Consider the following 144,179-nt stretch of genomic DNA (forward strand, 5'->3'; position numbering starts at 1 on the left):
AAACACACAAATTATTAATTACATAATTTGTATATTTAGAGGTGATAATTCTGACAACTTCTCCCCTCATAACAGTTTCCCCTTGAGTATTTCCAAATTGAGAAACAAAGAACCAATCACATCAAGTAAGTCAGTCCTGTATCACAGCCTAGTTACAGATTAAGAAATTAAACCTTTATTCATACGTTTGAAATGGCAATACCCATAATTGATTCTCCCCTTCTGCTAATCTTGCAAGAACATGCAGCCAATTTTTCATTCATTATCTTCCTGGGTAAAAAAAAAAAAAAACTTGTTTCTATTACTATGAGCAGCAGCACCAGTGGGAGCAGTGACTGGGTGGGGGCAAGGAGGAAGCTGGGGCGGGGAGGGGGAGGGATAATATAGTGGTGATGGTGGACAGTGAAGTGCTGCTGGTTAGAAAGAGGGTAGCAGACAGGTGGGGAGGGGGGGAAGAAGTAATAGTGGAAAAGGGGAGAAATAAAAAAGACTGAGTGTAGTGGTGGAATGGCAGCTGTGTAGTACTGGAATGGGAACAGGGAAGGGGCTGTATGGGTGAGGACAGTGACTAACGAAGATTGAAGCCAGGAAGGTTATGGGAACATAGGTCGTATTGCAGGGAAAGTGCTCACCTGCACAATTCAGAAAAGCTGGTGTTGGTGGGAAGGATCCATATGGCCCAGGCTGTGAAGCAGTCATTGAAATGAAGGATACCATGTTTGGCAGCCTGTTCAGCAACAGTGTGGTCCACTTGTTTCTTGGCCACAATTTGTCACTGGCCATTCATGCGGACAGACAGCTTGTTGGTTGTCATGCCCACATAGAATGCAGCACAGTGGTTGCAGCTTAGCTTGTAGACTACATGACTGATTTCACAGGTAGCCCTGTCTTTGATGGTACAGGTGATGTCAGCGACTGGACTGGAGTAGGTGGTGGTGAGAGGATGTATGGGACAGGTCTTGCATCTAGGTCTATTACAGGGGTATGAGCCATGAGGTAAGGTATTGGGAGCAGGGGTTGTGTCAAGATGGATGAGTATATTGTGTAGGTCTATCAACACCTGCTCCCAATCCCTTAAATCCTACCCATAATTCCACCACCACACCCAGTCTTTTTATTTCTCTCCTTTTCCACCCCCCCCCCCCTCCCCAACTATCCCCTGCCCTCTATCTAAGCTGCAGCACTTCACTGTCCGCCACCCCCACCATACTATGCCCCCCCTTCCCTGCACCAGCCTCTTCCCTACCCCCCACCCACTCGCCACTCCCATCATCCACTGGTGCTGTTACTCACAGTGTAGTTTCAGTTGCCTGAGACTGCAGTAGTGTGTGTGAGTTGCATTTGCATGACTGTGTGTGAGTGTGCATATGTGTGTCTATTTTTGATGAAGGCCTTAATGGCAAAAGGCTATAATTGTGAGAGTCTTTTTGTTGTTCCTATCTGCAACTCAGCATCTCCGCTGTATGGTGAGTAGCAACTATCCTTCTCATAGTATTGTTACATTCCATCCTGGATTTTCAATTGTTTGATTCATACTTATAAAAGTAAATATTAAGAACAAACCACTCACCAAAGTCACATAAACATTTTGTTTTTATTTGACTGAATTTCTGCACATTCTCTCCTTGTGTGACGTATTTTGTGGAATGATATCCAGCTCTTATCCACTGTGCTGCAAGCTGTTCAGCAGGAAAATAATCTAAACAAGGTCCATTAATAATCGCAAACTTAATAGAAGCTATCTGTTTTTGTTTACACTTGATTCCAGAGCTTAGTAAGAGTATTCTTCAAAATACTAAACCCCCTTCCACACTCTGTGGAAAATACTGGTATTATTTGTACCATTTGCTTCAGCTCCCATAAATCTTCACCAACAAAATTTTTCTTTTTCCCTTGCTTGAACTGACAAAATTCCTTAATAGCTCCAGGATGAATTTTTCACTCTGCAGCGGACTGTGCACCGATAAAAAATTTCCTGGCAGATTAGAAGTGTTTGCTGGACCAAGACTCCTTTCTTCCAGAGGTGCTGGTCTCACTGGAGTACTTCTGTGAATTTTTGAAGGTAGGAAGTAAGGTACTGATGGAAGTGAAGCTGTTGTGAGTAGTGCTTGGGTAGCTCAGTTCGTACAGTACTTGTCCATGAAACTTCCAGTTTCAAGTCTCGGTCTGGTACACAATTTTAATGTACCAGGAAGTTTCATATCAGTGCACACTTTGTTGCAGAGTGAAAAATTCATTGTGGAAATATTCTCGACGCTGTGGCTAAGCTGTATCTCCAAAATGTTTCTTCCGCAACTTTAGTAGAAGAACTTGTGTGAAATTTGGTAGGTTGGAAATGAGGTAATGGCAGAAGTAAATCTGTGAGGACAGGGTGTAAGTCATTTTTGGGTAGCTCAGTTGACAGAGCATTTGTCCACTAAAAGCAAAGGTCCCCAGTTTGAGTCTCGGTCCTGCACACAGTGCAGATACAATTCGCACTTACATGACCACTGTCTCTGCCTGGATTTTCCATTGTTTGATTTTGCCATTAACTTGTTTGCTTCCAGTGACCACCACATTTTATTTAAAACATCACACTCTTTCAAGAATAAATCTTGGATTATGTTGTCCACAACTCCTTGAAGAAGTTGCTGCTTGAAATTTGTGAATGATTCAATAACTCTGTCTGAAGGTTCAAATACAGCATGACCCCTGAATGTTTTTGTAGCTGAATATTCGACTTGAACAGCCTAAAGTTCGATATAAAGCATGCACACTGACGGAAAAAAACCACCAAAAAAAATAATTAATGTAGAGTAATGAAATTTGGGAATAGATCTACTGGGCAACATATTTAAGTGATTAACATTGCAAGATCACAGGTTAATGGAAGCACAAGATAAGCCATTGTAAAAATGAAATGCTGGTCCATTAACAACCAGTGTAACAGAGAGAATGTTGAATGTTGAATGCAAGCATGCAAACATGTATGCGTTGTGTTGTACAGGTACCAGGTCTTAGTTTCTGAGATTGAGTTCCATGCCTGTTGCACTTGGTCAGTCGATCCAATGATGGTTAATGATATTTGTTGATGATGCTGGAGTTGTCGTCCGATAATGCCCGTGTGTGCTCAATTGGAGAGAGATCTAGTGGTCGAGAAAGCTGAGGCAACATATCGACAATTTGCAGAGCATGTTGGGTTACAAAAGTGGTATGTGGGTGAGCGTTACCCTGTTGGAAAACACCCCCTGGAATCCTGTTCATGAATGGGGTACAAATTTGCAGTCAGGGCATGTGAGATAACCACAAGAGTGTTCCCACTGTTGAACAAAATCATACCCCAGACCATAACTCATGGCGTAGGCCCAGAGTGTCTAGGCTGCAGATAGGTTGGTTGCAGTCACTCAACTGGTTTCTTCCTAACCAACACACAGGCGTCACTGGCACTGAGGCACGATCGGCTTTCATCAGAGAACACAACACACCCCCACTCTGCCTTCCAATGAGCTCTTGCCTGACACCATTGAAGTTACAAACAGTAGTAGTTTGGGGTCAGTAAAATTCACCTTACAAGGTGTCTGGCTCGGAGATGTCCTTGAAGTAATCGATTGGTAACAGTTCTTTGTGTCACCGTGGTGCCAACTCCTGCTTGAATTGCTGCTGCAGATGCAGTACAATGCACCAGAGCCATATGCTGAACACGATGGTTTTCCCTCTCGGTAGAGCCATGTGTCTGTCCAGTGCGCGGTCTTCTTGTAGCCGTACATTATCGTGAACACCGCAGCTAGCACCCACAGTGGCTACATTCCTACCAAGTCTTTCTGCAAAATCACAGAAGGTACTTCCAACTTTTCACAGGCCTATTACATGACCTGATTCAAACTCAGTGAGGTGTTGACAATGGTGTCTTTGATGCCTTAATGGCATTCTTGACTAACATCAACTCACCATGTCCAAAGTAACTAACACGACCGTTACAGCATCTATTTAAAGCAAATCTGATTTGCAACATCATAGTGGCGCTACTAGCACCACTCTTATGTGACTGACATGAAATTTGAATACACACCATCTTTCAGATGTAGAAACATGCCTACCAGCTTTCGTTTATGTTGCACAACTACTTCGTGCTGTAATTTTTTTTCCATAAATGTATTTCATTGGAGCTAATTTCCCAATACTCAATTTTACTTCTAAGTAACATTTACAGCATCGATTTTCTAGACTGCATGTATGAGAAAAATAATTTTATTATTTTATAAACAGTACTAACACAATGGCAAAATTCCAGGTATTCATTTTCTGGAGGAAGGCACTGTTCCGCTACATGCTGGCACTGAGGAGTGAGTTTTATCAGTTTGTGAAATACTGGATAAAAAAACTGTAACGTAACATTACAGCTGTCACGGTTTTGCATTAGGGTGCTACCCAGTGAATAGCAAATATTCTTCCTATGCAATGGCAATTTCTGTCGGTTCATTTGGTTTTTGGGGCTTTGAGAAAACTGTGAATATAGTTAGTTCATGAAAGACTTGAAATGTAGTGGAATAGACATTGTATTTATTACATCATGACCTGCAAGCTCCAGTTTATGATTCAAAGAATGAATAATTACTATAGTAGGGTTGCAATTACCACAAATGTATGTAGCTGGTCCTCTGTAAATTCCTTGCGGATTTGCAGCCATATCTGAAGCAAACCCTATTGAATGATTAGAAAAAATTTCTTCTTCAGAAATTCCATTACTAATGAAACCGTATAAAATAATGTCAGTAGCTGCTTCAGCTGTTAATGAATTCAACTCAAAAATATTATAAAATTATACTCCATTCACCGAAACAAGAGACGTACTGTAAACACAGCAAGGCGCATGACCACAGCGCTGCCGTCGAGGGGTGTACAAGGCAGGGGTGTCAGAAATTAAAAATGAAAGTCGTGTTTTTTATAATTTGGCATCTGAACATGATAAAGTGATCCTGGAACTAAGTTCTGACATTTTTTTTTACATTACATTAACATTTGTCACTGAAAAAGAGAAATATTTAAGCTTTCAGGAAAAGTTGTTTTTTCGCATTACTCTACATTTATCACACCATATGTCCTAAACTGTGCTTCACACAGCAAAATAATTTTATAATTGCCTTCAATACTATATGTTGATGACGTCTGCAAATTTTCTGCCCAATAGAGTCAGTAATAGTGAAGTAATAAATTAAATCTCACGTCTGATGCAGAACTTTTACCAAATCATCATCCGAAATATAGTAAGCGACAAACTTTTCCCCTTTAAATTTTTTTGCGGGGGTGTAAGCGAGAAAAGTTTCAGAAAGGTTTGAATTTAATTTTGCTGTTTGTTTGAATGCACTCAGTCAGTGTGGCCATCTCGGTTGCAGGTGTGAGCTTGTTAGTTGGTGTTGTACAGCGGCGATTTCAGGATATCTTAAATTCATCTTAAAGACACTTGAAAGACTAGTTGTTGATTATTAGAGTAAGTATATGTGTTTGTAGTCATACCGAGCATTCACTGTTTATGTGCGCATTCAATAGCATCGCATGGTTTTTTATTTTATATATTCACTTGTTTCATTAACATCACATATGGCTGTCGCCATTATGTCATCCACGGATTCAGCGAACGAGGTCGACGTGTCAGTTCTGAGTCCACCAAAGAAGCGAGCAAAGAAGAAATCATTAAGTTCTTCTGAGAAGCACATGGTGCTTAATGGGTATAAAACGGAACTCTTACATCCAGAGCAGTCGATGAGTGACATTGTTTCGAAAACAGCTGCAGCTACAGGTGTATCGTGTGATAAGTGAATACAAGGCCACACACTCTTTGAAGTCTCTCAAGAAAGGAAAATTACGACAGAAACTTTCTGAAAGTGTTGATGATTTCAATAGAAATGCAATACGAAGGAAAGTACACGAATTTTTTCTTTCGTAACGAATTGCCAACAATTGACAAAGTGCTTACAGTTGTGAACGAAAATGCAGATCTGGGCAATTTTCGGAGAACTTCATTTTATAAGTTATTGAGAGAAATGAATTTCAAATATGTCCGGCGTGGGCGCGATAGCATGCTAATAGACAGGGATGACATTATTTTATGGAGGCGGCGTCATCTTCGAACCATTAAACGGTTGAGAGATGAAAGCCGACCCATTTACTATTTGGACAAGACGTGGGTGAACGCAGGACATACCCGAAGTTACATCTGGGTAGGTGACACTATAAATTCCTCAAAACAAGCATTTCTGTCCAGATTATCCACCGGAAGCAAGGGCCCATCAGGTAAAGGGAAAGTTCCCAATGCGAAATCCAATAAGCATGAAATATCAGAGTGGCTAAAATCTAAAAACATCGATTTTAAGACGGTATGTTGGAGAAAGAACTTTGAGATATAGTTAAAAATCACAGAACAGCGTACAACGAATACGAATAAATGAAATGGCGAAGAATGCAGGGAAAACTGTTCTCAGAATTCCTCTGTACCACTGTGAATCAAATGCCATCGAGTTAGGGGGGGCAGAATCAAAGACTATGTTGCAGCAAAAAACAAAACATACAAAATGCCGAAAGTTAAAGTACTGCTAGAAGAAGCAGTAAGAACAGTGACTGCAGAGGACTGGAACAAGTGCATCCTCCATGTCATAGAAAAAGTGGAAACTCAAATGTGGAAATTAGACTGCATTATAGAGGAGAGAGAGGAGCAGTTTGTTATAAACTTCAATGAAAACAGTTCAAGTCCGACAGAGTGAACCTTGTTTCGTCCTTTATCATTATTATTACTGGTATTGTTATTAAAATTAACAATTAATTGTGTTTGAATGGATCGTATTGTTATCAACCTGAATGAAAATAAATCTGCTTCGACAGAATGATCTCAGTTTAACATTATTTTAACATTATTGTTAAATTTATTTCGTACATTGTTGCCCAGGTTTCTCACGGTCCGCTGTGACAGCTTGGCAGCCAGCTGAACGCCGCCAGCTGCAAAGCGTGCGCCAAGGATTTTCCACACCCCTACGTATCACGTGAACACCAAATGGTTTCTCTGGAAACGAGCGTAGTCGCTCACATGACACTGTTTATGTTTCATCCCAGCTCTCGGTGAATAGACTATAGTTGCATGGCATGTGCCACTGCAGATTAAATGAAAGTAAACAATTAAACATGATTTGTTTGCTTAGTTAGTGGTTTTGTCTACTAAAATGCTGAAAACTCAATCACAATCAGTTATGTGTTTTGGCAGGAGAGATGACATATGGTTGCTAATGAACTGTATTATATTTGCACATGTATGGTATGAGAAAGCGTGTACCCTACATTGAGCCCATTCAATGTTTGCAATTCATATTAAGTTTTAAAGTATTAAGTTTTAAAAAGTAAGACTGACTTATTTTGTTTACATACTTATTTTGTTTACATAAAGTCTCTAGATTCTTTCCTTCCCACTTTTTGAAACCTTCAGAGATGGATTTGTCAGTTACTTCCATTTTCTTTTCATTGTGATTCTGTATTCTGAGCAGTACAGGCATATAACTCTTCCGGAATAATGTGATAAAAGCCAGAGGCAATTTGTTTTCCATTGTTCAAATATAGTTTTGTCTATAGATCCCCTGATTAATGAAATGAACTTTCTCTCACTATTTTCACTAACACAACATTTCCAATCCAGTAGTTTTTAACTGAGAAGCTGTAACAATATTACTGGAAGTTGAAGCCTGAGATTCGAACTGGAATACATCACTGTCATTGCTTTCTGTAACTTTACACTTTCTTGTCACAAATTTATTCATGCTGACCAACAATAGAACACACACTGCAGCAAGAAATCGAACTGAATACCGTAAGCTACAACTGTCACTACTGGTGCAGAACTGCTGGAATTGTGAGATTGAATGTCAACCCAGCTAATGACCGTGAATATGTTTATTGTTTAGCTTACTTGGTATTAACAGTATGACACCTTTGCTTGCTTACAACTTGCACTTGTACCATCTACAGTCTGCATTGAAAGTGTCCCATGTCTTCTTGTATTTTCAAAAAGCAATAATAGTACTTACAATAAAAAGAAAAATTACTTCCCTGGCAGGGAGGAGTTCTTCTTAGACATGCCAGCGAAATTGTTTAATGAGAGGGAAATCCCATCACCCTCCCTCTCATTCAAAGACTGTATATGATACCCTTAGAGATTATGCCATTTTTTTAATTCTGTAAATGCTATTTTACCTAGCATACAATTAATACATCGTAAAATTTCACAGTATCCTCCTAGAAACTGTACCCTATTGTATCTGTTTACAGTTCAGATCTACATGATCTTCAACTGCAGTTTATGAGCCTCATTCTTAGGGACTACAGCATTAATACTAGGTTGGAACTTAAATAGTGGCAACACTGCTGTGGAGACACTATGCAATGGAATCTACTATTGTCACTGATAGCACACGTTCTTGACATACCTACCTTACCTCCAAGCAAATGGACTCACCCATCCCATGTCACCGGCGCGTGCTCAACTGAGGCAAACACAGTCACCTGTGATTGAGCGGTCTAACATAAGGCATCACTATGTTTTCAAAATGGGAACAACGGAGTTGGATCAAGATTGAATGTGCCAGAGGTCATACAGCAAGACAGTGTCATCAAGGTCTTCAGGAGGCATGCGGGGAATCGGCATTGCCATACAGAACAGTGGCACATCAGGTAATAGCCTTCAACGAAGGTTGGCAAATTGCATCAGACATGCATCGGGCAGGTCATCCTAGCGTCTCTGAAGAAAAAGTGCATGCTGTTGCCATGCTAGTGGACAGTGCCTGACGCCATACGATTTATGAGCTCACCCACGAAACCGGATCACCACATTCGACCACAGCCTGAAGGAACGCCTGGGCATGTGAAAAACTGCATCATGATGGGTTCTGCATGACTTGATGGAAATGCAGAAATGGATGCGTTACGATGCTGCTCAGATGCTCTTGGAGCACTATGAGTGCGAAGGAGAGGCATTATTACACCATATCGTAACACTGGGCCACATCGTACGAGCCAAAACTGAAATGCCAATCCAACAAATGGTGTGATTATGGGTCGCCGCAAAAGTCGAAAGTGGTGAAAGTTATGGCGATTCTCATGTACAACTGTGATGGTGTTATCCTAATGCATTATGTTCCTCCATGGCAGACCATCAATGCACAGTATTACTGTTTGTTTTTGGAGCATCACCTGTGACCAGCTTTGTGAAAGAAGTGGTGACATTTTCTGTGCAACCCACCCATGATTTTGCACAACAATGCGCGGGGGCATACAACACAAGCTATGGCTGCTCTGTTCAGTCAATGGGACTGCGAAGTACAGCATCATCCACCATACTTCCCGGACTTAAGTCCTTGTGACTCTGATTTGATTCTGAAGATGAAGGAACCACTTCGTGGCATTTGCTTCAGAACTTTCCAGAGATTCGACAGGCAGTAGACCGCTCCATTCGCACCATCAACAGAACAGGCTCTGCTAATGGTATACTATGCCTTCCACTGGTAACGGGTTCTACACAAAGCTGGTGACTACTATGAAGGACAGTAACAGGTGCAAACATGTAAATCTTTTGAATCAGTTGTGAACAAATAGTTGCCACTATTTAAGTTACAACCCTCATATTTTTATAGCTACAGAGTTGGATTGTTCCAATCCACTAATCAGAACACCACATAAAGGTGAAAACTTCAAAAGATTATTTAAAATTATAGTTATTTTGAAAAAAAATTTTAAATAAATTGTCAGTGGCTTCAAGCTTGCACAATTTGTTTACATGAGTTATTAAATAATAATAAATGTAACACTAAAATTTCATAAAATTAAAGAGACCTCTCACATAAATGTTGGATACGCTGCAAAGTACAGTGTAGCATTTTATTAGGAGCACAATTTTAATCCTGTATGCATACTAGATTGTTGGTAAGAAAATAACCATGTTAAATTTAATACAACAGATTTCAGGTATTATCACTCATTCACATGTAGTTCTGGACAGCATAACATAAACAACAACATTTAAGTATATGTAGAAGCTTAAGACACATTAGCATAGACAAATTGACATTGCATTACAAATAAGCAACTACACATGTACACATGTACGGGTATTTCTCATGGCTTTAACTGAACAGTCCAAATTCTTTTAGTGTATTGCTCAGCCTCTGGCCGCATAAATAATATGGTGATTAGTAAGTTATCATCAGATAATCTGTTTAAAAAGAAAGAAAACAGGGGTAGTAAAATCTAGGAAAGTAAATTGCAGATCAAACTAACTTCCATACTTGTAAGCACTTTAATATGATTAACTCAACTGAAGAGGCCATGAAATGTGCTCACAAAGTGAATATATTTTTGCTCTCATTGTTGGAATGGAATGCTAAAGTTAACTACATAATAACATAAAGTTGGTAACCCTTAAACCACAAACACCATCCGAACCGGCGTCGAAGGCCCAATGGTGTTGACCGGCCGCTGTGTCATTCTCAGCGCTTAAGCATCCACAGATGCGGATATGGAGGGGCATATGGTCAGCACACTGCTCTTCCGGCTGTTGTAAGGTTTCATTACCAGTGTCACTACTTCCTATCAAGTAACTCCTCAATTGGCCTCGCTCACCAACAGCACTTGGCAGACCTGCGTGGTGACCCATTCAAGTGCGAGCTAAGCCCGACAGTGCTTAACTTTTATGATCTGACATGAACCTGTGCTACCATGCCAGTAAGGCTGTTGGCCAAACCACAAATATAAGGTTTAAAATAGGAAAAACATAATTTTTTGTGAAAAAAGCCTTCTTAAAGTGAATAAAAGTAAAAAATTATGGTACGTACTGGAGTAGGTAATCTAGAAATATACTAGTTGCAGATAAATATCTGGAGACATTATCTGCAAGTAGCAAACTGGCATGTTCAATTGATTCATTACTATTAACATATTCAAGTACATGAAGGTAGGTGAAGAAGTCAACATCAGCCCTAAGGCTAAGAAAACCAATAAAATAATTTTATTACAAGATGGTCACAGTGTCCTCATTCGACAGTGTGCAAGTCTGTGTGAACAGTATAAAGCTCGGGGAATTCTTCATTGTCTGTGTGGAAGCAATACCTGCGAGCACAGTTTGATCAGAGGATGGGAAAGGAGAGAGAAAAGAAGAACAAGACTACCACTGGGTGTACCTAGACTTCATTCAGCCTTAAGGTTTTATTTCAGGCAAATTCATGTTTTTCTTTTGGTAGTGAATTTTATATGTCCTGAAGATTCACAGAAGAATTCACAAAAAATCTGAAAGCAAGCCTTGCCTTTGACATATGGAATACAAAATATCACAATAGGAACAGAGAAATATACTGGATTGTTAAGAAAACTGAGATGAATGTGATGGAAGATGATACATCCAAGAAGATTAATATCAGAACATACACCAAAAGCAAGAAAAAGACAGAAGAACTAATTCAAAAGAGGCACATCTACTGACAGCATACACCAGCCAAAGTTGTAGTACATTAAGTCATTACCAGATGCAAGTAATTGTTTCCAGTGATACTCAACTAATTCTTTTATTTTCATTTTAAAATTCTAATTCTAATATACTTTTAGAGAAAATTTAACACATAAATTTTTTTTAAAAAAGGCATGTTAGTGTGATAGCCACACCCTACATGATACATATATTTGTTCATACATTTTCTCGTAGGGCACATACAATAACCTACGGCAGCTAACATGCCTTCATCTGGTGTGTTTATTACCAAGATAACTCAGATATTGAAGAAATTTTTGAGGATATCATGTGCCATCTATAAGCAACATTATAGTTGAGAAAATCAACAAGGTCTGGTTTGCATGTAATTTCTTGAGGGATAACAGTACTTGTGTGAGGGATGGTCTTACTTACATGTCTTATGGCTCAGTTCCACAATACACTTTAATGACATGGAACAAGTAAGTTTCCATTTTCAAATAAATTCCGGGAATTCAGCCAACACTTTCAGCGACCGCCGATATTTCGTCGGGAGAACACCCCGCCATTTTCGAGGCAAACTGCAACGGACAGGCGGCGTACATGCAAATTTAAAACCTCGGTTCTTGGACTGAAGCAGGAAAGATAACACACACACACTGAACACTAGTGCCACCAAAGATGACCAAAGTCAGAGCTATCAACAGTGAGACTATGAATTCGCAGGTGAGGTAGCATTGACTCTGTCCCTCTGTTTTTTGACAAGGGAGAGTGTTCCACCTGCTGATTCATGCACTATTTCAAAAGTTCAGTTTGTTTTAGAACACAGCTCATAATTCCATCAATTTCTCTTGAATGTTCTCATTCCATTACTATCTATCTCCCTGCTTGCTGGTTGCCTCTGTAGAATACACTTTCCTGTCCACCATTGTCCTTTATGCATGGCCCTTCTAAATTCATGACATCAAATTCTTAAACAATGTTACTTCCCCTTTGGATGTCGGGCATACAAATAAATCTGTGACATAGGTATGAAAGCCAGTGTGGTATCTTCCTATGTGAACATATTTACTGGCCATCTAGCAATTATCTACACAAAATTCCAGAACTTCTCCAATTCTAATCCACTGATAACATCTCTATGACATGGGGCTATGGTACAGATATATTCTTTTCAGTCCTACAAAATATCAACATCTTCTACAAGCACAACTTCTCCTAGACCTTCTCTTCCAGACCTGAAGAGAGGTAAAATAACAGACTTCAGACTCAATGTGAAGACAACCAGCAAATGACAGCACCAATAGAGCCATTGAACTTCCAACTTTTTTAGAAAAAAAGCAGTCATTATTTCAGTAGCACCTCATAACAAAAAATCATTAGGTAAAGTAAAAATACGCTGAAACAACAGGCCAGACAATAGAAAACACAGATATGACAACTTAATCTTCTGTTATGCAGCAAAAGACTGTTTAATCGTGAGGCAAAGAGTGATGAAAGTCACTAACTATCTAACTATAATAACAAGACAAAATCATAGAATTGGCCAATAGCAATACAAAAAGGTTACAAAATCTTCAGGTTTCACAAAGAAAAGTTTTTTTGTATGAGTTATGAGAGAAACTAAAGAAAAGGTGCAACAAAAAGCAAACTAAAGTAGCTGACATTTAGGATACTGACATGGGAGCAACACTGCAACACTGCAATATGAAAGACAGAAATTTTTAGCTTCGTATAAGTCACCACAACATAGGAAGTTGTCACTATTTCTTCTGTTTACACTCTACAATATAAAAAAAGGAAATGTTAATACCAGCACTAAATTACAAATATTACACAAATTTTGATCGCAACATATGTTTCACTGCTATACTTCCATTAGCTTCTATGCAAGTTACTGGGCGTCTTTTGGAAGAGATTTTGTCATATCCTTTCATCAGTGTAATGTGCTTTCTTATAGCACGTGTTGTACTTGGACGTGCCCCCATTAAACGTATTTTCACATTTTCAGGATCATTCCCCCTGGACATTACTGACAAATAATGGCGTAATGTTGTTTTAAGCTGTTGATTCTCAATTGTCAAGGCTTCATGATGTAGCTTCAGAGCAGCAGATTCAAGGAAAACATGATTGTACTTCCTCCAAAAGTTTTCAAGCTTCTGGTATGTAAGTATCTCCTGTATAAATGTAAAGCAAATAATATATCAGGAAAGATTCGTTTAAGGCAAGTGCACATACTATGTATTTTTTTCACAGGAAAAGAAACAAAGTAGTAGTATAATGAACTTAAATGAAGTAACTGTGTGAGATATAAAACAGAGCTGACAAACACACAAAATTAAAGACAACTGCTAGTTTTAAAAAAATATTTATGATTCAGTTAAATGTGGCAGAAAGGAAAACTATAAGTGTAGGTACTGAAAGGAACGAAAAGCCATGCCAAATTCTGAATTAGGAGAGACCCACACTTCAGTGAATGATTACAAAGTAACAATGGATTTACAGCCATAAATCAAATTACTGAGTAGTCCTAACAAATTAGCTGTTGTGAGATTATATGTCAGAAATGAGAGCTAAATATAATGGAATAAAAATGTAGAAACTAGGAAGACAAACTTTGAAATGGAAAAAGAAAATTGCACAAGAATGAAAACATTGAGAGACTCTAGCAAAAAGGAATAATATTCTTAAAAAGGCAAAAAGAAGAGATGAGGAAGGGCAACACAATTCAATAGCCATTTTCAAAATTTGGGAGCACTGGTAGTGAAAGGAAGGATAAAGAAGACACAAAAAATTTAAAAAAATATTGAAGTGCCTGTCATTATGTTCTGCAGTTTCTTGGCAATAGAATGTTGGAAGCTGCCTATTCATTCTGGTATAATCCGTTCATCATAAGAATAAACCTGATGAAAACAAACACAAATGTGATCATTGGTCAGAAGCCATAGCACACGTACATTGGTGTTGTTACGCTCTTGGAAGTAGGTCCTACCTATGTATTAGATATATTATTACTAAGTTACGTTAAATGAAACTTTAAGAAAAATTTTGATGGCTATTAATACACTTGAATATCTTGAAGTTTTAGCTTTAGCTACGTAGTTTTTTTTCAAAAATCATGTACAGTCACAGCCTCTGCAGTATTGTGCTCTGAATGTTGTGCTGATAATGTACAGTATGAAAATGGCTGAGGCTTCTTTCTGTTCTGTAGTGAAACAAGCATGTGGAATGTGTTTAAAAAGTGCCAAGAAACAGGCTGTTCTTATCATTTTTAATAAATTTATGGAGATAATTGGCTTGGAGTTTTCCCAGAGACTGTATGTAACACAGTTGATTTACAAAACCACATTGTTCGCGTAGAGCAGTCGGTACCATAAAGAAGTGTTAATCACACACAGATAATGGTTCATCAGTTCAAATCTCCTTGGCATCATTTTTTTTCTCACTCAATTTGAAGTACCTAAATCTTGTAATTATAAAACTCCTCATCATTTTTTATGAATAATGCACATTTTCTTGTTTCTAACTACACACTGGATGTGAAATTCCTGTTTTCATTTCAAATACAAATTCTTAATTATCGACGTTTTATGAAATACTGTTCATAAAAGCTGTTTAAATTAAGAAAATACAACAATTTAATTTTTTAAGACAAAAATGAAAAACCAAATCCTCTTTATTTGGACTATGTCCATCTTTTATATCATAGAGGTAGATAAGTATTGTAGCAACATGAAAAACAATTATTTTCACAGCATCAAGCACACTATACAAATGCTGCATTTTTACATTTGCTACTGTACCATTACAATATGAATCCAACAGAACTGATCTAGAGCCAAGTTGTGGGATTTGGCCCAAGAAGTAGCAAGACTGTTAAGCTGCCAGACATACTGGAACTAATGCATGCAGCTTTTTCACATATCACTGCCGAATGCTAATGGGATATAGAATGGCTTATCATAAAAGAAGAAGAGAAAATACGGTGCCTGGTTGGCTTCACTAAGTCTATTGTTGATAGGCCCATTATTAATGAAGCAGGTGACACTTCCAAACTGAAATGTATTTCTCGGATTCAGATAAGGAAGGAGCTAAGAGATTACCAGATGACTGACTGTAATTAATACCTTCGGTGGTTTCAGTATTCAACAGTATGGTGAAACAGTATGCTTTTGCATTTTGCATTACACACACTCAGAAAAATTACCCTACATTTAAGTTAGAAATTTTCATCATTCTTGTTTGTAATTAGAATACTAATGTCAGGTGAGAACGAGTGCATTTCATGGTTTCTGTCTTTTCACCTAAGGAGCACATGGTAGTGCTGGAGTTTCTTTGAATATTATTTCATTCTCTTTAAAAATTAAATGACATTCCAAGTTATATTGTTTCTTTGCTTGTCTCTTTTTATACCTGAACTGAAGCTGCTCACATCATTGCAGGTTAGTTGGACTGCTGCCTGGACAGAACTGTCCAAGTTTAATGCGCTTGTAAAGCTGGTGTCCCACATTTTTGCCCAGTCTATGTGCATGTAATACAGCATAAAACATATCCTTATGATCGTACTTGACTGTGCTGGTCACAGCTTGGCTTCCACTCCACATGAAATGAAATCCAAGGAGATTCAAGCAAACGTGGAAGAATACATGGCATAACGTTTACATCAGGTTTATTCTTATAATGAACAGAGTATAGTCACTAAATTCTAATTGCTAGCTAGTGGCTGTTATGTCAGTATAACATAATGGGGAAAAACTGACAGATCAGTTCATGTATTATGTGTGTGTGTGTGTGTGTGTGTGTATATATATATATATATATATATATATATATATATATATATATATATATATATATATATATATATATATATATATATATATGCTTTTATGAGTTTAGCTTGCCTCGAGAAAGTATGTTTTGCCTGTGGTAGAGTGATGTGCTGCAACATGTGGCACTTACAAGGTGCTTCAGGCACATCTGAAACTGATACTGCTCAAATAAATTAAAATCGTGGTGTGAAGTTGTGGGCTAATTTTACTAGAGAAGAAATTTAGTTGTTATATTGTCTATGACAGGTCATTTTCATGATGGAAAATTACTTTAGGTAACATTAACATTGTTTCTGGACACAGCTTTAGAATGGCATACACTTGGTGCACTAGCTGATAAACAGATACCACCCATCCCAACATTAGGAGATAATGGGAATGTTTACCGTACCCTTGTTTTGAAGTGCTACTAGTTTATGTTGATACAAAATAGCCTGAAAGAAATGCTTGACCATTTCATCAATGAAATTTCATTATTGAAAAAGCATTCTCAACGACCTACTGCTCATATTCTTACTGAGAATCTCTGCAGCAGATTAGATCCCTTTCCCACAAAATCGAGAAGTCTATGGCTTTAAGAGAGAAGAATCTTAGCATGTATGGGATTCCAGTTGTTGAAGAGGGGTTACCACTGCTTGAGGGGTTACCACTGTTTGCATACTCACTCACACATTGTGTCCCAAAAGTCACATAATGAAGTACAGCCTTAAGAAATGTGGCATGAGTCCAGTTATACAAAAACAGACAGCAGTGGACTTAATGTGGTCAGAAGCATGGTAGCAGCCATGAGGTAACTGACTGTTAAAATCTAAAAAAAGCAGCTTTGAATTTGGAAGATGAAAGGAAAAAGAAAGGAGTGAAGAATGTCACCCATTAATATTTTGTTACTAGTGGGACTTTAGGTCCCCCAGAAAAAACCGTGAAGAGGTTTATGACGGTTGCATTGCAGAAGATAGTTTCAGCTTCAAAATCAAACAAACAGTTGTTCAAATATTTGAGAATGATAATAAATAATTTTGTGGGATGGAAGTCAAGGAAGAGTTCAGTAACATATAGACCATGTAATTTGAAATGCCAATATTGATTGAGATACATTACCTGTTATAAGAAGCAAGTAAAGCGGCCATAAGACAGCCAATAGGTTATTGACAATGGACTATGAATGTTGGTTAACCAAGACAGTATTGTGTTCTGAAAGGAACTTGAGACTACAAACAATAGAATGACTACAATGATCAATCTGTATATCTTAGGAGACATGAAAAGATAATGATGCAAGAGTACGTCAATGACATATGTTTAATAAATTCATAATATGAGACTCACAATGAGCCCAAATGCTTCAGTAGACCTTAATAGTTCAGTGCCTGTTGTTAATATATGACTATGGGTTATACTTGTATTTTAAATGTGATGCCTTTGAAAAGCTGACAGAAGCCTTTTGATAAATACTCCACATTAAGCCACTAAACTGCAGTAAAGCCATGTCCATTACAAGGTTCAGAATAATACTGCATTTCTGAGGCAGTCAACAGAACAAGATCCATTTGTACATAGATCAGATATTCTGGTTAATGATGTTGAAATGGTGCATTACAGTCACAGTGGGGCATACAACTATTTGAAACAAACATCTTTTAAACACTAATATTCTTACATTACACTTGGAGACATACAACATGGGGCAAAAACAAGGCAGTAGTAACAATTGTATCTCATCTGCGAAACTGCTTACTGGAGATAGGAGGGTTCCTTAGTAGTAGGTAAAGTGAAGGAGTGCAGATTATAATGATGTGCCTACTCAGGGCTAGTTGTGTGATATTTATGTTACAAGAAAATGATATCGAAGCAGAAAACTGAGAAAATGGTAGGTTTAGTACACATATAGACAATTAATGGAAGTTACTAAATAGATTAAATTCAACAAATTCAACATAGGAGAAATGTACTTAAATGGTTATATCTCCCCCCCCCCCCCCCCCTTCCCCTCAGATGCTAAATTGCAACTTATCGTTCCAGGAAAATTAATGGAGTTATTACTGACAAAAATTTGGTTTAAAGATCATGAATTTATTCAATACCTCTTGTAATGGATCACTGATATCTTGTTTCTCCAGTGTCTTGAGATCATCATCTTCACTAGGTGGTAAGAAATCACTCCCAAAGGGAATAACTTTCTCTCTTTCAGTCTCATATTTACTACAGATTCCAAACAAATGGAAGATCTGTTCTGCTTTTTTGATGATTACATTTAGTTCCTGGAAGTAAATAGGCAGCAAGTCAGATGTGAGCCATACAATTGCTTTCTACAAAATAAAAAGTTTCTGTATACACGTGTGTACAAGACACACACACACACACTCACACATTCTTCCTCAGTGATAAAGAATATGCCAGAATACAGTGTAAGCCAAAAATGTCTTCACTGAACCAATTACCATATCCCCATTTATACACTGAATGAGTCTCATTAACATCAATAATAACTTTATCTCTAGAATATCAATGAAGCTTTTCCATTTTGCACTTTAATACAGCAGTTAATTTGCATCTATCCTATACTCATAGAAGTCCCCCCCCCCCCCTTTTCAAATAAAATAAAAAAAAACAGCAGTCACTTTCCAATTAAACTGTACAAGTTCTATATAAAAGTGAGTTTCTTGACAACAGAAATAAACATTGACTAAATTTCAGGGTATTCTTCTGCACCGTATTGCAGCATGGAGGCAATACTGTAGTGTACACACTGCAGTCTCCAACCTGTAGTGCATACGGTAGGCTAACTCACATGACCTGTGGTGGAAGAATACAGCTAAACATGCCATCACTTCTCTCAGTCTGACTTGTGTTGTTTCTAGCAGGATTCTCCCATAAGAACCTTTGACACTGGATACAGTTTCTATTCAACCACATTATGTATGTCCTTCTGCTGAATTCTGTCCCTGTCTCTGTGAGTTCTAATTGTGTGCCGCTGTATTCACAGTTCTTATGCTTAACAAAACTCTTCCTACTGGAAACAGGACAGGGTATGACATGAGTGGGGTGACATTTATTTATTTATGTTTTTTTTTTTGCACATAGCCATGAAGCTGATGACTTTTGCACACTTCATACTGAGAGTAATTCAATAATGTGACTTCAATAAATGAAAATAATATGTACATACTGTGGTGGTACATACATTAATCTTAATATGTTACATGTTGCAACAGAGCTCCTTCAGCTTTGACTTCACTGATTGAATACAAACACTTATTGACTAGGAAAGCTTTGCTCCACAAGTTTACAAAGTATGTGGCAGCTTGTTGACCCATATCTGCCCATTAATGTATGGACTATGGTCAGTTATATTTAATTTCGTCATAATTATGACTATCTCTGCGCCTGCATACTTTATTTTGGTTACGCACAAAAAATATTAGAGTTTATACAGATATAAGGAAAACATTATCAAATAAGTATGTTGGCCAACGAATTCATGGTAGGACTCACTGGATCTTAGTCATGAATTAAACTAAAATAATAATAATGGCATGTGACGAGGGCCTCCCGTCAGGGAGACCGCTCGCGTGGTGCAAGTTTCTCGATTTGACGCCACTTCAGTGACTTGCGCATTGATAGGGATGAAATGATGATGATTAGGACAACACAACACCCAGTCCCTGAGCGGAGAAAATCTCCGACCCAGCCGGGAATCGAACCTGGGCCCTTAGGATTGACAGTCCGTCGCGCTGACCACTCAGCTACCGGGGGTGGACATGAATTAAGGTAACTGCTCTTCTATTCAGGTGTATGTCTGCAGCACAGCACCACATTTCAATCCCATAATTAAGTAATGGGTCAATTTTTCTGTAATACACAACATCTACACAGAGAAACAGTGAGAGCAATAAACACACACATATCTCAGCAAGACCACTATGTGTAACTGATGCCTGGCAGAAAATGGTAGCTGAGAACCAGATGGAAAGGCCAGGCACACATCTACCCATAGAAACAAGTAATAGTGAATCAACTGTTTTTCACAATTCTGGAGGAAAGCAGCAATATGCTATTCTTGCTGGCTAGTAGCTATTTCCTGGTAGCTGTTTTAGTGTCTAAACAACTACATGACATCACAATCTCTGTCAGCTGAATAATGTTAGGAGTAAAGAACATTCAAGAAAATTTGTGGACATAAGGAAAAGCATACAGTGTCACAAATTAAGTTCTTCATTTATGAAAATTTGTATAATTAATGAAATTTTAATTGCTGTCCTTGCAGGTGATGTGAGAACACAAAGGAAACACCTTGATATCTGTGCAAGCTAAGATGAGCTAGCCATTACACGGATTTTTTATTTTTGTATCTCCTGCAGCTATAGACAAGAAAATGAATATGCTGATGGTCAGACAAACTACACCAGAGTCAATTAGTGCCAACAGAAGTGTGAACTATTCTCAATGATATCACTGCATGCCAATGCCAGAGGATGTGAGGCTGGCAGTACCTCTCGCTATTTAAGTACACAACCAGCCACAGCAAGGCCACTTCACAGCAAGTTCATCAATGAGTTTACTGTAAGCTGTATTGACAACTCTACTGTTATCTGGATTTCTCTCTTTCTTGTTGTTTTGGACTGTTTTCAGTAACTCATAATGTCTTGGCTAGTCTCACACTTCTTTGAACCATGAGAGTCATACTTTGGTTTTCTCATACTTTTTGTGAAAATACGAAAAAGTGAACTTCGTGGCAGCACATCTGTGCGGAGGACAGTTACCAAGCATGTGAAGACAGAAGCCCCTTTTCCAAGGTGTTATGGGCATATTATTAATAACAATAGTAAATGTGTACACATATTTTTAGTAAAATTTACCAACGTAAAAAGTTATTGAAAAAAGATGGTTATTGTTAGTCAGTGCTGGTGTGTTTATGTATGCAGCAATATTACACGCGTATCATCTGTGAGCAAGTTACTGTGTTAGCGCATTACTCAGTATTAACTGTGAATTTTTGTTGCTTAATCCCTTATGTAGGTATTACACATGCATGCAACTCTGTCAGTGGCTAATAGTCCTTTGTGCAGGCTCACACAGTCACACCACATGCCTTGTTCAGTTACGGAAACATTTCTTTGCAGGAGTTTTAATCTATGAACCAAAATTAAAATGGATAAGTACTGAATAGAACATTATAAAGAAGCAAGTAATATCTTATTTTCATAGAACTAAGAAACTGCTAACTGTGTAAAATATTTTAAAACACGGTGCTTCATACAAATGAACTTCACAATTCTATATACCAATTACAATGTCCCTTCCAATACTTCCTTTCATATTCCATACGACCTTATTGGTCTTTTCTTCACTGTACTTGGCAAAAAATGTAGAAAGTGCCTGGCTATGAAACAATTTGGTTCTGGTGTTTGAGGTACGTGTTCAACTGATGATCATTGTAATAAAGCTACATACCCAACAGTTCACTAAGACTAATAAGAATTCCCTTCTGAGTTTTCCACCACCATCTGGTTCAACTCAGAACATGTGCACTGAAACATACCATGTTGATGAAAAACTTCTAATACAGTATTTCAGTCTGCTCCATGCGATATCTTTGCAACTGGGATTAACTCCTATCCATGCTTCCCATATTCTTGATGTTACCCATGACAACACATGGTTTTTGCATAACTTTATTCTTTAAATGCACCAACTAAGAATGTGGTGGCCATTAGGCCATTAAAAAGTCTCTCTCATCCTTCCATTTCTTCAAAATCTGCTTGGTGCTGTATGCCATAACACATTCTCCCCTCTTCAGTCTTTCATTTTTCATGAAGTCAAGTGGGACCTGTCTGTATTGTTGTATTATGCCAACAACATCAGTATTCTTACTTCCAAGTTTGACAACCAAACCTTAACTATTATACTACTAGTTGAAGTAAACACAGTAACACTTTCCAAGCATGCTCCAAAACAATTTGAGTAATTGTTTTCTCTCCATGATAATGACTGGCATAGTTTGTGTCCTTTCCAGTATATGTGTACATGCAGCAGACAGTATTAGACTGCCTTAACACTGCCAATACTAAATGTGAAAAACCTAACAGTCATATGCCTTCCCTAATCATATGCCTTCCCTAACAATAGCTACTGACAATAGATTTCTAATCTTCCACCTAATTGTGCTGTCAGTCAGAAACAAATTAAATGAAATAGACATCTTCTTAAACACAAACCAACCACTTATCTTCTGTATAAATGAGCACTGGCTCACACAAGCTGTATCTGCCTTGTACATTCCTGAAGGATACGAGCTAGCAACTACTTTCTGTAGGACTATAATTAGACATGGAAGAGTGTCTATTTTTGTAAATAAAATGTTTAATATTAGCTAATACATACTAAACTTCGAAATGTTAGCATGAGTGGAAGTTTTTGAAATTGCACCTGCATCTTTTTCTAGTTTCGAGCTTACCCTTGTCTCTGTCCACCGTAATCAGCACTCTGACATTACTGCATTTATTGAAAATGTATAGCATTTCACAAATTACCTGGAGACGAAAAATGGCAACTTCAAGCCTGTGTTTATTGAAACGTTAATCTTGACATTAGGTGTAAAACTCAAACTATGGTCTGCTTTTTAATCTATTTATAAGCTGCCAATTTTTACTGTGTACATCCAGCAAGACAAGATGCATGCTTGGACAATAGAATTACCGAAATAAACTTGAATTAGATTACGGTGTGATAGCTCCAACGTTATCAGATCACTAGGCCTACAGACACCTACTGACATTGTTAGTAAAATGCACAGCAACCCTCTTCTGTTGAGAAATTGAAAATATTAAAAACTGATCACGTTATTTGCTTGAGGAACAAGTTAGCCAAAGTCAAGTGGCTGTCCACAAGCAAGTAAAAGAGTCAAAACTGATTATGCACCAAACAAACAAAATACATCAGACTGGTACACAACTTACATAAAAGAACTCAAGAGACATACTTTTTGCCTTGTACACCAAAACAAAAGCTGGAAATCCTGTTATGAGGTAGGTAGAAGGCACAAATAAAAATTTACATGAAGGAAATGCAGGTACCAAAGAGGCCAGCCAATGATATATTCACTGAAAATGAATGCAAGGCATCCTGGAAGGCAGTAAACTCCGTAGCAGGGGAACACTGAGCAAATGACTACAGTCTCACCCAAGGTGCTAAAGAACTTCTTCATAAATTGTGCAACACAGGGAAAATCTGCTACCTCAAACACAGATGAAAATAATTCTGAAGATATGAGAATGAAGTCTTTCACGACGGCACTGATATTTAAAACATTCTTGGTTTTTTTGCTTGTCAATTTGAGATAAAGTCTTGAGCTTTTGACGATAGCCTCCATTGGCATCGTTGTGAGCAACTGACAGTCTTTACTGCTTCTGTGGTAGCCTCATATAGCCCATTGATGGCTTCTGATTTTTAATATGCCATTGGTGTTCTGCACAGTGGTCGGAAATAGTACGAATGGTCTGACCTATATAATAGCTTCCACACTCACAGGGGATATTATCAATTCCAGGGACTCTGAGACCAAGACTGTCCTCAGCAGGGATCATCATCTCCTTAATTTTCTTAGGAGGACAAAAAATTGGTCTTATATCCTGTCTACCCAGGACTCTTCCTACTTTACTAGATATAGTACCACAAAAAGGAAGAACCACAATCTGTGATCATCCTGTGAGTGTGCAGCATTTTCACATTTCCTTTTCTTGGAGAGTGCTGCCTTTATATCTTGTGCACCATAGCCATTCTTTTAAAACAGGTACTTCAGATGGTTAATTTTGGACTTCAAGTGCTCCTCATCAGAAACAGTTTATGCTCTATATACCAATAAACAGGATGATGGAAACACTGTGCATTAAGATATAAATCAGTATGCATTGGCTTGTGGTAAAACAGAGGCCAAGACACCTGTCTGTCTGTCATTGTACTAAAATGTCTAAAAATGGCAATCTTCCTTCCTTCTCCGTTTCGACAGTGAACCAGATGTTCAGATGTATGCTGTTCATGCATTCCATGAATTTTTCAAGAGCTTTTGCACTGTGTGGCTAGACAATAAATGTATCACCAACATAACGATAAAATAATGATGAATGGAGGGGAGCCAAATCTAATGCACATTCCTCAAAGTTCTCCATAAAAAAATAGGCAGTGATGGAGAAAATGGAGAGCCCATTGCCATACCATCCATCATTTCATAAACTTTGCTACCATACAAGGAGTTGGTGGTCGTCATCACGTGCTGGATCTACTTTATAGTTTCAGGAGGAGGAAGATCCACCAGCATTTTCAAAGTGTCCTCCACAGGAACTTTTGTGAACAATGATATCACCTCCAGGCTGACTTAAATGTCATTTGGACCAACTCTAATCTGTTGATTTTCGCAATGAACATCGGGAGTTTTTGATGTGATGTTCACAATGGCCAACTAAAGGAGTCATCAACTTTGTTAGGTATTTGGCCAACTTGTAGGCAGGAGAACCAATTGTACTGACAATAGGCCTCAAGGGAACAATATCCTTATGGATCGTCAATAGTCTGTACAACCTGGGAGGTCTAGGAGCAACAGTGAAGACAATCCAGACAATGACGATGAAGGCTATCATCAAAAGCTCAAGATTTTATCCCGAATTGATCTAGCAAGAAAACCGAGAATGTTTTACATAATTCTGAAGGTACTTTGAACAATAAAGGCCTATCTGATTTGAGACACATTACTTTTAAGTGGATTCAAGTCAGTTGAAATATTGTACACCAAACTGTATCTAATCCAGGTAATATTGAATATATTTACGGGTTTTCATATCAAATCCTAAAATACATCAGTGATATTACAGAGTTTTCTCTGATTTTCTTTATAAACTACATGTTTCAAGTTGGAAAATTCCTTAATGCCTTGAAATCCACAATTGTCGTCCTAGTTTAGAAGAAGGAAGATAAAAACAATCCTGACAGTTACAGGTCAATATTCCTCATTCCCGTAAAGTCTAAGTGTCATAGAACACTGCACAAATGACCAATTATGCAGCTACTTTGAGAACAATAAGCTAATCTGTTCCTTGCTACATGTAGTAAAATCTCTGGTAACAAATGTTCTGGAACGTTTTGAAAGCCAGTCTGTAGCCTGTGCTAGGCTTCTCAATCTGAGTAAAGCATCTGACACCATATAGTATGATATTCTAATATCTAAATTTGGAAAATTATGAACTCGAGGGTAATGAACTACCACTAATTAATTTGTATATCTCAGATAGGAAACAAGCTGTCAACGCAAAAACAGGAGTACTACAAGATTCTGTCCTGGGCCCTTTCCTCATTGTAATGTATGTGAATGATCAATCTAGTTCTTCATCCTACAAGATGTAATATATGCTGATGGTACAACCCTCATACTGGCCAATCACAATACACCCAAAGCGGAAAAGGTAAGCACAGACAATGGTGGATATTTCAATACAGTCCTTAAAAAATTAATTAGTAATAAATAAAAACAAAACTGAAATAATATTCGGTACTTCTATCTCCACAAAGCAAGTGAACATATAGCAGGGACTTGATACAACCGTTAATAGCCTGTTAAGTGAACACAGCAGAATAAGGAGGACACATGCTATCATTATGAACTAAGCTTCATGTCACAGCCTCACATTAGCTCCTTTTAAATACTACAGTATTCCAGCTCTCGTCAGCTGATCACTGGTATCGATGGTATTCACAGTAATAGCACTTGATTCTATGATAACAATACTGTAGTGAATCTATGTCCTTGATGTTGCAGTCTACGAACCAGCTGAATATGTGTTTGAGATGATGGTCTTCACCTGATGTACTCCACACTGCTTGCCGCCTACAATCTACTGATGGAGAGTCTGACTGTTTTCCAACAACACCACATCGCAGAGTGCTGCCAGCACTGAATTTCAATGCAGAAGCCAGTAATAGGGCCTCCTGGGGTCTATTTCCTGTTCAACACCCACGTGCGTCCAGGTAAACCTACCAGGCAATAGGGAAGCGATCAACAAAGTACACAGCTACCAACACCAGGCACATTGCTAATGGGCCATGTAGAATTTGTCTTTCAACAGCTAATGAGAGATCATATTTTTGTGCTGAGCATGACCACCACTGGCCAGCCAGCAACTCGCTGTGGCGCCGAGCTCACTAACACAATCGCCTGGGCGTGCAGATGCAGAGCTGACTAAACGGACATTAGCTAGAATCCAACATGCAGCAGAATGAAGCATCAGCCAAGGCTGGAGTGGGAGAGTAACAAATTGTAAATATTTTGAATAAATGATTGAACTCTAATAACATTTTATTGTCATCAAAGGCACTTCATAGTTTCTCAGCTGCCGTCCAGACCTCTCAGAGGAGAGTCTCCACTTGAACCCCCTGCACAGCATTCACACTGTATTATGAGTAACAGCTCTTTTTCTAGCGCAAAGTCCACCTGCTTAGCTGATTGGTAACATGCTTGCCTCCCATGCAGCGGGGCCAGGTTCGATTCCCGGCTGGGTTGGAGATTTCTCTGCTCGTGGACTGGGTCTTGTGTTGTACTCATCATCATTTCATCCTCATCACCAGCATGCAAGTCACCCAATGTGGCATTGACTGAAATAAGACTTGCCCTCGGCAGCCGAACTTCCCTGGATAGGGCCTCCCAGCCAACAACGCCACACGCTGATTTCATTTCTAGTGCAAATATACACATTCCCACAAACAACCACACAGGCACACAAATGCTCACTTTTGTGGTCATTGTAAGACTGATTACTGATACTCATTTATTGAAAGCAACTGCCTGAACTGATGGAGGTGGGAAGAGTATAGGGAAGGACACAAGGAGGTGCAATTCACAGTCACATAAGTGACTATCATAATAACAGGGATTGGCTTATATTACATAAGCTTCACATGACTGCATGAAACTTAGTTTTTCAAGGCTGCAATTCATCTCTGCGACTGGGTGATCAGAGTAAAAAATATAACAAGTTGATTTTGTGTTGTACTTTAGCGCAGTGGGTAGCGTAATTATTAACCTGTTACTGAAGGTCTTGGTAGCATTATTATTAACCTGTTACTGAAGGTCTTAAGTTCGAATGTCAGCAAATGCCATGACCTTTTTTATTTCTAAATCTAATCCAAAAAGTTTATTATCATTTTTATTCAAGTAATTTGTTTAAATGTATTTTTTATTCCTAATTCTTTGCCTCATCATTTGCATCTTCACACTGACTTTTTTTTATATGCTCTTACTTTTCTATCAATAATTCTTTTTCATTTGGAATCTGCCTTTGTCATCTATAATCTGCAACCAAGTGCCAATGAGGACTACTCATTGGTTTTTGACATGATAGCTCATGTAGCCAGTGAGGGGATGGTTTCAGATAACCAATGCTAGCAAGAATTTACAGTTTGCTTTCAAAGCTGAAACTGAACTTTTTTCTGTCTCGAGTTTGCTTGAAAAGGTTAGCTTTAATAACAGTGAAGAAAGCAATCATGATTTTAGTTCTGCCACAGATTGTTGATCATGGCTGTCTGCGATACATTACATGTCATGATGTTGTTGTTACTTTGGAACGTGAGTTTAAATTTTGGGTTACAAAACACATTTCCTGCCACAGTTCAGTCTTAAAACCAACTGTCGACAGAGCATCTCCCATTTCCGACATACCTTGCAGCAGTCACTACAAACATTGCCCCGCTTTGCACATTAACAGCATTTGTGAAGTGACTTGCCATGTTTGTGTGTCACCTGTAACCGACTGGTAGCTGGCAGCTGATGTGACAACACAGTAGCAGCAAATGACAGACATCAACTATCAAGTAATTTTAAACTAATTGTAGGACTGATTTTTCCGATTGCGTATTTCTGTGCACCATACATTCATCCATTATAGGAGAGTCATTGCCTTTCCCTTATTTTATGTCTTGCTCCATCCAGAAATTTCCAGTATTGTTAAACACTGCCTATTCGGCTTTTTCCTCCCATTCCCTTCTATCTTTGTTACTGTATCTCTTTATGTTTCCTTCCCATACCCTTTTACCTTTGTTACATCTGTCTTTACACATACAGCTCATTGTCCATTCTTTATTCCTTAACATTTCTGTACTCTCCTCTACAGTACCTTCCTTCGGAACACACTCCACTCACCATCTGTAGCACAATTTGAATATCCACTGTTGTTACGGCAAACCACACTAAATAGTGCAGTGCTATGGCTCCGTGCTCATGTGGTAATACACCCTTTTCAAATATTTAATTCCACTGTGGTTTTTCACATAGTCTCCTCTACCGAATCGTGCTACCCAACGTAACCATTAGCTAATTGTGCATGTATATTTACAATCTCATTGTACAATAGCAAAAGTTTATTTATGAATTCATGTGTTTCTTACTGTCATGGGTAGCAATTTGTAATCGAATTTATTTATTTATGGGTATGCCCAGTACTTACTGCTCCTTTAAAACATTTTCTGAACTTTCTGTGTACCTCTCTATACCTTAAAACGCTTTGACAACAACCTTATTATTTTCAACGATTTTTAATAAATTTTTAATTATTCCTTTTGTTTCCTGACCATCCTACTGTGAATCCTTGCTCATTCTACCTTTACCAATTCCAAAAACTCTCTTTTGCCCTCACAAAACTCCAACAATTACACATCCTCTTTCTAGAATCCTGTCTGGCACATGGTATCCCACCTAATGAGCTAACCCTTAAAATTGGCATCCCAGGCTGTCACCCATTATACAGCAAGAACCTTCACCTTTTCCAATTCCATGAGTCCTTCACTCTCACCAATCTGGTCCTTTATGACCACACAATCCAAGCTCAAACCATACTTGACAGCCTCTACACTTATTGTAAAATCCTTTTACCCTGTGACCCCAACCACCCGAACGTGATTGCTGCAACAGAAACTCCTACCCTTCAACAGCTGGAACAGCATTCCCAGCACTATCAGGTGAAGCTGTCCCAGTTACAGCTGTCTCATGCCCACATGGGACTATCTATAGTCAATCTTCATTGCCAAACCTAATTTCCACCATGATGGGCTTGTACAGGACCTTCTTTTCTTTACCCCATATAGAACCTCGTTCAAAACAGTTCTAACAACACTCCACCCATGATCCTCCTCCCCTTTCACCCCGTCATCCCCTGACAGTCTTCATAAACTCCTCACGTCTAACCTGCCCTCACCTTTCTTTCCTAAATTCCTCCCCATTGAGTCCAATATCACTCCTATGAAGCACTCTACTATCTGAAACCTGGAAAACAATCAGACCTTATCATCCTTCCTGAGTCATTGTGATAAATGGCTTAGTGTCTCTGCCAACATTCTGACACTTCTCTACACAAACGTTACAACCCTGATCCCCTCCCAGAAGTCCAACATGACCTCAAGCAGCTCCTCAAGGCCATAGGTCTATCCCAAAACCGACACCTGAGTCCATCTCCCTCCTCATTACAGCAACAATTCCTACCACTCTTGTACATTTTACCTACTCTCCGAACTCTACAAACCCAATGACAGGTCTCCCTAATTGTTGTCCCATTGTGGCTGGGTACAGTTATCCCACAGAAAGAACCTCTGCCTTCATTGACCAACACCTTGAAACTATAGTCAGTAACATCCCATCTATAATCTAGACACTGCTCACTTTCTTCACAACCTCTCCACAGTTCCTGGCCCATTACCACTTGATCCCTTTTAGGTCACTTTGGATCCAGCATCCTTGTACACCAACATCCCCCATGCCCATGGCCTTACAGCCATAGAACACTACCTTTCCCAACATCCAACACTACCAAAACCACTACATCTTCCATGATCCTCCTAACCAACCACATCCTGATGCACAATTATTTCAGTTTTGAAGGTCAAGTCTACAAACAAATATGTGGCATTGCCATTTGTACTTGTATGGTACCATCCCATGCCAAACTTTTTATGAATCATCTGGAATAATGCTTCCTATCCACTCAATGTCTAAAACCTCTTGTCTGGTTTACATGCACTGATGAAATTTTCAAGATCTGAACTCACAGCTCTTTCCTCTATAACCTCACATCTCTGGCTCTGTAAATATGTCTGTCCATAACAAGCATACAAACCACCAACAGTACCTCCACTTTGACAGCTGTCATGTGTTCCAGGTCAAAAATCTCTTCCTCACATTCTTGCCATCCACAGATGCTGCATCTGCAGTGAAAAGCAGGAGTTGTCGAAATTTACTCATAACCTAACCAGAGCCTTTACTGACACACAATATTCTATTTAGCTCATCCATAAAAAAATTTCCCACACCATCTACTCCTCTGACACCAGTAAAACTGTTAACCAGCACTCCTCTGATACCCAGTATCATTCTTGCCTTGTAAGCCTCAACCACATCCTCCACCAGGGCTTTGACTAACTCTCGTTACATCCTCAGATATGGGGTATCCTACCCAAAATCCTATCTATGTTCCACAAAGTAGTGTCCTGCTGCCTACCAAACCTACAGAATATCCTTGTGCATCACTCTTCCAAACCTACTCCCAATCCTGCACCCATGGGTCATTTCCAGGGATCGGCCCAGGTGCAAGACTCACCCCACACATCTGCGATGCACCTCCTGCCACAGCCCAGTCACAGGTGTTTCTTACTCAATTAAAGACGGAGTCACATGTGAAAGTGACCATGTTATATATCAGCTATGATGCAATTACTGTACAGCATTCTATGTGGGCATGATAAGTAACCAACTGTCTATCTGCATAAATGCCACCACCAAATTGCAGCAAACTTGGCACCATAATATAAATGACTTCAACAGCTGCTTCAGTACGTGACTTTTTGGATACCCCCTTCCAGCACAAGTTCCTCTTAAGTATGCAGATGGAAACTGTCTCTCCACCTCTTTACTCTTTTCCTGCTTTCTCCTCCTTACATTCTTTTCTATTCCCTCCCCATCTCCATCAGCTCAGGCAAATGCTTTCTACACTTGAGTATAAATTATCAGTTTTATGGACACTTATTCCAAATGGATGATAACAGATTAACTGAGCAGATCTTCACCTTACTTAACAGCTACAAACCCACATGGTTCACTGAAATTAACAAAGATGTGAAAAACACTGGAATTTGAATGGATAAAATAGAGAACAAAACTTTTCAGAGAAGCAACACAAAAGAAAAGAAAGAGGCCAGACAATGGAAGGAAGTTGACTCATGAAGAAAAAGAACACCCTCTAAGGATGCAGAAAGCCTGGGAGCAAAGTAAATTAAACAAAAAAGCAAAGCCAAAGTTGTTTTACCATACTTTCCAAAATGGTTATTTGAGTAAATAAATAGATAATGCATGAACAGCATTTTGAAGTATAGTGAAAATTTATTACTAATACAGTGTACTGATTAAGTTTGTGGTTTGATTGTCTTTTGTTAATGTTGATCCTGACTTGTTTCATATCCTTTTTAATAGGATCTACAGAATGCTATCAACAAATGTACAAATGGACTCAGTGGAAGTTAACATCAAACTTGTAAGTTAGATGCCAAACAAGTACTGTTTGATTCATTTATTTATTCTGCATTCATTCATGATATCTGAGTTATGAAGGTGCAAGTAAAAGAAATAAAAGTGCAAGTAAAAAGACGTGAAATTCCATGTTAAACCATTTGTTTGCCTTGTGTACCTTACACAACAACACAACAATCACAGTTCTGCATAATAAATGAAAGTATTGTACTATTTTATATGTAAGACACTATTTGGTGAACATTACGACCAACTTACATTGATGGTATTGTTACTGCAAGTAACCATGAGCAACATTTGTTTTTCATCTAGCTTCTTTTCGTTACTTAATTTAACCCTCATATCCCAAAAAGATTTCTGCCAATGTTCTTGCTCTTCTATTAGATCAGCCTTTTTCTTATTCTGATCACTTTTTAATGTAGTCAGCTGAAGCTTCAATGCAGCAACTTGTTCCTACATGGAATGTAAATGCAGCAACATGAAAGTTTTTAGCCAAATGGTAATATACCTTTGTTTATTAGACAAATGAGAAAGTTATGTGCTTATTAAACTTACTGTCAGCAAATTAATCTTCATGTTGCAATCATTAATTGTTTTAGTACTTTCACTGTCTTGGGATTTCAGCAGATGATAATGTGAACGTCTGTTTTCAGTTTCTGAAAAATAATTTCTGAGAACTTGTTGAAAGTCTCTCCATATATTCTCAATCACGGAGCGCTTTTCATCCTGCATTTGTTCAAAATCGCTCAGCAGCTGGAAGTGAAACATGCACAAATATCATACAACAATCATCAACAAATATGACTTACATCTGTATAAGTGGAAGATACTTGGAGATACCAGAATGTTTCAGACAGATTGCATAAAGGTAATGCAGAGATTTTGAACCAGATTTAAAACTGCACAACATTTCCCAGTGCAGATGTGGATTCTGTTCATAATCTATTAGTTATGAACTGCAGTTTAAAAATGAAGAAATTGCCATAAGGTAGAATATTAAGTGAGATTGGAGCTGGAAAAGGTAAAAGAACCAGAGTTTGCCAAGAGGTTCAAAGGGAGCATTAGGCAGTTGTCAAATTAAACAGGAAAGGATTACAATAGAAGACAATGAATAGTTTTGAGAGAATAAACTGTGAAGGCAGTAGAGGTCATTCCGTGATTTTACCTTGTGAAAATGATCAGTCTGATATTGGAGAGGCAAGCTTTCATCATGACAGCAATGGTGCAGCGCATGCACTGACTTGCAGCAGAAGCAAATGTGCTCTAACAATGCTTGCATATTGCCAACTGGGCACACCACATACACTATGTGACCAAAAGTATCCGGACACCTGGCTGAAAATGACACAAGTTCGTGGTGGCTGCCATCGGTAATGCTGAAATTAAATATGGTGTTGGCCCACCCTTAGCCATGATGACAGCGTCCGTTCTCACAGGCAGATGTTCAATCAGGTGCTGGAAGGTTTCTTGGGGAATGGCACCCCATTCTTTATGGAGTGCTGCACTGAGGAGAGCTATTGATGTTGGTCAGTGAGGCCTGGCATGAAGTCGACGTTCCAAAACATCCCAAAGGTGTTCTATAGGATTCAGGTCAGGACTCTGTGCAGGCCAGTCCATTACAGGGATGTTATTGTCATGTAACCACTCCGCCACAGGCTGTGCATTATGAACAGGTGTTCAATCGTGTTGAAAGATGCAACGCCATACCTGAATTGCTATTCAACAGTGGGAAGCAAGAAGGTACTTAAAACAACAATGTAGGCCTCTGCTGTAATAGTGCCACACAAAACTACAAGGGGTGCAAGCCTCCTCCATGAAAAACATGACCACACCATAACACCACCACCCCCGAATTTTACTGTTGGCACTACACATGCTGGCAGATGATGTTCACAGGGCATTTGCCATACCCACACCCTGCCATCGGATAGCTACATTGTATACTGTGATTCATCACTCCACACAATGGTTTTTCACTGTTAAATCATCTAATGTTTATGCTCCCTGCACCAAACTAGGCATTGTTTGGCATTTACTGGCGTGATGTGTGGCTCATGAGCAGCCGCTCGACCATGAAATCCAAGTTTTCTCACCTCCCGCCTAACTGTCATAGTACTTGCAGTGGATCCTGATGCAGTTTGGAATTCCTGTGTGATGGTCTGGATCTTCAACTGTCGGCAGTCTTTGTCAATCAACAGACGAGGTCAGTCTGCATGCTTTTGTGCTGTACGTATCCCTTCATGTTTCCACTTCACTATCCCATCAGAAATAGTGGACCTAGGGATGTTTAGGAGTGTGGAAATCTTGCATACAGACGAATGACACAATGGACGCCCAATCACCTGTCCACGCTCAAAGTCCGTGAGTTCTGCAGAGTGCTTCCTTCTGCTCTCTCACAATGTCTAATGACTACTGATGTCACTGATACACACATAGCATCTGGCAGTAGGTGGCAGCACAATGCACCTAATATGAAAAACGTATGTTTTTGTAGTTGTCCGGATACTTTTGATCACATAGTGTACGTGCAGGCAGGGTCTTCAATAGGGAAGCTCAGTATATTTTCAACAATATTCACCTGAAGATGGCAAGCTATGGACATCCAGCAGTTCACCCAAAATTTCGTGGAGCAATCTCTATGCCAGAAAAGTTTTAACGTTTCACATCAAGCAACAAGAAGACTAGATGACTTACATGAAATACGAATGAGGTTTTTGAGCTCACTGATATTTTTATTAAGTCACAAGAACATGGGCATTATTCCACATTTTTCGAAAATAGTACAGTTCATTAATATAACTGCTGCAAATATCATCAGATACAAAGCGAGCATGCCAGTGATATGAGAAAGGATTCGTCTTAGTAAGTGTGAACTGGATTGTGCGTCAAAGATATGTATCCATGTTTAGAAGTTACAGCAAAATTATTTACATTGTCTTGGACTGAGTGGATGGTTTGACATTTTCCAAGGCAACTTGATGCACAATAAGGCTATGACAAGGCATATTGCAAAGATACAGTAGGTTCCTGCTCGATGATATGTTATCAACTTGGTGGTGGAAATCTATGGATGGTATGACTGTGTCTGTGCTGGCAAGAAGTCCTAACTTACCTGTTTCACTACCTCTAGTGAAGAACTTCATCAGCCCCACTGTAGGGGCTGTGTGCCATCTTGTAGCTGATGCAGCAAAGGAATGCCATGTGTTGATGAGAGCCACACCACCAAAGAGCAGTTATGATACAGTAGTACTCCAAGAGGGTAAGGATGTGCTAATGCCACTGGAGGATTAATTAATAAGATCAATGCTTTGTTATGTGACTTAACATATCACAAGATTGATAAGGGTCCTGCTAACCATGTGGACATTTTGACCTCCAGTTTCCTAATCAAAAGGGGTCCTTATGAGGCTGAGACCACATAGTTCTTTTCCATCTAGGGTGTACAGACCAAGTAAGATCTACAATGAAGGTGCACATTTACAACTTACTGTAAGCAATAATGATTTGGCCAACTGTTTAGCATCTTTACTCAAACCTATTGTAGGCAAATGTTTACATCATATTCTACTGATTTTTATCAGCAGACTTAAGCCACTTAAGCTTGGAAATAATGACTTGTTGGTAACTTTTGATGTCTTTTCACTTTTACAATAAAAGCCTCTGGGAGACTTGCTGTAACTCATAAGCAAAAGGTTTAGATTGAAATTACTGAATTATTCAAGCACAAACTCTCCTTGGCATACTCCTTATTTAACAATGAGATTTTTTAACAATTTGAGTGTTGCCATTGGCAGTCCATTGTCTCCCCTTTTTTTGGAAGATTTTGAGAAGCAGGCAATCAACTCAAGTGTTGTAAGATGAAGACTATTTTGGCAGTACATTAATGATTCTTTTATAGTCCGGCCTCATGGTTAGGACTGTCTCTGTTCCCTCACCATATGACTTCAGACATATAAATATAAAATTCACTATGGAGATGGAGCAAGAAGGTTGTTCATTGTTTTTAGATGTCTTGGTACAATGTGAGAGTGATGGCGTATTAGGACATACAGTATTTCGAAAGCTCGATCATACAGAGTTGTATTTCCATGCTACTTTTTGCCAGCATCCAGTACAAACATTGGGCATTCTAAATACCTTGATTTACTGAGTTTATACTATCTCACCTGCCAATAACCTACAAGCAAAACTGGAACAACATCAAACTGTGTTCCTGAACAATGGATATTTGTCTAAGTACACAAAGCACTACAGACATACAAATGTCAGAAGAAGGAAAAGGATGAGGTCTTGAAGACAACAGCTTACTCCCCAGATAGTGGAAATGTTACTCTTCAAACAGGCAGAGTATTAAGAAAACATATGCTGAAGTGATCTTTTTTTCTTTTATCAAAAACCTTCTTGCCTCTAGGAACTATCAAAGATGACTTACAGCTGTGCAACTCTGGAGTCTGTAAGATTCCATGTAACTGTATAGGGTAAATGCTACACACTGTCACAAGTGCATCATGGAACACCAGAGGCATACTTGCCTCCTCCGAAACTGCAAGTCCGCTGTCGCCAAACACTGTATTTCTACTGATCACACCTGCTGGACACACCATGCACGTGCCAGTGGGTCTTAAATTGGGAGTGTATTTTTACCAGTATTTGTCTGAAGATGGCCAGAAGATATTGCACCTAAATATTATAATAGCAAGTTCCAGACATCCAGCAGTTTGCCTGAAATTTCAAGGAACAATCTATGCACTGGGAAAGTTTTAGCTTTCACATTTTCAGTTTCACTTATGTGCCTACTGATGAGTCAATTCCTATATACTGATTGGTTACCTCTATTCCTTTCATCATACAGCAATTGTATACTTGGCAGCTCCAAAAAAGAAACTAGTTGAGTACATCCAAATTTTAAAACATGGCTGAAATTCTATTCTCATGAATTAGTTTAAGAAAATGTCCAATTCTCAAGATTCAACTACACTTTTAAAATTGCATGTCTGTCAATTCGCCACCAGTTGTTTCTTTTTCGGTGGGTGATGTAATGGTGCACATACCTATTACAAAAAAAAGTGTTATTGGTATCATATATTTTTTACTATCATTTCATATTCTTTTTTACTTAGAGCCAGCTTGATTGGCTTATGAATGGTTGTTGCCCACAAGGTAGGCAAGGAGAGGAACGAATTGTGGCAACTGGTTAGAAACAATATATGGAGCAAGGAAAAAGTAGAAAAGTGTAGAGAGGCAGGAATAAGTGCTTCTGCTGAGTTCAAAGGATTTTGTGATTGCTGGAGTACTCAAGTGGCACAGGGATTGAAGCGATGTTGAAATCATCAATGTTTGGTATGTAGCATTGTCAGCATTCTGGAGCAGATTTGTGGACAGACAGCTCATTAGCTGCCATATCTACACAGAACAACGCAAAAAAAAAAAAAAAAAAAAAAAAAAAAAAAAAAAAAAAAAAAAAAAAAAAAAAAAAAAAAAAAATTATTCAAAGATGATGTGACTTACCAAAGAAAGCGCTGGCAGGTCAATAGACACACAAACAAACACTGACATACACACAAAATTCAAGCTTTCACAACCAACGGTTGCTTCGTCAGGAAAGAGGGAAGGAGAGGGAAAGACGAAAGGATGTGGGTTTTAAGGGAGAGGGTAAGGAGTCATTCCAATCCTGGGAATGGAAAGACTCACCTTAGGGGGAAAAAAGGACGGGTATACACTTACACACACACACATATCCATCCACACATATACAGACACAAGCAGACATCAAACTTTATAGCAGCAGTGGTGTTGAAAGCGGAAAAAAAATAAATTTTTTTTGGTTATGGGTTGGAAGTGGGTTACGTATTGTTGAGTATATATAGGCGGGATAAAATTGTATAGTAGATAACGGTAAAAAGGAGAAGGTGAATACAAAGTGAAACTACTGGCAAAAACAGAAAGAGAAAATAAGACGACAGAAAAGATTTCGAAATGCAACAGTGACAATAACAAACATAATTGTTGGGTTCAAATGAATGATATGTATATAATAGAGGGAAACATTCCACATGGGAAAAATATATCTAAAAACACAGATGATGTGACTTACTGAACGAAAGTGCTGGCAGGTCGATAGAAACACAAACAAACACATACATACACACAAAATACATACATACACACAAAATTCTAGCTTTCGCAACCAACGGTTGCTTCGTCAGGAAAGAGGGAAGGAGAGGGAAAGACAAAAGGATGTGGGTTTTAAGGGAGAGGGTAAGGAGTCATTCCAATCCCGGGAGCGGAAAGACTTACCTTAGGGGGAAAAAGGGCAGGTATCACTCGCACACACACACGCATATCCATCCGCACATACACAGACACAAGCAGACATTTGTAAAGGCAAAGAGTTTGGGCAGAGATGTCATCTGTACAAATTGTAAACAGCCTTTCGCTCCCTGTATTTTACACCTGCCACCTTTAGAATTTGAAATAGAGTATTCCAGTCAACATTGTCAAAAGCTTTCTCTAGGTCTACAAATGCTAGAAACGTAGGTTTGCCTTTCCTTAATCTATCTTCTAAGATAAGTCGTAGGGTCAGTATTGCCTCACATGTTCCAATATTTCTATGGAGTCCAAAAGTGACCATCTCCAAGGTCAGCATGTACCAGTTCTCCCATTTGTCTGTAAAGAATTCGTGTTAATATTTTGCAGCTGTGACTTATTAAACTGATAGTTTGGTAATTTTCACATCTGTCAACATCTGCTTTCTTTGGGATTGGAATTATTATATTCTTTTTGAAGTCTGAGGTTATTTCGCCTGTTTCATACATCTTGCTCACCAGATGATAGAGTTTTGTCAGGATTGGCGCTTCCAAGGCTGTCAGTAGTTCTAATGGTATGTTGTCTACTCCCGGGGCCTTGTTTAGACTCAGGTCTTTCAGTGCTCTGTCAAACTCTTCACGCAGTATCGTATCTCCCATTTCATCTTCATCTACATCCTCTTCCATTACCATAATATTGTCCTCAAGTACACCGCCCTTGTATAGACCCTCTATATACTCCTTCCACCTTTCTGCTTTCCCTTCTTTGCTTAGAACTGGGTTTTCATCTGAGCTCTTGATATTCATACAAGTGGCTCTCTTTTCTCCAAATGTCTCTTTAATTTTACTGTAGTTGCTTGTCAATGATCATATTTTCTCTGGACCAGTGAGAACAAATACTGTTTTCTGTAACCCTCCCCAAATTTCAGATACAGCACAAATTTTTTGATCGGTAGGTGTTCAGCTTGGGTTGACTTTGCATTGAAATGGAGAAATCCGAGAAGCTCCTGAAATGTCCTCGATGAAAATATGCCCCCAAGAATGTGACCAATTATCACCTGCAAACACAAGTTTTGTACAAATAACACCCTGAGCATATATGATGGAAAGGAAATCTTTGAACAATGGATAGTTCAGGATGGAATAACAACAATATTATGAAAAGGATAGATTGCTAGTTACCAATTACAGAGGAGACACTGAGGAGCAGACAGGCACAATGAAGGGAATGCTATGCATTTAAGCTTTTGGCCAAAAAGCCTTCTTCTGTAATAGAAAAAACTACACATTGACAAAACTCACATACATGACTATTAGCTCCAGTCACTGTGGCTGGACTGTGGACAGAAACTGTGCCTGTTGGAAGTAGCAATCTGGTGCAGGCAGTGGGGATAAGGAGGAGGCCTGGGGCAGGGAGGGGGTTGGGGAACGTGTAGTACTGCTTATGGAAGTGTACAGCAACATGGTGGGAACAGGGTAGGGCTGCTAGGTGCAGTCTGGATGTTTAGAGAATGGGAGTTGGGAGTGGAAAAGGAGAAAAGTAGAGAAAAGGAAAAATATTAGTGAGTGTGTTGGCAAAGTAGAATGCTATGTGGTGCTGGATTGGGAGGTGGGAAGGCATAGGTAGATGGAGAGATGGAAGACAAGGACTAGTGGAAGTTGTGGCCAGGGGGGAGGGGGGGGGGGGGGGTGTTATGGAAATTTAGTACATTTTGCAGATAGAGTTCTCACCTGCACGATTCAGAAAAGTTGGTGTTGGTAGGAAGGATGCATATGGTGCAGGCTGTAAAGTGTATCGAGTTGGGTAGCATGTTCAGGAACTGGGTGGTCCGGCTGACTCTTGCCCACAGTTTATCAGTGGCCATTCATGTGAACAAACTACTTGTCATTTTATATGGACACATAGAAAGCAGCGTAGTGATTGCAGCTTAGTTCATAGGTCACACTGATGCTTCCGCAGGTAGCCCTGGCTTTGATGGGATAGGAAGATGCCTATTACTGGACTGAAGTATGTGGTGATGGGAGGATGTATACAAAGGGTCTCATATCTACAGGGGAGAGGCAAAACAATGTCAACAGTGGTAGCAATGGGATGGTTGTGTTTGATGGTCAACAATGCAGGTAAGAAACATGTCGTGCTGGACTGTGCATATTCAGTACAGACTAGGCATCAGTACAAGTTGTTTACAAGTAGTGCACCGTTTGTACTTGCATTTGAGGCTGAGGTTGACGTGAAATGAAAGACCTAACAGAGTTCCAAAGAGGGCAGATTGTGGGGGCCTGATTAGCTGGAGCATCAGTAACCAAGATACCCAGCTTATTGAACGTTTCAAGAGCAACTATTTTAATAGTCATGACAGCCTACACAAAAAATGGAAAGGCATCATTGTGTAAACGTAATAGTGGTCGCAAATCAAAACTAAATCACAGATCGTCATACACTAACACAAATTGTGTCAAAACAACACAAAACTACGGAGGCTAAAATGACTGCAGAGCTCAACAGCCATCTTTGAAACCCTGTATCTATCGACACTGTCCACTGAGAATGCCATACAATGAATATTTCTGGATTAAGTGCTACACTGAAATCATTAGTGATGACAACCAATGCAAAGAAGCATAAAACATTGTGTCAGAAGCATAAATCCTGGAAGGCTGATCAGTGGAAACTCGTCATATAGTCATACGAGTCAAAGTTTTCATTATTCCCAACATTGGACTTGGTTTACGTCTGGAGAATGCCAAAAGAAGCCTACAATCCTGATTGCTTCATTCAGATGGTTAATCATGGAGGTGGAAGTGTGACAGCGTGGGCAGCTATATCATGGTGTTCTGCCGATCCCATCATTACTCTCAAAAGTCATGTTACAGCCAACAATTATGTGAACATTTTAGGTGTTCAGGTGCACCCCATGATTCAAATCTTTCTCCCCATCAATGATGCCATATTTCAGGATGATAATGCACCAATTAACACAGACAGGACAGAACAGTTGTGGTGTACAACTGAACTGCAGCATCTTCCCTAGCCACCACAATCCCCAGACTTGAACATTATCAAACCCTTGTGGATGGTATTGGAGCACAGATTCCGAAGTTGTTTTCTGCCTCCCTCATCACTACAGGATTTAGAAGAGATTCTGATTGAAGAGTGGTATAACATTCCACTGGAGACTATACAATCATTATATGTCAGTATTCCAAGAAGAAGTGCAGCTTTATTACAGGCAAATGGGGGTCCAACCCCTTATTAATAAACCAATCCTGAGTAAGTACAGGTGTTCACATTATATTGCCATCCCCTGTAAGTCTGTTGCAGAGATATGAGCGATGAGGTAAGGGGTAATAATGCTTTTGTGACATAACTGGCATCTATCTTCAAATGTCTGCCAGTTCCGGCTTCTCAGCATTTCTATAACACTCTCCCATGGATCAAACAAAACATCTGATCTTTTGGGCTGCCCTTCTTTGTATACAAGGGTCATTTAGTAAGCAAATGCAACACATTTTTCTTCTCAAATCTCATTGTTTAACTACACCATATTTTGCCCTGGTTGTTTGGCTATAAAACCTTATTTCCCCACAGAATCTCACTTCAATTCTGTGGCTTTATGCCACCTCATTGTGAGAGCCTATATGCTGTCATGGAATCACTCTACTGTGCTGCATCTCAGTGTAGTTCTTGCCACATCAATAAATTCCCCATCGCTGCCGTAGTCCTTCACAGAGAGACCATCCTTTAGTACGTCAAAGACAAGAAAGACAGAAGGTGTGAGAGCCAGGCTGTAGCACAGATGAGGAAGAACTGTCCACCGAAGCTTTTTTTTATCTCATCTTGTGTGCGCAGACCTATATGTGTACTTGTGTTATCATGGAGCAGGAGAAGTGTGTTCATATTCTTATGGCCATGAACTCTTTGTAATAATTTTTTTTCTTTTTTTTCTCCTAAGAATCTCAAATAGTTTTCAGAGAAGACTTTTTGCCAATGGGGAAAGACAGATAACAGGATAACCACTTAAGAGACCCAGAAGACTGTAACCATGACTTCACCAGCTGAGAATAATATTTTGAGCTTCTTTTTCAAAGGAGACATTGCAATTTTGTTTCAGGTTCAAAACAGTGAATCCATGTTTCATTGCCTGTTACGATGTTTGACAAAAATCGTCATCATCTGCCCCACAATGAGCAAGCAATGCAGCACAAATGTTCTTTCTTCCCCTGCACTCTCCTCAGTTAGGATTCTTGAATATGCTAAGGTGTACAAGTAGGTCACCACTACCAACAAGGTCAAGTTAAGCACTGAGTTGCTTGATTGTTATTTGTCAATCACTTCATTTTAAATTGTCTACATGTTGTAACATGGCAGATGACACAGCTGTGTGCCACTGGCCTGCATGTAGGAGGTTAGACAGATTTCCTTCTCCTCATTTTGTTGGTGGCAGACACTTCAACCAGTAATTTATCATGCTTTTATCCATTGCCCGGTGTCCATTGACATTCTATAAATTGCTGTGAATATTTGTGACGGTTTGGTTTTCCATCAAAAGAAATTCAATATCTACTCTTTGCTAAGAACATATCTATTTGCAGCTGCCATGTTGAAGACTGATTACAGTGCTGCCATCTACCAGGAGTTACTGGAAATATATGCTGCTGGAATGTTTAAGGGTGACAAGAAACAAAATTACAATTTTTTTAAACTCAAACTGGCTAAGAGAAAAGGAATTTTTATGCTATTTACTGAATGCCCTGATACATTCAATACCCTCTATGGGGTAACTTGATATGTGCTCCACACACTTCAGCAATATTATAAAATGGGATGCATGAGTGTTTTGTAAGTAACGGAGTGTTTTGTAAGTAATGGACTGGGGCCTCAGTTAATTGCAACCTGTGCCTGTACAGGTATGAGCAGCCCATAGTGGCTCACCTTCATGCCTTCTTTTAAAAAAAAATTGTGACTAAAGCCCTTCTGGTCTGTTATTTATTTTTTACATGACATGTAAGTACTGTCTCTGTCTTGCATTGTTAGTCATTAATTACACTGTTATATAAAAAATTTCTTTTCCCATAAATTTGTAATTATGTTATACGCCACTTTAAACGTTTAAATTCCGGTGAATGCACACTTAGAAGTGTTGAAACCTGGTTAATAAGACTAAAAATTGTGACCAATGGCTCATTTCTTTCAATTTTGGAAGAGAGAGTTCACTACAACCACTTGAAACCTATGGCAGAACTGTAGAAGCCTCCCTTCCCAATCATACTTTTTCCCATATCCTCCACTAACATTATTTTTCATTCTTTCTCCTATAAATGACGTTCCAATCACTTAGGACTATCATATTTTCATCTCCTTCACATATTTTATCACTCCTTTATTACTTTATGCATTCTATTTCCTCATCATCAGCATATGCTAACTTACCCTGTTAGGTACTTTTCTGTTAATATATATGACAACACCTGCTGCACCATTAACTGGGGCTGATGATGTTGCCTTATAATCAACTGACCAGAAATTTCAGTCTTGTTTCCATTTCGCTTCACTAATCCCTACAAAATTTAACTTTCTACATCTAAATATATAGTCCACAAAGCACCGTATGTTGTGTCGTGGAGGGTACCTTGTACCACTACTAGTCATTTCCCATCCTGTTCTACTTGCAAATAGAGTGAAGGGAAAGGCTGTCTAAAAGCCTCTGTTCAAACCCTAATGTCTTGCACCTTACCTTCATGGTCCTCACGTAAAATGTATGTTTACAGCATTAGAATAATTCTACAGTTGGCCTCAAATGCCAGTTCTCTACATTCGTGCAACAATGCCCTGTAGAAAGAACATCTTCCCTCTAGGGATTCCCATTAGAGTTTAAGAAGCATATCTGTAATATCTGTGTGGTGATAGAACCTATCGGTAACAAATATAGCAGCATACCCGTGAAGCTTTGATGTCTTCCTTAAATATGACCTGGTGGGGATCACAAACACTCAAATAGTACTCAAGAATGGGTCACACTAGCATTCTATATGCCATCTCCTCTATGGATGAGCTACTCCTTCCCAAAATGTTCCCATTAAAACGAAGTCGAGCATTTGTCTTTCCTACTAGCAACCTGACATACTCACTCCATTTCATACTGCTTTGCAACATTGCGTCTAGATATTTAATTGAAGAGACTGTGTAAAGCTGCAGCCTACTAATTCTGTTTTCAAACATTACAAGGCTGTTTTTCCTACTCATCCGCATTAACTTACATATTTCTACATTTGGAGCAAGCTGTCATTCAACACACCTATTAGGAATTTTGTCTAAATCATCTTGTATATTCCTACAGTCACTCAATGAGGACACCTTCCCACATACCACACCACTATCAGCAAACAGCTGTAAATTGCTGCTCATCCTGTGCATCAGGTCATTTATGTATAAAGAGAATAAGCGGTCCTATCACACTTTCCTGGGACACTCCAGTCAATACTCTTGTCTCTGATGAACACTCACCATCAAAGATCACATACTAGGTTCTATCACCCAAAAAGTCTTCAAGACACTCACATATTTTGGAATCTGAACTGTATGTTCGGACCTTCATCAACAATCTGTAGTGAGTCATTCGCGTCAAATGCTTTCTGGAAAGCTAGGGATATGAAATCCGCCTGTTGCCTTCTGTTCATGTTTTCTAGGGTATCATGTGAGAAAAGGGCGAGTTTCTAAATCTGTGCTGATCTGTGCACAGAAGCTTTTGTCTCAAGGAAATTTATTATATTCGAGCTGAGAATGTGCTCAAGGATTCTGCAGCAAACCAATGTTAAGGATATTGGTGTATAATTACACAAGTCAGTTCTATTCCTTTCTTATATACAAACGTCACCTGCACTTTTTTCCATCTGCTTGGAAGTTTTAGCTCAGTAAGAGTTTCTCGATAAATGCAGGCCAAGTAAGGGGGCAATACCACATAGTACTCTTTGTACAACTGAACTGCGATTCCATCTGGACCATGCAACTTATTTGCTTTCAGCTCTTTCAGTTGTTTCTCTATGCCCTATGTTCTCCATGAAAAGGCTATACGAGAGTAAAACGATGGTATGTTTGTGTCATCCTCTCATGTGAATGATTTCTGCTGTCTTCTATGGCCACCCCAGACCTTAAAAAAAGGGAGGAAGATTAGAGTTGAACATCCCATCAACAACAAGGTAATCTGAGATGTAGCACAAGCCCAGATAAGGGAAGGATGTAGAAGGAAATCGGCAATGCCTCTTTGAAAGAAACTATCCTGACGTTTGCCTTCAGTGACCTAGGGAACTCACAGAAAATGAATCTGGATGGCACGATGGGGATTTGAACAACTGACCTTCTGATTGTGAGTCCAGTTTGCTAATTATTAAGTTCCCCTACAAAACTCAGAATCTTAGCATTCTATACTCTGTTTTGTAGAATATTGGTCTTATTGATCCTCCTTCTGATAATCTCCTCCAAGACAGACCCCATCCACAGATTCAAACATTGGTTTAACTCTGGAATTTACTGTTAAGAAATTGTTCATTTCTGGAATACTGCACATCTTGTAGACACATTTTATGTGTCTTTAATGTGATGCCTTCCTAATGCTGTTGTTTATTTCTGATCCTTCTACCTGTAAAGACAATTTTCCATGACAAGGTTATTGTTAGAAAGAAAATGACCCCTTATATTGACAGTTTTTGGCTGTCACAGCTGATGGTTTTTATTTGGAATCGAAGCACTGGCTGGTATTAAACCTGGAACCCAAGACCTCTGGATCAGTTGTTAAAGACACTATCCTTAGACCACAGCCTCACTATCACCCAAGTTTATCTGCACTATGCCTGACACTCCACATCATACAACTCCTGACGAAGTACATTGCTGCAAGTGCAATATTAAAAATTGGCTAGAGCACATCACTTTCTTCATTCTTATAGCTTCTTTACAAGCATCACCTCTAAAACTTATTGCACATAAAAGTCCACAAAATAAATTTATATATTAATATTTAAATTAATATTAAATTAATATTTAAATTAATATTTAAATGGGATATGTGCGTGTGTGCAAGTGTATACCTGTCCTTTTTGCCCCCTAAGGTAAGTCTTTCCGCTCCCGGGATTGGAATGACTCCTTACCCTCTCCCTTAAAACCCACATCCTTTTGTCTTTCCCTCTTCTTCCCTCTTCCTGATGAAGCAACTGTTTGTTGCGAAAGCTTGAATTTTGTGTGTATGTTTGTGTTTGTTTGTGTGTCTATCGACCTGCCAGCGCTTTTGTTTGGTAAGTCTCATCATCTTTGTTTTTAGATATATTTTTCCCACGTGGAATGTTTCCCTCTATTATATTAATATTTAAATTGATATTCTATAAAGCTACAGGAATTGTCACTTTAATATATGTTTAATAAAAGCATGCAATTCCAACAATCAAGCGTATATTATTTCATTAATGTCTTACATTATTCCTGCGTTCATCAACTTTTGCCATCTGGTTAGCTATCCCCTCTTTACTGAATTTATCCATTGAAGCATGTAATCCATAAAGAAGAACACGTAAATATTCTTCTTCAGCATTAGCTGTTTCTTGAATTTTACACCTCTCTTTTTCTGCTGCTTGTAGCAGTGACTTACGTTCCTCCAAATAAATGTTATGCAAATGAGATAGCCGTGCTTCATGAATCTCTAAAATATGGAAGAACAAATTATTCGGAAATAATTTAATAATACAAGTATAACTAAAAGCTTTGCTGTCAGACTAAAATATGTAACACAATGGCTGGTAATAAAGACAAAATTGACGATATGACAACAGCTCTGATGTACGATCACAAAGAATACTATTCTCAGCCCTCAATGCACTGTTAAAGGTTACCTTTTTAAAAAAGAACCTCGTGATATATACAGGGTGACAATTATTGAACCATACAAAAAAAACATACATTAGTTACAAACTATGGCATGCACATGCTTTATTCAACATGAAAATGTCTCTACAGATATTTGGATTTGGGTGATGACATGGTCAATATGGATGCTATATTGGCAATGATATGGCACAGATGAATAGCAAAATTCTGTATGACTCACTGAAGTGTCGGACCACTGATGGCTGTTTTCAGCTCAGCAATGTTTTCGGGTTTACTGCTGTACACATTGTCTTTAATACAGCCCCAGAAAAAAGAGTCGCACGTGTTCATATCTGGAGAATATGGCAGCCAATGTAGGTGTAAGGCAATGGCCTCTGCGTACCCAGAGCCGGAACGCAGTCCCCAAAGTGCTTCTCCAGGACATTAATCACTCTCCTGCTTCAATAGGATCAAACTCCATCTTGCGTGGACATTGTCTTGTTGAAATCAGGGTCACTTTGGATAATGGGGATGATGTCATCTTGCAAAACCTTCACATATCATTTGATCGTCACCACGCCATCAAGGAATATCTCACCGATTATTCCATGACTGGACATTGTGCACCACACAGTTGCCTGTTGAGGGTGAAGAGACTTCTCGATCGCAAAATGTGGATTCTCAGTCCCCCAAATGCGCCAATTTTGCTTATTGACAAACCCATCCAAATGAAAGTGAGCTTCATCACTAAACCAAACAGTATTCACATCAAATTAATTTCCACCATGCTTTGTGGCCAATCATGCAGTTTGAACATCCTAATGCAAACAATTCAGAGGTTATGACAATTTTATTTCATACAGTTCAGTAATTGCCACCCTGTTTGCCAAGTTTTAGCAGGTTTGAAGACATAAGTTGTTGATAACTTTGTGTATTAATGGTTTTGTATTAATGTAGACTGTTTTAGAGTTGCAAACACACAAAAATGCTTGCATAGTTAAAAAGTAGTAAAATTCAAATAAAAACAAAATATTCTGTGAGACTTACGGAGCAATCTGTCTGTTGCTTCTGTATGGCATTGTAATATTCTATTATACTGGTCAGCTGCATCTTCCATATCTTTTAAAAGATTTTCCATAACTTGTGTCTTGTAGCTGGTGACATGTTGAAAAGACTCCCAAAGGGCCTGTAAAATTATTCTGAAAATTATGAAACTTGCTTTTGATTCCACATTACCTGTAATGTGTAGATGGTATACTAAAGTAATCTGCCACAGTATAATAAACATAAATGATGATTAACAACCTATCATCAATGGCTCCTGTCCAATAACATTGGTTGTGGAGCATCTCTGAGATGCATTTTTTTTAAAATTTTTACTTAAACAACAGCTTGTAAATGGAGGTAGTCTGGGATGAGACAAAGCCATGCCTTTATGTATACGAAACTTAATTAATTATTTCCTCTGTGAAACACACAGCAAGGTATACAGCAAATAGGAATTCACAGTAGCACACAGAGTTTCTGCTTATGTAGGTTATTCACAGAGTCTCTTCCAAGTTTCTCTTTTCTCTCACAGTACATTGTTCAGCATTTCCTCTCATTGCAGTCACCTTTGGTTCACACCCTCCTTCACCTAGTCTCTCCCTCTTGTTTGTGGTCTTCTAATTGATTTTTTTCCAGGTTCTGTCCATTCTAGAGCCCTTCTTGGAAGTCTTTCTTGTCTCATTCCTTTAATGTGGCCAAACCATTAAAGTCTACTTCTCTCCATAATTTCTTTTAGGGGGCTGATCTGAAGGATGTTTCAAATTGTTTCACTTCTTTTGCTTTCCCTTCTCATATTACACATGAGCCCTCGTTGGAAGCAAATCTTTGTCATTTATATTCTGCTCAGATTTTTCTTTGTCAGAATCCAGTAGTCCAATCCATAGGTCAAAATTTGCACATAATATGATTTTTATTTCATGATCTTTGCTTTGGCAGGTATTTTCCATTTTCCAAATCTGTCTCATACACAAGAATAAAATTCTGAACAATTTTCCATTACTACTAGTGTATTCATAATTTATTGTCTGTGTACTTCACAGAAGTAGCCTGCAGTATCCACTTCTGCTTGTTAATTTATAACTCTACTAGTTTTACATCCCTGATGCCTTTCCTTGATGATGGAATTTTCTGGATAAATTCTGCTCATGCTAGACATATTGTCACTGCTTTGGCAAAACAGTAAGATCCCTATTCTATTCTCCACTCATTGACTGTGAATGAATGGGTGAGCAATTACAGTTAGACACAACACAAGATATTTTATCCAAGCAGATGATGCTGCAGTAGCTACCCAAGCTCAAACATTTGAACAGTGAAATGAAGCTGTCGATAACACTTGAAAATTCATGTATTATTATGAAGAAAACCATTTAAATCCCCTACTGTAGCTAAATACACAAGTACTTAACAAAATAGACATGTACCCACAACTGGAGAAATAAAAAAGCCAACAAAACATTAAATACAGCTGAAGTGGACAGCTGTTGTCCCTTTATTACATAGCCAATTACTTCAGAATAAACTTGAACATACCCACATATTCAAAGTTCACTGCATGGATATGTAGCCTAAAAGTGAGCAACCTGGGTGCATACACCAGCTCTCTTTTGTATTCTTCCTTGAGCAGTTGCAGCACTTGTCTGGAAAACATCCGCCCATGCTAAACATATTGCCACTACTTCAGCAAGACTGCCATTCCCAACTCATAAATTGATACACTTTCTTATGGTAAAAGCATCTGCAGATAACAGATTACAGACAGCTGCACCACTTGAGAAGATGAAGCATGAATATGACACCTTGCTTGGCTGTGGATCATAAATGTCCTAGCTTCAGATAAAGAAATAGGTTCTTGCAGACAATAATTCATATGCCATTTACTCTTTTCAAAGTCCTACTGAGTACAGCTCTGACAAAGTATTATGTAAATCTGAGAATATCAATGGAGAACTGGCCACCAACCACAACACTTTCTTTGTTATGAAAGACACCAAGTAGACTGGAACTGAAGTGAAAAAAAGTTCTGATAATCTCTTAGTGGAAGGATGACCAGAGACTGTGGTGATCCACAAGACACACACCACCTTTTTGCCTGCAGCTAGCAGTATGACCCAGTAAATTGGATAAATTATTCACTGCAAATGGAGCAATCAATTTGACTTCTTTTGGTAGTATATGTGTCCTTGTCTGTAACTGCAAGACATAATAACATTATTTAATCTACTGTCAATGAGAACATCATTAGAGGAGATAATAATAGCTTGTGTTGGTATTGGTATTCAAACATTCATATGGGCAAAACCAGTACCCAGATTCTTGCTACTATGTTCAAAGGCTTTATCAGTAACAAAATACTCAATTTAACTGGTGTAGACATATGATGGAGCAGCTATTGTACTTCTTATGTATGTCACATTGTTTGCTGTAATTCCTTTATTTATTCAGCATACATTGTAGAGATAATCAAATGTCACCAATATTAGTCTGCTCTCCACTTAAAGCTAATGGTTTTCTCTCTTCATATGTAAAATTTCTTTGAATGTAGTTGTTACAAACCTGTGACAACTGTTACTTTAAAAATCTATACCTTCTCTAAGTAAATTGTTTGCCTACTGGGATGTGCATGATATTTATATTAATGTAGGGAACAAATAAAGCAAGACAAATTAATACACACTGCTGGAAAAGTGGCTTGTTTTTTTCTGGAAACAGTGTTGCTTAGAACACTATAAAAGATCTAAATTATTTTCTGTTAATGCAGGAAACACATAAAGTAAAAACAAATAAATATACATGCTGTAAATGTGGCTTTTTTCTACAAATACTGTTCCTCACTACTAAAAGAAATCTAAAATCATAGAATTCACATAGCTGTATAATTTATATGAGGACTGACTAATAAGACACTATTATATACTGTTTTTCAGCTTCCCAGTATCTAAATTGTCTTCATGGAGGATGTGGACAACTTTTCATCTGTTATATTCCAAACATCAAATCTCAGATAGAACTTTCAGAGATGTAAAATGAGTATAAATATACAGTAATTAAGTGAAACAACTGCTAGAAACTATATTAATAAATAACTACCAGTAAACTATTACAAACTATTTGTTGTTATTCAGTAAACAAATAACATACTGAAATTAACAGGGAAGTGTTTATTTGTAAATATATGTTGTTTCTTCATTTATATTTTCATAGCTGTTGCTTACCTCAAGCAAGGTTTTTTATTTGATTATTAATGGTATAAAAAACATAAAATTTTTTCTAACACACCTACTGATTTGAAGATGAACATAAACGATTGAAACTAGTAATCAAATTTTAAAAATCTGTGCCATCAAAGGCTGGTATAAATTCTCTACATATAATCACAGGATTGCTGTAACTTTCATTTTTGACCATTTCAAGTTTCATCAATACTCATATTAGTACTAAGTGTAGAACAACATTTAACTATGTGCCATTGGAACAGAATCTTGTTTACAATGAACACTGTTACTTGTCGTACAGCAAACAGGAATCTAATAATGATTATTTTTAATTTTAACAATATAAGGAAAAGATAGATTGCTATTCACTATAAAAATGGCATGGTGAGTTGCAGGCAGGCACAATGAAAAGACAGTTACACGTAAGCTTTCATCTGGCTTTCTTCGGAAAAGGAAACACACACACAAACACACACACTTTCATTCACACACATAAGGACACTTCGCCCACACATGACTGCCAGCTCTGGAAGCTCGTACCAGAATGCAACTGTCATGTAGAATGAAAGCAATGATCTGGAGGGGCGGGAAAGGGTAAAGGGTGGCAGGGTTGGGGTGTGAAGAAAAGAGTGCTGTCTGGAGAAGCGTGCACAAACTGGACTGCCAACAAGCGTAGCATTGAGAGGCTGTGGGCAGGGAGGTGGGAAGGAGAGGGAGGGGGAGGGATGGGAAGCAAAAAAGGAGTGGAGAGGGGAAGGGGAAAGAACAACAGTACAGCACACAAAGAGGGTGAGGAGATGAGAACAAGGAGGAGGCGATAGGACAGAGAGGGTGGAAACTGTTGCGTGGAGGGTGTGGGGACAGTAAGTTTCCACAGGCTGAGACCAGGATAATATTGGGAGCAGAAAATGTGTTGTAAGGACAACTCACAGCTGAGCAGCTCAGAAAACCTGGTGTTGGAGTGGAGAATTCGGATGGCTCAAGTAGTGATGCAGCCATTGAAGTCAAGCGTGTCTTGCTCAGCTGCATGCTGGGCTACAGGGTAGTCCACTTTATTCTGGGCAACAGTTTGGCAGTGGCCATTAATCTTGGTAGACAGCTGGTTGGTAGTCATACCACCATAAAAAGCTATCCAATGATTGCAGCAGAGCTGGTACATGACATGGCTGCTTTCACACGTGGCCCAGTCTCTGGTGGGATATGATAAGCCTGTGACAAGACTTAAAAGGAAGTGCTGGGTGGGTGGATTGGGCAGGTTGTGCACCTGGGTCTTCCACAGGGATATGATCCTTGTGGCAAGGGTTGCAATTGGGGGCAGCATAGGGATGGACTACAATGTGTGGAGGTTAGGTGGGGGACAGAACACCACTATCGGAGGAGTGGAAAGGGTCTTGAGGTAGGATGTCCCTCATTTCAGGGCATGATGATAGACAGTCAAAGCATTTGGATCCTTCCCACCACCACCACCACCACCACCTTTTCTGAACTGCGGCAGGTGGGAGTTATCCTTGCAACACATTCTCTGATCTCAAAATTATCCTGGCCTCAACCTACAGTACATCCCCATACCCCCGTCCTACCACCTTTTCCCTATTCACGTCCCCTCACCCTATTTTTTTGCTGCCTGTCTTTTCTCCTCTCCTTTCGTTTTTTGCTCCCCATTTCCACCCACTTACCACTTGCCCACCAGCCTCCCGATGCTGCACCTGATGGCTGTCTTGTCCCTGCATGCTCCACCAGACAGTGCTCTTCTCGTTTCGCACAAATACCTTGCTATCCCTTGCCCTTCCCCACCCTCTGCCGATTACTGCTTCCATTTTAAATGACAGTTGCATTCCTGTATGAGCTCTCCAGATAGCAGTAATGTGTGTGTGTGTGTGTGTGTGAGAGAGAGAGAGAGAGAGAGAGAGAGAGAGAGAGAGACTCCTTTTCTGAAGAAGGCTTTGGCCAAAAGCTAATGTATACACGTCTTCTCATTATGCCTGTTTGCAACTCAACATACTATCTTTACGGTGAGTTGCAATCTGTCTTTCCTTTACATTGTTTATATTACAACCTGGAATTTCCCTAGCTTTATTTTTAAATTTAATTTGAATTTAAATGAATTTCCAATATCTTGTTATTCGCAGGACGCAATATTGTTGAAAACTTGCACTAAATAATTCAAGAACTCATTCTAAACACTATACAATGAGACAATGTTTAAAACGAAGTTATTTTTGTCATGTACTGCTGTTGTGTAAATCACAGTTCAACTGAAAATGACTTTTATTACTAGTGAAAATTACCATAATTGCAAAAATATGTTGGGAAGTCAGTGGAATAGTTCCCAGATCTATGAAGAGATGTCTTAAAGGTTTGCTCTTAACAACTAGTATTCTCACTGCTCTCTTTCGCTGAATGAATATTTTCTTTGCCTTACTGCACTGTATCAGCAAACAATCCCACAAAATAACAGGAAATGTAAGTATACTAAATACAGTAGCACTCTGGCCTTCCATTTACATGTCAGAACCTTTTTTTTCTTCAATTCAGATTGTTATCCAGCACGATCCAAAAGAAATTTTCACATCATGATCATTTAATACACAACCATTGAATTGTGTTTCTGATTCAATCATACGATTTTTATGTGTATGACATTGCTCAGTAACAATCTTTGTGAGATTAGGACCTAGACCATTCACTCTGAACCAGTTGCAGGTCTGTTTAGCTATTGTCGGCAATGTGCCTGGTGTGGTTGAGTTTAGGACCTGATTAATAAGCTTGTGACATGAGCAGACATTAAAAGTTTTTGAACAGTACTTCACCGAGCTATTGAATAGTAATTTATACAGATTAGGAACAGGGATGGACCTCTGAACCCCCTGAGAGCCCATTTTTAATGTCATCCACTTTAATATTATGACTGCACATTATATGATCACCCAGTTTACTAGTATTCCTGTGGTGCACTTTTTCAACTTGACTATCTCCTATTTGCTAAAAAGTCAACACTCCATTCATGCAGGAGGGATTATAGATGCCATAAAAGGTGTCTCTCATATGAGTTATCACACACATTTCCTCTTATGTTTCTGAAGATATTTGCAATTTTGTTTTTGCACCAAGTATACTGAATTAGTCCAAATAAATATGACATTTCATGTGACACAGAGTTGCTGACCATACCTTGATGGCTTGACATGGCACATCTTGTATATTGAACCATTTTGTGTTTTCTGTATGTCACAGTCTTCAGCAGCTGTAGTCATTCGCCGCAGAAGTACTGATTATTCCTTCTGTTTTGCTGTCCTTTTAGATACATTTCATTAAACTGCATATCCCACTAGAGTAATTTGAGACTGCTCTATTTAACATCCACTTAACATTCCACTTATAAAAAGAGTTTGTAATGAGGAAAATAACCAACATTTCTTGTGGAAAAAACATGATTAATAGTGTTTGTTTGGACTCTTTCAAGCTACACAACACAAAAACCAAATCCCAAATATCTGTCAAAAAAAAAAAAAAATAAATAAATAAATAAATAAAATAAAATAAAACAAAATACACCCAACAACTCATAGGAGAAAGATATGGTGTTTGTGTGTGTGTGTGTGTGTGTGTGTGTGTGTGTGTGTGTGTGTGTGTATGTGTGTGTGTGTTGGTTACATCTTCTCATTCATCATATATTACTATGCTTCAATTCTTTGCTGAATAAATCTATCAAAGGAAAGTAATTTGTATTTTTTATAAGCTGTGTAGTTGTTGTGTACTTGAAACCAAGACCTTTCAGTGCAGGGCTTCAAAAACTGTCAGGACACCACTAAGTGTCGAGTAGTAGCATAAGAATGTTGTGACACTAGTAAACTTAGATTTTTAATGGTCATCAATTCCACGTGAGTCATTTTACTCATAATAGTACTGAAAAGTTTTGTATCGGTGAAAAGTTGTTTAATTCAATTATACTGTACTTGGAAATGAAATATAAAAATTAATATTTATTTAACCCCTTAACATTTTTTTTTTTCAAATTATGTTCCAAAAAAATTTTTTATTAATAAAAAATATCATACAATGAATGAAATTGCATTTAGACATATAACAATAGCTTTTAAAGCTCAATGTAATGAGTTACAAAATTTTGAAGATCACCAATAATAAAATCCTGCTTGTACTCGTGCATTGGACTTTGACTAAAATAGCCTATCCTGAAAATTAAAGTCACTTTTTAGTTTCTGAGCAGCTATGAAACCTAACCATGTATTTCACAACTGTTTCCCGTGAACACAAATTTTGGAGGAGCTGACTGGAGCACAGTGGAGCTATTTATCTCATACCACCGATGAGCAGTTGTCACTCAACTGATGAACTGTCATCACTTTCAGTCTCTAATGAAATAACATCACATTCTTCTTCACTTTTTGCGCCACTAAATTCACTGTCAAACTCAGGATCACTATAGTTATCCTTTTTTGAAAGCACTACCTGCATAATACAGGAGAGAGGCTGAAAGTGTATGTTTTATTGTTGTGCATCCAAAATTGCACACAGTACAGACGATATCTAGTGGTAGCCACTTCAACCAAAACACAAATGCCAGGCTAAAAATGTAAGGCCAGATGCTCTCTACTGGTCGAACACTTCAACATCAGTCTTGAAATGAATATAATCTGGGTTTTATTTTTTTGAATGTCTCTTCTTAAGCTGGTCGAGTATACTCATGATTTTAAGTTTCTGTCAAAATAATAAAAACAAGATAACTTGCAGTATTAAGTTAAGGGGTTAAAATCTCATTTGTTACAATAAGATCTCCTTTATTAATATTAGAGAAACAGAGCCTTGTGAATTTTTACGTGTTATACGGATGTCACCATGAGTAAAAGTACAGTTCAAACCTATGAGTGTGATTACTTGCTATTAGACCCAATTATTTCTGCCAGTGCTAAGAACACTATAAATTTAGTATTTAATTATCTCAGTTATCTTCAAATGTCTTGCATCTACAACCAGGGAAATGAATTTCATTTGCATAACAGTTCTTCTTTCTCATCTAATAATACTCTGGATTGCTAGTGCTTCATTTGTGGAGTTAATATTCTAATGTTTTGATGTGGAAATTATTTAGTTTAGAATAATGTTTGCAACACAATTCCAGTTCATCAGTATAGATTATTGTCAGATTCTTATTCTCTATGAGTCCTCAATCATCATCTTTATATTTTTTATGAGCAATCAAATTAAAAATTATAACATCTGCAGTGCTGTTGATCCAAGAAATCCATAATCAACTATGACAACAATAAAATAATAAATAATAAACAAGTTTGCTTACAGTCAAATTCTGCTTCAGCTCCTTGGTTTTTATGTTACGCAATATCTGACGCCACTCTTGGTTAATTTTTGCCATATTAAGTCGTGTGAATGCTTCTTCATGCTTAAGCTTGTTCTGTAAAGATAATAATGCACAACCATGGATTTTTCAGAAATTTACATCATTGAACTGTTTCTTATTACAGAACAAATGCAAATGTACAATGCATTCATTCATTCATTTATTGGTCCATTTGATTCATTACGTACTTAAACAGTACATTGAATATAGGACAAGTCAAAATTGCGAAAGGAGCAGAAACACACACAGAGAGAGAGAGAGAGAGCATGACAAAATTAATTACAGATAACAATCATAAGTGACAAGTGACAATTTGAATTTAAATATTAATAGATAATCATTGTTTACAAGGCTATTTTTTGTAATTTAAAAATTCTTTTACAGACTAAAATCATTTTTCCACTAGAAATGACTTAAGATTATGTTTAAAAAAAGTTTTATGTTGCTGCGATTTTAAATTGCTGCGTAGGCTGTTATATAGCTGAACTGTTATCTGTGATACACTTTTTTGGTACTGTGCTGTTCTACACTGTGACATGTGGATATTATTTGTGTTTCTTGTGTTGTGACTGTGTATATGCTTATTTTGTTGAAGATGTCCAGTTTGGTTTAAAAGATACACATTTGCGAACAGGATACACTCATATATGTAAAGGCTTGGTAGGCTCATTATTTTCATCTGGATGAAATGTGGTCTACATGTTTCCAGTTTTCTTAAGTTGCAGATAGCCCTGATTGCTCTTTTCTGCATCCTAAAGATCTTTATGCTGGTGGCTGAATTTCCCCAGAAGATTAGCCCATATCGAAGTAGTGCATTCAGAGAAAGCTGAGAGATTAAAGTAAATCAGAAAAAGAAATTAAAATTTATTAATGAAAATATTCCCCAGAAAAAGATGAATAATCTCAAACAGTATTTAATGAGATCCACAATATTGGCACATATAAATCCTACACTCTAGTGGTAAGACTCCTTGTCCTCAAAGTCTCCACCTAAATAAAAGAGAGAGAGAGAGAGAGAGAGAACCTTTAGCTGAATTTTGATATAATGTAATTATTCACAGTTAACAAATCTATAGCTGTTGACAAAACACAACTTTCAGAAAATGGTAAACAATATGAAATTATCCTGAATATGTTAGGAAATATTATTAATTGTAATATTTTGAGTGCAACAATTTTTAAAGTACATGAGAGACTTGCAAAATATCTGGATATGCACCTTCATAAATGTGGCAATAAGTTGTTGTTTACGCCTCCTGGCTTCTTCCTCAATTGCAGCTCTATGCTGTAGATATCGAGCTCTCTCTTCTTCACTCATACGAGACAGTTTATTTCCTTTACCTTTCTTCTTTGGACCCATTTTGCTACTATAACATAAAAGTACAGAAATTAGAAAAGCTGAGCTACAATCTTGAGGGCACAAAAATAAAAGTTACTAAAAAGTATGTCATGGTGATTATACGATCAATTACAAAAAATGGAATAGTATATAAGGTGCATTGAGTAATTAAGCACAAACATTTTTCAACATAAAGACAAATCCCTAGGGAACAAAATAAGACATAAGACTGAACACTGCCAAGTTAATGGTATTAATTTGGCAAAACACGTACAAACCAATATAACAGAAATGGGAGAAAGATATTAGGGTCCCAATTTAAGAGCCACTTAATAATAATCTTCTGAAAGCCTGTATAATTTCATGAAATGGCACCCAACCAGGTGCTCATTTAATGGTCCCAAAGAAACGAAACTCACTTGGTGTGAGAACTGTCCTGATCCAAAACAAACCATTGGAAATACTGGACTGAATAACACATAATCAATGCCGTATGTCGTCATCATTGTTCCGCAACAATAAGGCATCTTTCAAAAGCAAATCCAGTTGTTTTCTCTGAATCACCTCCTGCAACCATCCCAGCAAGAACTATAACTGGCAGTATTCACAGTCTCCCCACGGGTGGGAAATCAAACACCAGCACACCCTTTAAGTCCCAAAAGACAGGAGCCACAATTTTTTAGGTGGTACTGTTGTTTTAATGTATTATGTGGGAGAGACAATATGTGTTCCATGATATTGATGCTTTTTTGTCTCAGGTGTCAAATGAAGCACCCACAGTGTGTCCTTTTAGACAACATAGTGCATTAAACATTGGAGAGACTACACTATTCTGTTGGCACTGATCTGTCTGAGAGTTACTATGATACCCAGGAAGTCTTCTGGTAGTCCAGTGTGTTACACACAACATTCACTATGTTGACAATGGAGATGTTGAATTTCCATGTAATTTGGCTCACATGAATGTGATGCTTGGAGAGAGGCAACCACTCGACATGAAACACATAGTTGTTGGAGGTGGATGTCCTTGGTCACCTTGACCTTTGTTCACCTCACACATTGGCTCTGCCTTTATAAAAATCATGACACCGAAACCAACCTGCCTTCTTGATATTACACTTGTTCCATAAACTCCCACTAATTCACCATGTATTGAAAATTAAACCATTTTTATCAACCATGAAAACCTTATTGAACTTGGCACTTTAGTCACCAAGCACATATCCACCAACACCTCTCTATCTCGAAACTGTGTTTAAAAATGCAATAGCACAGCTACCAGCACCTACAAGTGGTCTTTGAAAACCTTGATTGTCCCTTCTATCTAGATATGGAATATATCTAAAAACAAAGATGATGTAACTTACCAAACGAAAGCGTTGGTATGTTGATAGAGACACTAACAAAAACAAACACACACACAAAATTCAAGCTTTCGCAACCCACGGTTGCTTCATCAGGAAAGAGGGAAGGGGAGGGAAAGATGAAAGGATGTGGGTTTTAAGGGAGAGGGTAAGGAGTCATTCCAATCCCGGGAGCAGAAAGACTTACCTTAGGGGGGAAAAAGGTCAGGTATACACTCGCACACACGTGTGTGTGTGTGTGTGTGTGTGTGTGTGTGTGTGTGTGTGTGTTTTTTTCCCCCTAAGGTAAGTCTTTCTGCTCCCGGGATTGGAATGACTCCTTACCCTCTCCCTTAAAACCCACATCCTTTCATCTTTCCCTCTCCTTCTCTCTTTCCTGATGAAGCAACTGTGGGTTGCGAAAGCTTGAATTTTGTGTGTGTGTTTGTGTTTGTTAGTGTCTCTATCAACATACCAATGCTTTCGTTTGGTAAGTTACATCATCTTTGTTTTTAGATATATTTTTCCCACGTGGAATGTTTCCCTCTATTATATAGATATGGAATATAATTCATATGGGGTATTTACACACTACTTGGGTATTTATACACTACTGAATACTCTTTTTATCTCTCCCAATGTCATACTGATTTCAAATCCACTGCATTCTGTATACAAACCATTTCCAATTTTCCTTGTAACTCCTCCTCTTTTACAAGGAAGATGTACAAAATAATCCATGGCACATCCTTGGGCACTTACAAAGCACTCCTATGTATGTAAATATATGCCTGTCTTCCAAGATGCCCAAGATATAAAATTTATTGTCTGGTTCAAGCTCACTGATAATATATTTATGACCTTGTTCCAGGGGCAAAATATTCTATTTTCATTCCTCCACACTCTCAAAACCTTCTCTCCTACATATTTCACTTGATCCTCATCAGGCTAGTGTGGTTCCTTTCTGGAAGTTGACCTCCACCACTGAGATGACATTCAACTTTCTATCATAATGCCAAGATATGAGGAAAATCCTTCCTTTGCTCCTTCCCCCCAATCTCATACCAATTTACAATTATCCTGGTACATCCTAACACCAAACCTTCTTCCAATCCTCTGCCACTAGATGACAGAACACACTACCAGACACAACATGCTCAACTTCAATGGCTGCTTCACAACCCATGCTTCTTGGATCTCCCTCCCCCCTCCCCCATGACATCTCCCCCAAGATCATCATCTCTGAATTACACAGATGTGAGCTATTGTCCTTACAACATATCCCTTGGTCTTGTAATCCTCACGGCCTCAGTTTCCAATAATGTTTGTCCCACACTTACCCCCACCCCTGTCCCCATTGTGTGTGTGTGTGTGTGTGTGTGTGTGTGTGTGTGCATTTACAGGTCCAGCAACTATACAATGCCTCTCCCCTGCTATACAGTGATGTGCAACCATTACTCCTTCCATTTTTGTATTCCACCCAGGACTACTGTATTACTTTACTTCGCATCTAGGTTTCTGTCCACATTATGCTCTCATAACAAATGCAACTTAGTCTAATTTCAACCTACCCTGTAGTGCTCATTAAATAATGTACAGAAAACATCGTCTTATGCTTACAACTATTTAGTACCGGTAACCTAATACTTATGTACCTAAGTAATGTCTGCTAAACACACAGTTGTGTTTTCTTATGAAATAAGTATCATAAGACATTAATTTATTGAAATGCCATTACAATGAGTTAGGTTCACCATTTTTCAGAAGTCATCACAGTCTTGCCAATTTATGGACTAATTACTGTATTGATCACAATCAATGTGCATTATAGAATGCTCAGACAAAGATTGTTGTGTATGTGCACCTTCTCAGAGAACATGTTCGTGTTCTCAAAATGAGAATATTTGTTGTTTTTACAGCTGATATTTGATTAGACACCACATCAGTAAGTTCTGCTACAGATGAATTAACCAATCAGCCATGGTTTTCAAGCATAATCCAACCTGACAGAAGTCTGAAATGAAAGAGAGAGACGATAGAAAACTCAAATAATGAACACTGGACCAAGATATGAACACCATCAGTCCCACATTCAGAAAATGAGTAGTGAGGATAAACATGGTTCACCCAAATGGCCGTACTGGGCAATGTCATAATGGAGATGGTTTGTGGCCTATTCCTATTAAGTAGCACCAAAATGGCCACCAACTTTAACATTTTTATTGGAAGGACAATTCACCATCAACATTATCACATGTCCTCACTCCATGAGACACAAAAGAGAGAGAGTTGGACTTTAATTCAGGACACTGGTGCAAAATCACCATTTGACAATATACTGGAGGGAAACTTTGTTCCACAGACTGGATTTGAAACAGCTGCCTCCAAGTTGAGTGACACCCCACAATCACAAGTTAACAACATTGACTATTGATTTGCTTTCTTTTGAAATGAACTTATCTCAAATACAAGTATATCACTATGTTAACTGAATATTAACTCACAGATTTTATTCTGTGATACCATTATAAAAGACTTTCAGAAATGTGAAATGAGTCAAGAAATATGTCCTCTGAGTCTTTTGTGGCGACCATGCTTCAATAAAATCTTCTCGGTTTAAAAGATGCATCTTGCAAATGTGAAGATTTTATTGATATTCACAAATGCATTAGCAGGCAGAAGTAACTATTGCAACAGTGTACACGTGCTGTTCCAATACAACCATTGATGGTACTCTACTCATTAATGAAAAAAATCAGTTGTACTGCTTGAAATAACTGTGAATGAATATATTTATGTTTAAAAAAATCTACTGTTTTATCATTTTGTCAATTTTATATTCTACACGTCATTAGCAGTGATTACTAACAAAATGATATCAAACAAGTTTGTATACATACTATTTATAATTGAGTGATTTGTATGTCTCTATGTGTGGCAACCTACTGATGCCATGCACAGAAGTTAAATAATCACACGGATGAGTGCATATGTTTACCAAAATGGCCATATTAATCTACCATCCTACAGATGCTACTGGTCAACCATATTTGAATTTCACAGTAAAAGTAATTTTTTTTACTCTTATGGACATATCCACCAGCTTTAATGACAAAACTTAAATAGTTTATAGAATAAAAAGGCTCTATCAAAAGTAACAATTTCAGATCAGCATGAAAGTTTCTATTTTTCTATTGCAAGACGTGTTGTTTTTCTGCACAAATGAGCAAAGATTTTTGTGGCTGAATACTGACACAGGCAGTTTCAGCAAAATGTCTACTGCTGTGAACTTAAACTGAAGTAGTATTAATCTCTAGCCTTAAATGAAGGTCCTCATTTGCAAATTGAAGTCAACACTGGCAGCAAGTATGACCAAACAATGCAAGTTGCTATTACAATATGTTTATCATGACTGTAATAAAGCCATGCCATGCACAGAAGTTAAATAATCACAAGGATGAGTGCATATGTTTACCAAAATGGCCATATTAATCTACCATCCTACAGATGCTACTGGTCAACCATATTTGAATTACACAGTAAAAGTAAAGTTTTTTACTCTTATGGACATATCCACCACCTTTAATGACAAAACTTAAATAGTTTATAGAATAAAAAGGCACTATCAAAAGTAACAATTTCAGATCAGCATGAAAGTTTCTATTTTTCTATTGCAAGAAATTAGATGTTCTACTTCCTGGTGATTTTTTTGCTACCTACACGTTTGGACTACATGCAATCACTTAGTCAGTCAGTTTCACAGCTAAGATACAAAATGGGAGATCTGTCTTAGACTTGCGCCACTGCTCACATACAGTAATAATCTCCTGTCGCTGCTATTGAGGCAGTACTATGTTAGTGGGAGGCTATGAGCAATACGACCAACATGCAATTGCTGAACACTTCACACAAAATACCTATAGCTACAGCTGTCATCAATGGGTAGGGGTTCAGAATGGTTCAAAGGCTGCTGCTTCTGAAAAGTTTCCCAAGGGGTCCATCACAAAAAGTGCTTTCACTGTCCTTCCACGTTCATTGCTCCCTCCAATGTCAGTTTTAGCGCTTAAATCTACCTTAACATGTGTCAAACTTTCTTTTCTTTTTCCTGATAAGGGCTTCGTACACAGCAATATAATATCGTACTCCCTCCCCCCTCCAAAAAAATCTATCTTTACACTTTTCTTATGGCCCACATTTCACTTCCTCACAATGGTCTTCACCAGAAAACCCTTTCTCAGTCCAGTTAACCACTGAAAAATCTCTAACTAAAACAAGCTTTCTGTTGGTGCTCCAATTTGTTCCCAATGTCTTACTTGCTCCAATCAAATTTCAAATGTTCACTTGCCGCATTTTCATACGCCTCAATTTCTAGTCACCTGTAATTAAGTGTTTCAAATCTGTATTAAATCTTTTTATGATTATTGATGGAGAATGGTTTTAGACATGCTGTGAGAAAGGAGCTTGTTTTACTATGAACTCAGCAATCTCTTTTTTTAAAGGAAATATCCTGACTGACACATCATTGCCCAGCTCAAACCACTAAGAACAGAAACTTGGAATTCGAAGAGGGCATTGGTCTTATGCTGTAGGAATTGTTTAAAAAAAGATTTTTCAAAATTACACCCCTAAGGGGGTGAAATAGGAGACAAACGGTTTTAACGAAAAAGTTACTATTAAGGCAATTTTGAAACTAGAACTACAAAAATTGGTACTTGGTTGCTCAGAAATAAAGAAATACACGTTTCAGCACCATTTTTGGAAATTTTATCCCTATGAGAGTGAAACAGTAGATTAAAGTGGTTTTCTGAAAATATGCTCTTATTAAAGAACTATTAAAGCATTTTTACATCTCCATCAATGAAAATTGGTATGTGACTTCTCAGGTAGTCCTAAAAATAAAAAATTCGCATTCCAGCTTTTTTGAAAATTCCATCCTTAAAGGGGATGAATGAGGGGATGTAATGTTTTTAGAAAATATTTCATTATGAAAGCATTTTTAAAGCTATATCTAAGAAATTTTGAATTTGGCTTCTTGGTTGGCAATAAAAAATTACATGCTTCAGTGTTTTTGGAAATTCAACACCTAAAGGGATGAAACAGGGCATAAGTGATTCACTGACTCATCACTGCCAATCCAAAGCGAGGTAGAAACGTGCAATTTGAAGAGGGTGTTGATCAGGCATCATTTAGTACGGGATTGTTCAAAATTCCACTCTTAAGGAGGTGAAGTACAGGATGAGAGGCTTTTTGTAAATATGGTGCTATTACGGCAATTTTAAAGCTAGAACTATGATAATTGGTATTTGGTTTTTCCAAATAAAGAAACATGTGTTTTACAATTTTTGGAAATTTAATTCCTATGGGGGTGAAATAATGGGTGAAAGTGTTTTCTTGAAAATACAGCATTATTAAAGTACTACTAAAGTATTTTTAAAGCTTTATCTTGGCTATAAATAAAAAATTACATGTGCCAGTGTTTTTGGAAATTCAGTCCCAAAGGGGTGAAAGAGGGGATACTGCAGACATCATTTAGTAAGGCATTGCTCGAAATTTCACCTTTAAGGGTGTGAAGTAGAGGGCACATCAAACCACAACACGACGGCATCTATTAACACGCCAACGCACAAACCAAACTCCACGCCGTCATGACGTCACACACCACAACACCCTTACGTCACGGGTCAAAACCGACGCGTGGGATCGGACGCTTCTGTCGACCCTTCTTATATGATGTGAAACTAACCACACACTACATAAAAGATATAAAATTCTGACATCTGGTTTTGGGGCTAAACGTACAGTATTGTCACATAAATCTGTGAACTTCTAAAATTAATCATAGATTTAACGCAGACTTTTGGATTACCACAGTACTAAACTAATACCTACTTTATCAAACAAAAAATGAAGACTAACCTCCTTAACAGAGTATCAGTATTTGTTCATGTAAAAGAATGGACTGAAAGTCGAATTTGTATTTAAAAATTCCGTTTTCACCTGAAAACTCGTTTATTACTGCAAAAAAGCTACTAAAATTGTGAACTCAAAAATACATAGCAACAGAGTCATTAGATCACTCATTCAGATCATGGTAGGGTACACCATTACTTGTGTTCACAAGGTAGTCTCCATTAGTAAAATACCGCAGGTAATGTTGTCAGCACAATCATCATTGTTTGTTTGGTTCATTATATAGGTTAGCAGTATGGTATATTGGAAACATGCTCGTCGTCGAACGTTGCAACTTGAAGAATGAGAAAATCAACAATAATCAACAAGAGGATGACCGTTCGGTTGCACACCTGGGAGTGCTGATAATACACGATCAAAAATATTTCGACTACGGTTTTTTTTATTTTTTTTACATAAGAATATATTCTTATGGAATAGAATAAAGCAGTTGGAAGCGATTTAACAATATGGTACCTACTATAATTCTCGATTCATACATTATTTCGCTTTTCATTTGGCAATTGTGAATCACATGGATGTGCGGTACGATTTTACAACTTTTCTGTTTCGTATGTTGCGTGATATTCATGCCTTACCTTTATTACTTTCGCAGTTGTACTGTAGTCCAAATGCTTGCAGCTGTGACGACGGAGGACAGAAAGTTTGATCGAATTCGCCGATTTGAGAAGAGCCAAATTTACAGTGGTTGCCTAAGGCTACGCGCCTTAATTGGTAAACTCCCTTACGGGCTTATATCTTAACATAAATTAAACGAAGTTTGCGTAGACAAGAACAGAGGCAACTACGAAAGTAAACGAAAACAGTTCATCACTTCAGCAATAGTAAATATAAGATGTACTGTGAAATTCACAACCACAATACTAGATATGAAAACAGATTATGTGTAGACTGTGCATCCCCGTTAAGTCTTCATAAGGAGATTTCTATCGCCAGTTCCGTTAAGTCTTCATAAGGAGATTTCTATCGCCAGTTATTGAATTCTGAATTCAAATTTTCTGTGTTGTAGACCACGAGAAATTGTGATGCGAATAAAATCGATGGAAAGTTTAAGCTATTTAGTCTAACAGTATACGTAACGCCACACTGGTCCATAATTTTAGTGATGCGTGCAGCATCTCATGTATCACCTTCAACTTGTGTATCGGTGATCCACGAAAACTACAGGTTTATTACACACAGTGTTACAAAATTTAGTGAACTGTATCTCCTGAGCAGAAAAGGAGTATTACTTTTGCAGAATAAAGTGCACACACTACAAACTGTGCAGCATCGTAAAGATGAAAATGCACCTTGAAAATGTCAAGCATTTGTACGGTCGCGTTTGGCCGAAAAATGCATTAAGTGTGCCAGTTGTAATCTATTTATACTTGATTCTATTGCCATCTTTCTCTTTTACAAATAAATTAAACCAATTACACATATTTCATTGGCAATAATTTCCAGACGTTAAACACTCATGTTGCTGTGTTAATTACAGTAACCGAGAATACTTTTTATGGATACTCTCTACGAAACAAGAAATCAGGATTGCATTCTGGATTGTCTCTCATTTTCCCAGCAACAGAGCATGGGCATCGCCAAACGATGGGAGCGAGGGCGACAGCTGACCCAGCCTCCCATAGCAATTTGAAAATATGTTGATTGAAGAATACTTTCCGTATCTCAAATTCGAGTCTTGGGACGCAACCCATGCCAATGGGTCCATTCGGTAATGACGCTACAAGCTTAGCGCACTGTGTAGTTGAGTTGTTCCCTTTTTCTTGATTCTTGTGCCCATAATTCGGAACTCGCCTACAGAATTCGAAAATTCTTGTGCCGCTTGCAACCACTGCCAACGTATGCGATTTAAAACTGCGAAGAATCGTGGCAGTCAGTAGTACGGAGCGCGAATCGTATGTGTCGCCAGCACTGTGGGACAGCTTCCCACCGCTTCATTGCTCACCTGACGCCAAAAATAGTGAACTAGCTTTTTATAATAGAATTAATTTCGCTAAGTAAACCTTAGATGTCAACATCTGCATTTCACCAAATAAAATGAAATAAAGTAAACGATTTATGTAATCGTGACTCACGTGTCTCATTCTGTCTGAAACTGCAATACAAATGATTTTAAGGTTAAGTAATATTGTAAATAATATTCTTTTATAGTGTGAAGAAGTGTCATTTTACTTCAGAAAATTTCTAATACGGAAATTATTGACACGACATGACCACAGTGTCATCAGATTTATGGTTGATAGATTAAGATATGGCACACTTAAATGTATGATTTTGCTTTCAAGATCACTTAGCGCAGTTGACTTGCCATATATGCTCGAAATGTCTTTAAACTTCCGAAGCAAATCCCAACACACTAATTTCTTCCTCTGAGAGCTGTTTTTTGGCCGGTAGAGACAGACATGAAAGGCAAGGTTTCAGATTTTACAGCATAGTACGTTTCTTCATGTCTTCAACAGGGTGTATACATGGACAAGGAAAAAATTTTGCTGGATTTTTCCCGGATTTCCGGTTACAAATAACTTTCTCCTGGATGAAAATGCACTTTTTCCATGTTAAGTAACAGCACACCTTTCCTCAGAACTGTAAAACTTATCGGTCCTTTCAATGGTTGTGGTTTTATGCATCGGCGTAGAATTTCCCGGCACTTTAGAAAACGAAACTCAGGGGAAAAACACGTTTAGGAAAGATGGTGATGTCGATTATGATGATGATGTTTGTTTTGTGGGGCGCTTAACTGCGCGGCTATCGGTACCCATACAAATTCCCAACCTTTACTCAGTTCAGTCTCACCACTTGTCAGGAATGATGATGAAATGATGAGGACAACACAAACACCCAGTCAATTCATTTAGGAAAGATGTCCGATGTACAGCAGCATGTACACTGAATATTTTCGTATTGCGAAGTTATAAATTCAAATTCCACCAAACACCGCATGTTACTTTCCGAAGGATTGAAATCGAGATTGCAATGCGCCTTTGTAAGCCAGTCGTAGCTCATGTCACGTGACCTCGTCAGCCGATGACAGCGGATATTCAGAGCATAGGACGCGTGTGCAGTCAGCCAATAGCAACATCACTGTTAAGTAGCGCGAACAGACAAATAAGAAAAGGTAATGGTTTAAAGTAATATACATAGTGTCGCTATAAGAAAAGCTTTCACGTATAACATTGGTCTCCGAGATTAATAAGCTGCAAGAGAAGCTAAGCTTTCACATATAATGCTGATCTTCTTTGCTCGTGTTACACTTTAAGATACATCACACAAATGTGCCAGTAAAATTTTTAACAATGACATAAATGCCTGATCTTCTGGGCTCGAAAATATTCTAAATGGTCGTCCTCAAAGAATTGAGTTTTTTGGAGAGTCAAACGCTCTGTGATTTAAGAAATTCATCGGACATTCGCGCACAGAGTTCATCTTGCTTAAAAGGAAATTTACTTTGAAAGTAACGCTTTTCAAAGGACCATTTTCCCGCGACCTGTTAGAAATAGATTCGTTTCAGCAGTTGCCAGAGAGCGCCAGATAACAGACGTCGCCGCGCTTGCGCAGCTACGATGACGCAGGAAGCCCGTACGTTCGTTCATGTAAAACGTTAAAAAACCTTACATTATGTCATAGAAGAAACAAGATATTAGGAAATACTCCAAGAGCATGGGAATTTTGTGAACCACACTAAAATGCATAATTGGGCTTAAAGTGCACATTCTTATGTCCAGATTCAGATGTAAATTTTCTTGGAGTAGCAGCACTGCATTATCTCATGTTTGGTTCTTTATTATGGCATAATGCCATACGAGCTAGAAGATGAAAACGTGAATTTGAAATGCAGCGAACAGTGGAAACTAGCCAATAGTGAGGAATTAAACACTTCGTTTCAAATAAATTGACTGCCTCAGCAGAAAAGATTAATTAAGGTCAAATTTCTTTAACAAACCGTCAAAAATAGCTTCATCGTTCTGAAAGGCGATTAACGCTTGACTGTCAGAAAGGTGGAAACTAAATCTGAAACTAACAGCATTTTTAGCCTTACGCAATTATGTGAATGGATTTTAATTCACTTGATAGCTCCCAGCCACAGAAATCCATTTTGTTTTCATTTGATGTGAGAGCAATAAACGAAGAGGAAACAGCAAAATCACTTAACGTAAACACGGGTAACGTGGAGACTACAACCCACCCACTACAACTCTGACTGCTCTGTGCATCAGGTCCGGATCTACGATATTTCCTGACCGGGTCAATATTACATAGTGACTCTCCCCCTCACTCGAGCGTTGAGGTAGGACCCCAAAAATTAAAAAAAAATCGAATTTTCAAAAATATCTTCATTTTGTAGCGCACATCTTTCTGAAGAGTCTGATACATAAAAAATATATGTTGGAGGGAACGTAAGACATGTTATTTGGTCTTAAGTGTGTCAAAGTGCAGTGCCACGCCTCTTCCCACAGCATTCTTCCATCGCACGTCTCTGTATTTCGGTCTGTGGAATTCAAAAGTGTAGTATTTTGTAATGGATGCCATCAAACTATATTCAGGCTAGTGGAAATTAAAACGTCCTGTGGTGCCTCTCTTACTCCCAGTCGGCCGTTTTGACATCCTGCCCCTCTTTAAAAAAAATCTCGCATTTAATACTGGATGGGATTATTTGTAAGCGGCAGAACAAGAACTCTTCAGAAAATTTGCAGTCTTTACTGCCTATTAGCGAATAACTTGCTGTTTTGTGTGACATAAAATTAAATATAGGATACATAAAACGATTAAAGACAAGAGACAAGCAAGACAGTACACATTTCTTCATTCCTTACAAGTCCTAGCTTTTTTTTCTCTCTTTAATCTTGATACAGCTTTATGTGACGTACTTTCCTTTCTGGGAAAGAATCTGTTACCTCTTCAAAGTTCGTCAACGTATTGCTACATGAAAGAACGAAATGTCGTTGTCTAACACTAGAAAAGCTGTTAATACAAATTGTACCCAAGACTGGTGTGGTTTCTCGAGCTGCTTACGTGTATTTTGTCACTGTTTGCTAGGTAAAACGAAATAGGCCTGCCTAATATTGCAGCAATTGTTACACACACCAAATAAACAGGACTGTTTTGGCACAAATGGTCATTTTTATAACACGACAGAATATAATTCACGAAGTACCAATATCAAATGCCTCTTAGGCCTACTACAACAAAAAGGTTTTATGTTAGGAAATAGTTTCACATTTCATTCATACTCTCTAGCTTCTGAAGCATGAGATCGAAAAGTAGTAGTACGAAATTTTTATATAAATTTGGAACCGTCATATTCTTCCGCCATCTGTGTGAGTCCCCTTTCCTTCTCCTTCTAACAGTCTTGTCATCACTAATTCTGTAACTGTTCCTGCCAGTGTAAAAACTTATTGTCTGGTTATCGTTACTAACCCTCCACAATCACCGGTTTCGTTATCCCGCATTTATTCTCCAGTTAGGCGTTATGACGTGTTCGGACAACGCGTTTTCCGCGCTACTTCCAGAATAGACCTTAAAGCGGCTGCTAGCCGGAGACTGCACAACTGGCCCTTAGTGGTGCAGCGGTCTGGCCAAAAATGTTCTGCCAAAATTTCATTTTCTTGGATAAACGCAGAAGACAATACGTAATCTTTGTTGCCTGTTATTCATGTTAGTCGTTTATTTCCACTCTGTTAGTCTGAATCTAATGAATTCGCTAGTAGTTATAACAACGGTGATCATTTGCAAATACGTCAATCTGGAAGCTTAGGCGCACCAGTAAAATATTTCCGGATGGCATCTGGCTGCTTGTTGCTATTGCTTATACAGCTAAATGCTATACTTCTGTAGCCAGAAGCGGAGGATTTTAAGTTCACCGGACTTGGATACGATGTGACGTCATTATGACGCATACACGCTACATCGAAAACGATAGAAACCGTATATCGACTATTCGACTTTTGTGAACTTTCGAGAGATTGTGACATGGTAGCGCTGTGCTCTGCGCCATTCGTTTAAATGTTTTTGCGTTTAAATCGTGTATTGTACTGTGTTTGTGTCCTGTGCGTTGTTTTTCGTTTGTTCGTCTCTAATTATGTGTTCACCATTCGAGAGACTAATGAGAGAAAAGCTTACCACCATGGAATGCTTTGACACTGCATTCAATCATTTCATACGTCAATCAGTACTAGACACTAGCCTTTGATTAAGATTACATTGAGAAATCCACTTCCCCTTGTATATCATCTCCGGTCGACGATTTTTCTTCAACAATGCCTCATATTTTTCTTTTTAAGTTCGAAATTCAATCATTCTACACATCAGTCATTACTGGACACTAAGGCACCTGTCCGAGTGTAAAATTACTTGGAATCATGGTTAATAAAAGACTATCGTGGGATAGACATATAAATTACTTAGCTAACAAACTTGCACGAGTTCTCTTTCAGCTATATAAATTAAGAAAAAAAGTCAGCAAGAGTATGCTGCTACAATCTAATATGTACTGACATTGTATGAAACCAAACTAAAATGTTGATAATAAATAAATATTATTTTCGGCGTAAGCATTCAATACAACAATCACACAATCTAATCTGGTCGAGACATAAGAAGACTTCACTTTTTTACGTGGTGTTTTCAAGGCCACGGTCAGGAATATTTCTATTAATATCCAGCTCTTTTATTTTGGCGAAATACATATACGCTACCACACTGAGCTGTTTTCAGAATCGCACGTGTCAAAACAAGCCACTAGCTGACGACAGTTTAGAATCTCGAACGTTCGTAAAAGTCGATAGGTGTGTTAATCGACTAAAGCGTATATACGTCATAATGACGTCACATCATATCCAGGTTGGGTGAACTTAGCATCCTCCGCCAGAAGCGGGAGAAGATACTACACATACGAGACTCAACAGCACATGCGCATAAGCTCGCTCGCAATGGTTCAAAGGAATCTAATGTAAACAGTTGTGACGTCACGCTCATCGGAGGCAATTTGCTGTTATGAAACACTGCATAGTCTTCCTAAAGACTTTGACACATTTTGCTGTTGGCAGACGCTTGTATGAGCACTGTGTTTTGTTGTTGTATGTGGTGCATTTTCTTTGCAACTTAAGTTTTATTTTCTTTTTTTCTCTCGTTCGTTTTTTATTGCTGCAATATTATTCTGCAGCAGCGAGGTACATTAATATTCTTTGTTAGACTATCGGTTCTTACCAGTCAAAGTTACAAAAAATTAGCTGAAAACTAAAACAATGAAAAATTCCCGGAATTGTAAAAAAATCCTGTGTTTTTCCCGGTTTTCTCCCGGATAAAAAAATTCCCGGCTTTTTCCCGGTTGTCCCGGGTCGTATACACCCTGTTCAAAAAGTTAAATGTTGAGCACCACTGCTTGAAATTAAGCTCAGTTGTACACAAGTAATTAGAAATTAAGATTAACTTTTGAGTCTGTATTGGTTGTCAAAAGGACACTTTACAGCAGTGGTTCTGAAACTTTTTGAGCTTCGGGCGCATTTAAAAGGCCGCCAATAATTGCGGGCGTACTACATATTTCTGAGGAATGTTTTACAACAGTCAATACAGGAATTATTACTGTGATAAAATAACATTTCAGTTATTTTATTTTGAATTTAGCGGTCCAGACTACAGAAAATAAAACTTTTATTAATAAAAAAACATACATTATCACAATATTAACAAATAATTTTTGTATAAGAAATGTGAGAGATTCATGAAGCACGATTGTCACCCAAATGCGACGGCCGAGTGCCGTGTTGCCTCCTACCCTGCCAAGACGAAAGGCAAGAGAAACTATTAAGTGAAAGGTATTGTAACGAAACAATGCAATAAAACAAACGATTAATTCAAGTTACAGAGAAAAGTAATAACGCAATACAAATACTCTTTCTAGTGTTTATGAGAAACATGTACCTCATGTGTCCTCGCGATTTCTTCAATGTTTTTAGATATATTTGAAAGACAAACTCTCATTTCCTCGTCAATAAGTGAGCTTGTACAAATGACTAAGATTCAGGCGATTCTGAAATATCAGAGTGTTCAAAAAAAAGTGTCGAATACTTTGAGAGGTGGTAGTACTCGTCGAAACAAGAATAATAAGTGCAATAAACATGGATCTGGCACGCATACTTTCCGAGATAAGCACATGTTTATAGTAAGGGCTGCGCGACGCTTGGTTTCGTATATTACCACAGTCGTTGCAATGGCGTTCCGTCAAATGGGTCGGCAGGGTATTACAATGTCTACCTACCACTAAGCGGTCTGCAGTCAGTTGTGTGATTTGAGTCATGTTGTAGGCGGGGTTAGTTTTCATTGTGCCTGTGGGCCTTATTGTACAGACTGTTAACGATGGGTACGTATCACGGTGTATCACTTTCTTCCATGTGCGGATTCACTTTATGTGTTTACTGTTATTGCGCTGTTTGTACGTACACACGGTGTAGTACATGTACATTTTCTCTCTTCCACCACTTGTTAGCAATAGCAGCCTACTAAATGTACAGTGCCTTCGCACCAGTCCGCCTCCATGCCGACTTGTCCCGGCTTTTAGCAAATGGACGTAGCTTGCGAGTCCGTGCCCTCTACGCTGAAAAATATCTACAGCGCAGTGTGTCCTCTGACAAGCTGTTCGGTGGACTTGACAACCGGCCGCTGTGGACGATCGGTTCTAGGCGGTTCAGTCCGGAACCGCGCTGCTGCTACGGTCGCAGGTTCGAATCCTGCCTCGGGCATGGATGTGTGTGATGTCCTTAGGTTAGTTAGGTTTAAGTAGTTTTAAGTCTAGGGGACTGATGACTTCAGATGTTAAGTCCCATAGTGCTTAGAGTCATTTGAATCATTTGTAGACTGACAATGGAAGACCCCGCACAGTCCCCACGCCTGACTTGGAGGAGCGTGTGCTAAGTTCGATGGAAGACCAATGTGCAACGATTAGCAGCAGCAGAATGCGTGTCTCACTCTCTTGTCTGGGAGGGGGGTGGGGGGGGGGGGGGTTCTTCATGAATACTTGCTGTACTCATATGAGCTACAGCGGCTTCAGGCCCTGAGGCAACAGGATCATCATGGCAGACGGCCCTTCTGTCAATGGCTGTTGCAGAAGTGCGTCACAGATCCACTGTTCATATCCAAGAATTTATTTACCGATGAGACAGGTTTCACAAGTGACGGTGTTGTGTGAATTTTCATAAACAGCGTGTAAGGGCAGTTGTAAATCCCCAAGCAATTCAGGAAAGATGGCATCAACACCGATTATCAATCAAACTATGGGAAGGTGTACTTGGTGATGGATTAATAGGGCCATATGTGCTATCATACAGATTAACTGGAGCGCATTATCTAGACTTTGTCATTAATGTATTGCCTACCTCGCTGGAGGCTGTGCTATTTCAGCAATGAATACAAATGTTGTTCTTGCACGATTCGTGCATGATTCCGCACCAGCACACTTTCGTCACAATGTGCGCGAACGCCTGACGCAGACATTTCAGGACCTCTGGATTGGTCGCAGGGAATCCAGATCTTCGCCTGCACGTTCCCCAGACCTCGATCCCCTAGGGCCTAGACATTTGGTTATGGAGACACTTGAAGGAATTGATGTACGCCACGCCAATCAACGATGTGCGTACACTACAGGGTCGCATCTTCAATGAGTGCCAGCAGGTACAAGAACCGGGTATACTTAAATGGGTGCATTGTCATGAATGGACGCCACATTGAACACCTCATATAAACGAGTGTTTAGATAGTTTATGTCGACCAACCGAAAAAAGCAAAAAATAAATCTTGCTGACATTTCCTAAGAACCTGCTTATCCAGTGCTGTTTAACAACAAACACGCACTCCTCCAATTATTATTGATTGAACGTCAGAATCAAACAGTACCAGAGGAAGCTCCTCGCACGGAGCACCACGATCAGTTAAAGCCACACTAAGCGCTAACACGAGACCCACACATTGTTTCCATACTCGTGTTTATTGGGCTTATCTCAGAAAGTACACACTTCCGGGCCCATGTTTGCTGGACTTAGTTTCTTAAGAAACAAATGTTGCTAAGCTTATACAACTGTATTTGCTTTCTTAATGTGACAGTAAAATAATTCATGAGAAAATTTCAGGTAACGAATTTTAAGCAGGGGTTACGAGGAAAAAATATACTCACACACACAGCGGGCGTTCTGTCCCCTCTATTTCTGCCCGAAACACATTCGCATTCTGTACAATTAGGTTCGTGACTATGACATTGTTTTCCACTGATGATGACATCAGTGAGCTAGCAGTTCCACGATCGTAGCTGCTACGCGGATAATATGTGATAATTTTGTAGAGCTTACCTCTCCGTAGTTCTTCTCCTCTTTTTGTCATTGCTGTCAGCACTTGTGATACGACGTTCTTCGAAACAGAATAGGTACACTACTGTAGTACATGAGCTCTGCACGATTCTACATTGTCAGCACCGCACGAAATGGTGCAAACTGCATTGCCGCTTCCCCCTCAACCCCCTCTGAGGTGAGCTCTTAAAAAGTTCTAGCACTGTTGTATACAGATTAAAAATCAAAATTAAATGTTTTAGCATTACCTTAAAAAATTTACCATTATTTTACCAAGTGGTACAAAAAAGGAAGAAATAATTTCGAACACATCTTGTGTCAGAACGGTAAGAAGTAGGTCTGATGATGTGATGGACAGAGCAATTAATTGGAAATCAATATAATAAAAAAAACAGTTCTTGGTATGTATTTTCCATTTTTAATTTCAGATAATTTAAAGAGAAAAAAACAGAAGACAGAAGCACTGATAGCGATAAGGAGGAACGGGAAAATCCTGGTTTCGCAACAGGGGATTCTTAGTCTCGAAAACTAACTCAAAACACTGGTGCTGGCTCTCTATCTTCTGATGATTGTATGGATGACCTGTTAAAATCTAGTACATCAAAACGTAGGTTTGTGATAGTGTTGGGGGATACCATTGGCAGTCACTGACGAGAGAGAAATACCTTTTCCCGTTCTATCCTGTGGCAGCCCGTAATGCCCGTAATGGACATATATTTTTACAGATTTAGAACTGGACCCAGATACGGATTCGACACGGGGCAACTGCTGCGAAAACGGTGCTGGTCGATATGTCGATCGAACGTAAATTTTATTTTCGGGAAGAAATAGTTACTGGAAAGTTGTTAAACCGCTCGAGTGTCTTATAATTTCGCCGAAGACGCCGTGAATTTAAAGCGAAAATTCAGTTATTTCTGATTGGAAACTTGTCATGGCTGGCATACTCCCAGTAAAAAAGGACCTTTTTGTGGTTGCTGTACATTGTTTCCGCCAAATCTGAATTCTGTTAGGGGTGTACCGAGATCTTTTATCGTAAGACCATTCTGCAAGTTCAAATATGAATCCCACTTCCAAGGAGCGGCACTAGAAGCTGTTAGAGCATTCTTGCAAATGTAACAGTGAATGCACAAATTAACAAACACTCCCAAAAAAAATTTAGACGAAAGCAGGAAAATTATTAAATCCAGCATTTCATTTATTGTGTTTTGTGGGAGAGATAAGTGTTACAGAGAAGGAAATGTGGAACGATCTGAAGCAGGAGACGTGGCTCAATAAAAGCTTATTTAACATGGCAAAAAAAAAAAAAATGCAAGCTAACGATCAGTCCACGTCCAAAGTGACAATAACAGGCTTTGTGAGAATGTGCTTAAGACAGATGTCGTAAAGACAGCGAAAAACCCAGAATCGTACAATGTTTTAGCACATGGAACAGTTGATATTTCTGGAACTGAACAATTATCGATTGGGCTTCGATATTTCGACGAGGTATCCGAAAAAGTCGAAGAAATGTTTGTTGGATTTATCGAGCTGAAAGCTCTTGACCGCTAAAACGATGATATAATCTCCATACTAGTGATGCGTATTGTACGAGGTGCATTCAAGTTCTAAGGCCTCTGATTTTTTTTCTAATTAACTACTCACCCGAAATCGATGAAACTGGCGTTACTTCTCGACGTAATCGCCCTGCAGACGTACATATTTTTCACAACGCTGGTGCCATGATTCCATGGCAGCGGCGAAGGCTTCTTTAGAAGTCTGTTTTGACCATTGGAAAATCGCTGAGGCAATAGCAGCACGGCTGTTGAATGTGCGGCCACGGAGAGTGTCTTTCACTGTTGGAAAAAGCCAAAAGTCACTAGGAGACAGGTCAGGTGAGTAGGGAGCCTGAGGAATCACTTCAAAATTGTTATCACGAAGAAACTGTTGCGTAACGTTAGCTCGATGTGCGGGTGCGTTGTCTTGGTGAAACAGCACACGCACAGCCCTTCCCTGACGTTTTTGTTGCAGTGCAGGAAGGAATTTGTTCTTCAAAACATTCTCGTAGGATGCACCTGTTACCGTAGTGCCCTTTGGAACGCAATGGGTAAGGATTACACCCTCGCTGTCCCAGAACATGGACACCATCATTTTTTCAGCACTGGCGGTTACCCAAAATTTTTTTGGTGGCGGTGAATCTGTGTGCTTCCATTGAGCTGACTGGCGCTTTGTTTCTGGATTGAAAAATGGCATCCACGTCTCATCCATTGTCACAACCGACGAAAAGAAAGTCCCATTCATGCTGTCGTTGCGCGTCAACATTGCTTGGCAACATGCCACAAGGGCAGCCCTGAGGTCGTCCGTCAGCATTCGTGGCACCCACCTGGATGACACTTTTCGCATTTTCAGGTCGTCATGCAGGATTGTGTGCGCAGAACCCACAGAAATCCCAACTCTGGAGGCGATCTGTTCAACAGTCATTCGGCGATCCCCCAAAACAATTCTCTCCACTTTCTCGATCATGTCGTCAGACCGGCTTGTGCGAGCCCGAGGTTGTTTCGGTTTGTTGTCACACGATGTTCTGCCTTCATTAAACTGTCACACCCACGAACGCACTTTCGACATATCCATAACTCCATCACCACATGTCTCCTTCAACTGTCGATGAATTTCAATTGGTTTCACACCACGCAAATTCAGAAAACGAATGACTGCACGCTCTTCAAGTAAGGAAAACGTCGCCATTTTAAGTATTTAAAACAGTTCTCATTCTCGCCGCTGGCGGTAAAATTCCATCTGCCATACGATGCTGCCATTTCTGGGACGTATTGACAATGAACGCGGCCTCATTTTAAAACAATGCGCATGTTTCTATCTCTTTCCAGTCCAGAGAAAAAAAATCGGAGGCCTTAGAACTTGAATGCACCTCGTATATTGCAATTTAGTTTTTCAGTTTTCTAGCATACTACATTTTTTTCTTTCACTAGTTTTGCCTGTGCTGTGACATGCATGCAAGACAGTCTGTGGACTGCTGTGGGTAGGTGTAGTCAAATTTGGAAGAACTCTTACAGTGACTTTTTGACAAAAGAAAATCTTGACCCTAGGAAATGCGTTCTTTTGGGATTTGTCGGTTGTTTGACAATGGCCGGAGAAGACACACGTGTTCAAGCAATGTTGCTCGAAAGGTACGCCAAGGCTTTATTCTTTTACTGTTCTTTGCACAAACTGAGACTAGTTACGAGTGACCTCAACGATCTTCCTGGGCTTCGGAACCCTATGGGAACTATCAAAGACATTATTTAATTTTTCCGTGAATCAGTACGGAGTAGGAAGTTGATACCTCACATTCCAAACTATGTGAAACAAATTGTAGTAGAAACACAAAAACTTTAGAGTTTTTAAGGAGATAATTCCCATTATAATGGAATCCTTAGAAACCTTATCACATGACGGAAACGGATCGAGCACTTTCCAACTCTGTGCTTCTACTTGTGCCTTTCTATTTATTCTTAATTTTAATGTCCAAATATTCAGCTTTGACGGAACCAGCCGTGAATATTCTGCAGTCCACTGCTTTGCATGTAGTCAAGGCCTCGCAGCACATCAAATTAATTTTGCAACTGTTGAAAGCTCATCGTGATAATCCTGAAAAAGTCACAGACGAAATTATGTAGGATGCTATTGTCAGTGCTAAAAATTGGGAAGATATAAAAACCATGCTGAGCGTAGGTGGGAGACAGTAACGTCGAGGCAACCCCTCAACAGAAACGCCATAACAATTCCGTTGAAGGTCATTAATAATATCCTATTTAGATTCCATTACTAATTTTCTTGAAGTGTGTTTTGGTGACGAAATCACCCCAGCATTTACTTTATCTCAATTGCAGGATTCAAGAATATAATTTATTGGAAGCTTGTAAAACCTTTGCCAAATTTTATGATTTATCGAATATAAAAAGTGAAACTAAATTTTGGCGAAATTTTTGGAGGAACACACAGAACCCAGGGGAGCTGATTGTTCTCGATATCCTGAAAGAAACGGAAAACTTCTCTCCTGAAACACAAAAAGCATTAAAAATTTTGATTTCTGTCCCTTACACACAAGGACGTAGCCAGGATTTTGTCAAGGAGCGAGGGTCCCGCATTGTTAAAGAGGAAATTAAAGAGACAAGTTTGTCATTTATTCCTGAAATTTCCATACATAATGATAAAACATTTTACTCGACAATGACCTCGGAGGTTTCACCAAGCGGAGATATAATCTCCGTACTCAGGAGTGCTGGTATTGGTAATCGACTATAAAGCAGTCATGTTTCAATCCCCCTTCTCCCTCCAAGGTTATTTTACACTCTTCTTCTTTCAGTCTGGATTTGAATTGAGGAACAGACGAGCGCAAATTTTTTGGGACACCGTGATTATCAGAGGGGCTTTTGGAAAAAAAAGATCGCTGCTGTGCAGAGATGCCGGAACAATTTTTGATGGCGAAAATGCAAAGTATCCGGAATTATTGAACTTTACACTCTCCCAAATTTCCTCATTGAGGTATACATCTCTCGCTTCTTGCAATGTAAGAAAGACAATTTTCTGCATTAGAGAATGTCCTGGCAGACAGATGCATGAGCGTAAATGAGGAGAATTTGGATTAGTATTTACTTATCATATGGCTTTTAATGCTGGGAGTCTCGAAGGAGATGTTCTGCTTGCCTACAGTGCAGCTCTCTTCATTTGAGCATAGGGGCTGCATCTTTAACGGAATTGGAATCTTTCAGGGAGGAAAGATATTCTGGAGGAATTGGCTGTGGCCTATGGTAAACGACACACCCCTTCATTTGCCTTAACAGAAAATGGGAAACAAAAGAAAACCGTTTTCAAGGTTGTTGGTGGATGGATTCAAACCACATCGCCTTCTGAATCTAGGGATTGCTAGCTCAGCGACCCAACACGCAGAGGTACCCCAAGTCGGTGCGGAATTTGGAAAAACATTGTTTTAAAATAAAGTCAAATGTATCACAACAAAAGGTTGAATTCTGACATTGCGTGTTTCTCCTTTAATTGTGCAAGTTTAGTCATTTCATGCTGCATGAATGCATGTATATTTTAAGACCTAGTTGTGCATGGAATTGCTGGCTTCAGTTATCACAGTATTACAAGAACGTAAAGCGATTTTGGATGAAGGGGAGAGGGAGGGATGCTGAGCGCATTCTGCTCGGACGAATTCAAGCAGCCAGACGGAAGTACGAGGACTATCCACAAAGTACATTACGTTTTCGTTTGTGTCCGGTAGGGGCGGGGCTAGCGCGGCGTTCTTGGTGTCGGCATTCCGACGCTCAGTCGGCATCCTGCCGTGCTAGTGAGAGGTTGGTGCTGTACTCCGTTGAGTTACTGTTAATTGAAAATGCCGCGAAGTGTGAAGTGCTTGCTGTAATAAGGTTTCTGACTGCAAAAAAACTGTACATCGATAGAAATCTATCGGCAGCTTTGTGAAGTGTATGGGGACAACATAATCACTCAAGGTGGAGTGCGTCAATGGGTCATAAAATTTAAAAATGGCCGAACTAACATTCACGACGAAGAGCGAAGTGGAAGACCCAGCACAGTGACTGCCGAACTTGTCGAAAAAGTCGATGACGCGGTCCGTGAAAACCGTTATTTCACAATAACGGAACTCTCTATGAGTTTTCCACAAATTTCACGAAGTTTGTTGCACGAAATCATTACCGAAGAGCTTGGTTACCACAAGTTTTGTGCAAGATGGATACCAAAAATCTTGACAGAGATTCACAAAAATCAGCGAATGGCTGCAGCGTTAACGTTTTTGGACGCTTACGAGAAAGATGGCGACTCATTACTCGATCGCATCGTTACTGGTGACGAAACATGGGTTAAGCATGTGAACCGCGAGACAAAATTGCAGTCAATGCAGTGGGGGCACACAAATTCCCCCCAAAAACCCAACAAATGCATGCAGACAATGTCGGCAAGGAAGGTGATTGCGACTGTCTTTTGGGACAGAAAAGGTGTGATTTTTGTGGATTTCCTGGAAAGAGGCACTACAATAAACTCTCAAAGGTATTGCCAAACTCTGCACAACCTCAGAAGAGCAATACAAAACAAGCGCTGGGGAAAGTTGGGCTCAAAGATCTTGCTGATTCACGACAACGCCCGGGCCCACACGGCAAATGCCACTCGTGAAGTTCTCGAATCTTTTAAGTGGGAATTGTTGCCTCATCCGCCGTACATTCCCGACCTGGCACCGAGCGACTTCCACTTATTCCCAGCAATGAAGAAATGGTTGGCTATGCAGCGTTTTGATGACGATGCATAGCTTCAAGATGAGGTATAATGGAAATGTCGTGTGGCTAGGGCCTCCCGTCGGGTAGACCGTTCGCCTGGTGCAGGTCTTTCGATTTGACGCCACTTCGGCGACCTGCGCGTCGATGGGGATGAAATGATGATGATTAGGACAACGCAACACCCAGTCCCTGAGCGGAGAAAATTTCCGACCCAGCCGGGAATCGAACCCGGGCCCTTAGGATTGACAGTCTGTCACGCTGACCACTCAGCTACCGGGGCGGACAAGATGAGGTAACCACGTGGTTGAAGGCGCAGGCGGCCGAATTTTACGACGAAGGAATTTCCAAGCTCGTCCATCGCTACGATAAGTGCCTTAATTTAAATGGCAACTATGTGGAAAAGTGGTATTTAAGTCTGGCTTTTATCTGTATATAACTAAAAAAATTTCCAATACTTTATTTATTTTTAATTCCAAAACGTAATGTACTTTGTAGATAGCCCTCGTATCTTTCAGAAACGAATGAACTATTGAATGGCGATGATACAAACATTGTAATAAATAGCAAATCAAGTGTAGTCTTAGAAAGATCAGCCAATAAAATATTTGTGGACATTAATCACTGGTTCCTAGCCAATTCTTTGTCACTAAACTTTGAAAAAACACACTACATGCAGTTCAGAATTTGTAAGGGGTATCCCAAGAGTATATGTCTAACATACGATGACAAGAAGATAGAAGAAGTGGACAGTGTTAAATTCTTGGGATTACAGCTTGATAATAAATTCAACCGGGAGGAGCACACCACAGAACTGCTGAAGCGTCTTAACAAATCTCTACTTGCAATGCGAATTTTGTCAGACATAGGGGATATAAAAATGAAAAAGCTGGCATACTATGCTTACTTTCATTCCATAATGTCATATGGGATTATTTTTTGGGGAAATTCATCAAGCCAAGCTAAAGTTTTCCAGGCACAAAAACGTGCAGTAAGAGTTATATGTGGTGTGAACTCAAGAACATCCTGCAGAAGCCTGTTTAGGGAAGTAGGGATACTAACTACTGCTTCCCAATATATTTATTCCTTAATTAAATTTGTCATTAAAAATATATCACTTTTTCAAACCAACAGCGCAATTCATGGAATCAATACTAGAAATAAGAATAAGCTTCACAAAGATTTAAAGTCACTTAGTCTTGTACAAAAAGGTGTGCATTATTCAGGAACACACATTTTCAATAACTTGCCAGCAGCCATAAAAAGCTTAACAACCAATGAAATTCAGTTTAACCGAAGCCTAAAGGATTTATTGGTGGCCAACTCCTTCTACTCCATTGATGAATTTCTTAGTAAAACCAACTGATTTGTATATAAGTACAACATAACTTCTGCACAATTTCAGTGCAGTAATGTGTTCATTGAAAATTTATGTGTGTGTGTGTGTGTGTGTGTGTGTAAGTATAATCTAACTTCTGCACCATTTCAGTGCAGTAATGTGTTCATTGTAAATAAGTATTACAGTAGTTGTATTACATGTTTATTACCTTATAAATAAATAAAAAACTTTTTTATTTTAAATTCAGTGCATTAGTATTTGTAAAATGACTCTTCGTGTTCATTAAAAAATGACAATCATTCCACTTGGGACCTGTGGAATGGTACATTAGCTTATTTGTTTTAGTTGTAAATATCTGTCATGTATTGTTGTTTTTCTGACATGTTCCATATCCTGGAGGACCTCCTCACTACAGATCAATTGGAATGAAAGTAAATCTAATCTATCTAATGTGCTGTCATCACGTACCCCTTCAACTCTCCGCAAAACCCCTCCCCATCACACCTATCGGAAGTGGTTTTCATAACTGAGCACCACCCTGGTGACTAGATTGGACGATTTCTTTGTCATTTAGGCTATTAATGTTATTCCTAATGATATTGATCGTTCCGCTGCCTTGTGAAATGCTGACATATTGCAACCTCAAATTTCTACCAGCCTCTAAATAACTGGGGTAATTAGGCTATTGTAGCACTGCGTACATATTTTTAATTTAGCATAAAGCTAGCGGATGATTCAAAATCGATTTTCCTCTTCTTTTTTATTACAAGATCATTCTTAATTAGAAACTATAACATCTGTACACAGCACAAAGAAAAGAAAATAAACGGTATCGCTTACATTAAATTCAACTGCAAGTAAGAGCTGAACTGATTAACAAAACGTCATGGATGTATAGATAGTTTAAATCTATCATTGGTCTCTTGCTGGCTATTGATAGTGCATATCCCTTTTTCGTCATGTGACTGAAAATCAAAATAGCTTTCAATTTCACTACATGCCAGCTCGGTTGGTTGGAAAATCATTTAGGTAATGGTGGGATTGGGGGGGGGGGGGGTTATGGTCCAGATCCCCTGGACCCTTCCCCCCCCCCCCCCTCTGGCTATGGCCTTGTTGCACAATACATACTGTGGAACGCTCTTCCAGCAGTTTAAGAAGAATCAGCACCTGGTTGAGGAGCACAATGTCAGAAGGCCGTCTCAGTGGTTTTGCAATGATAAGTATTCACTGAAAATTCATTCGTAACAATAAAGAGTATTTTATTAGTATAGTGTAGGAAGAGTTTATAAAAAAATTATAATTTTTCTTGTCACTAAACAATTTTTCTATTTTAATCATTGTAGCAGCATTTCTTGCTTCCCTCATTCTCTTTCTCATCCAGCCTGCCTGCCTACTTACCACTCCCCCCCCCCCCCCTCCCTCCGCCCCACCCCACCCAACCATTCTACTAGCTGAATACCCTTACTCTAAAACATTTCCTTCGAGCTGGGATCTGTTGCTGCACTGAAGTGATCATGTAATAGCTGTATATTGAAATTTAGTTTTTCAGTTCTCTAGCATAATACATTTTTTCTTTCACTAGTTTTGCCTGTGCTGTGACATGCATGCAGGACATTCTGTGGTCTTCTGTGAATAGGTGTAGTCAAATTTGGAAGATCTCATACAGTGAATGAATTGCTGCAATTTCGTGTAAACCAGACTGTCAATATTCTGCAGATATAGCTGTTTGAAAAGCAGTTAATGATTTCTTATTTATGAATCTTTTTGTGAATACATAGTTAAGATGCTAGCAGATACCTGCTTTATTATTAAGTATGTTTGTAAGGAGTTCCGTGACTAGTGCCCTGTGGTCAGGGTTCATTGTGTCAACTGTAGTTGTTACAAACTTTGCTGTGATGAGAGCACATGGGCGGAGAAAAAGTTCGCTTTCCTGGTTGCTTTTCTTATATTGTCGTGCCTTAAGTATTTTTTATTGTCTTCATTGATTCATTATGTTCAATAGGTCTCGTTCCGCTGAACAAGCTAAGATCCTACATTAACACCCAGAAAAAGCCACTGTAGGCTATCCGGGTCAAGTAGACAAATAACAAATTACGACAGGGGAAAACTACCTGTTTTCGAAAAAAATTTCGCTGCATAGTTTTTGTAATATGTAGTCACTGTTTTTGTCTACTTCTTCATATTAAGCATTTGTCTAATCTTAGCCATTTCAGAGGACATCCCTTACATCACCTTCCCTCCGTGTAAAACTACACTTTACTTAAGATATAGAAAAAAAAGTGGAGCAATGAAATTTCTGTAATAAATTTGTCTAGGTAACATATTTAAGTGATTAAAATCGCAAGATCACAGGTTAATGTAAGCACGAGATAACCCATTGCAAATGTGAAATGCTGGTACAGTAATAACCATTGTAACCGCCAGAATGTTGAATGCAAACATGTATGCATTGTGTTGTATAGGGTGTCCGAAAGTCTTTCACTGATTACATAAATTGATAACTCAGGCTAGAAGTAAGATACAAATATGAAACTGGTGTCTAATTGTTTACAAACTATCGAAGTTTTTTCACACATCAGTAAACTTCCACATGAGCACCCTTGGTAGCAGGTAGCACATCTAGGCAATATTCAATTTCTGTCCACACATTAGCCAACATCATTGGAGGGATCGATTCAACGACTGTGGTTATCCGTTGCCGCAGGGTTTCAAGATCTGGCACACGTGTTCGGTAGAGCTCGTCTTTGACATAACCCCATAAAAAGAAGTCTAATGTGGTTATGTCAGGAGAGCGTGGAGGCCAAACCGTTGGCCCATCACGACCAATCCATCACCCAGGAAAGGTCATATCGAGATAGGCACGGACGTCCAAACCTCAATGAGGTGGTGCACCGTCTTGCTGAAACAAGACATCAGGGTGATGCTGAAGCAGCTGAGGAACAGCATACAGTTGCAACATGTCCAGATACACTGCAGATGTGATGGTAGCCTCAGCGAAGAAGAAGGGCACGATAACTCGATCGTGCAATAGCGTGCACCAAACATTCACCTTTGGACTGCCTCTGGTGCACTCCATGACCTCGCCAGGGGGTTGTGAACCCCAAATGCGCACATTATGGCGATTCACTACTCCACTGACAAAAAAGGTAACTTCGTCGGAAAAGGCAATTTGTCTGAGATAACCATCATCGTCCTCAATTCGTGATAGAATTTCAACCGCAAAGTCACATCGACGTGTACTGTCATTGGGCAAGAAGGCCTGAACGATTTACACTTTGTATGCACGAAACAATAAACGTTTGTGTAAAATGTCATAGAGGGGTTTTTGTCATCTGTAATTCACGTGAGGTCCTGCGCACCGATTTCTTCGGACTTCACAGAAAAGACTGCCTTACAGCTTCCACCCTGTCTACTGAGGTTCTTGGTCGACCAGACCTCGGAAGGTCAGCAACCGATCCTGTGTTCTTGAACTTCTCATATCAGGCTTTAATGCTCTTAACATCGGGTGGATTCCTTCCAAATTTTGTCTGGAAGTGTCTCTGCACTGTGGCTGGTGATCGTGTCTCATGGTACCACAAGACACACTGAGACTTCTCCTGATTGGTTAACATGGCTTCTTGGGCACAGCACCTCATCCACTACTTACGTACTGCGAACCTAAAACAGAAGAAAACTTTGATAGTTGTAAACAGTTCGACTCAAGTTTCATATTTGTATCTTACTTCTAGACTGAGTTATCAATTTATGTAATCAGGGAAAGTCTTTTCGGACACCCTGTACAGGTGCCGGATCTTAATTTCTGGGATGGAGTTCCATGACTATTGCACTTGGTCGGAGAATACAGGGACGGTTAATGGTGTTTGCGGACGATGCTGGAATTATTGTCTGATGATGTCCCTAATGTGCTCGACTGGAGATAGATCTAGTGACAGAGCAGGCCAAGGCAACATATCGACACTCTGGGATACAACAGTGGTACGTGTACGAGCGTTATCCTGTTAGAATACACCCCTTGGAATGCTGTTCATGAATGGTAGAACAACAGATCGAATAGCCACACTGACGTAAAAAGTTGCACTCATGGTGTGTGGGATAACACGAGAGTGTCTGTGCTGTCATACAAAATTGCACCCCAGACCTTAACTCCACATGTAGGTCCAGTGCGTCTAGCACACAGACAGGTTGGTTGCAGCCTGCAACCAACCTGTCTGTGTGCTAGACGCACTGGCCTCTTCCTAACCAACACATAGCCATCACTGGCACCAAAGCAAAACCACCTTTCACCAGAAAACACAACAGACCTCCACCCTGGCCTCTAATGAGCTCTCGCTTGAAGTCACTAATGGTGGTGGTTTTGGGTAATGGAATGCGTGCTACAGAGTGTCTGGATCTGAGCTGTCCTTGAAGTATGCGATTTGTAAGAGTTTGATGTGTCACTGTGGTACCAGCTGCTGCTCAAATTGCTGCTGCATATGCAGCACAATGCACCAGAGCCATACACTGAACGCGATGGTTTTCCCTCTCAGTAGTGCCATGTAGCCATCCGGCGCCCGGTCTTCTTGCAACCTTACCATTCCCATGACCACTGCTGCCAGCAATCAAGTTCAGTAGCTACATTACTCCCAAGCCTTTCTGCAGTATCGCACAAGGAACATCCAGCTTCTCGTAGCCCAGTAGCCTCAAACTCAGTGAGGTGTTGATAATGGTGCTTTCGTCGCTTTAAAGACATTCTTCGCTAACATCAACTAACCACATCCAGTCTCAAAGGTTGTTATAACGCCCACGACCGTTACAGCGTATATTTGAAGCAAATCTGATTTGCATCCTCTTAGTGGCACTATTAGTGCCACTCTTATGCGACTGGCGAAAAATGATAATAGACATCCTTCTTAGTAATACGAGTTTTTGCCGCCAGTGTATAATAGTCATTAACTATAGGATCAATGAATTCCGAATGCTCTCCCGTGATGTACAAGTAGCCTAGAGAGATAGTCCGCAGAGATTTGGGGATCGTGATAGATGTTTCTAACTTTATTAGCTCTGATGAATTCATCTAAACAACTCAGAACTACATCTCATCAGAACAGTGCACTTTTGCATTGTTTGAAACCACTTAAAAATGTGTTAATCTGCAATTCAACATTCAATACTGAGAAAGCAACCGCAGTTTGCATTAAAGGTTGTAAGATGGCGCTGCCTAAAACGTATTTTCCAGTATATATTACAAAATTTAAATTATGAAGGAGCATTTCGAATATTTTCCATACGGGTTTAAATAATGACTGTCAACTGTTTTGGGGCTGTTAATGTTGAGTGACGTTTTTCAAAGAGTTACGTTAGCTGCTTGTAGTCTGTAGCAGAGGTTTGGAGGCATGGCTTCTACAGAGTACCATTCTTATGGGTTTAGAGAAGGCGTATCTAAGGAGAAGTGCTTTGATTCTGCTCGGCAATTTTACTAAGTCAAACTGACGCAGTGGTGTTGAGCTTCGCCAGGCCAGTGTAGAAAATATCATAGATTCAGCTAACTAAAAAAATTCGTGCAGTTGGCTCATCCATTTACATATGCTGTATAAACAAGCTTACGAATATTTCTTTGTGTGGGACTACCTGTGCCAGATAGGTCCTATTCGAAAATCTAGATTGGAAGATCTACTGTACTTTTCGAGTCGTTTTCAATATTTCCTTGACTGTGTCAACACTCGCGTGCATTGTGATATATTGAGTGTTTTCGAACAGTTATCAGTGCCACGAATAAAACTCGCACTATATCATCAATAGCAACATTAATTTGTGCGTTTTAGAAACTTTTGGCCGTAGCTATCTTCGTTCAGAACCTATCATTCCCTAATTCCGTTGTCCATTTAAGTGAAGAAAGGTATATCGATATTTTTGAGACTTTTCGGATGCTTGCAAAGTATTATTTTCGCTCTTTTTCGTAAGTTGTTAGTGTCGTACATAATTAGTTTCGTAGTAAATCGCCGTTCACGATTTATAGTTACTGTAACAGCTTACCTTGGATGGAGGGTCATATTAGTCTTCTCTTGTAACAGGAGTGTATATTGCCTGCAATCATCGTAAACTATGCTATTGTCAACTTTGTTAGCAACCATAACCTGGAAAACGTTTCATGAAACTAATTTTTGTAGCAAGTTTTCTGTTTTTTTATTTTTTTTTTTTTTTTTCTAAATACATATGTGGCTTTTGCCGTTAATTACTTCAGTTATAAAGGGCTACTAGTAATATTTGTAGCGTTTCATTGCGTTAAAAAATAGTCAGCTATTTGCGGTTGAGTTAGCCCCTGTATTAACTACTCCTGTAATTTACTGTAGATCTCTCGAACGAAATCCGTGCCCGGTAGTTAGAAGAAAGTACAGGATACATCCGTCTATAAGAAGGGTACCAGAAATGATCTAAAAAACCTACTCTCCAATACCCTTTACATATATCTGTTGTAGAATGTTAGAACTTATTTTGAACTGAAACTTAATGAAATGTCTCCAACAGAATGACCTCTTCAATGCCAAACAGCAAGGATTTCGGTAACCCAAAATTTTCTCACATGACGTACTAAAAGCCATGGATCGAGACAGTTAGATTCAGTCTTCCTCGATTTCCGAAAAGCATTTGACTCAGTACCATAGCTATGTTTCTTATCAAAAGTATGTTTGTAGGGGTGCCAAGCGAAATTTGTGACTGGACTGCGGGTATTCTGACAGGGAGGACACAGCAAATTACCTTGGATGGAGGGTCGTCAACTGACGTAGAAAAACTAGGGGTGTACCAGAGCGTTCCGGCCCTTGCTGTTCAGGTTGTATAGTAATGACCTTACAGACAATGTTAATAGTAATCTCAGACTTTTCGCAAATAGTGTAGTTATCTGTAATGAAGTACAGTTCTGAAAGATGCTGCGCAAATCTTTAGTCAGATCTTGATAGGATTTCAAAGTGGTGCGAACACTGGCAATGTGGTTTAAAAGTTCCGAAATGAAAAATTCTGCATTTCACAAAACGGAAAAACGTAGTACCCTACGACTATAATGTCAATGAGTCACAACTGGAATCGATAAACTGATACGAATACCTGGGAGTAGCACTTCGTAGGGGCATGAAATAGAACGATGACATAGGCCCAGTCCTGGGTAAAGTAGGTAGCAGATTGGTTTATAGGTAGAATTCTAGCCCCTTGACTGCTACAAATGTGCTCGCACTATTCCATAGAGAGCGCAGCTTTGTTGCCGCCATCTATACATCTATGAGGGGTGTTCAACAAGTAATGCAACACAATTTTTTCTGTAAACTGGTTGGTTGTATTGAGGATTCCAATACACCATATTATTCTCCACTCTTTGCCTACAAAACCCTGTTTTTTAACAATTTCCGTTCAGTGCGACTTTCTCACACCGCCTTACTGAGAGGGCCTGTACGCCAGTATAGTACCATTCTACTAGTCGACGTTGGAGCCAGTGTCTTGCTCCATCAGTAACCTCCCCATCATGATACTGCTTCCTGCGGAGTGCATCCTTCATTGGGCCAAACAGATGGAAGTTGGAGGGTGCAAGATCCGATCTGTAGGGTGAATGAGGAGAAGAGTCCAATGTAGTTTTGTGTGCGTCTCTCGTGTGTGCAGAGTTGTGTGAAAGCCCTGTGTTGTCATGGAGAAGGAGAAGTCTGTTTGCATGTTTTTGGCAACAAACAGGCTGAAGTCCTTTCTTCAGTTTCCTGAGGGTAGCACAGTACACTTGAGTTGATCGTTGCATCATGAGGAAGGACATCAAACTGAATAACCCCATCTGAGTCCCAGAACACCGTCTCCATGACTTTATCGGCTTTGGAGTAGAGGTGGTATGGCGCCACTCCATGGGTTGCCGTTTTATTCCCGGTTCGAGGTAATGAATCCAGATTTCATCGCCTATGACGATGTTCGACAAAAAATTATCACAATTGGCCTCATAAGGCGCAATCAGTTTTGCACACATGGTTCTTCATTGTTCCTTATGGTTTTCTGGCGGACGAGTGTGTCAGCTCTACCAATAGAGACGTCCAGTTGTGAAGTGAGGTATCTGATTTTGTTTCTTCCATCACCTCAAATGAGAGTGGCCGCACGTTCCGGCATTGCAGGAGTCACAGTTGTGTGCGGCCAGGCACTTAGGCGATCGAACAGGCTTGCTCGATCTTGTTAACGGTGATGACAGACGCCTCATCCAAATACTCACTATGCTTTTGTTCACTGCCACGTCTCCGTAGACATTCTGCAAGAAGTTGTTAATATCTGCGACGCTCCGCTTTTTCGCCTGAAGAAATTCAATGGCAGTTCTCTGCTTGGAACTTACTTCCGTTACGGACGCCATCTTGAAGGCGACGTATAGTGTCGCCACCTGCTGGATCTTGATGGAACTTAGAGGCTGAAGCGGGAATAGTCCACGATGTCCCACAACAAATTGCGCATTTTTCAACAGAAACTCGCCGAGAAAGAAAAAAAAAAGTGTTGCCTCACTTATCGAATGCCCGTCGCACCTGCCATGGGATTCCTCGTTCCGGCCGCTGCCTGTGATTTTGCCGCAAGGTGCGGCTCCCCTTTGCTGAATATTCCTGGAACGCTGGGCGTGACAGTTTCGTCTGCCGCTTTGGGTTTCGCCGCCCCCAATACAAAATAAATACAGTTACTCTAACAAATTAAGTTTGTCACTTTAAAACTTCTCTAGAAATGAATCACTGCCTAGACAAACACAAAGGTATGTCTATATTGTTTCATGGCTAAGAATTACATCCACCTGGAAGTTTTAATAGGATTTTAGAAGCCTGTGGTGAAAGCTACATGTCACTTTGTGTTCACGTCAGTAACTTTCTGTTCTTTCATAGTTACTCTTTTATCAATCTGCTGTCCTACATATATTCGTAATTCAAGAAAAGGATCAATCTATCAGTGATATAGCTCTAATACATTGGCAATTGATGGGAACCACAATAATATTTTCGGTCCACATTTGTTGATTCCGTCCACGAATTGTCACCAACAGGGTTGAGCGGTCGAATGGGGACTAGTAATGAAGTATTTATCATCCGATTTTAAGAAAACTCCAAGACGAAAAATTTTTATTCTTTCACGTATTTCAGTATGATGTCTTCGGTCAATAACGGACTGAATTTCTTTCTTTTGTTCATCGTAGTTACTGCGCTACAACCAGTTAAATGAAACACTGAACGATATTTTAAGATTTTTGTCGCGTGTAAAGAGTAGACTTAGGGTATGTTGCGTTTTATGACACTGATTGCTGCATATGAAATATTGCTAAAATTTCTAAATTGTATTTAAAGCTGAAAGCATAGGGATTTACGTCACCGTTCTCAACATACTGGTTTTTATATCTACAGGAGCGTTGTGCAACGTGAATCCTGTGGTCGTAATACTCGTCATATTTCATAAACGGTTCGCTGTATGTATCGAAACGAACGAGATATGTTGCAAATGATAGCACGCAAATAGGTGTGTGTATTGCCGTATGATTAATACTCGTAACTTTCTTCTGTATCGAAATATAGACAGAACTGTAACTTTTTTGATTGACAGATATCTTAAACAACATTTAACATTTCGATATATTTCGTTTGTTTACAAAGTTAAGAATGCATTATAGCTACATGTAATGTTATCAGCTTGCCATCTAGTCTCTCCAGCAACACCACTGCGCTGGTTTTCATATGGCGGCGTCTGATACTCTGCTTCAGTTTATTTTATCCTGTGACGCCAGGTACCCCGTGTAATTGCCTGTCACCATCTTCATGATTTCTTCCTCTGTACAACCACAGAAGCAGACCATTTTCTCAGTCATAAACAGAGCTGGAAACAACAACACAAATAAGATCACAGCAGCAAATGCAAACAGACCGAATGATGGAAAGCTGCTGAGCACTCAGAACGGAAAAGCGGTTGCTTTGCCGCTCTATCTGACTGCTAAGTGGTTCACGCGCTAAGACATCCAGGTCACGTAGAGACCCAAGCGGCTGGCCGTGGCAGTACGTTAGGAGCATAAAGGTGGTGGCAACGGGGTGCACATATGCACTTCTAGAGTATGTGATGGAAGGATTAAAGGTGTGCATAAACGTGTCCAGAGCACCCAGGGACATTAACAGTAGTGTGTGTTAACACGTCCAGAGCAGTCAGAGGGCTACGGAAATGCAATCAGTCTACAATGGAGGGAGCTTACGAATCACTCGTAAACACATCCTAGAATATTGCTCAAGTGTATCAGACCCGTACCAAGTAAGGTTAATAGGGGATACTAAATATATGTGGAGACGGGCAGCACAAATGGTTACAGGCTAGTTTGACTCACAGGAGAAGTCAGAGAGATGTTGAACGAACTGAACTTGCAGAATCTGGAAAATGGCCCAGCTTTAAATAATGCTCTAGGAAGACACTACAACCCTCTACGTATCTCTTCCATCGGGACTGATGACATCAGATGTTAAGTCCCATAGTGCTCAGAGCCATTTCTTTCTCCCATAGGGATTATGAAAACAAATTAGATTAAGCACACACAGAGGCATCTATACAGTCAATCTTCTCTCATTCCATACGTGAATTGAATGGGAAAAATCCCTAATAACTGATACAATAGAAATTACCCTTGGTTATGCACTTCAAAATGGTTTCAGAGTATGGATGTAGATATAGATGAAACTTAGTTTAATGTTATTTGTTTACTGTTTAGTAAAATATTGCATCAGGCATAATGGGGTCCCACTGTGTATACTGTTCTCAGGCATGGAATGAGTTTGTTGCTGATTGTAACCAGCTGGAATCTTTCTGACTTACGTCAAGCGATTGGAAACTGCGGCGAATGGGTGCGCTGGGAGGGTTACTGAGAATCATGTACCAGGGATGCCGAAGGTATACAAGTATTATAGTCTCCTATGGAAACTGTCTTTTCTGCAGGAAATACAGGATCTGTCACTACTCATCTACTTACCTGCAAGTGGACTGTCAATGGTAGTAGGTCTAGGCGTCCTGTTCAGTGACAACAGAGACCAGAGAGAATTCGGATGTTACACCAGTACCCTAACCAACAAGTTTGAGGTGCTGTATTCCACTAAAATCGAAACCGAGCGATGAAACTAACTTCACCTGTTGGGAAATGTGCTGATTCCATGTCAAGGAGAGGCAAACAAAAAATAGTAGGGCCTACTAATCGATGGCAGCTCAAACGTGTGGCAAATAATGGTGTCGCTTATGAAAATGGCAGCAAGGGACAGGAAGGAACACCGTGTGCACTCAGTTCCTGGGGGTCTCGTCTCAATATGATGAAGAGGCTTTTCTGACAGCCGTTGAGAGAACAGGGTACAACCATCTTCTGGCTCACGTTGGGACAGACGATGCCTGTCCTCTTATTTTCTAGGTCGTTCTTAGATCACTGCAGCCGACTACCAACTACCAGAGACGATTGAGAATAACCACCTTACTCTTGCAATTTCAACAGAGTTTAAAATTTACAGCATTGTCCCCAGAACAGAGCGTGGCCCACTGGTTCTGAGTCGAGTGGAGGGCTTCAACCAGAGATTGCAGGGATTCTGTGACAAGCTAGTCCGTGACTCCCTGGAACTGCTCCATAGCGTTGAAAACCGTAGGATCCTGCTACATGGATCAGATGTGCACTACACATTAGAGGCTGTTATCAAGTTAGCTGTCTGTTTCAGATATACACACAATGGTTTTTTTTTTTAATTAGGCGACTCTCCATCTTATCCATATCATGATAGTTGTAGGAGTCGCAGAACTATCACTGTAAAATCCAAAGAAATGTTTAACTCAGGCGAGAGTATTAAAATCTTTGTGGATAACTGCCGAAGCATTTGCAACAGAGTGCAAAAGCAATGTTCACATAGTACTACGTACAGAGAGCTGGCTAAAACCTGAAGCTGACAGCAATGAGATTTTTGGGAAATTAAAGAGTACACATTAGAAGGATAGGCTAATCGGTAATGGAGGTGGTGTATTTGTCACAGTAGAAAGGTAACTCACATCTACCGAGATAGAAATTGAAACAACGTGTGAGATCATTTCGGTAAGACTCAGTATCAGGGATGGGCATCAAACTATAACTGGATCCTTCTACCGACCACCAGACTCACCTCCTGATGTAAGCAAACACTTTAGAGAAAACCTCTGTTCAGTGATAATAAATAAGTTACTCAAGCATACTGTAATCATCAGAAGAGACTTTAATCATCCAACAATTAGTTACAATTTTGTTAGTGGTGAGTGTGACAAGACATTCTATGAAACATTAGTTAATGCCTTTTCTGAAAGCTTCCTAGAACAGATGGTTCAGAATCCCACTCATGTTGGAAATATATTTGATCCAATGGTACAGAGCCGAGTGCAAGGTCTGAATCAGAGGCTGAGACGGTTCTGCGACCGTGTGGGCTGCAGATTCCTCGACTTGCGCCATGGGGTGGTGGGGTTTCGGGTTCCGCTGGATAGGTCAGGAGTCCACTACACGCAGCAAGCGGCTGCACGGGTAGCAGGGGTTGTGTGGCGTGGACTGGGCGTTTTTTTAGGTTAGATGGCCTCGAGCAAGTACAGAAAGGGCAACAGCCTCAAACGGTGCGGGGCAAAGTCAGGACATGCGGGGACCAAGCAGCAATCGGTATTGTAATTGTAAACTGTCGAAGCTGCATTGGTAAAGTACCGAACTTCAAGCGCTGATAGAAAACACCGAAGCTGAAATCGTTATAGGTACAGAAAGCTGGCTGGAGCCAGAGATAAATTCTGCCGAAATTTTTACAAAGGCACAGACGGCGTTTAGAAAGGATAGATTGCATGCAACCGGTGGTGGCGTGTTTGTCGCTGTTAGTAGTAGTTTATCCTGTAGTGAAGTAGAAGTGGATAGTTCCTGCGAATTATTATGGGTGGAGGTTACACTCAACAACCGAGCTAGGTTAATAGTTGGCTCCTTTTACCGACTTCCCGACTCAGCAGCATTAGTGGCAGAACAACTGAGAGAAAATTTGGAATACATTTCACATAAATTTTCTCAGCATGTTATAGTCTTAAGTGGAGATTTCAATTTACCAGATATAGACTGGGACACTCAGATGTTTAGGACGGGTGGTAGGGACAGAGCATCGAGTAACATTATACTGAGTGCACTATCCCCAAATTACCTCGAGCAATTAAACAGAGAACCGACTCGTGGAGATAACATCTTGGACCTACTGATAACAAACAGATCCGAACTTTTCGACTGTGTAAGTGCAGAACAGGGAATCAGTGACCATAAGGCCGTTGCAGCATCCCTGAACATGGAAGTAAATAGGAATATAAAAAAAAGGGAGGAAAGCTTATCTGTTTAGCAAGAGTAATAGAAGGCAGATTTCAGACTACCTAACAGATCAAAACGAAAATTTCTGTTCCGACACTGACATTGTTGAGTGTTTATGGAAAAAGTTGAAGGCAATCGCAAAATGCGTTTTAGACAGGTACGTGCCCAGTAAAACTGTGAGGGACGGGAAAAACCCACCGTGGTTCAACAACAAAGTTAGGAAACGGCTGCGAAAGCACAGAGAGCTTCACTCCAAGTTTAAACGCAGCCAAAACCTCTCAGACAAACAGAAGCTAAACGATGTCAAAGTTAGCGTAAGGAGTGCTATGCGTGAAGCGTTCAGTGAATTCGAAAGTAAAATTCTATGTACCGACTTGACAGAAAATCCTAGGAAGTTCTGGTCTTACGTTAAATCAGTAAGTGGCTCGAAACAGCATATCCAGACACTCCGGGATGATGATGGCATTGAAACAGAGGATGGCACGCGTAAAGCTGAAATACTAAACACCATAAGTAATACACAAAACTACCTTCCAATATCCTTGACATCCGTTTGTGGTACAATCTTAGAGCATATTCTGCGCTCAGAAGTAATGAGCTATCGCGCACAGAATGTCCTCGTCCATGGGAACCAGCAGGGATTCCGAAAAAATCCATCATGTGCAACCCAATGCGGACTTTTTTCACATGACGTACTGAAAGCCATGAATCAAGACGATCAGGTAGATGCAGTCTTCTTCGATTTCCGAGAAGCATTTTACTCAGTACCACATCATCGCTTTTCATAAAAAGTATGACGCTACTGGTTATCAAGCGAAATTTCTGACTGGACTGGGGGTTATTTGTTAGGGATGACTCAGCAAATTACTTTGGATGGGGAGTCATCGACTGATATAGAAGCAACTTCGAGTGTGCCCCAGGGATGTGTACTGGGACCCTTCCCGTACATGACGTATTTTAAAAACGTTGCAGACAATATGAAATTGTAACCTCAGAGTTTTCACAGACTAGCAGTAATCTATAATGAAGTACTGTATGAAAGAAATTGTATAAATATTTAGCCAGCTCTTGATAACATTTCAAAGTGACGCAAAGATTGGCAAATTGGTTTAAATATTCAGAACGGAAAATTGTGCGTTTCACAAAACGGAAAAAAGTTGTGTCCTATGATTATAATATCAACGTCACTGATGTAATTTCTCATCTAAATGTAACAATTTGTAGGTCTATGAAATGGAGCAATCATGTAACAGTAGTCTCAGCCTTGGGTAAAGCAGGTGACAAACTGTGATTCCTTGGTAGAATACCAGGGAAATGCAATCAGTCTGCGCTGGAGATTGCTTACAAAACATTCGCGTGACACATACTAGAATATTGCTCAAGTATGTGGGACCCATACCGAATAGCACAATCAGGGGATACTGAACGTATATAGAGAAGTGCAACACGAATGTCACAGATTTGTCCGACCCATGGGAGAGAGTTATGAATTTACAGAGTGAACTGAACTGCAGACACTTGAAGACAGATGCAAGCTATACCACGAAAACCTTCTTAGAAAGTTTCTAAAACCAAATTTAAGTAATGAATCTAGTAATATATGAGGGCTACTCGGAAAGTAAGGAACTATAGGTCGCGAAATGGAAACCACAGTGAAAATCAAACTGTTTTATTTGCAACGGCTAGCTACACCTTCCAGCCACTTCTCTATACAGTCGCCTCTCAGACTTAGACATCTGTCTTAGCGTTGTACCAACTTTTCAATTCCCTCGTTATAGAAGACAGCGGCCAGTGCTTTTCGAGAATTTTCTACTGTGGACTGTAGCTCGTTGTCTGTCCCAAAATATTGTCATCATAGCCAGCGGTTCATTTGAGCAGAGATGGATACCAGGGGTAGCCAATTATGGGCTGTATTGTGGGTGATGAAACACTTCCCATTGGAAACGCTTCAGGAGCATCTTCATTGCCCCTGCAGAGTGCGGCCGAGAATTGTCGTGTAGAACGAACCGCATGACAGTTATGTTATGTGGATTGCATAGCTTCAGGCGAAATTTTTTGCCAGGCCCTCATTCTTGGTGGGAGACGCTAATTTCTAGCCATCTTTACGTTCTCACTGTGAGATGAGAACTGAAAAGAGCGACATGATGCGATCGACGGGCGTCATTAGAGATGAGACTCTCCTTCACGCTTGTAAACTCAATTTTAATACAGTAAGCGACATTTCAAAGCCACTACGAACGTCATTAGAATTTGAGTTAACTAACTCCATGACGCAAGTCAGTCCAGCAATCTTTAGGCAAAATTAAATGTGTTTATGAACAAGAGATTTTGAAACAATACCTGGATTCCTCAAGTTCTATGACAATTCCAAGTATTTTTGCTATTTAAAAGATTTTACCAAGTCTTTGAAACGTCGTTCCTGATACAAGTGGTTTGTCATAAACTATGTGTTGAACCAACCAGTTTTAAGCAACACGATTAAGAATGGCAAGCGCCCTATGGAAACCTCAAAACTAACATCGTTTCACCAGTAATTTCTCTGTATTCGCGGCTGATCAATTGTTTGTGCACATGTTTGAACTTTAAACTACCAGACGAACTTTTTTGCTCTGGATCCGTATAGAAACCAAGCACCTATAGCCATTGTAACTGGGCAAAGCTTTTGCGCCTGACCGACATTCGATTACAGCAACGTTCGTCATTGGTGACTTGACATAAAGAGTCGAGAGATATCGAAGTTTTCACCAGTATCAGTTAGCAAATCTGAACCTGAAAATTTCTGTGCTCTGGTTGGAATCCTGTCAAGATCTTTACCTTCTTGTTAAGTAACCACGAAAAAACGTTTAATGTAATTTCAAGTGACAAATTTAGCAAGTGTTTAAAACTAAGTGCTATGATGTAAAGTTTTGTGACCGTGACTCGAACGCAGCACGTAATTAGATAGTTAACTAAGTAAAATCAAATGTCAGATATAGAATTTTTTCGCCAGCAGCGACTGAATTTAAAATGAGTATACGACAGTTTTACTTGAGAGGAATCCAACCCGGCATCTACCGCCGTTGTTTTCTATCCACAAATTATTTGCTCACCAGTGGATGTGCGGCACCTATCGTTATTTTTGACAACACACGAAGAGACAGTAAGATGGTAGGGCTTGAAATGAAACCATGGATATTTTTGTGCTGGGCCAGAATTCGAACTCACATATGTGCCTTTCGTGGAGACTAGAGTAGTTCGCAATCTTGGGGGAAACAACGAAATGATCGAACTACACCGTTCCGTGCTCCGTGATGCCGGCCGATGTGGCCGTGCGGTTCTAGGCACTTCAGTCCGGAACCGCGCTGCTGCTACGGTCGCAGGTTCGAATCCTGCCTCAGGCATGGATTTGTGTGGTGTCCTTAGGTTAGTTATGTTTAAGTAGTTCTAAGTCTAGAGGACTGATGACCTCAGATGTTAAGTCCCATAGTGCTCAGAGCCATTTGCTCCGTGATAACAAAGAAAGAGGAGATCCAAATTGGAAGCCCAATCCAGCACCAAATTTTTCAACATTTCAAGTTCAAGTAAAATGAGAGTCCTGTGGCCATAAATAACCACTGGCTCATAAAACAAAATAATGTTTCTAGTGAAAGGAAGCTGACTGGCGGCAGAGTCTCTATTTGCCGCGACTTCCGCCTCTATGATCCACCCTGAACAGGCCCTACCTCATTTGGTAGCGAAGGGATACGATGTTTCTAAAACGGATTCTGAACTATGGTGCAACTTAGCGGTCTCCACTTGGCATTACTGGGGGTGAAGGAGATCTAACCCATACCTCACAAATAAGAAACTGGTATCAATCCACCTGGTCACTGAAGGTTACATTTTCTACGTCCATGGTTGTCTCGTAACGTATGATGTGCTTACAAATTAGACACCGTGAAAAAATTCAGTTCTCTATTAACTGTTTAATTATCAACAGGCTTCTGACATGGAAATTGTGCTAGTCTCATGTCAGCGGAATGTAAAGACGCTTTTAGACACCATAGCCTAGATTCGAAGCCATTTTGAAATTTTCATTGTTTCGAATAAGTTCTTAGATCGAGAAATACCATTTAAGACTACGAAGTTACCAAATACATCGATTATTTGTCCCATTATTGTTATTAACTTCTTCACTGTGCTGCTGCAACACGTATGCTTGAAGGAAACATTTGATACTTCTCGGCCAGTGTTAGAAGCAGTGATCAAATACAGGGAAGTATTTAGTTCGCAGCAAATGGCTGCGACATGCTGTGGCAACTGAACGGTCCTTTTCTAGTCGTTACCACTGCGAAATACTTGACAAAGTAATGCATCCTTCTGTTCGTCAAAGATTTCTGGGAGGCAGAATAACCTTCGAATATGACCGCTCTCCTGTCGATACAGCGAACTGTGTAAAATGCCGTGAGAATTTCACTCTGCAGCGGAGTGTGCGCTGATTTGAAACTGGCAGATTAAAACGGGATCTTTGCCTTTCGCGGGCAAGTGCTCTACCAACTGAGCTGCCCAAGCACGACGCACGCCCCCTCCTCACAGCTTTACTTGTGCTGGTATCTCGTCTCCTACCTTTCAAACTTTACAGAAGCTCTCCTGCGAACCTTGCAGAACTAGCACTCCTGAAAGAAAGGATATTGCGGAGATTGGTTTCAAATGAACAGAAACGTTGAGCTATGGGACTCGCCTCCCTAAGGTGCCCACCTCAGTCCCATAGAGCACTTATGGGCAGAGGTGAAGAAAATTATTGGTGTAGAAGACCAGCACCGACAACGAAGACAGCGATGTCTGAAGAAGTTCACGACGCTTGGCAAGAGCTGTCGGAGAATAGCAGATTCACCCGGAAACTTGTTGCCTCTATTCCCCGGCGTCTAAATGAAATTGCAGAGGAGGACGGAAACTGGGCACAGTACAGAATTATTGTGTTGTTAGGGAGAAATTCCTTGACAAACGTTTTGTTCTCCCTCAAAGAAGACAAAAATTAGTTTGTCTTATGTTTCTTCTTTTTTTAAAAAAAATGGGGAGCAGATTATGCATAAAAATCAGGCTGTCTATTTAATTTTTTCAGCCGTTCAATACGCTCAAACAGACTGAGACGACCATGAAAGTATTTTTTTTGTCACATGACACATGACGTCAATGCCGATGAAAGTAGCAAAGAGAAAGTATTTAGTTTTTTTACATCGAGGAAAAGAATGCGGAATACCCTGTCAGAAAAACTAATAAATTTATGTATAAATCTGCGTTTGGTGTCATAATTTACGAGATATCAACAGTGAGTGAGGCAGGTTGGTGGGAAGGAGCATTCGTAGACGAAGGTGTGGTGGACCACAACAGTTGTTTAACATCTCGGTAATGTGGGACAGCCCCGAGATAGAAATTAAGTCGTTAGCAGGAAGCTGCGATCTTGGAGCATTTTGCAGGGATTAACTGGCATATACTGGGACTGTGTTGAGTGTAGGGTAAGGGTTTAATGGTTTTGATGCTGTTCATCTTCTGTTGAGCAATTCTTTCACAGTTAGAAATTAAATATGGCCTATCATCTGATGTAGTAGTAGTTTGGCGTTATTATTCAGCAGCACGTTCTGCTCATCTGTGCCGCCGCAGTAGAGCTTGATAACTCTCATATGATGTTGTGGTAGACAAGAGGCGTCGTTAACATTAAAATGTTAGGGGCTAAATTAATAACATACTGTGTAAGCGGTGCGTAGAATCTCAGCCACATGCTCAACTTGGTGAACCAGTTGTTATTTCGCGTTCTCTCTGTCTTAGGCATACCGCACGTTGAAGAGCTCTTCAACATAGGCACTTTTCACGATATTGACAAAGCATCAGCAGCTGATACATTTTAATCATAACAAATAGATTGTAAGGTGTCAGGCAAATCCAACACCTTCCATGAAAACCCTGACATGATAAGCAAATCCAGTAGTATGTCACATAGCGCCGAATAAATCGTGACATTAAATTAACCAAAGTAATACGAGTAACGAGTGAGCAAATGGAATACCACAGACTAACACAAGAATCCTAAATGCATGTCATACCTTCCCACCGTGAGACAGACGCAATTCCGAGGGGAGAAACGAGAACAGAAGCCGAGAGCAGAACCGTGTTAAGCTAGAAGCTTACCGACAGGACCACCCCCAGCCCATGTTAAAAGCTAGAGCCCTCCAGAAGAACAGTATAGATCTTATGATAACACTAAAAGGGCCACACTAGCTGCAAGTTTTAGCGTGAGACTTTTTCGCGTCTCTGTTACGTTGCAAACTTTAAAAACATTGCCCCACCATGAAAAATAAACGTTTCTCATTGGATAGACAGAATTTTTGTATGCAGAGCTTAAGGTTAACATTGAGACCCTGATTGGTCAGATGAAAACACAGCCGATAGTTTTTTTTAAACCAACTTCGGTAAATTGTAGTAACGAAAAGTTAGAGGGGAGTTAGTTCTGAGACGGCGAGGTGAGCGGAGCTGTGCTGCCCGCCGCCCCCTGACGAACACCGACAAGGTAATGAACGCACGCGATGCCGCATTTTTGAGCGCATAAGGCTTCACTCAGAAGTGCAGAAGTCTCATCTGTTACACCCCCGTTTTGCGTAATACTAGTGTCGATCGTCAATTAAAGCTCACGGTGTTCACATTTGCCACTTAAGTAAAAATCTGAAACGCGATGATTTTTCTGTTATATAGTTATTGAGAAGCCACATCAGCCACTATACTTTACAACAAGTTAAATAAGTAATTAAAGATTATTGAGGGTCACTGTAGACCATTTTGATAGTTTTCTCTTTTGTGAAACTTAATTTAAACCTAGATTATAGATGTGATATGGCATAGGTCATCCTTCGATCCATTGTAGAACTTGGAAACCCATTCAGGGAATATTCGTTCACATTTTTGCTGAACGCAGTTGGTTTTTATCATCCTGTATTAAAAACATTTCCTTTTATCAATAGTGCAATTTATAAACAATGTTTTGTGAGTAGAATAAAATTTCCAATGGTAAACTTAACTGCTTTTTCGACGTTATTCTACCAACTAACTAAAAATAGGAAAGCCTTGAACCCCTTCCACTAAATTTAGTTAGTATTAAGATTCTTTTACAGGGCGTGCAGTGGAGCTGACGCTGAAATCATTAAGTATTTGGTTATATCATCGCTAGTCTCACTGATCTCTTCTGAACTCTACATGTCATGTGTGGTCTGGCGTCTCCTTGCCAGCAACAGGTCCCAGGTTCAAACTAGTCAATTCCCTAAAAAACACGCTCAGAGCGTCGTTGCGCGAAAGTGGTAGGGAGACACGACTTAGAACAACAGACACCACGCAGAATGTTAGAAGATGATATGTATTTTTTTAGTATCTATGGACTGAATGACATTTTTACTCAAGAAAGACTTATTCTACAGCGTTTTTTGTTCCTTGTTCCACTTTCTGATAACAACTGCTCCTCCTTTCGTGCTAGAAAGACCTGTAATTGAAGCTACGCTGCATATATCTACTAGTTTAATTCTCAACAATGTTACAAGTCTACTGTTATAAAAAAGCACAACTTCTGGAGATGTTCTGAATATGTGAAACATGCCTGGCGATGAGCTTTTTATTTTCAATACACTGAAGGCAGAAAACCAAAAGTAATTGTGACAGTTAAGGATTTGTGTTGTTTAGTTTGCAGCCGGCGCAGGAGTAGTATTAGTGATGACGCTATAGTCCACAAACCCAGTTACAGAAACGCAAATAACACTCGCTGACATATTTTGGGTATTTCAGCGCTCGCCCGCCACGTTTTTGAGAAACGAACTGTAGTCACTTCCTAGGCCACCCGAGGAAGGTATTTCCTGCAAGAAGTATAACTGAATCTTGGCAACAACGCAGGACTTGTTTGTCAACCCTGTGACCGACGATTTACTTCCTAGATTACACAGAGTTAATCCACAAAATTCACATCGTACATTCAGATCATTCCCATTCAATAATCTGAGAGAATTTCACACAAGATGTGAAATAAAGTTTTCAGTTTATGTTGTTGAGTTCAGGGAAGTCATTCAGTTTGGAAACTGCAATTAATCTCATCTTGCAAGCTTATCTGTCTTAGCAAGCAGTGGACCAATAAGGGAGAGCAGAATACAGCATTATTCTGTTAGCTGTGACTCAGTCCGGAACCGCGCGACTACTACGGTCGCAGGTTCGAATCCTGCCTCGGGCATGGATGTGTGTGATGTCCTTAGGTTAGTTAGGTTTAAGTAGTTCTAAGTTCTAGCGGACTGATGACCACAGATGTTAAGTCCCACAGTGCTCAGAGCCATTTTTGTTAGCTGTGAGATCACGTCATTGCTGTAATCGTGTATCACTCGGGCACAAAAGTTTTGCTTAGTTACAGTGGCTGTAGGTGCTTGGTTTCAATACAGATCCAGAACAAAAATGTTCGTCATGTCGTTTAAAGTTCAAACATGTGCACAAGTAATTGCTCAATCATGGAAATTACTGGTGTTAAAATGTTAATTGAGAGGTTTCCACAGAGTGCGTTCCACTGTTAATCACGTTGCTTTTAACTGGTTATTTCAACATTCAGTTTCTGAAAATCACTTGTATCACAGGTGTGGGAAAACCTTTTAAATAGCAAAAATACTTCGAACTGTTACAGAACTTGAGGAGTTCAGGTATTGTCTCAAAATCTTTTGTTCATAAAAATATTTAATTTTGTCTAAAGACTGCTGGATTGATTTATGTGACGGAGTTAATTAACTGAAATTCTAATGAGTGTGGTAGTGATTTTGCAATATCACTTACTGTAATAAAATTGGGTTTACGAGCATTAGCCGGCTGGGGTGGCCGAGCGGTTCTAGGCGGTACAGTCTGGAACCGCGCGACCGCTACGGTCGCAGGTTCGAATCCTGCCTCGGGCATGGCTGTGTGTGATGTCCTTAGGTTAGTTAGGTTTAAGTAGTTCTAAGTTCTAGGGGACTGATGACCTCAGAAGTTAAGGCCCATAGTGCTCAGAGCCATTTGAACCATTTTACGAACATTAACGATGCTTTCCCTAATGATGCCTTCCATTATATTTTCAGTATTGTAGTGTTAATTTACATCCAGACTGATTACCTGAAAGAACAGTGTTCTCTAGTGATCTCTTATGTATCTGTCTTGTATAGTCAAACGACTGTACTGCAGGAAGATTAGAGGACCTGGAGGACAGCTTCGTTATGTGGGCTGCATGCAAATCAGGCGAAATGCGATTGAGTGGTTCGGATACTTTTGGATATGATAGTACATTAATATCTGGTGTGCATACATCGTGTTGTACAGGTGCCGGATGTCAGTTTGTGGGATGAAGTGCCATTCCTGTGGCATTTAGGTGGTCAATACAGGGACGGTTAATGCTGGTTGCGGTTGACGCTGCTGTTGCTGATGCCCTACATGTGCTCGATTGGAAACAGATCTGGTGATGGAGCAGGCCAAGGCAACATGTCGGCACTCTGTAGAGCATTGAGCGCTACAACAGCGGCATGTGGGCGAGAGTTATCCTGTTGGAAAACTGGAATGCTGTTCATCAATGGCAGCACAACAAGTCGAATCGCCAAATGGACGCACAAATTTGCGGTCGGGGTGTGTGGGATAACAACGAGAGTGCTCCTGCTATCGTACGAAATCGCTCCAGGTGTAGGTCCAGTCTGTCTAGCTCACAGATAGGTTGATTGCTGGTCCTCAACCAGCTGTCTAACCAACACACGGCTATCACTGGCACCAAGGCAGAACCAGTTTTCATCAGCAAATACAACAGACCTCCGCTCTGCCCTTCAGTGAGCTCTTGCTTGACACCACAGAAGTCGCAAGAGGTGGTGGTCTGGGGTCAGTAGAATGCACGCTACATGGCGTGTGGCTCGGAACTGTCCTTGAAGTAAGCAACTTGTAACAGTTCGTTGGGTCACTGTGGTCCCAGCTGCTGCTCACATCGCTGCTGCAAATACAGTACGATGCGCCAGAGCCACACGCTGAACACGACTGTCTTCCCTGTCGTAGTGACACATGGCAGCCCAGAGCGCGGTGTCCTGCTATGTTACATTCTCCCGACCACCGCTGCGAGCAATCATGTACACTGGCTACATACCTGACAAGTCTTTCCGCAGTATCGCAGAAGAAACACCCAGCTTCTCGTAGCTCTGTTACACGACCTCGTTCAAAGCCAGTGAGGTGTTATTAATGGAGCCTTGTTGCCTTAAAGGCGTCCTTGACTAGCATCTAGTCATCAATCTCAAAGATAACTAACACTCACGAGCGTTATAGCGTGTATTTAAGGTAAACCTGATTTGCATCCTCGTAGTGGCGCGATTCCTATGCGACTGGCGCGAAACTGGAGTAGACATCGTCCTCCAGATATAGAAACACGCCTACCAGCCTTCATTTATGTCGCACAAATCATTCTTGGTGTTGAGATTTTTTTCTCTCAGTGTGCCGCTCCCACAGGGATCGCAAATACACGATTAGACTAATCACATAAGCGCAGAGGCATTTAAGCCATCATTCCTCCCGCAAACCGCACTTGAAAGGAATGGGAAAAAGACCTAATAATTGGTGCAATGAGAGGTACCCTCTGCCATGCACATCACAGTGGTTTACCGAGTATAGATGTAGATACTTTTTTCGTTTCCGGCATTGACAACTCTGTCCACAATAGTAAAGTAAAATATCACTAGTTAAATTACTTGAAAGAATGTCAAATAGAGAGAATATTTTACAATTGAGATGATTTCTATTTACAGTAAACAGTAACTTTTATAAGTTAAGTTAGCAACATGAGATTTACCTTTTATAGTTTCTGTAGCAAAGTTCTGGAAGAAGTCATTCAGCGGTAAATATATCGTTTTTGGTTTGTATGATGGCTATCTTTTAAAGAGCAGAGTAAAAATTTGCAAAGAATAGTATTTTTTCTTATTAGTGTCCAGAACTGGGGGTCGACTAATGATCAAATACAGAATATCTGAGACTCTGGAAATCTAACTACTAAATAATTTTGTGAAAACCCCTTCTTTTTACAACAATTCAGATTATTATGTAGAAAATTTTTTTTCTTACATTGACAAATTTCTTGGCAGACATCTTATGCAAAGAAAACACAATGGAATTTGCCAACTTACGGCGAATATTAGTTATCGTTAATAAAGTTTAATATTTCCTGTTTAGAAATTAGAATGCTCATCAGCAGAGCAAATCACTGTGCGAAATAATAATATCGCGATAACTGCGATGAATAATACGTCATAAGACAAAAGTAATAATTACAATATTAAGAAGTATAGCTCACTAGAGCTAAAATGTCTGACAAGATAGAATCTGTTAGTTCTAGAGGATAACAAATGCGCTAGAACAATAGAGAGCGTAAAATCGGTCACGCGTTGTAAATTATAGAAGTAACAGAGATGTTAATGCCACGCCGATCACAGTAAGCTTGGCATTAACACTCAAGACAATCTGCGTTACATGATCGCTGCAGTTAACGCAAAATATATTTTTCCTTTGACATAAATGATTATTTCTACCGAGTCACGCGAGACGTTATTTCACAAAAAGCATCCTAGTTTATAATGTCTCGCTGCGCTGGAGTACACTAGAACAGCTGTCCTTCCAAGTGGTTCGCTTTCGGGGATGGGGGGCAGGATGGTGGCGGAGAGAGTAATAGAGGGGCGCACTGGCTCTCTTTGAAATATTAATATTTCATACTATGTAAGAATAAAACATCCTGTGAACTAATACTCCTAACGTCAGATTCTAATTTCAGTTAACCAAATTAGGAAGCTTCGCCATCGTTAACTGACTGTCTTATTTCACAGGAACTGACCAACAGAGCCCAGCTACATACCAAACATTTAACGGCCACTAACGACAATAAACCTTTTGACAACGTGAGACTGTGACTACCACTTCCTTGCAACTCTAACGACAAGAACAGCCAGTTAATAATCACAGCCATTGTCACTGTCCGCTCGATTTCAGCGATGCTTCCGGAGTCAGTTCAGAGGTAGTAAGTTAGCTAGAAGTTGAATTCTAGTGCGTGTTTAGTAGAAGTAGTTAACCGGAGTTACAAGTTCCGCTATTCCCACAGATCAGTGGCTGATTCGTAATTTCATCCCATGAAAGTTCAAATGGTTCTGAGCACTATGGGACTTAACTTCTGAGGTCATCAGTCCCCTAGAACTTAAAACTACTTAAACCTAACTAACCTAAGGACATCACACACATCCAAGCCCGAGGCAGGATTCGAACCTGCCACCGTAGCGGTCGCGCACTTACAGACTGTAGCGCCCAGAAACGCTCGGGCTCGCCGGCCAGCCCCATGAAAGTGATTCACGGTATGCGTAAATATCAAGTTGATTATCTGACATCAGGATTTACTTCCCTTCACTTGAATAATGGGGAACGACCACAAAGTATTCTTTGTTTGAAGATTTTAGCCAAAGATAACTTGAAGCATATAAAACTAAAGAGACACCTGTAGACAAAACGTCCCAACCATGTCAGTAAACTCATCGAATTTTTTAAGTGCCATGACTAACAACAAAAAAATCAGTGTCAGATTCCTCAAAAAAACAGATATCAGTTCCCAAAAAAGCCCCAAGAGCAACCGTAGAGGCATCCTACATAAATGCAAACACAAATCACCACACACTATTGAGGAGAAATTACTTCTTCCCACAGCCATCAAAATGTGCGAAATCATGAATGGAGAAGATTCATGCATGAAGTCGATCGTACTCTCAGATGATAGCGTGGCTCCTCATGTTGATACTCCAGCCACTGGCAAGAAAAAACAATTGTTACAACGTCTTCATGATAGCCCAGGGTTCACACTGACTTGATGCCAGTACTGATATCGGAAATCTTTTCCAGTTCTTGTTTTTGTAAAGCTGTGGAAGAGATGACTTCAGGCGAAGATATTTTCTTTCTTGCGAATTCCATTATCGTTGACAACAATCTGTTATGGGCAAATTGTGTTGACATTCTGTATGTACCGACGGGTCTGCAGCATTTACTGTAACAAAAAGGCATTCATGGGAAAAGCGTGTACTGTTTCTCCTTCTGCAAAATTCATTCATTGCGTGGTACACAGAACGGCTTTGGCTTATAAAGTAGTACAATCGGAAGTCAGTAAAGCGCTGGACGATGCAATCAGTGTTGTAGAATTTGTGAAAGCGTGAGCTTTAAATAGTAGGATATTTTTCATTTTTTGCGAAGAGATGGGTTCTAACCATGATTCGCTTCTTTTGCACATGGATTTATGTTGGTTCTCTCGTGGTAAATATATTCGTCCTGTTGTGGATCTGAAGGATGAACCTCGTCTTTTCCTATCGAACAGCAATCCCACACTCGCGGCACTTTTTCTGGCTGAAAAATGACATCTTCTATTATGCTATTTGGCCGATGTCTTATAGTAACTGAATGAGCTTGACTGACACATTAAGGCCGAAATAGTCATATCTTCATTCTAAGCGAGATAGTTCTTGTATTTAAGGGAAAACTTGGCCTTTGGAAAACCCAGATGGAGAAAGGAAACTGCGACACGTTTTCTTATCTGAATGATTTCGTTAATGAAAATGAGTTGGCTGCAGTTAAAATTAGTAGAATTGGCGCAATACATTTCGAAAACTTTCGTCAACAATTCCTGGATAAATTTCCAGAACCTTTATATAAGTATGACTGGCTCCACAATAACCTCGATACGATCGATAACAGACCAGCAGAACAGGAGGAGCGAATAGAACTTTCAAGTGCTAAACCACTTTTCGCAGAATCGGAATGAGTATCCAAACTTACCAAGAAGGGCAATGGACTTGTTGTTACGCTTTGCATCTACTTACTAGAATGGATCAACATTTTCCACCGTGGTATTAATCAAGACATTGGTCTCGACTCCAGCTGGAAAGGGATTTGTGAGTTGCTGTTTCAAAGATTCAACCAAGACTGGAAGCACACACATCACACTAAACTTGCGTATGTCAGAAAATTTCCGAATTTTGAACCGAGTCCGTTTTTGCTCTTGTTTATTTCCTTTTTTTTTTTTGGTGATCAATTTGAATGTAATAGTTTTTAAATTGGCATTTTAAAGTTAACTACTGTTCTATCGTCATTTTACGTGTAATCTTTCAAATACAAAAACATTCTACATGTACTAAAAGCACTTTAGACGTTAAACTAACCAACTAACTAGTTTGTCAACCAATTTGTAAACAATATGCAATGAAATACACGTATTTTCTTGGTTCTAATACTAGTTGTAATTGTTACCTTTCACCACCATTGAATAATAGAAATTTTTCATAATTTATAAAAATTTTTTAACTCTGATGTGCTAGAGGGACACTCCCTAACTATTATTATTGTAACTGAGAGTCGCAGTAATTAGACGTGTAAATAGATGTTGTTGTTGTTGTGGTCTTTAGTCCAGAGACTGGTTTGATGCAGCTCTCCATGCTACTCTATCCTGTGCAAGCTCCTTCATCTCCCAAAACCTACTGCAACCTACATCCTTCTGAATTTGCTTAGTGTATTCACCTCTTGTCTCCCTCTACGATTTTTACCCTCCACACTGCCCTCCAATACTAAATTGGTGATCCCTTGATGTCTCAGAACATGTCCTACCAACCGATCCCTTCTTCTGGTCAAGGTGTCCCACAAATTTCTCTTCTCCCAATTCTATTCAATACTTCCTCATTAGCTATGTGATCTACCCATCTAATCTTCAGCATTCTTCTGTAGCACCACATTTCGAAAGCTTCTATTCTCTTCTTGTCCAAACTATTTATCGTCCACGTTTCACTTCCATACATGGCTACACTCCATACAAATACTTTCAGAAAGGACTTCCCGACACTTAAATCTATACTCGACGTTAACAAAATTTCTCTTCTTCAGAAACGCTTTCCTTGCCATTGCCTGTCTACATTTTATATCCTCTCTACTTCGACCATCATCAGTTATTTTGCTCCCCAAATAGCAAAACTCATTTACTACTTTAAGCGTCTCATTTCCTAATCTAATTCCCTCAGCATCACCCGATTTAATTCGACTACATTCCTTTATCCTCGTTTTGCTTTTGTTGATGTTCATCTCATATTCTCCTTTCAAGACACAGTCCATTCCTTCAGCTGCTGTTCCAAGTCCTTTGCTGTCTCTGACAATTACAATGTCATCGGCGAACCTCAAAGTTTTTATTTCTTCTCCATGGATTTAATTCCTACTCCGAATTTTTCTTTTGTTTCCTTTACTGCTTGCTCAATATACAGACTGAATAACATCGGGGATAGGCTACAAACCTGTCTCACTCTCTTCCCAACCACTGCTTCCCTTTCATGCCCCTCGACTCCTATAACTGCCATCTGGTTTCTGTACAAATTGTAAATAGCCTTTCGCTCCCTGTATTTTATCACTGCCACCTTCAGAATTTGAAAGAAAGTATTCCAGTCAACATTGTCAAAAGCTTTCTCTAATTCTACAAACGCTAGAAACGTAGGTTTGCCTTTCCTTAATCTATTTTCTAAGGTAAGTCGTAGGGTCAGTATTGCCTCACGTGTTCTAACATTTCTACGGAATCCAATCTGATCTTCCCCGAGGTCGCCTTCTACCAGTTTTTCCATTCGTCTATAAAGAATTCATGTTAGTATACGATAGTTCGGTAATTTTCACATCTGTCAACACCTGCTTTCTTTGGGATTGGAATTATTATATTTTCCTTGAAGTCTGAGGGTAGTTCGCATGCCTCATACATCTTGCTCACCAGACAATAGAGTTTTGTCAGGGCTGGCTATCAGTAGCTCTAATGGAATGTTGTCTACTCCTGGGGCCTTGTTTCGGCTTAGGTCTTTCAGTGCTCTGTCAAGCTCTTCACGCAGTATCACATATCACATTTCATCTTCATCTACATCCTCTTCCATTTCCATAATATTGTCCTCAAGTACATCACCCTTGTACAGACCCTCTATATACTCATCCCACCTTTCTGCTTTCTCTTCTTTGCTTAGAAGTGGGTTTCCATCTGAGCTCTTGATGTTCATACAAGTGTATTGGCCGTTTTTTTTTGGTCACATATGAAATGAGCTGAGGAAGAAACAAAAATTAGGGGAGGGGGGCAAAATAACTTATGTTTCAAGAAGGGGGCGCAAAGGAAAAAGTCTGAGGACCCCTGCTCTAGAATACGACTCTATACAAGGTGAACATTAATAAAACCGACAAACTGCAGGGACTGACTTGAAAAGGTCATATGAAGATGTATGCGGAAATGGACGGTGTGCGTGCAACGCAAACAAATCGTTCCAGAAGCCAGTACAGAGCTGCGTCACATCCACGTCCCAACAGATGTTTAAAGTGGCGGTTGTCTTGCAGGATACACATAAATGATTTTCGGCTTACGCCATGTTGGCTGACCACTTGCCTGGATATTGTACTGGGGTTCGTCTCAATATCCTGTAGAAACTGATCCTCCAAACTTGGTGTACGCACAGTCCTCCGTCTCCCTGCACGTTCATCTATCTGAGATGACCCATGATCACACTAACGCCAAAAAGGGGCTTGAAATGTTGTGAGATGTGGCTGGTGTGTGTGAGGGTACCTGTTTTCGTATAGCCATGCTGCTTCTCGACCGTTTCCGTCTGCTTGGCCGTGCGCAACACCATCTCGGCTTGTTCCCGACATGAATACCGGACTATTTTGCTGCTTTACAGCACCCTCCATTGATCACTCAGCCTACAACTCGCGTGGAACACACGTCACGTGGTCAGAGGAACTGTGTCGTTCGCCTGCGCCATCTACCGTGGCAACGATGCATTTCCGGACACATGTTCATACGACCTTTTCTCATCCATTTGTATCTGTTGCTGTATTCATTAGATGATGTGCATTACAACAATGTGTTGTCTTTTTTCATCGAATTTGAAATGAGTTTCTTAAACCTACAGGCCATCTTTTATGCTACGTACAGAAATAAATTAATAACGTTTACATGGACGTCTTTTGTTTTATTTATTTTGCTTTACTATGATGTATTTCCTCAGTCAACTATAAATCACGCCGGCCGCGGTGGTCTCGCGGTTCTAGGCGCGCAGTCCGGAACCGCGCGACTGCTGCGGTCGCAGGTTCGAATCCTGCCTCGGGCATGGATGTGTGTGATGTCCTTAGGTTAGTTAGGTTTAATTAGTTCTAAGTTCTAGGGGACTGATGACCACAGCTGTTAAGTCCCATAGTGCTCAGAGCCATTTGAACCATTTTTTTTATAAATCACGTTGCAGGTTTCAGGTATCATTTTACTTAACAATTGTGGGGATACAACAATACTGAATTTGAGGTCCTCTTTAAATTCTTACGGTGGCTAGAAATCGCAGTGTAGCTAACAGCCTCTCCTCGCAGGTTACAGCTTCTCTCATGACCATTGTTTTCGTTAAGTATGGTTTCATGATGTTCAGAAGCTCCGAAATCCACGATTCATCCACTCTTAGATTTAGTAACAGAACGTGGATGAACTTTTTTCCTTGTCTTAGCCACTTCATTAGCCACTTCTTTGCCCATACCTTTCCCCCGCCCTTTTTTGGCCTTGTTACGTCTAAAAAAGCCAAGGCAAACACAAGTTTTTGTTTCTATGTAAAACAAAACTTAAACTCAATCACAACAACGGGGTGGCGTTATAAGCGCTGAGTGCAGATGGTGGGGACGTGTGAAGTAGGATGCCACGACATTGGTTGCTCGGTCGATCGATAGACAATTGGTGCGCGTGCAGGGGCATTAAAATCGTAATTTATCTCGTAACCAACGAAAATATGACAACAATTAGCGTTATTAAAGAAAATATGCGATGCAAATTGAGCATCAAGAAGTGATGTCAGAGCAACCATTACGTCATTTATCGAATCCAACTGTTAATATCGCAGATTCCTAACGACGCCGGTCGGGGTGACCGAACGGTTCTAGGCGCTACAGTTTGGAACCGCGCGACCGCTACGGTCGCAGGTTCGAATCCTGCCTCGGGCATGGATGTGTGTGATGTCCTTAGGTTAGTTAGGTTTAAGTAGTTCTAAGTTCTAGGGGACTGATGACTTTAGGACTTAAGTCCCATAGTGCTCAGAGCCATTTGAGCCATTTGAACCTAACGACTAGGAAATCGACTGTATCCATTCAGAGGAACCATCCAAGTATTTTTGCGTCAAACGCGTTAAAGAAATCATGGAAAAGCTAAATCCAGATGACTGGAGCGGGATTATAACCGCCATCCACCCGAATACGCTATTGCTTGACGCAGGAAGGAAACTTATGGGGATTCAACAGCTTCGGAGAAGATCTAAATACAATTAGAATCTTCCGTCGAGAAACATCAATAACTATTTAGCGCGTAACCAACAAGGTAAGTAAGATATTCCCTGAAAAACAATAGTTAACCATAATAAGCACATTCCTAATGTGAATTTAACAGCTCCTCTGGAGGCTGGAGCGAAAAATTTTTTGACAGCCGGGGTCTAGTGAAGCAGGGGATACAACCCCACAAAACAAAACATTGCACGAGGACTTTAATCTTGGACAATGCGTTCAGTGCCTTACAACTGCGCTACAGTTATCCTAAGTTTCCATTACTTTTTAAATTCGCTCTTATTGCATACCTCATTATATCTGAAACTACAGTTTAATTCGTATCTGTAAACAGCACGTTTACTCTTAGAAAAGACAATACCATTCTCAAAGAAATTATAAGTCTACTTCATTTTCCATGGTTACGACGTGTGCGAAAACAAATTATCCGTTGCGCACCCCGCGCAGTAATTATGTCCACCACGAAGCGGCAGGAATCGTCTACGGAGAAAGATAACACCAACAATGAAACTGAATTTGCTTTGCAGGTCGAGTTGTCCATAGAGACAGACCGAATACTGAAAGTGTTGGATCGCACTATAGAAAAACTGGAATTGGTTGTGAGTATTTACTGGATAGTTTCCTTGTCGTATGAATATAGTATGCTCAAGGTTAGCTTAATCAGTTATGCGCAGCTTGAATGAACTATAACTTCTTTTATGCAGCTGTTACTCGGTAATTATAATTACTGGAAGTTGCATACTTCATCAGTCTTTCATTCTCGATTAAAATTTCGGAACAATACATCATAGGAACTACCACGAACTCAACATTGTATAAAACATTCATACGACCCATTTATGAGTACTGCTCTAATGTAGGGGGTTCTCAACAGATAGGATTGAAGGGAGACATCGAAGCAATTCAGAAGCGTGTTACTACATTTATTATCATCATTGTGAAGACAGCAATAGGGCTAAAGGGCACTTATGATGTAGGCGGACTTCCGATTGCGTGATGCTGTTGACAGTTCGTTATCATTGGGCGTACCCAGTCAGCTGATAGTACACGGTAGCCAATGAGAACCACTCGGTCTTATAACCTTCGTTATCACAAATATGTAGCCGTTTTTTTTTTTGGTAATTTCCAAGAATGATTGCCTATCGAAGTCGTGGGGTCCAAACGATACATATCGAACGCACGGTCGTAAATCGATCATGCGATTCCGGTGGCGGGTGTTGTGATCAATTATTTGTGATCGTCATTTTTACCTGTTTTTCGTCGTTCCCTTAGTTGCTCTAAATTGCATACCTCCACGAATTGTTTGTGAGTTGCTAGGGAAACCCAGACGAATTATGTCGTTCGTGAGTGGGATGTGTGGTGTTCTTAACGTTTCTTTGGCGGATTCTCTCACATGGAAAAATCTAATTCCATATTTATCCAGCGTAGAAAATTGTTCGACTTTTTGTCGCTATATGGAGTACTACCGGACGAGGAAAGAAGGGTCTGTATAGACTGTGGTGGTGCGAAGTGCGAAATGAACGAGTATCAGGAAGAATACATGGTTCGACTCTTCTAAATTATCCATCCAGACCACCGTAATGGAATTTCATATGACGACAACACCGACGACGAGTGAGGTAAGTTGTCCACATTGCAATTACAAGTATTTTTGTAACGCTCTTCTTTTGTCGTTGCTGCAATGACCACTGTAAAATTGCCGTTTTCTTTCGAATCTGTTACGATTTCTGAGGTTGCACTTTAACACTAAATTCCCTTGTGTTGTTTTCAATCCTTACCATCTCCGTGACATTCGCGTGTTGTTCGAATCCACCAGCAACAGATCTAGCAACACGATTCTGAATTGCTTTGATGTCTTCCTTTAATCCGACCTGGAGGCGATCCCAATCATTCGAGCAGTACATGGGTCGCCCAATTATTCTATATGCTGTCTCCTCCGTACATAGACCACACTTTCCTAAAAGTCTCCCAACAAACAGAAGTCAACCTTTCACCTTTCCTACTGCTGTCCTTGCGTGCTCGTTCTAATTCGTGTCGCTTTGCAAGCCCTCATCAGTTAGGACGGTGCTTCTGCGCATAGAGGCGGAGTGGTAGGGTAGTGCGAAGGGGATGAGAGTCTGCGCACGCGTGGCGGTAGGGAGCGAGGAAAGTCCTTGTTGCCGAACTGTGTTGCTGCGGACAACAATCAGATTCGTTTGCCGTCGGTACATCGTATTATACGGTCAAATTTTTGAGAGAATAACAGATTCCGATCAGCCGTTTATAGGAGAGAAATCTTACTTCACGTATTGAGGTGGTGCTCACTGCTCCACAGCAGTCGTCTGTGTGACGCCCGAACAGCTGACGCAGCTATGTGAAGACGTCAAGTACAATTATTTTCAAAATGACGACTGTCTAACGACAAGATAATCGAAAATGGTTGCAATAATTGCCATTTATTGCGATGTGGAATATAAGTAGAAATTTAATATGCGACAAAATAATCTTCAAACCGTAATCATTATATTTGTTTAACAACTGGGTAATTTCCGAGAATGATTGCCTATCGAAGTCGTGGTGTCCAAACAATACATATCGAACGTGCGATCGTAAATCGATCATGTGACTCCGGTGGCGGGCGTTGTTATCAATTATTTGTGATCGTCATTTTAATCTATTTTCCGTCGTTCGCTTACTTGCTCTAAATTAGACACCTCAGTGAATTATTTGTGAGTTGCTATGGAAACCCAGACTAATTATGTCGTTAGTAATTTTTCCCGAGGACATGCAGCTTTACTGTATGATTAAAGTAATGAGGAGGTATTGAATAGGATTGGGGAGAAGAGAAGTTTGTGGCACAACTTGACTAGAAGAAGGGATCGGTTGGTAGGACATGTTTTGAGGCATCAAGGGATCACAAATTTAGCATTGGAGGGCAGCGTGGAGGGTAAAAATCGTAGAGGGAGACCAAGAGATCAATACACTAAGCAGATTCTCAAGGATGTATGTTGCAGTAAGTACTGGGAGATGAAGAAGCTTGCACAGGATAGAGTAGCATGGAGAGCTGCATCAAAACAGTCTCAGGACTGAAGACCACAACAACAACAACAGTGAGTGGGATGTCTGGTGTTCTTGACGTTTCTTTGGCGGATTCTCTCACGTGGAACAATCTAATTCCATGTTTATCCAGCGTAGAAAATTATTCGACTTTTGTCGGAATTATGGAGTACTACCGGACGAAGAAAGAGGGGACTGTGTAGACTGTGGTGGTGTGAAGTGTGTAAAACATCGGAAGAACAGTTTCGATGCTGAAATACCGTTACAATTTCATTGCGAAAAGTGCAAAAAACGAACGAGTATCGGGAAGAATACATAGTTCGACTCTTCCAAATTATCCATCCAGACCACCGTAATGGACTTTAACATGACAACACCGACGACGAGTAAGGTAAGTCGTCTTATTAGCAATTACAAGTATTTTTGTAACGCTCTTCTTTTGTCGTTGCTGTAATGACCCACGTAACCATACTCATTACGCCCGCCACCAGAGTCGCATGATGGATTTACGATCGTACGTTCGATATGTATCGTTTGGACCCAGCCACTTCGATAGGCAATCATTCTTGGAAATAACTGACAACTGCTTCTACTCCATGTAATTTTCTTACATGTGCGTAATGAACGTATGTGAGTTCAATATAAATCACTATGCGTCAAAAAGAATTACTGGTAGCAAAGGCTAGTGCAAAAGACTATCGTAAAAATTGTCAGCATATTACCGTATTTTTTTATGCCAACAGGCATTATGAGTTTAAATTAATTCGTTCGACTTCACAGTAGGAGAACGCATTTAAGATCCATCGAACAAGCAAACAATTAATCATCACCTGTGAATAACTCGACGGAATAACGTCGAAAACAACCGATATCTCGACAGGTAACCCTCCCTTTCGCTTTAAGGCAATTTCGTATTTGTGCGTTGAAAATGACTGGGGTATACTTGTCGAAATATTGTAGCTTTTGAGGAGTTTATCCGGCCGCATTCTCGCGAGTAATTAGAGCATACAACACACTGGGAAAAGCTTAACTTCTCCTTGGGCAATGTGTTGAAGATTATAGCCTGAATACTTCCAGGTTACATATTCCTAATCAACAAAAGCAAGGAATTCCTCACCCACTGTGTATGCAATCGATATGTCGACAAAAACATTGTAAAACCATGAGTTTTTAAAACCAAGAAAGATTATTACTTTACTTTGTTTCTAAATCTACATCGTAATAACATCTGCTATCCTGAGTCCGTGTCCGAGGCATCTGATTGTAAATTTAGGATGATGAAGTTCAAGACTTCCGTCCATCTTCGCGTCCCTGTCACTGTTATTTCTGAAACTTTTCAGTGGCCACACTGAAGGTGATGCTGTGTATTGCTTCATGCACAACCGTTTCAGTGTCTGTTATCTTGAATATTTTGTTTTTTTCCCCACGCAGCTTGTAACCTGTCCGCAAAATAAATATATCGGATTATACTGTCGGCGATACATGGGTAAACGCAAAAATGTGTGGCCTCATTTACCTGCAAAAAAAGTCAAATTTGTACATTCTGTCGCGCGACTTTTAATGAATTAAGAGCTGCAGGAGTTGAATATTTTTATTTTTCAGCCAGAGCACAATATCCCCTTTCCTGGTGCTCATACTTCGTCTTTTCTCTGTAACAGCTGAATGACAGCAGGTATGGTAATTACAATAGACTTCGAAGCAAGGTACGGCAAGAATTGTTCAAGTGACAGCGTTTACTTAAGAATGGTAGTTACTAATTTTTTGCTTACATCTAAATACATGTTTAATCTCACGCACTAAATCAGAAGAAGAGCCAGCATGCAGAATGAGTATCCGAGAACCTTTTCCTACAGGAACTTTACAACCACTAGTACCATCACTCATTTTCCAGCAGGTATTCATGGAATGATTCTGACTCACCAAAGTGTCATCATTGTAATACACAGCAGATCTACCTCCTGATATTGCATCGTGCATCTTTATAAGGGCCGTGGTTTGTGCTGCTTCTATATCACTTCTTTCAACGAAAACATCTCTTAATATTTTTGAAACCAATGTCTTTTAAAATTCTTTGCATTGACGAATCGCTACGTTTGAAGCCAACTTTCTCAGACATAATTGTAACAAGTTTGTGTGACGTCGGGTGTTTCCTTCTTATATACATTTCAAACACGGGGCGCTTTAAAATACCGTTGTCAAAACAATCTACTTGTATTACAAGTATCTTGCGATTTCGATGCTTTCCAGGGGACACGAAAACAAATTTTTCTGACGTTTCTACGTCTACGACACGTGCTTCTGTAGTTCGTTCTTTAGTCTTCAAAATGTCAAAAATAGCGGTCTCACTTTCAGATGCACATTTGAAAAAGTTTAAATGCGGGACATAAACCTCCAAAAGTACTTGTGTAGCATTTACATCTACATCTACCACATTACTCTGCAATCCGCAATTAAGTGCCTGGCAGAGGTTTCATCAAACCACCTTCAAACTCTTTCTCTACCGTTCTATTCTCGAAGAGCGTGCAAGAAACACAAACACTTCAATCTTTCTGTGCGCTCTCTAATTCTTCTTATTTTATTGTAATGGTCATTCCTTCCTATGTAGGTGGGCGCCAACAAAGTATTTTCACATTTTGAGAAGAAAGTTGGCGACTGAAATTTCATGAGATCCTGCCACAACGAAAAATGCTTTTGTTTTTATGATTGCCACCCCAATTCGCGTATCATATCTATGGTAGTCTCTGCTCATTTCGCGATAACACAAAACGAGCTGCTCGTCTTTAAACTCTTCGATCAATCCTATCGGCTGAGGACCCCACAAAGATCCCATACCGGACGGCAGAACTTAAGAAGAGGGCCGGCCGAAGTGGCCGTGCAGTTCAAGGCGCTTCAGTCTGGAACCGCAAGACCGCTACGGTCGCAGGTTCGAATCCTGCCTCGGGCATGGATGTTTGTGATGTCCTTAGGTTAGTTAGGTTTAACTAGTTCTAAGTTCTAGGGGACTAATGACCTCAGCAGTTGAGTCCCATAGTGCTCAGAGCCATTTGAACCATAAGAAGAGGGCGGAAAAGCGTGGTGAAAACAGTCTCTTTAGACCTGTTGCATTTTCTTAGTGTTCTGCCAATAAATCGCGGTCTTTGGTTTGCTTTCCACACAACATTATCCATGCGATCGTTGCAATTCAAGTTATTCATAATTGTAACCCATAAGTATTTAGATGAATTTACAGCCTTTAGATTTGTGTGTTTTATCCTGTAAACTGTAATTTACCATACTCTTTTTAGTACTCATGTGAATGGTTTACGACTTTTCATTAGAGTCAATTGCTATATTTCTCACCATACAGATATCTTGCATAAATCGTTTTGTAATTTGTTTTACTCATCTGATTACTTTATGAGACGGTAACTCTGCGTGCGGGGACTACTCAAGAGGACGTTGTTATCAGAAGAAAGAAAACTGGCATTCTACGGATCGGAGCGTGGAATGTCAGATCCCTTAATCGGGCAGGTAGGTTAGAAAATTTAAAAAGGGGAATGGATAGGTTAAAGTTAGATATAATGGGAATTAGTGAAGTTCGGCGGCAGGAGGAACAAGACTTCTGGTCAGGTGAATACAGGGTTCTAAATACAAAATCAAATAGGGGTAATGCAGGCGTAGGTTTAATAATAAATAAAAAAATAGGTGTACGGGTAAGCTACTACAAACAGCATAGTGAACGCATTATTGTGGCCAAGATAGACACGAAGCCCACGCCTACTACAGTAGTACAAGTTTATATGCCAACTAGCTCTGCAGATGACGAAGAAATTGAAGAAATGTATGATGAGATCAAAGAAATTATTCAGGCAGTGAAGGGAGACGAAAATTTAATAGACATGGGTGACTGGAATTCGTCAGTAGGAAAAGGGAGAGAAGGAAGCATAGTAGGTGAATATGGATTGGGGGAGAGAAATTAAAGAGAAAGCCGTCTGGTAGAATTTTGCGCAGAGCATAACTTAATCATAGCTAATACTTGGTTTAAGACTCATGAAAGAAGGTTGTATACATGGAAGAACCCTGGAGATACTAAAAGGTATCAGATAGATTATATAATTGTAAGACAGAGATTTAGGAACCAGGTTTTAAATTGTAAGACATTTCCAGGGGCAGATGAGGACTCTGATCACAATATATTGGTTATGAACTGTAGATTAAAACTGAAGAAACTGCAAAAAGGTGGGAGTTTAAGGAGATGGGACCTGGATAAACTGAAAGAACCAGAGATTGTACAGAGTTTCAGGGAGAGCATAAGGGAACAATTGGCAGGAATGGGGGAAATAAATACAGTAGAAGAAGAAGAATGGGTAGCTTTGAGGGATGAAGTAGTGAAGGCAACAGAGGATCAAATAGGTAAAAAGACGAGGGCTAGTAGAAACCCTTGGGTAACAGAAGAAATATTGAATTTAATTGATGAAAGGAGAAAATATAAAAATGCACTAAATGAAGCAGCCAAAAAGGATTACAAACGTCTCAAAAATGAGATCGACACGAAGTGCAAAGTGGCTAAGCAGGTATGGCTACAGGACAAATGTAAGGAAGTAGAGGCTTATCTCACTAGGGGTAAGATAGATACTGCCTACAGGAAAATTAAAGAGACTTTTGGAGAAAAGAGAACCACTTGTATGAATATCAAGAGCTCAGATGGAAACCCACTTCTAAGCAAAGAAGGGAAAGCAGAAAGGTGGAAGGAGTATATAGAGGGCCTATACAAGGACGATGTACTTGAGGACAATATTATGGAAATGGAAGAGGATGTAGATGAAGATGAAATAGGAGATATGATATTGCGTGAAGAGTTTGACAGAGCACTGAAAGGCCTGAGTCGAAACAAGGCCCCTGGAGTAGACAACATTCCATTGGAACTACTGACAACCTTGGGAGAGCCAGTCCTGACAAAACTCTACCAAGATGTATGAGACAGGCGAAATACCCTCAGACTTCAAGAAGATAATAATCCCAATCCCAAAGAAAGCAGGTGTTGACAGATGTGAAAATTACCGAACTGTCAGTTTAATAAGTCACAGCTGCAAAATACTAACATGAATTCTTTACAGACGAATGGAAAAACTGATGGAAGCCGACCTCGGGGAAGATCAGTTTGGATTTCGTAGAAATGTTGGAACACGTGAGGCAATACTGACCCTACGACTTATCTTAGAAGAAAGATTAAGGAAAGGCAAACCTACGTTTCTAGCATTTGTAGACTTTGAGAAAGCTTTTGACAATGTAGATTGGAATACTCTCTTTCAAATTGTGAAGGTGGCAGGGGTAAAATACAGAGAGCGAAAGGCTATTTACAATTTGTACAGAAACCAGATGGCAGTTATAAGAGTCGAGGGGTATGAAAGGGAAGCAGTGGTTGGCAAGGGAGTGAGACAGGGTTGTAGACTATCCTCGATGTTATTCAATCTGTATATTGAGCAAGCAATAAAGGAAACAAAAGAAAAGTTCGGAGTAGGTATTAAAATCCATGGAGAAGAAATAAAAACTTTGAGGTTCGCCGATGACATTGTAATTCTGTCAGAGACAGCAAAGGACTTGGAAGAGCAGTTGAACGGAATGGACAGTGTCTTGAAAGGAGGATATAAGATGAACATCAACAAAAGCAAAACGAGGATAATGGAATGTAGTCGAATTAAGTCAGGTGATGCTGAGGGAATTAGATTAGGAAATGAGACACTTAAAGTTGTAAAGGAGTTTTGCTATTTGGGGAGCAAAATAACTGATGATGGTCGAAATAGAGAGGATATAAAATGTAGACTGGCAATGGCAAGGAAAGCGTTTCTGAAGAAGAAAAATTTGTTAACATCGAGTATAGATTTAAATGTCAGGAAGTCGTTTCTGAAAGCATTTGTATGGAGTGTAGCCATGTACGGAAGTGAAACGTGGACGATAAATATCTTAGACAAAAAGAGAATAGAAGCTTTCGAAATGTGGTGCCACAGAAGAATGCTGAAGATTAGATGGGTTGATCACATAACTAATGAATAGGTATTGAATAGAATTGGGGAGAAGAGGAGCTTGTGGCACAACTTCACTAGAAGAAGGGATCGGTTGGTAGGACATGTTCTGAGACATCGAGGGATCACCAATTTAGTATTGGAGGGCAGCGTGGAGAGGAAAAATTGTAGAGGGAGACCAAGAGATGAATACACTAAGCGGATTCAGAAGGATGTAGGCTGCAGTAAGTGCTGGGAGATGAAGAGGCTTGGACAGGATAGAGTAGCATGGAGAGCTGCATCAAACCAGTCTCAGGACTGAAGACCACAACAACAACAACAAATCACAGCATCATCTGCAAACAGATCAGTAACAACAGAAGGCTTACAACACTTTCTTGTAAACGCTTCTGTTTTACTCGGTGATTTTCCTTCGATTTCTATATACTGTGAGATTTGTGCAGGAAATGACGAACCTAGTGCACAACTAAGACGATAGTCCATAGGCATGCAATTTACTTAAAGTTGCTTGTGAGGAACTTCATTGTCATTGCCGTCATCTGATATTCATTTGGAAATCACACTAAAAAGTTTACAGATGCACGTTCACCTCTATACTGCTACAAGAAAGTAATATAGAAATCGGAATGAGTGAGTCGGTTGCTCTGTGAATGAAACTGCATTGTCGCGAAATACGGCAACAGCGCAGCATGCGGGTAACGTCTTCCAGGGGCAGCAAAAATTTGGTTTTTAATAATAAGGCAAGCGTTACAATTAGAAACTACGTGTTTCTCTTGAGGCAGTGCAACTGACGGCGCACAAACACCCGGACTTTATTCATCTATTGTTCGACAATGAGAGCAACAAACTTATCACATAATTTTAAACCTTTCTCAACGACATCCTCCACAAAAAGACGAAAGAAAAAGATTGTAGCGTACTATATTTTCGTTTTCATCAGTAAAATTTCAGTATCAAGAAAGACGTATAAATTTATTACCTCTTTACTACTAATGCTATTCGCAACTCACTTTGTAGACAATATGTACGCATATCACTCAATGTACCTGCAAAATACATCATTGCACAACTCGTTAGTTCATCAGGTATGACTTCATAAATACTTAGTTGCTTGAAAAACTTGTTTCGTAATGAGACTACTTAGCGACTTCCAACAAACTTGAAGCCTTATTTCAAATCTTTTTTAAACCTTTTCTCGTTTACATGCTTGACGTCAAATACTTAACTCGCTGAATCATTTGTAAAGTAATCAGATACGGTACTTGAATCTGTTCTTTGCATGGTAGTTCATTCTTTAGAGTATCGGGGTTTATTGGTAGATTAGTACTGTATTAGTGTATCGCCTCTCCACTTGAAACATATGGCTATAAAGTATTTTTTGATAGTACGTAGCTACGATTTCTTTACTTTTAATTTCGTTGTAGTTCATACTGCAGCTGTAGTCCTTTTCTCCGGCACTCGATTAGTTTTCTTTTCGATAAATATTTAAAATAAACGATTTATTGCAGCAAAATAGCCATTATAGTTATACATTAGATTACAATCATTTGAGAGTGAATTACAAGGTAGTATTGAGTGCCTGCATTTTGAACCATTTATTGCATAGTCTCTAATTGATATGGTCCTCTTGTTGCATATTTCTATATGGTATCTCTCACAAGACTGTCCACATAGTGTACACTTGCAAAGGCTTGACGGTTCGTGGTATGTTGTATTTGCACAAATTTCATGATGGAATCCGTGTACTGCGAGTCTTGTAAGTACGTGTCTCATCTAAAAATTTGCTGCTGTCCAAGTGCGGTCGATCGCGGCCCTGGATCCATAGAATTCCGTTGGTACGTTCTCTCTTTTCTTGAGTAGTGATCTTTGTAGGTTCTCCGATGCTGAAGTGTTGGGAAGTAAGAACCTTGTTCTTAGATCCTCTATGAGGAAAGATTCTCGTGCGAGAAGGTAGACTAATCTTGATCTTGTGGTTTTTGCTACCCCTAATGCTCTTTTGATATAGGTTGCTTTTACTCTTTCCAATGTTTCTAAGTTCTTTTCATTTAGGTGTATCCATATGATTTCTATCCCATAAGCCAGTATCGATATTATTTTTAATTTGAAGAGCGCCTTAGCTGTGTCTAGATTGTTCTGATGGAACTTATTTAGTTTATCGCTCTGATGGCTTGTGTCGCATTCTCTGTTGTGTGTTAAGTGAAGCACATTGCGGACGGCTGGAGTGTTATCCCTAGATATTTTTAATCTTTTGTGATAGATATTTGCTTTCCTTGTAGTGCAATTCTTGCCGTTTTTGGGATTTGCCCGCCTGGTCTGAATACCATCATTTCCGTCTTGTCGGTGTTGATTACGAACTTGTGTTGTGTGCACCATTTTTCCACGTCTTCTATAGTCTCCTGTTGTTTCTTTAAGTTTTTTGAGCCTATCACAATGTCGTCCGCGTAGGCATATGCTTCGACATCTTCGTCTTGAGCGATTTCCATAATGTCCTTTGCTGCCAGAATGAACAGGAGCGGGCTTAGTGGGTCTCCTTGGAGTACTCCGTTTGTTTGCCTTATTCGTTCAGACAGGTCGAGGTTGTCCGAGAGCCTTATCTCGTTCCATTAAAAAAAAAAAAAATGGGTCAAATGGCTCTGAGCACTATGGGACTCTACTGCTGAGGTCATTAGTCCCCTAGAACTTAGAACTAGTTAAACCTAACTAACCTAAGGACATCACAAACATCCATGCCCGAGGCAGGATTCGAACCTGCGACCGTAGCGGTCTTGCGGTTCCAGACTGCAGCGCCTTTAACCGCACAGCCACTTCGGCCGGCCTCGTTCCATTCATTTATGGAGTTTATGATCCTCGTCCAGACGCTGTCTCTTCTCAGGGTTTCGTCGAGCATCCTTTTTACTAATGATCGATCTAGGAGGTCGAAGGCCTTTGTGAAGTCTATGAATACAGCATAATATTTTTGCTTCTTATTGATGGTTTCCCATATGTTTTTTTAAAAAGCAGCTGCACTGCTGTGATAGTGGATCTTTTTTCCCTCAACCCGAATTGAGATTCTGGGAGGTGGTCTTCCAAAGTGTGTCTTATTCTTCCTGTGAATACAGTTAAGACTGACGTTCTAGATGTAAGATCCTACGCATCATTTAGTTTAAAACTCTACTTTGTGACATAACTGTGTGATTGGTACCTACCATCTGAAAGCTCTTGTCAGAAGTTCAAATTGGTGTCAACAATCAAAATTTTGCAGTACTGATTTGTATTCGTGGCTGGAAAGTTGTGTTAATGTTCGTGTGCTCGGAAAAAAGGCAGAACACTGTCGCATTGCGTATGAAAGTTACGTGTAATGCGCATTATATTTATTTGGAATTTTATTTCTGTTTTATTTTTTATTTATTTTATTTATATTTGTTGTACTGGTCTTATATCTACAACTTGAAAACAAGGTAGTTTATTATATTATGCTGTATAACTAAAGTTATCGTTTCAAAACGTTACGGAAAGAGTACCACTGCTCAGAATGACATCAAATTTGAACAGCTCATTATTGACGCATGGCGAAATGTCATAGACCAAGGTGTCTTAACGTAAATGCGGTCGGCTACAGATGGCACATGAATGGAAATACGGCGGCTACGGTTTGAGTTGCGCATTACACCATATGAACTGTTCAGAGTACATGATTGCTGTTCGGCAGTCAACGGTTGGAAATAAGTCTATCCACCACGGCAAGGTCGTACCACACTGGATGGGAAAAAACCTGGTTTCAATTGCCCTGTGGGCAAAAACGCATAAAAACCAAAATAACATGGGTTTTTAATTGTCTTGGGGCCAAAAACCGCATAAAAGGCCAAATGGCATCGGTTTCCAAGTGTCGTGAGACATGTTCAGTATACTATGCACAGTTTTTGGCCACAAGTTGAAATCAAGAAACAGCGTGTTCCACAACAGATCGGAGTGCCTTAGGTGTCACGTCCAGAATACGCCGTGCAATTCGTGCCTTCAATTCAGCTACGTTGGCGGTTGGAAACTGAACAGAACGTCTTTCAGATAATTCCACAGCCAGAAGTCTCACTGATTAAGATCAGGTGATCCAGACGGTCAGGCTGTAGGGAAATGACGGGCTGATAATTGTAGCATTTCCGAAATGCCTCTGCAGTAACTGCCTAACCGGCTGTGCAATGTCCGGAGGAGCGCCACCTTTCATAAAAGTTATCCTACCCACACATCTACATTGTTGAAGGGTTGGAATGATGTTGGTGCGCAAAAGACTCATAGCGTTGACCAATAACGTTACAGGTAACAGGACCCGCAGGACTCATCTCCTCTGGTTTTTTTCCCCACTCCTCCATCAGACATCGGGCTGTTCCAGCGTTTGCTGTACATCCTTTACAGTTGTACCGATTATTTTTATTGCATTTATTTATTTTTCATGCACTTCAGTGCACATTTCACTTGGATATTAAATGCCCTTTATTCATTTTGATATTGTTACAATGGCAATGTTCATCTACATCTGCATCTACATCTACATCCATACTCCGCAAGCCACCTGACGGTGTGTGGCGGAGGGTACTTTGAGTACCTCTATCGATTCTCCCTTCTATTCCAGTCCTGCATAGTTCGTGGAAAGAAAGACTGTCGGTATGCTTCTGTGTGGGCTCTAATCTCTCTGATTTTATCCTCATGGTCTCTTCGCAAGATATATGTAGAAGGGAGCAATATACTGCTTGACCCCTCGGTGGCCGTGGGGGTGGCCGAGCTGTTCTAGGCGCTACAGTCTGGAACTGCGCGACCGCTACGGTTGCAGGTTCAAATCCTGCCTCGGGCATGGATGTGTGTGATGTCCTTAGGTTAGTTAGGTTTAAGTAGTTCTAAGTTCTAGGGAACTGATGACCTCAGAAGTTAAGTCCCATAGTGCTCAGAGCCATTTGAACCATTTTTCACTCCTCGGTGAAGGTATGTTCTCGAAACTTAAACAAAAGCCCGTACCGAGCTACTGAGCGTCTCTCCTGCAGTTTTCCACTGGAGTTTATCTATCATCTTCATAATGCTTTCGCGATTACTAAATGATTCTGTAACGAAGCGGGCTGCTCTCCATTGGATCTTCTCTATCTCTTCTATCAACCGTATCTGGTATGGATCCCACACTGGTGAGCAATATTCAAGCAGTGGGTGAACAAGTGTACTGTAACCTACTCCCTTTGTTTTTGGATTGCATTTCCTTAGGATTCTTGCAATGAATCTCAGTCTGGCATCTGCTTTACCGACGATCAACTTTATATGATCACTCCATTTTAAATCACTCCTAATGCCTACTCCCAGATAATTTATGGAATTAACTGCTTCCAGTTGCTGACCTGCTATATTGTAGCTAAATGATAAAGGATCTTTCTTTCTATGTATTCGCAGCACATTACACTTGTCTACATTGAGATTCAATTGCCATTCCCTGCACCATGTGTCAATTCGTTGCAGATGCCCCTGCATTTCAGTACAATTTTCCACTGTTACAACCTCTCGATATACTACAGCATCATCCGCAAAAAGCCTCAGTGAACTTCCGATGTTATCCACAAGGTCATTTATGTATATCGTGAATAGCAACGGTCCTACAACACTCCCCTGCGGCACACCTGAAATCACTCTTACTTCGGAAGACTTCTCTCCATTGAGAATGACAAGTTGCATTCTGCTATCTAGGAACTCTTCAATCCAATCACACAATTGGTCTGATAGTCCATATGCTCTTACTTTGTTCATTAAACGACTGTGGGGAACTGTATAGAGCGCCTTGCAGAAATCAAGAAACACGGCATCTACCAGGGAACCCGTGTCTATGGCCCTCTGAGTCTTGTGGACGAATAGCGTGAACTGGGTTTCACACGATCATCTTTTTTGAAACCCATGCTGATTCCTACAGAGTAGATTTCTAGTCTCCAGAAAAGTCATTATACTTGAACATAATATGTGTTCCAAAATTCTACAATTGATCGACGTTAGAGATATAGGTCTATAGTTCTGCACATCTGTTCGACGTCCCTTCTTGAAAACGAGGATGACCTGTGCCCTTTTCCAATCCTTTGGAACGCTACGCTCTTCTAGAGACCTACGGTACACTGCTGCAAGAAGGGGGGCAATTTCATTCGCATACTCTGTTTAAAACCAAACTGGTATCCCATTAGGTCCAGCGGCCTTTCCTCTTTTGAGGGATTTTAAATGTTTACCTAACCCTTTGTCATCTATTTCGATATTCTGACATAGATTACATCTTATACAATCGCAATATTATAATGTTACATAATACTAAACCATATTAGACAGTAGTGTGGCGTGGAGGAAGAGTGATAGGAAGAGAGAAAGTGGAAGTAAACTTATGGCTTGTGGAGGGGAATGAGAATAGCAGAATGTAATTAATAAGTAAAAGATACATGTCCATCTCCTCCCCCCACCCCCTCCCCCACCCCTACCATGAACCATGGACCTTGCCATTGGTGGGGAGGCCTGCGTGCCTCGGTGATACAGATAGCTGTACCACGGGTTCAATCACAATGGAGAGGTATTTGTTGAGAGGCAAGACAAACATGTGGTTCCCGAACGGGGGCAGTAGCCTTTACAGTAATTGCAGGGGCAACAGTCTGGATGACTGACTGATCCATTAACCAAAACAGCCTTGTGCTGGTACTGTGAGTGGCTGAAAGTGTAATTTTTCCTGAGGGCATGCAGCTTTACTGTATGATTAAATAATGACGGCATCCTTGTGGATAAAATATTCTGGAGGTAAAATAGTCCCCAATTCGGATCTCCGAGCTGGTACTACTCAGGATGATGTCATTATCGGGAGAAACGAAACTGGCGTACAACGGATTGGAGCGTGGAGTGTCAGATCTCTTAATAGGTCAGGTAGACTAGAAAATTTAAAAAGGGAAATAGATATTTAACGTTAGATACAGTGAGAATTAGTGAAGCTTGGTGGCAGGAGGAACAAGACTTCTGGTCAGGTGAATACAGGGTTATAAATACAAAATCAGATAATGGTAATGCAGGATTAGGCTTAATAATGAATAAAAGAAAGGAATGTGGATAAGCTTCTATGAACAGCATAGTGAACGCATTTTTGGAGCCAAGATAGACACGAAGCCCACACCTACCACAGTAATACAAGTTTATATACCAACTAGCTCCACAGATGATGAAGAGATTGATCAAATCTGTAATGCAATAAAAGAAATTATTCAAATAGTTAAGGGAGACAAAAATTTAATAATCATGTGGGACTGGAATTTGATTGTAGGAAAAGAAAGAGAAGGAAAAGTACTAGGTAAATATGGACTGGGGGTAAGCAATAAAAGAGGAAGCCACCTGGTAGAATTTTGCACAGAGTGTAGCTTAATCATAACTAACACTTGGTTCAAGAATCATGAAAGAAGGTTGTATACGTGGAAGATACCTGGAGACACTGGAAGGTTTCAGATAGATTATATAATGGTAAGACAGAGGTTTAGGAACCAGACATTTCCAGGGGCAGATGAGGACTCTGACCACAATCTATTGGTTATTAACTGTAAGTTAAAACTAAAAAAACTGCAAAAAGGTAGGAATTTAAGGAGATGGGTCCTGGATCAACTGAAAGAACATGAGACTGTGGAGAGATTCAGAGAGAGCATGGAGAGAATGGTTGACAAGAACGGGGGAAAGAAATACAGTAAATGAAGAATGGGCAGCTTTGAGAGATGAAATAATGAAGGCAACAGAGGATCAAGTTGGTAAAAAGATGAGGGCTAGTAGAAATCCTTGGGTAACAGAAGAGATTCTGTATTTAATTGATGAAAGAAGAAAATAAAAAAATGTCGTAAATGAAGCAGGTGAAAAACAATACAAACGTCTCAAAAATGAGATTGACGGGAAGCACAAAATGGTTAAACAGGGATGCCTAGAGGAGAAATGTAAGGTTGTAGAAGCATATATCACTAGGGATAAGATAGATACTACTGACAGGAAAGTTAAAGAGACCTTCATAGAAAAGAGAACCACCTGTATGAATATCAAGAGCTCAGATGGAAAACCAGTGCTAAGCAAAGAAGGGAAAGCAGAAAGGTGGAAGAAGTATGTAGAGGGCCTGTAAAAGGGCAATGTACTTGATTGCAATATTATGGAAATGAAAGAGAACGTAGATGAAGATGAAACGGGAGATATGATACTGCCAGAAAAAATTGACAGAGCACTGAAATACCTAAGTTGAAACAAGGCCTAGGAGTAGACAAAATTCCATTAGATCTACTGACGGCCTCGGAAGAGCCAGCCATGCCAAAGCTCTTCCATTTGGTGAGCAAGGTGTATGAGACAGGCGAAATACCTTCAGACTTCAAGAATAATATAATAATTCCAATCCCAAAGAAAGCAGGTGTTGACAGATGTGAAAATTACCGAATAATGAGTTTAATAAGTCATGGTTGCAAAATACTAACACGAATTCTTTACACACAAATGGGAAAACTGGTACATCCTGACCTTGGAGAAGATCAGTTTGGACTCCGTAGGAATGTTGGAACATGTGAGGCAATACTGACCCTACGACTTACCTTATAAGATAGGTTAAGGAAAGGCAAACCTACATTTCTAGCATTTGCAGACTTAGAAAGAGCTTTTGACAATGTTGACTGGAATACTCTCCTTCAAATTCTGAAGGTGGTAGGTATAAAATACAGGGAGTAAAAGACTATTTACAACTTGTACAGAAACCAGATTGCAGTTATAAGAGACAGGATGAAAGGGAAGCAGTGGTTGAGAAGGGAGTGAGACAGGGTTGTAGCCCATCCCCAATGTTATTCAATCTGTTTATAGAGCATGCAGTGAAGAAGGAAAAAAAAAAAAAAAAAAAATTGGAAAAGGAATGAAAATCCATAGAGAAAAAATAAAAAGTTTGAGGTTTGCCAATGACATTGTAATGCTGTCAGAGACAGCAAAGGACCTGGAAGAGTAGCTGAACAGAATGGACAGTGTCTTGAAGGGAGAATATAAGATGGACATGAACAAAAGCAAAACAAGGATAATGGAATGTAGTCAAATTAAGGCGGGTGATGCTGAGGGAATTAGATTAGGAAATGAGACACTTAAAGTAGTAAATGAGAATTGGGCAGAAGAGTAATTTGGGCACAACTCGAGTAGAAGAAGGGATCAGTCAGTAGAACACATTCTGAGGCATTAAGGGGATCACCAACTTAGTATTGGAGGGAAGCTCGGAGGGTAAAAATAGTAGAGGGAGATCACGAGATGAATACACTAAGCAGATTCAGAAGGATGTAGGTTGCCATAGTTATTCAGAGATGAAGGCGCTTGCACAGGATGGAGTAGTATGGAGCGGTGCATCAATCCAGTATCTGGACTGAAGACCACAACAAGAACAACAACAACAACAACAGCAACAACAACAACAGCAACAAGGTACATGTGGATATTTAGGTATAGTGGTCACTTAGTGGGCTTTTTGTTGCCATGAGTACATATAATGTTTGCACATAAGGTATGAGTTTGTATTTCTGAAATAATGACAGGTGATTGTGTGATACAGTTTGAAGAATCTTACTTACTGTTTACAACTGGAATTACTTCGAGCTAGGGGGAGCTCCTTGAGAGGGTCGTGATAGTGTGTTGGTTGTTGTGGTGTGTGTGTGTGTGTGTGTGTGTGTGTGTGTGTGTGTGTGTGTGTGTGTTTGTCTCAATTATTTGTACTTTTGTCTAGGTGAGGGGGGGATGTGGTATTGGTTGTGAATGGTTCCACAATGGGAGCACAGTCCGGGAAGTTTTGATGGTGTTCTGGGCCATTGTGCTGTATGGGGAAATGTACTACAGTTTGGATCTCCTCAAGAAAGTATGGTACTATGATAAAAAATGCTGTCAAACTGCGCCACACAGTCACCTCTGCAAAATGAAGTGTTACCATCTGATATCCTGCAGATTTTCTGTTGCCCATATTCCACAATTCTGAATATTGACATGTCTTTGAAAATGGAGCTGGGCTTTGTATGTCCATAGCTATTCATTGTCCACTTCCATGAGAGCAAGAAATTACAGAGTGAATGTTTGTCTTGTTGGCAGGTCAGCGGGAAGCAACTTCTGAACTTGGATTATTTTTTTTATGGATAGCAATGCAGGATCACAGCATAATGCCTCAGAACATTTTTTTAATTGTGACATTTCCGACCGTGAAAGTTTACATTTTACAACACACCAAATTTTACAAGCCTTAAATAATAAAATATCCCCAACTGCAATTTTTGTGGTATTTATAAGGTGTTTTACTGCATAATTCATGTTACTCTCTTAGGAAAACGTAAGTTTTATGGAATTGCAAAACGATTTAGAAAATATATCTGAATTGTGCAAAAAATGACAGTTGACCCTAAATAAAAAAAAGTGTGAGATAATCCACATGAGTCCTAAAAGGAATCTGTTAAATTTCAGTTACATGATAAATCAGTCAAATCTAAAGGCTGTAAATTCAACTAAATACCTAGGAATTACAATTACGAACAACTTAAATTGGAAGAAACACATAGAAAATGTTCTGGTGAAGGCTAACTAAAGACTGTGTTTTATTGGCAGGACACTTAGAAAATGTAACAGATCTACTAAGGGGACTGCCTACACTACACTTGTCCGTCCTCTTTTAGAATACTGCTGTGCGGTGTGGGATCCTTACCAGATAGGATCGATGGAGTACATCGAAAAAGTTCAAAGAAGGGCAGCATGTTTTGTTTTATCACGAAATATGGAAGAGAGTGTCACTGAAATGATACAGGATTTGGGCTGGACATCATTAAAAGAAAGGGGTTTTTTGTTGCAATGGAATCTTCTCACAAAATTCCAATCACCAATTTTCACCTCCGAATGCGAAACATTTTGTTGACACTGACCTGTATAGGGAAAAACAATCACCACAATAAAATACGGTAAATCAGAGCTTGTACGGAAAGGATTGATCAGTGTTTTCCTTGCTCCTATTGTGATAGATTCTTTAATGACACAGTTCCAGAAGTTAGATGACTGTGTCAGAACATTGGTATGATCATAATCCATCCCGTGTAATTCCGATAGGCAATGTTCCGTGACTACTGACGGATTAGGCTGCTGCAATCTTTGTGCTGTTGGTGTTCTCAGTGATGATTTTTGACAGTACACACCATCTGACATCTATACGCCTTGTCACATTGGCAGGGGACTTGATAGACTATGGATTTCATAGTCATACCAAGCAGTGCTCATGTTTTGAATCGAGTATTGTCTTCACTTGATGTTTGTGGAGAATTTTTCTCATCTTTCCAGATACTGTACTAAAAAGAGTAATAAATTCAATGGCTGAGCTTCCTCTTCTGTTTTCACCTTTTGTATAATGGGTATAGGATGTGGGCTCTCTGAATTTACCACTCTCAGTAGCAATTCTTCTGGGACACTGTTCTTGAGTTCTTGGTAGAGACTTTTATTATCAGAGAAGTTGTGAGCCCTGTGTACCGATTCCTCTGTGCTGGGTGTGGCAGCTGTCTACCTGTAGGTATAGGTCTGAGTGCATCCTCTTTCAGTACATGCTGTGGCCCAATGTGCCATCCACTCATCTTTTCACCAGAACAGAGGAACATTCCATCTGCTTTCCATGGTAAAACTAATGTTCTAATGTAAGGAACAGAGTCATATGAAGAAGTGATTCAGCTTGTGTTTTCCATGGGGTCATATGTCTACTTATGGGAAGAAACAGGTAGGGTTCCATTGGACTTCCTCCTCAGAATGCTCCATATACATGTTGGTGACATGTGATGAAAATGGACTTCCCATGGCTACTACCTCCATCTGTTCATAGAAGCCACCATCAAAGTATGTTGATGTCAAGACATACCCAAATAGGTCAGTCATCTCTATGTTAAATTTCCAGGCCTGAAATAAAGTGATGTTTACTGTATAATTTATTTTATTACTTGATTGAAAATATATATGGTCTACCTATTATACGAGGGCCTTTGAAAAGTCTGTGCAAAAATAAAAACTACTTGTGTGTTTGGGGTAAACCTTTTTTATTTTTTGACATAGTCTCCTTTATATGCCAACTAGCTCTGCAGATGACGAAGAAATTGATGAAATGTATGATGAGATAAAACAAATTATTCAGATACGGAAGGGAGACGGAAATTTAATAGTCATGAATGACTGGAATTCATTAGTAGGAAAAGAGAGAGAAGGAAACATAGTAGGTGAATATGGATTGGGGGTAAGAAATGAAAGAGGAAGCCGCCTGGTAGAATTTTGCACAGAGCATAACTTAATCGTAACTAACACTTGGTTCAAGAATCATGAAAGACGGTTGTATACATGGAAGAAGCCTGGAGATACTAGAAGGTATCAGATGGATTATATAATGGTAAGACAGAGATTTAGGAACCAGGTTTTAAATCATAAGACATTTCCAGGGGCAGATGAGGACTCTGACCACAATCTATTGGTTATGAACTGTAGATTAAAACTAAAGAAATTGCAAAAAAATGGGGCTTTAAGGAGATGGGACCTGGATAAACTGACTAAACCAGAGGTTGTACAGAGTCTCAGGGAGAGCATAAGGGAACAATTGACAGGAATTGGGGGAAAAATGCAGTAAAAGAAGAATGGGTAGCTTTGAGGGATGAAGTAGTGAAGGTAACAGAGGATCAAGTAGGTAAAAAGATGAGGGCTAGTAGAAATCCTTGGGTAACAGAAGAAATATTGAATTTAATTGATGAAAGGAGAAAATATAAAAATGCATTAAATTAAGCAGGCAAAAAGGAATACAAATGTCTCAAAAATGAGATTGACAGGAACTGCAAAATGGCTAAGCAGGGATGGCTAGAGGACAAATGTAAGGAAGTAGAGGCTTATCTCACTAGGGGTAAGATAAATACTGCCTACAGGAAAGTTAAAGAGACCTCATCTTTTTACCTACTTGATCCTCTGTTGCCTTCACTACTTCATCCCTCAAAGCTACCCATTCTTCTTCTACTGTATTTTTTTCCCCAATTCCTGTCAACCTGCATGAATATCAAGAGCTCAGATAGAAAACCAGTCCTAAGCAAACAAGGGAAAGCGAAAGGTGGAAGGAGTATGTAGAGGGTCTATACAAGGGCGATGTACTTGAGGACAATATTATGGAAATGGAAGAGATTGTAGATGCAGGTGAAATGGGAGATATGATACTGCTTGAAGAGTTTGACAGAGCACTGAAAGACCTGAGTCCAAACAAGGCCCCGGGAGTAGACAACATACCATTAGAACTACTGACAGCCTTGGAAGCGCCAGTCCTGACAAAACTCTACCATCTGGTGAGCAAGATGTATGAGACAGGCGAAATAACCTCAGACTTCAAAAAGAATATAATAATTCCAATCCCAAAGAAAGCAGATGTTGACAGATGTGAAAATTACCAAACTATCAGTTTAATAAGTCACAACTGCAAAATACTAACACGAATTCTTTACAGACAAATGGGAAAACTGGTACATGCTGACCTTGGAGAATGTCAGTTTGGACTCCGTAGAAATATTGGAACATGTGAGGCAATACTGACCCTACGACTTATCTTAGAAGATAGATTAAGGAAAGGCAAACCTACGTTTCTAGCATTTGTAGACCTAGAGAAAGCTTTTGACAATGTTGACTGGAATACTCTCTTTCAAATTCTGAAGGTGGCAGGGGTAAAATACAGGGAGCAAAAGACTGTTTACAATTTGTACTGAAACCAGGTGGCAGTTATAAGAGTCAAGGGGTGATAGGGAAGCAGTGGTTGGGAAGGGAGTGAGACAGGGTAGCCTCTCCCCGATGTTATTCAATCTGTATATTGAGCAAGCAGTGAAGGAAACAAAAGAAAATTTTGAATAGGTATTAAAATCCATAGACAAGAAATAAAAACTTTGAGGTTTGCCAATGACATTGTAATTCTGTCAGAGATAGCAAAGGACCTGGAAGAGCAGTTGAATGAAATGGACAGTGTCTTGAAAGGAAGATATAAGATGAACATCAACAAAAGCAAAACGAGGATAATGGAATGTAGTCAACTTAAGGCTGGTGATGCTGAGGAAATTAGATTAGGAAATGAGACACTCAAAGTAGTAAAGGAGTTTTATTATTTGGTGAGCAAAATAACTGATGATGGTTGAAGTAGAGAGGATATAAAATGTAGACTGGCAATGGCAAGGAAAGCGTTTCTGAAGAAGAGAACTATGTTAACATTGTGTATGGATTGAAGTGTCAGGAAGTCTTTCCTGAATATATTTGTATGGAGTGTAGCCATGTATGGAAGTCAAACTTGGATGATAAACGGTGTAGACAACAAGGGAATAGAAGCTTTTGAAATGTGGTGCTACCGAAGAATGCTGAAGATTAGATGGGTAGATCGCATAACTAATGAGGAGGTGTTGAATAGGATTGGGGAGAAAAGGAGTTTGTGGCACAACTTGACTAGAAGAAGGGATCAGTTGGTAGGACATGTTCTGAGCCATCAAGGGATCACCAATTTAGTATTGGAGGGCAGTGTGGAGAGGAAAAATTGTAGAGGGAGACCAAGAGATGAATACACTAAGCAGATTCAGAAGGATGTAGGTTGCAGTAGGTACTGGGAGATGAAGAAGCTTGCACATGATAGAGTAGCATGGGGAGCTGCATCAAACCAGTCTCAGGACTGAAGACCAGAACACCAACAACAACAGTCTCCTTTTAGACTTATACACTTCATCCAATGCTGTTCTAATTTGTTGATCCCTTCCGAATAATAGGAATTGTCCAAGTTCTCAAAATAGCTGTTAGTTGCTGCAATCACCTCATCGTTTCGATAAGATCTTTGTCCCACCAGCCACTTCTTCAAATTGGGAAACAAATAGTAGTCCGAGGGAGCCAAGTCTGGAGAATAGGGGGGGATGTGAAATGAGTTGGAATCCTGTTTCCATTAATTTTGTGACAACAATTGCTGGAGTGTGTGCTGGTGCATTTTCATGATGGAAAAGGACTTTTATGCAGTCCTATCACCGGCAGTTTTCTTGTAGCTCAGTTTTCAAACGTTCCAATAATGATGAATAATATTCACCTGTAATAGTTTTACCCTTTTTCTAGATAGCTGATGAGAATTATCCCTTGCAAATCCCAAAAGACAGTTGCTGTAACCTTTCCGGCCGAAGGAATGGTCTTTTTTGGTGCAGATTGTCCCTTGGTAACCCATTGTTTAGATTGTTGTTTGGTCTCAGGAGTATAGTAATGTATCCATGTTTCATCCACTGTGATGAAACGATGCTTAAAGTCCTGCAGATTCTTCCTGAACAGCTGCAAACCATTCTTACAACACTTCACACGATTCCATTTTTGATCAAGCATGAGCAATTGCACAACCCATCTTGCATATAGCTTTCTCATGTCCAAATGTTTATGCAAAATATTATATACCCTTTCATTCGAGATTCCCACAGCACTAGCAATCTCATGCACCTTAACTCTTCAGTCATCCATCACCATTTCAAGGATTTTATCAATGATTTCTGGAGTCATAACCTTTACAGGGCATCCAGAATGTTCAGCATAACTTGTGCCCATATGACCACTCCAAAAATTTTGAAACCACTTACAAGCTGTTCTAATCGAAGGTGCAGAGTCACCGTAATGTTTATCAGGCTTCTCTTTAGTCTCCTGAGGCTTTTTGCCTTCCATAATGTAATGTTTAATCACCACATGAAATTCTTTTTCGTCCATTTTTTGACAATCACTCGACTTCCTTGATTCACACGAATGCCAAACACAAAGAAATAGACCAATATGGCTGAAACTTGGTGTGCATTCTTTCCAAACATGCTACTAACTAAACATGACCTTGATATGCACTGGTGGTGCCATGTCTCGGACTTTGTACGATCTTTTCAAACACCCCTCATATATACCTGAAAAATATGAAACTAGTTGCATCACCATTGCTTACTCTGTAAGTCATTCAAACTGCACAAATAATTCATATTTATGACACCATACACTTTTTGACAACTCAATATTAAAAAGCGTAACAAAATATTAAAAAAAAGACATTATTTTCTTTACAGAAAAAAAATGTTTTTTGCCAGAAAAAGTGAATTTGCATGTTATTGATAGTGAAAATATTTTAAATTCATACCTTTTTTCCAGATGTGTCTACCTTTCTTTCTGGAAGATAATGGAGATCTCCTTAAGAAATTCTTGCCCGCTGATGAAATTTTAAAGGTGATATGTGCATTTGATCATTATACACAGTACAAGGAGAGTTCATATGATGATGCTCCTGAGTGTATTGAATGTGAGCTGAGAAAGGGTATGTTCACTATTAGAAATAATATTCTGAAACATAGAGATGCAGGTGAGGAAGAATCATCTGATGATGAAGATGAAATTTCAAAAAAGGTACCTAAGCAATGCATTTTACCTGTGAGTGAAGGAAGAACAGATGCAGATGTATGCAGAGCTCTACAGTTCTTGTACATCAAACCAAGAATAAGGAAGTTTTTGACACAGCATTTGATACAGAAGGTAGTACCAGTTGGAGAATTTTTATATAATTTATTCAGTCTCTGTTATGTTTACTCACTGAATTTTACTTATTCCAACACTTTGAAAAGTAGCATGGTGTGGGTGACTTGCTACAATTCTACTCCTTAAATGCATAATTATTTTGCTCTTTGTTCCATAATGTATGTAATTCATATGCTGTAGTTACGTGAAATGATTAATTTCTTATTCAAACTGAGGTCCACAAAACTTAAGTGGTCACGAAGTAATTTCAGGACTTCTAACACTAAAGGTACAATTAGTTTATCTAAAAACAATTTATTTAAAGGATTATTAAGAATTTCCAAGACCTGCAGCACGTGTGAAGTTGAGATTTGTAATGAGCAATAAGCTAGTTATTTATGAAACAAGAGTATGTGAGGGTATGATGAATGGAAAGATAGAGGAAATTTCTGAAGTAGTTAAGAATTGTTACAATATGAATGACAGCAAAATTTCTGAAACTGAAACTAAGGTAACTGTAGATCAGTGTGTCCTGTCTTAAAGTATGTTCTTTCAGCAGAAGCATCCTTTATTAGTTGTAATAATTGCAACAAATCTGAACAGTGTTGTAGTGTACATCTTACTGATTTCACAAGAAAACTTAATATTTTACCAAATACTTGGTCTGAGCAAGAAAACATTTTATTTATGAGTGGTTATTTGTCGGGTGATGTCTGCGGTGTGGTGTCTGAAACAGGTGATTCTTGTAAAACCTGGGAATAGGTCAGAACATTGTTTTTGAGTAAAAATAGGTCAAGGAGGAACAACAGGAAATCATAAGTGATTTTGATGAGGAGAAAAGTATAATTCCAGGAGAGGAACATAAAGGATTTTGTCACTATTGGATTAACAGAGTAAAATACTTGGATGATAAATTGAACAGTGAATCTGTAATATTGGGTTTAGAAAATAGATTACCATCCAAAGTAAGACAAGTATTGCTTTCTGCTCTGGGGAGCATTTCCAATAACTTCCTGAATTATGCAGGAAGAGTTGAAAGAATTATCAAGAAAGATATAATGGTAACTGAAAGGAATGTGGGAAATTCATCAACAAGGGAAGTATAAGTGAATAGAAACAGGAAGAGTAGGGCAATTCATGGTTAAGGAGAAGTAGAAGGGGAAATTAAAATCCCAGAAACCAGGAAAACAGTAAGTCAAAAGAAATGGAAGGGCTGATGGAGACTATGGATATGTAAATGGTCTGGGGAACTGACAGTTGCTTCAGTGGAGACTCACACAAGGACAAATAAAATTAGAGATCCATCCATACTGAGAAATAAATCATTCCCAAGAAAATACATAACAGCAATTCAAGTCTGTCACTATAAATTATCAAACAGGTGAATGGCATATAGGCATTAGCAATAATATGCAGTGCTATGTTTTATCAGGTAGGATTCAGTTATGGTTTCAAGCTGTCTAAATCAGAAAGGGAAAAAGCTAGTAACGAACTGAAATGCTGAACAACACTGTCTAATAAAGAGGAGATATTGCAACAAGAATTGAAATTATTAAATTATTAGTGGAGTGGTTAGCACACTGGACTCGCATTCGAGAGGACGACAGTTCAAACCCACATGTGGCCATCTTGATTTAGGGTTTTGGTGATTTCCTAAATTGCTTCAGGCAAATGGCAGGATGGTTCCCTTGGGAGGGTATAGCCAACTTCCTTCCTTAACCAGATGAGACCAATGACCTCACTGTTTGGTCTCCTCTCCCAAATCAACCAACCAACCAACTAAATTATTATTATTTTCATTATAAACAAATTCAAACAGTCCCTCTTACTCTTCTTCACTATACAGATCATCAATTTCAGTATCTGGGAGCTTTTCAGTAAATTAATGGAAGAATTACTTAACAGCAAAATTCTACATGATCCAGAGTTTTCATTACCATTATATATGTCAACTGACTCTGGTTTTTGTGGTTTGGATGTAGAGTAGTCCAAGTTGGCCTATATAGATGATGGGATAAAAATAAGACTATAGTACAGGTATTTGCTAGCAGAACCTTCCATCTACATTAAAAATACTTCTATATTGCAGAGCTTGAAGCATTTGATAATTATTTATGGTTTTAAAAAATTGAAGGATATTTGTTAGGTTACAAAACAATAGTTTTCACAGATCACAAAACTTTGAATTTTTTTTAGACATTTCTATATTAAAACACACAACATTAATGTGATGGGCCTTATTTTTCCAACATTTTGACATTGAAATTAAGTATGTAAAAGGAAAGAAGAACATTACAACTAATGCTTTGTCTAGAATGCGTATTGGGAAAGTTGGCAGGAATCACAGGTTCAACATGGCAACAAATAGCAGGTTATTTCAATTACAGGGATAAAGAAGGAAATAGGGAAGGTTTTTAAATATATAGAAGTGAAAAATCTAAGGGTGTTTAAGCAGTATTAAAGGTCAGTGAACCATGAAAAGGTAATCAGTATTATACAATTTATAAGGGAGTATTATTCAGAAGAAAGTCTTTCAATAAGGAGGAGTGGAAGTTTACCCTAGCATCATATAGATAAGTTAATTGATTATTTACACAACAATTATGGTCACTATGGGGCTAGAAAAGTTATTGCCAAATTACAATAAACAGTATTCTGTGAGAACATGTCTAGAGGAGTAAGAAAAAGATTGGCTATCTGAGACATTATGCCCACAGGTCATAACATACACTTTTCCCCTGAAAGATCTCACGCACGAAGCACGACCAAATGATTCAAGAGATTTGATGGTAGTGGATTCATTACCATCGTTAATAGGGGGGTTACTCATATGTTTGTGGTGCTTGATACTTTTTGCAAATTTGTAGAATTTTACCCTATTAAAAAGCCATTACAAAAACCTTGGTGGAAAAATTACACGAAAACTATTTCTCAGAAATGAGGATTCCAATGCAATGTGTAGTATGTATAAAATTAACCATATCAAAATGTGAAATAATTTTGCACAGAGCACTATGAGTGAAATAGGAATGGAGGAGGTCAATCAGCTGTGTAGAATTTTATGTAGCAAAAATCACACTGTAGGGGCTAAGCATACTGCAACTTTTGAATAAAATATAAATAAATTATGGAATGAGATTACAGGGTTTACCCCCTTGTGAAACAATGTCTGGTGGGAAACCTTGTAATATAATTAGTGAAGAAATAGAATTTCCTACATTAAGTGGTCCTTTGGTCTTGAATCGAGTGGAAGGACTCAACCAGAGACTTCAAAACGTCTGTGAAAAGCTAGGCTGTGACTTCCTGCACTTGCGCCATAGGTTTGAGAACTGTAAGGTCCCCCTAAAAAGGTCAGGTGTGCATTACACATCAGAGATGCTGCTCAGGTAGCTGACTGCATGTGGGGTGCACACAAGAGTTTTTTAGATTAGGTGACTCTTCATCCAATCCAGATAATGATAGTTGTAGGAAATCCAGAAGTATCAGTGTAAGATCAAAAGAAATGCCTCCCAGAAGCATTTGCAACAAAGTGCCATAGTTTGAAGTGCTCAGGAAAAGCAGCGAAGCTCACATAATACTAGGTACAGAAAGCTGGTTGCAACATGAAAGCAGAGATTTTGAAGGGAAAATTTAAGTGTACATTGTAAGGATAGGCAAATGGGAAGTGGAGGTGGTGTATTTGTCACAGTAGA

General features: G+C 39.5%; 1 protein-coding gene across 1 annotated transcript; it reads right to left on the bottom strand.

The window, feature by feature from the left end:
* Positions 1–12,175: 12,175 nt before the first annotated feature.
* On the bottom strand, positions 12,176–66,202 carry LOC124621493 (dynein regulatory complex subunit 2-like). The gene is made up of 9 exons (XM_047147145.1): positions 65,887–66,202; positions 57,876–58,023; positions 56,597–56,710; positions 48,065–48,203; positions 46,630–46,853; positions 32,414–32,611; positions 32,117–32,311; positions 18,387–18,563; positions 12,176–13,650 (listed from the first exon to the last, which is right to left on the bottom strand). Exons 2-9 carry the CDS (start codon positions 58,014–58,016, stop codon positions 13,306–13,308), a joined length of 1,533 nt encoding a protein of 510 aa, XP_047003101.1. The 5' UTR covers positions 58,017–58,023; positions 65,887–66,202; the 3' UTR covers positions 12,176–13,305.
* Between the last annotated feature and the right edge of the window lie 77,977 nt (positions 66,203–144,179).

The sequence above is a fragment of the Schistocerca americana genome, chromosome 1 (assembly GCF_021461395.2).
Source record: "Schistocerca americana isolate TAMUIC-IGC-003095 chromosome 1, iqSchAmer2.1, whole genome shotgun sequence".
Lineage (NCBI taxonomy): Eukaryota > Metazoa > Arthropoda > Insecta > Orthoptera > Acrididae > Schistocerca > Schistocerca americana.

What these genes read in the sequence shown, in the direction of transcription:
- LOC124621493 (XM_047147145.1), bottom strand. Translation starts at nt 58,016, where the DNA reads ATGGGTCCAAAGAAGAAAGGTAAAGGAAATAAACTGTCTCGTATGAGT. An exon ending in AGCTGAAGCAGAATTTGACT is followed by an intron (nt 48,204 to 56,596) that starts GTAAGCAAACTT and finishes ATAATTTTACAG; the next exon opens with GCCCTTTGGGAGTCTTTTCA. An exon ending in TTGATGAACGCAGGAATAAT is followed by an intron (nt 32,612 to 46,629) that starts GTAAGACATTAA and finishes TTTCACTTCCAG; the next exon opens with CTGCTGAGCGATTTTGAACA.